The sequence below is a fragment of the Cupressus sempervirens genome, chromosome 6 (assembly GCF_028749045.1).
Source record: "Cupressus sempervirens isolate cs-2001-9-10 chromosome 6, ASM2874904v1, whole genome shotgun sequence".
Lineage (NCBI taxonomy): Eukaryota > Viridiplantae > Streptophyta > Pinopsida > Cupressales > Cupressaceae > Cupressus > Cupressus sempervirens.
In genome coordinates this window covers 194,966,688-195,110,866 of record NC_143123.1, presented here as the reverse complement: position 1 = coordinate 195,110,866, position 144,179 = coordinate 194,966,688, and the positions used below count along the sequence as shown (strand labels likewise).

Here is a 144,179-nt window from a genome sequence, read left to right as displayed (position 1 = left end):
TTGTAGTAGACAAACTAGCTCTTTTCCATTTGACAGTTTTGAGAAGATGAACTAGTTAAACTTTCTTTGTAATGGTCATCTTGGAATCCTATATGTATGATAATGAAAGATTAATAAGGGGGTCAATTTTTTTTTGGTGTGAAGTACTTCATGTTGTAGAGTCAATTGAATGGTATTTTTGTATCAATCATTTTCTATTCTATTTGTAATAGTTGTTATTAGCTTGTTGTTTCTCCTTATTTGGGATTGAAACAAGGAATAAACAGAGTTTTATTTCCCTGTTTTAATACAATGAGTTGAATATGATATGAATTATCACTTAAAACTCAAAGAGATTTTTTAGATTTTTTCATTCAATATAACCTTTCTTCGCAAATTAGTTCCTAGATATAGATCAATTAGTCTTAGTGCATGAATTCATAAGATGTGTGAGTTCATTAGATTTGACTAATCCTCAAAACATTACTTCTTGCCTAAGTTGAATCCCTTATATGTTTGACTTAGTTTTCCTCTCCTGATCTTTGGTTAAGAACATACCCTATTTAGATTTAGGAATAAACAAAATTCATTGCAAATTTCACAATAGGGAGTTGTACCTAACAATTCAGAAGAAAGTATATCTTCAAAAAGCCACTTTCCAAACTCTTGTAATCAAAATTTGTTCATAAATTAGGGCACTTTTGAGTCAGAATTAGAAAGAAAAAATCTATTTACGAATAGATTTTTGATGACTTTGCTAGGGAGATGAATAATCACTTGACTAATAGATCTTATAACATAAGGGTAAATGGTACTACCTCATGAGAATATTGTCCTAGTGCTCCAACCTAATTTTTTTTTCCAAGATGACCAAGAAGACATAATTTCATCTCTCAATACATTCATTTGGAGAAATAGGAGGAACACTAAACACTATAGGAACACTAGCCAAGTATTGGAAGAAGAAGAATCTAGAGCTAAAGCATTAGAAAGAGCTACTTAGAGGAGAGACATTAGAAGGGTAGAAATACAATTGAGACATGAAGCTCAAAGACAAAACTAACCTAGCACCTTGGAACAAACAAGGTTCCTCAGAAGTACCAAAGAACAGGGTGGGCAAGACCCTATTTTTGATAAACTCACAGAACTTGGTTTTCCCATCCTAGATATTCCTAAGCAGAAATGTAAAAAGAAAAGCCAAAATAGACCACCTTCACCTATTAGAAATCAAATCTCTTCCCATACTACTTTCTAGGTATTGTCCTTACATAGAGTTACTATTCCCCCAGTTGTCAATTTTTTTGCCATACCTTGCCAGAACAATTATGGTTGCTCCTTGGGCCATAGCAACAGGTCCATTAGCACTGACAGCCTATCATCCACTCCCAACTGGTTCAAGGAAGAATTTCCATAAATTTTTAGGTGATGGGAAGGTTACCATAGATGAACATATTAAGGCCTTCTTTGTAGCTACTCACATCTTAGGGGTTGCACATGAAGATGTTGCTATAATATTGTTCATAGAAACCTTGATATAAAGTGTAGTAGACTAGTTCTATCATCTGGATGATGGCTCAATCACCAATTCAAATACAATGAGAATAGTCTTTGAGACAAGAATCAAAATTGTGGAGGATGAGCATATCTTGTCAACACAATTGACATCCATTAAAAAAAAACCCACCATGAGTATGAGGGATTTCATTGTGACTTTCAATAAGATCACTAGTAGAATTCCCACTACTGACAGACCTACTACCAATAATCTAAAAATATTTTTCATAAAAGTGATGCCCCCAGATATCAATTATGACTTAAGAAAGGCGCATCCCACATATTTTCTAGATGCACAAAAGAAGGCAGTTGAATTTGAAGATGACTTGGTTTCAAACTAAAGGAATTTCCAATAATACCACATCATCTGATGAAATGATTCAAAAGCTATCAAATGAGCTGGTAGTAATGAAGAGATAATTACCTGGGTTTAATCAATCTTACCAATGAAACTATCAAAATCCATCAAGAAGGAGTAATGACAGGAATTTTCTAGAAGGTTCAAAACCAAGGTTGGCGATTGAGGCTACACCAAAGAAAGGAAACATGTGCCTATTTCATTTGACAACGGATCATGATAATGATAGTTTTCTGAAAACTTCACATATGATGCAGTTGTTATCCACCAATGAATTGAATACTAAAACTCCTTGTTTGGAGTTAGATTCATACTCAAATGGTGACTCTGGAAATTTATTTTTGGAGTATGCATTAGATTCAAAACATAATGGGGAATTTTATGTGACCATTGATAGAACTTCATACACAATGTTGACTCGAGGTCAAAGGCTCAAGAATCAATCCTCCAGTCATGCTCCAAGAAATGACTCCAATCTTGCAGCAAATAATATTCACATTGATCAAGGAGCATCGACATCTCAAATAGGTAATGAAAAAATCCCCTTTGATTTCATCCAATTCTATGAAGAGTCAAAAATCTAGATTTCCCCTATAGAATATTCAAAATCTCATCCCTCTGAGTTGAAAAGATTGGTAGATCATTATAAAGAAAATGCTTTAGAATTAAATCATAATGTGACCATTGAAGAGGGGGATAAAACTTTAACATCTAACCTATTTAGCCAAGAAGATTCTACTATCCTAGAAACCTCTCCTAGGCAAAAAGTTGATCCATTCTACATTTCACTATATATCAATAGATGCAAATTGAGCAATTGCATAATAGATTTAGGTGCACTAGACAATGTGATGCCTTATTCTGTAACCAAATCCCTGGGTCTCAATCTCACTAAAGTTCATGGAAGGTGTTACTCTATGGATGCCAAACAAGTCCCCTTGCTTGAACAAATTAAAGATGCTCAAGTAGCCTTAGCTTCTCATCTAGAAAAGAAACTATTACTAACTATCCTAGTGGTAGATATTCTAGCAAGCTATGGGCTTCTCTTAAGTAGGATTTTTTGCCAAGATTTAGGAGGAGAAAAAAAATTATACTGGTCCCAAGTTATCATTCCCAAAGGGAACAAGAAAGTTAAATTGGAGCCTAAGGAAAAGGCAAAATTTAATGTGCGAAAATTAGATGATCCTAAAGCTAAAATCCTCTACCAGGAGTTGGATTTTGGTAATTATATGTTGTTTTCTGAGGAAGTTCTAGCTGAACAAAGAAGTGGAGACCTAAGAAAAGAAATCCTCATTGAGAATGAAGAGTCAATAGAAATCTGGACATTGGGGTTTGATGGAAGTTTTTCCTCTTTAGGGTCTAGTATAGGTGTAGTATTAATACCTCCCAAAGGAGAACCTAAACCCATGGATTTTAAATTAGATTTTGTAAACACAAATAAAACCATATAATATGAGGCCTTACTCCTTGGGGTAATAGCTACAAAAGAAAAGGGGTTAAAGATCCTAAAAGCCTGAGGTGATGCAGAACTTATTATGAGAAAAATTAAGGGGCAATACTCTATAAAGAATCATAAGTTGAAAAATTATAAAAATAGAGTTTGGAAAAAAATAGAAGGCCTATATGCCTTTGTTATTGAATTATTACCAAGGGAGATGAACACCAAAGTTGACTCCTTAGTTGTTTCCACTTCTTTGCTACTGCCCCATCCTGAATTCAATGATAAGAAATACCTGATTGAGATTGTGTATCGAGCCTCTTTCAAAATAATATAGAATCCTGGCAAGTTTTTGAAGATGATAAGAGCATGCAATTGTTCTTAGAAAATGGAAAGGCCATTTGAAAACATTAGTCTAACGAAGACAATAATGGAGACTCTAATCATGAGCCAAAAGATGATCAAATGGGTGAAGTCCAATTACGAGTTAATATCATTCCCCCATACTTTGTATCTTTGGAGAAATTGTTTAATAGACATGATTCCTACATAAACAAAAAGAGGGTGAAAAAGGGGCCTACTACTGGTGAATATGAAGGAGTGAATATTAGAGATGTTTATAAACCTAAAATGATCAATATTGGTTTGTTTTGTTCACTAGAAGAGAAAGAAGTTGCTAAACAACTTTTTGTAGAATAGCAAGATGTATTTGACTGGAGCTACAAAGACTTGACAAAGTACAAGGATGGGAAGTTGAAACATCAAATTCCCCTAAAGCTTGATGTAGTCCCCTTCTAAGAGAAACAAATGAGTTATAATCCTAAGGTAGCTGATGCCACATTCTGGGAAGTAGACAAGATGTTAAAAGCAAGGATTATCTATCCTATCCATCATTCCACCTAGGTAGCCAATATAGTGCCAATTAGGAAGAAGAATGAAGAAATAAGGATCTATGTTGATTTTTGGAACTTGAACCAGGCATCTTTGAAAGACAAGTTTTCCCTTCCCAATATGGATTATCTATTGCAAATAGAAGCTAGAGCTGAAATGATGTCCATACTCAATAGTTTCTCATGATACAATCAAATAGAAGTAGAAGAGAAGGATCAATGCAAAATGGCCTTCACTACTCCATGGGATATGTTCGCATACCATAGAATGCCTTTTGGACTCATTAATGTTGGTGCTACATTTCAGAGATGCATGAGTAAAACATTTGCAAATCTTAAGGATTAGATTATAGTCATATAATTGGATGACCTCACCGTGTTTTCAAAGGAAAGAAAAAATCACATAGAAGATTTGAAAAAAGTTTTACAAAGATGTCAAGAACATGGAATCTCACTTAATCCCAAAAAGTTTGTTTTTTGTGTTATAGAAGGAAAGCTTCTAGGTCATATAGTTTCTCAGGAAGGTATCAAAATTGATCTAGAGTGAGTGGAGGTCATTCGAAGGTTAAGCCTGCCAGTAAACAAAATAGGAGTTAAGTCATTCTTCAGACAGATAAATTTCCTCAAAAGATTTGTCCCAAATTTTGTAGAAACTACTAAATGTATTATAGATATGATGAAAGGGAATTCAAGTTTTAAGAGGAATGAAGCTAGGAAACGAGCTTTCTAGAACATTAAGACTATCATTGCTAACACTCTAGTATTATGTCACTCAAATTATAATTGAGATTTGATCATTTACTATTATGCCTCTGAACACACTTTATCAGCAATATTTATGCAAGATAACAAGGAAGGAATGCAAGCCCCAATAGCCTTCATGAGCATACCTCTAAAGAATCATGAGTTGAAATACTCACAAATTGAGAAACATGCCTTTGCAATAGTCAAAGCACTTAAATATTTTTGATTCTACATCTTGCACTCACATTCTGTGGTCTATGTCTCAGATGTAGTAGTAAAAAGTGTGTTGACACAACAAGATGTAGGGTGTAATGCCAGAGGGACATGAATAGCAAAGATGCAAGAGTATGATATTGAAATTAAGCCTACTAAGTTAGTGAGAGGCAATGCCTTGTGTAAAGCAATTGCAGAAAATAGAATTGTTGAAAAAGTAGAGAAATCAAGAGAAAAATAGCTAGTATTAGTAATAGGCATGCAAGATTCTTGGTTTGAGAATATTGCTTACTTGTGACTTACGAAGAATGTCCAAAGGGCTTGACGGCAAGACAAAGAAGAGATATCCATTTGAAATAGCTAAATATGTCATTTGGGATGACAAATTATTTAAAAAGGCTATAGATGGTACTTTCCTTAGGTGTGTAGACAAACAACATCAAGAAAAATTGTTGAGAACATTTCATGACAAAGCCTATGGAGGACATTTCTCGTCCTTAGTCACAGCTTTCATGATACTAAGATAGTGTTACTACTAGCCAAGAATGTTTAAGAATGTTTAAGAATGTTCACCAAGTGTCCCCAGTTAGTTCCTCTACCTCTTAGGCCTATCATCATCAAAGGTCCTTTTCAACAATGAGGTCTTGATTTCATTGGACCTATCAACCCAACATCCAATGTTGGTCACCAATATGTGATAATTGCAATTGATTATTTCACTAAGTGGGTAGAAGCAAAGGCAACCAAGAAAACTACTTCTAAAGTAGTATGTGAATTCATTAAAGAAAACATATTAGTTAGATTCGGTATCCCCATCAAACTGGTGATGGACAATGCAACGTATTTCTCCTTAATAGGGATCACCAATTTTTGCTTTGAGCACGGAATCACAGTTATTCATTCATTTGACTATTTCCCACAAGGAAATGGTCAAGCAAAGTCCAATAACAAAAATTTGATGAATATTGTCAAGAAATTGATATCGGATAATCAGAAGACTTGGCTCAAGAAAATTCATGAGGCACTATGGGCAGACAGGGTGACACCTAAAAGGGAAATTGGTATATCTTCTTTTGAATTGGTCTACGGGACTAAATCCAATCTTCCATTACCCTTGGAATTAGCTATGAACAAACTAAGGACAGTAATTGAAGATGATATTTATAGGGATGGTTTAGAAAAAAGGATTCTTTACTTGAGAAAAATTGAAGAGGAAAGAGAAGAAATTTTGGATCATATAACACAACACCAAATGCACATGAAGAACCTATTTGATAAAAGGGTGAGACCACAAAAATTCATGATAGGAGATAGTGTGTTACTATGGGATAAGTGAAGAGCTCCAAAAGGTATGCATAAGAAATTTAATACTTTGTGGAAAGGCCCATTCACTATTCATCAGGTGTTCGAGAACAATTTTTTTAAATTGGCATATCTAGATGGTGAGGTGCTATCTTTGACCTACAATGTTTAGGATATGTAGCTTTATCAAATTTCAAATTGAGAACATATAACCCCTGTGCTTTACAATAGTTAAGTTTAGTTCCTTTTTTTTTGTTTTCCTAGTTAGGTTTCCCTTGCTTTTCTCTTTTCCTTGTTTTTCCTTGCTTTAGTTTTGCCATGTGGCCCATTTAATTTTTTGTGAAACCAAAGATTTTGGATTCCTTTCTTGGGTATAATCTACCCAAATCCCCAGTCAGAGCTATCTATTGCCCCACTTTTCATACCTTAACCATTTGCAAAGTGGAAGATTGTGTGTCCTAGTAAAGTCCTAGGTATGTTCGGATCTAATTTCAAAGCCCCCTTAGGTGGAAGGAGTCTTCATCAAATATTTCATCTTCCCCTTCCCCACATTTCATAGCCTGGTAGTTTTCCTTTGTGGTGAGTTTTGCGGGTAGCTTAGTACTTAATCGGATGGAGATTCCCATAACATGCAATGATCATTCATAAGATTTGTATCCACTTATAGCCTCTAATTTTCTCTATGAAAAGAAGAAGCTTGCTAAAATATGGACTTAGCCTTCTCCTCGGTAGGTTTTCAACCCATGAAGGTAATTTCTTGCAAAGAACACCAAATGATGCATATGAGCCACAATAAGAAGATGACGAGGTACCTCATGATAAATTCCTATTTCCTTTATGATTATCTGCCTTAGGAATTGTTAAAGATTCATCACAGCTCTCAAAATTATCCTAGGCAAAAAATTGAAAATTGACTTCTCCTCAGCAGGTTTTCAACCCATGAAGTTTGTTTTTTGCAAAAGGCAATTCTAAAGGAAAGGAAAGGAAAGGTGGGACCCTAATGAAGCTTCAAACTCCTTATGGAAATCTCTAAACCCAAAGGGAGGAATAATTGAAAAATAAATGTTAAAGGGCAAGCCTAAGCAGAGAATTGAAAATCATCTTCTCCTTGTCAAGTTGTCCACCCACGAAGACAATTTTCTAGATTTTAAAGAAAATCAAGTATGTAAGCGGATGGAACCAAAAAATCATATGCGAAATGCCTTGAGATTATTATGGAAACAATCTAACCATTGTGGGAATGATCCATTAATCATAATCTGATTTGGAAAATATTTCCTTATGGAGTACTCTGTTTATAATTTTTTGAAACTTAGTGGAAAATGAAAAAGAAATGAGAAGAATAGTAAATTATTGTTGGCCCAATAGAAAAATGAAAGGACATAAATTTATCTGCTGAAAATACACATTTACTGCTACAAAAAATCTCTCATTTAATTCATGTGTGTGGCATGAACCCGAAAGATTAATGAATGGATTGAAACTTATATATAGAGATATATGAATAGTTACAAAATCTACTACTCTTACTCATACTATTATTTTGTTAATTTTCACAACTCTTGTTTGAAAAGCTAACATTTGTGTATTTATCATTCCTTGCTTTCCTAGATTTTAAAATTCACCCACAAACATAATGGAAAATAGATTCACGGGTATTGATGGGCTAAATATAATCAAGTCTGTGTTGTAGAATTTCATAGACACTTCTCTTCATTTCTATGATATGCAATACTTTTAGAAGAGAGTAAGATTAGAGCCCATTGATCCCATAATTGAGAAGCTCTAAGGATGTGGGCAAGAGGAAGTAGTTGGTTTCCCAATAGTAGTCCAAGCCTTTAAATTGATTTATGAATGCATAAATTACTACAACCCGGACACCAGATAGATTGTATTGCTAGATGATATGGTATTGATTTCCATTGATAAAAAAATAGTGGTGAATGGTCTATGAACTCCAAAATGAGAGGAGTCTTCAGATTTGACAATTGGTGGAGCTATCTCTGAGTTTTTTGCAAAGAAAATGGTATGGAGAAAGGAGATTATGCAATCATGGTTTCAAAAGCCACAAAGCATGAATAGTAAGTTCCCTAAGACCCTTTTTGGTACTAATCTTAAACCTAAGATTGTAGACATCTTGATTCTCCTGCAAAAGTTGAAAGGTGAGGTAGAAGCTTTAAATTTCATTAAGCAATATTTCTTTTTGGTACAAGTTATCTATTCAAATACCCAATATATTGACTGGGCTCACAAGGTAAGTGAAAATCTATCCAATGCTATCAATACCTCAAAGTTCTACAACACCTATATGTCCTCTTTTCTAATTTACATGCTAGCTTCTCTACAGTTATGGGAAGGCATCCTAAGGGTAGAAAATTTCCCTATTGATGTGAAGTCCTATGAATTCTACCCATGTTTGTAGCTGGAAAATAGTTATGCTAAATATATAAGAATTAATGATGTGTTTACAATTAGAATTTGCAAGGAGGTCCAAGGATCCCATGAGCAAAGATTCAATCCAAAAGTGATCATGTCTATCAATCAATTTGGAAGCTTTTTCATCCAATTCTCATCTTTTTCATATTTGCATCTTGTAACTTTTGATGGGTTCCTCTTGAAGCTACTAAGGTATCCAAGTGATATGATTGTGCTAATTGAGATCATGAGGCAAGAAATCCAAGTGAATGTGCTAAGTGAAAGTTTGAAGAAGAAAGGTTATGAGTTTCTTATGAAGGTGGGAGCTTTCAGTGGTGAGTCTCATTCTAATGCAAAAAACATGCTAAAAGTGTTTAAAATGAAGTATCAATTGGAGAAGTATGAGGTCTTGAGACCTATGTTTGATCCAAACATATATATAATAAATGTTCTTCAAATTGGTAGTGTGATCAAACATGTCACCACTGTTGAGGACTACTGGGCCGTTTGCAGAGATGAGTTTGAAAGTTGTCACCATGCTTTCACTATGATCACAGTGGATCAAGTAAAAATGTATAAAATCAACCTTGATGTTGAAGGAATTAAAGATGATGGGCAGGATATGTATAGTAATACATATTTAACAAAGTTATGAAATACCCCTATCAATTTAGAGCCCTATCAAGATGCGAGGGATGATCTAGATGTTATGATGGCCCAAATTGTTAAAAGGACTGGGAAGTGGGTCAAGTGGACCACAACAAGAAGAAGCCAAAGTAAAAGCATGCCCATTTAAGCTCCTTCAGCATCTACCCCTTCTTCCTCACAAGCTGACACATTAGGTGTAACCCTAGCCATCACTCAAGGACAAACTCAACCAGTGGGTCGAGGTCACCAACCTCCAAATCAAAACATTCCTTTGACAAATACTTTTCAAGATGGCTCTTCTCCAGTGATCGGTACCCAACTAGAAGCTGAGAAGAAAATAGAGGAGCCAAAAGTTAGTACTACTACTCTGGTTCCTTCATCTACTAGTAGTCCAGTCCCATCTACTAGCCCTACACTTCTCCTCCCAAGCAGTCCTCATGTGCAAGTAGTGGACTTAGGTGATGGAGAAAGTAGTGATAGTGAGTCCACCAAGTCGGATGAAGTAGCCAAAGAAGACTACAAAGATGGAGAAAGGCCAAGAGTCCTCAAGGCTTGTCTCTCAAGCTCAAAAGAATCCTTTTTCTTTGACCGCAAAAATTACTTTGGTCAAAAGGAAAATCTTCAACATAGATTCTCTTGGGATGGCCTCAAAGGTGATAGGCATAGACTCATGGTTAGAAGACACTTTGGATAGGTAGAGAAAGAGGAAAGACAAAGGTGCTCCTAGCTAGGAGACCTTATCCCTCACTATTCATTTTTGATCTGCATCGACTAAGGTGAAGAAACATAAGACCTTATCTATCCTTGGGTAGGATCCTGAAATAGGGCATTGAACAATGGAGATAGCCAAATTTAACAAAGAAGAAAGGATTGAGGATATGACTACAAATGATTTCACTGTGCATTTAGTAGATCTCAGAGAAGTCAAGCATAATACCAAAGTCATCTTATGGAAGTCCATGCATAAGGTGATCGAAGGAAAACTAGAAATTCTTAAGTTGTCAAAGGTTCAGATGAAAGCTAAGATACAAGAATTGAATAGGTATATTTGACAACTGGTCACTCCATTGGTAAGCATCTCTAGCATGCCCATGACTAGAAACCTCACTACTACAAACATCCAAGCACTTATATCTCAACTACAAGAAGACAAGCATTTTGGGAAAATTGACAAAGAGTGGAGTGAGAAGATCAAGGCGAAAGGACTCTCTATTATAGACCAGATTGGTAATGCTATTTTAAGATTGGAGATAGAGAAAGATAATATATCATCAAATAAGGCTACCTTGGTTGTAGAAAAGGTCAAGAGTGATGATTGTGTCTCCTTGTTGAAAATGATCATCCACATGAAAGTGAAGGAGGTCATTGAAGCAAAGACTTTACCTAAAGGAGATGAGCCCATAGTTGAGTGATCCCAGAGTACGCAGTTCTAATCTGAAATGATTATGGTGGGGGAAGAAGGACTTAAAGAAATTGAAGCTAAAGCAGAGAAAGAGAAGGACAGAGAATATGAACTACTAAAAGGATTGCATACTAATTCAAACTCTAGTGGACAAGGAAAGGCAATAATTGGGGTAACTGTCATGCAGGAAAACTTCACAAGCTTTATAGATGAGTTGATAGGAATGACTTCTAGTCGTCAAGATAGAATTTCTAAGCTTCAAAAGCTTGGCAGATGTGTGCACATGGCTATGGAAGAACTTCAAGATCAGTTGGGCACCATCAAAGATCTGGTCTAGAAGCATTCTAAGTGGCTCTTAAGGTACACAAATGTGCATGTCCATAAGCATAAAGAGCTTATTCTAATCATCATTGCCACTAAAGCCTATAGGGAAAAGGTAGAGAAAGGGAAGAAGGAAAAGTGATTCATATTCCACCCTTTCCATTTTTGTTTTGTAATCATTGTTATAGAAAAACTAGCTCTTTGCCATTTGACAGTTTTGAGAAGATGAATCAGTTAAACTTCCTTTGTAACGATCATCTTAGAATCCTATATTTATGATAATGAAAGATTAATAAGAGGGTCAGCAAATTTTTGGTGTGAATTACTTCATGTTGTAGATTCAATTGAATGGTATTTTTGTCTCAATCATTTTCTATTCTATTTGTAATAGTTGTTATTAGCTTGTTGTTTCTCCTTATCTGGGATTGAAACGAGGAATAAATAGAGTTTTATCTTCTTGTTTTAATACAGCGAGTTGAATATGATATGAATTGTCACTTAAAACTCAAAGAGATTCTTTAGATGTTTTCATTCAATATAACCTTTCTTTGCAAATTAGTTCCTAGATAGATCAATTAGTCTTAGTGCATATTAACTATGAATTCATAAGATGTGTGAGTTCATTAGGTTTGACTAATCCTCAAAATGTTACTTCTTGCTTAAGTTGAATCCCCTATCGGTTTGACTTAGTTTTCCTCTCTTGTTCTTTGGTTAAGAACATACCCTATTTAGATTTAGGAATAAACAAAATTCAATGCAGATTTCACAATAGGGAGTTGTACCTAACAATTTAGAGGAAAGTAAATCTTCAAGAAGCCACTTTCCAAACTATTGTAATCAGAATTTGTTCATAAACTAGGGCACTTGTGAGTCAGAACTGGAAAGAACAAATATGTTTACCAAGACACAGCAATGAAATGTAGCAATCAAAAGGGAATGACAAAAATATCCTATATCTCCATCAATGTTTAGAGCTCTCCACACTCCTCTGGAGATCTCCACCCTCTTTTCGGTGCACCTATCCACAATCAACCAAAATAAATGGGGAATGATTAATGTCATGTTTTCTTTTCTTCTTTTTTATAATCCACAAGATCTCTCTATATACATACATACATACATACATACATAGACACATATATATACATATATACATGCATGCATGCATGCATACATATCTATACATACATACATACATATATATACATATATACATACATACATGAAAACAACAATGTTGAAGTGAATGTTGAAATGAAAGCTATCGATGATCAAACACCTATGCCAGAGTTACAACACAATGTGAAGTTGATTTTAGATAAGGTAAAGCAAGATATTTAGAAGTTTGACAATCAAATATTTAAGGCATGAGAGTGAAGGAGAAGGAGCAGCTTTAGAAAGAGACTACATGGCAGAAACAATAGCTAGAAATAACTTTTCAATGAACGTATTCTTCAATTCCTTGTATATGCAATTTTATCACCTTGGAAAATTGTATTTGATCCTACTAGCTAGGAACAACTGATTGTTCATTTTTTTGTGCCTAATCTAATGATAGTTCTATAGAAATTTGTAATCAATCCAACTAATCAACAACTAGGCCCATTTAACTGGGTTATGGCTAGTTTCTTTCTTAAAATATCTACTATGATATGTTTTTGTAAAATTTCTTGTGAACTCTGCCCATTTTTCTTGGTCTGCATTATTTTTGTGGAGGATCTTGAGGTAAGTGACTTAGCACGGATTGAGTGAGTTTTATTGTTTTATTATTTGGATTCAGTAATATGTATGTAGCTAGATCAATTTTTCTGTTGTGCTAAGATGTAATAAGCACCTTAAAAAACATCTCTAAATATACATTTTTAGAAGGGAATATAAAGAGATCCCTATTTAGAAGGAAAAGAAATGAAAATTTACATAGACCTTGAAGAAAATCATAGAGCTAGGGCACAACAATGAAATCACAAAGCAAGGGTATATAGATCAAAAGGGCATGGCATGGCAACAAAATTGTAGAGCAAGGGCATGGCAATGTTATCAAAGAGAAATGGCACAACAACAAAATGTAGAAATCATAGCAACAAAATCATAGAGGAAGGGAACAGAAATGAAATGCAAAGATCACGGCAATGAAATGCACCAATCACAAGGGTATGGCAACATTTAGAGATCACCACCCTCATTCAAAGCTCTCCACCCTCTTTCCACACACTTCACATAATTCAAGAGAATAAAATAGTCCTCTTAGATTTGTCAAATCTACTATTTAACATGAATACTAGCACTCGACATCAATATGTTGTTACACGGTTTCCATATTGTTCTTCCACTCAGCTTCAACTAGTTTACTCAATGAACACTAAAGTTACTGATGCTTGGCATCAATTAAACATTACTTGGCTTACAAAAATTTCACTTGGCATACAATAAAGCTTCACTTTTCTTGGCTCAAACTAGTATTATGCTTAGCTTGCACTAACTTTTCTTGGCACCTACTATGCACTTGGTCAAGCTTGGCAGACTCAATTCTTTTTACTTATTCTTCTAGACTTAATCAGTGTACCCAACCTTTGCAGCCTTAAGTAGATAAAAAATACACTATATTATCATTATCTTAACTAATATTTGTACTCCTATTTTGTACCATAATGCAATCTTTCCTCTTGGCACTCTTGTTATAATGTTGGATCAAAACCTCTTCATCAATCAAACAATTGATAGTACTCAAATCAACTAAGCAGTTATCTTACCATAAAATAATAGGTTTGATATTAGTGAGAACAAAATGATTGTTCCATTATAGATTATTCACTTCAAAACAATCTCATATCAACAATCTCCCTCTTTGGCATTGATGGAAAACTAATACCAACAACAATACCAAAAAGAAAATAATTCCTTGTATTGAAATCTCTCCCATTATTAGCATCTCTCATCTTCTATATAGGCTACAAAATTTTTTTATGATCAATAGATAATTAACTCTTCCTTATGACTCCCTTCATTTGTCATCTTGTAAGGCTTCTCCTTCTAACTTTCTCTAATCACTCAGGTATCTATCTTTTTTGTTATATTATGATATCTCCCTTAGTACTTTCTCCCTCTTACTAGGTAGATGTATTTCTTTTAATCATTTCTCCCTCAAAATTATTTCTCCCTCTATTTGGTATTCTTTCCAAAGTATATCTCCCTCTTTGACAAAAATGCCAAAGACTTGTCATCTCAATATGCAGATATAATAAATTTTAGTTTCTCCCACTGTCACCTAATTTGTGACTATAGATCAGCTAATTCAGCTCCATCATTACTTTAGGAAGCTCCTAAAGTAATATCCACTACATCAAGTTGTAAGATACAACATTGTACTTGGTTGATGTAGGGCACCACTCATGCTTCTTAAGTAGATTTGGGTAGGGGTATCACCCCTAGTTTACCTCTTAGATACTCATGAGCATCCTTAGGTAACAATTTTGCGAAGATATCAGCTATTTGTTCTTTTGTGTTCACATATTTGATCTTCACTTCTTTGTCTTCAACTGACTCTTTCAAGTAATGATACTTGATTGCAATGTGCTTAGTCTTTGTGTAAACTTTTATTATCACAATAAAGTACCATAGGTTCAGTAATTTCTTCCTTCATACCTTTTAGTAGTTGTTTGATCCATAAAATATTTTTACAATTTACTATAGCAGCCCCATTTTCAACTTCAACAGTAGATTGAGATATGCAATTTTATTTCTTACTAGTCCAGGTGACCAACCTATTTCCTAAGAAAAATGCTCCTCCATTAGTGCTCTTTCTATCATCGATGTTTCCAACCCAATCAACATCAGTATAGGCTCTCAACTCAAACTTCTCATTTTTTTGTAGTACAGACCATAGTCTTCTGTTCCTTTCATATATCTCATTATTCTCTTAACAGCTATCAAATGACTCTCCTTAGGATTAGTAGATAATCTTGCAACAATCCCAATAGATAATGCAATTCCAAACCTTCTATATACTACATGTTACAATTTTCCTATCATAGACTTGTACAATGCTTGATTCACATCAGCTAAATTATCATTTTTTGACAACTTGTTTCCTATCACCATAGGTGTACTAACGAGTTTTGAATCTTCCAATCCAAAAGTTTTCAATATTTCTTTTGCATACTTAGACTGAGTGATATAGATACCATATTTCATTTGATATACTTGCAAACCAACAAAGAACTTGATCTCTCCAAATATGGAAATCTCAAATTCTTTCTTCATTTCATTTGCAAATGCCTTACATAATCCATCTTGACCTCCAAATATGATATCATCAACAAAAATTTTAGCTAGTAAAATACCTTTACCTCCTTCTATCTTTAAGTATAGATTGTTGTTATCATCAGTCTTCTCAAATCCAATCTTCACAAGATAATTGTGAAGCCTTTCATACCATTCTCTTGGGGCTTGTTTTAAACCATATAAAGCTTTGTGTAATTTACATACCATGTTCTTGTTGTTAGCATCAAAAAATCCTTATATTTTTTCTATATAGACCTCTTCTTCTAATATGTCATTCAGAACTGCAGATTTTACATTCATTTGATAAACTTTGAAACCTTTGTATGCAAAGTAAGCAAGCAAAGTTCTTACTCCTTCCAATCTTGCAATTGGGGAAAAAAATTCTTCATAGTCTATCCCTTCTTCTTGTGCATACCCATTGAAAACTAATCTTTCCTTATTCCTTTTGACTTCACCATTTTTATCTAATTTGTTTCTATACACCCACTTGGTTCCTATCACATTTTTGTCCTCTAGTCTGGGAACTAGAGTCCATGTCTTGTTCTTCTCAATCTGTTCAATCTCTTCCTTCATGGCTTTACTGCATTCCACATTTTCTAAGGCATATTTCACTAACTTAGGTTCATGCATGCTCAAAAAACATGCATCACTTCTCAGCATATTCCTTGTCATTGGTCTAGCATCTTTATCTCTAATAATTTGTTCAAAAGGGTCATGTCTCTTGATATACTTTGATAATCTTGGTTCTACTCTATTTTTCTCATTAGGTTTCTTCAACTTTTGAATCACTATGTACTTCTCTATTAGGTAATTCAACATTTTTTTCATGTACACTTATCTCAAAAATAGAATGTGCCTTAGCTTTAGTCTACAACTTAGAACCTAACTGCAACCTAGTTCATGAATGCAACTCAACATTCATTGTATGTGATTCAAAAGTCACTAAAACTTGTTGTTGATTGGAAACTTGGTTTACAAAATCTTCATCTATAGGCATACCTTCATAAAAGCATACAAAACTTTTGTATTCCTCTAGTTCCTTCCTAGGTCTAGCCTTATGTACCTTTGTATATTCATCAAACTTCACATTTGCACTTTCCACAACTTTGTTAGTGTTAGTATTTAAACACTTATAAACTTTACTTCTTATGAAATAGCCAAGGATATACCTTCTTCACTTTTAGCATCTAACTTACCATTCCTAAAATCTTTAAGAATATAGCACTTACTTCCAAATACCTTAAAATATTTTACATTGGGTTTAAAATATTTTACATTGGGTGAGTATCCATACCATAATTCAAAAGGTGTTGAATGAGTACCTTTCTTGACTCATACATGGTTCAAGGTATAGACAAGTGTATTTATAGGCTCTCTCCAATATTTCAAAGCAACATTCTTCTCCATCATGAGTGTCCTAGCATAGTCTATTGCAGATCAATTCCTCCTTTTAGCAATTCCATTTTGTGGATGGGTCCTAGGTGTAGATGTTTGTCTTTTGATTCCTCTATCATTATAGACCATCTCAAACTCATTTGATGTAAATTCACCACCTCTGTCAAATCTCAAACATTTCAAGCTTTTACCTATTTTCTTTTCAACTCTTGGTAAATACCACTTAAACATTTGAAAAGCATCAGATTTCTAATAACTATCATCATCCTAGAATAATCATCAACAAATAGGATAATGTACTTGTCACCCTTGTAACTTTGCACATTAATTATTCCATGCAAGTCAGTATGAACAATGTCAAGAATTTATTTTGAGGTGCGAGTCTTTCTCTTAAAGCTAGATTTTGTCATCTTGTCTGACTGACATTGTTTACAAATCATATTGTCAGCTTTCTTCAATTTAGGAAGACCTTTGACTCTTCTCATGTTACTAATACTCACTAAGTTATCAAAGTTATCATTAAATAACCTCTTGTGCCATAACCACGCATCATCAAATTCTACAACAAGACAAGTAGCATCATTCATATCAAGATAAAATAGATTACCTCTAGTTTGATCACCTTTCACAATTAGTTTACCATCAGTGTGATATATATTAGTTATCTTATTCTCAAACTCAACCTTGCAACTTGAACTATTCAATTGTGACACTCAACAAATTATAGTTAGGTCCTTGAACATAATAATCATTGTCACACAAAATCTTTCTACGAGTTTGATAGAACCTTTTCCTTTTATCAAATAGGGTGCATCATTACCAAACCTTACACTATTTCCATCATAATAATTTAGGGTAATGAACTTACTTTTATCTCCAGTCATGTGATGTGAACACCCACTATCAATGATCTAGTTGTCACTCTTGTTCACATAAGGCATTAGTGCAACAGCCTCATCCTTCATTGCAAGATACACCACTTCATCATTATGATCATCAAATCCATCTCTAGTTTCCTCTTCTGCAATGTAGCAAGACTTCTTTCATTTGTCTTTGTAATCTTTGATATCCTCATCTCTTCTACTTATGTATTTGTCACTACTTCTATTGTTCTTCTTCTCTTGACATCTAGCAGAAATATGACCAACCTCATTAAATTTAAAACACATGATAGGTAACTTACCTTTGAATTTGTCTTTGCCTCTATGAAATATCCTTGCTAACAGTGCTTCAAGTTGTTCTACATCCTCCTCATCTATGTCTCTATCACTAGAAACATATTTAATCTTTTTCTTCTTCTCTTTAGGTTCCTTTAATGAAATCTTAGATCTTAAAGTAGATTCAACATTTTTAGGTTTGAAGTTATCAAAATTAGATAGCTCAAAGGTAGTGAGCCTACCCATCAAACCTTCCAAATTTAGATTAGAACCTAGTATACATCTTAATTATTGTATGGTAGAAATTTTAATAGCATACATGGGTAGTAGTGTTCTCAATATTTTTCTTAATATAGTATCATCATCTATCTTACCAGTAGCTCCTCTTATAGCATTAACAACATCTTTTATTCCAGAGCAATATTGAGCAACATTTTCACCTTCTTCCATTCTCATATCATCGAACCTACCTCTAAGACTTTTAGATTTGGCTCTAAGAACATTTGTGTCCCCTCCATAGATCATGTGAAGAGCATCCCACATCTTCTTTGTAGAATCACAACCCTTGATTTCATTAAACTTAGAATAACTTAGGGCAGAGGAAATATCCAATATTGCCTGATTATGTTCTTTCTCCTTTTTTAGATCATCAATAGTTAGGGCTCTAGTAGGATTGACATGCTCAGTGATAATGGTGGATAATGCATGGTCTCCAAGACCTCCTAGGTGTAGCTTCATCAAACTTTTTCATGTAGGGAATTTGTCCTTATTAAGCTTGGGTACCTCTCTTTTTGACATCTTGATCTTTTGCTTCTGATACCTTCAAACTAGTCCTCTTAAGAAGATGGCTCTGAAACCAATTGTTGGAATTCTTTAGAATAACTAAGAGGGGGGTCCAAGGTCTAGATATACAAATAAAACTTATCAATTCTTAGTAGACCCATATCCGTAAAACTTTATTATGCATGCATCCATTAAAACATACAATACTTAAAACTTTGTAGGTTATTGTCCTAGGTCAAAACAACTTTGCAGAAATATAAACATGAAATATAATAGATTCAATAACACATTTGACACAAGGATTTTATGTGGAAAGCCAATTTGGGAAATACCACCAGTAACATGTTGCTAATTCTCACTCTTTTGAAGTGATGTCCTATGAAAGGTTAGCCCTGTTAAAGGTTACAATACACACTGTTAAATGTGACTTGGTTAGAGGATTTCAATCACCCTATTAGGAGTGAGCCTTATTAGAGGACTTTAGATCATTCACTTGGAATGTTACCCAGTTAAAGGATTTATAAATGAATATTAGGTAAACCTTAATCCAAAGGATTTACCCTAGACTGATATAATTATTAGAATGTAACAGTAAGGCTTGATCTAATAACAAATCACAACTCACTTGCAAATTATAGATCTTTGTGTCAGTCCTCCATTTTGCTTCTCTTTAACACACTTCAGATCTAATAGCTTATTAACCCTTCAAGCATGCATGCTCTTAAGCCTTCTTGCTTTGCTTGCCAATAGCAATCTCTTCTATTCAGCCACTGAATAAAGAAATACCCTAGACTCATTGTCCTAGATTCTTACACATGACAACCTTTTCTTCTGACCAGCTCTCTCTATAAATAGATATTTAAGATCTTTTTCCATTTAACCACTACTATCCATTTTAGGGTTAGTTAAGATTAGGTAGGATACAATGAATCTACCCACTTTTCCATCTGGTTCCTCTAGAAACTTCTTCTTCAATCTTATTTAAATTTGCCACAAAATAGTTTACCTTGAATTATGTGCCACCAACTCATCAAAGTTATCTTCTACATAGTTCACACAATTCAAGGAAAAAAATACTTAGCTTACATTTTTCAGATCTATGATTTAACATGAATACTGGCACTCGGCATCAATATGTTGTTACTTGGTTTCCATATTGTTCTTCCACTCAACTTCAACTAGTTTACTCAGTGAACACTAAAGTTTAATTATGCTTAGCATTAACTAAACTTTACTCGGCTTACACTAAGTTCACTTGGCATACACTAAATCTTTACTTTGCTTAGCTCCAACCTTTTTTCTACTCAACTTGCACTAACTTTTCTTGGCACCTACTATGCACTTGGTCAAGTTTGGCAAACTCAATTCTTCTTGTTTTTTCTTCTAGATTTAATTAATGTACCCAACCTTTGTAGCCTTAAGTAGATAAATAATACACTATATCAACATTTTCTTAACTAGTCTTTGTACTCCTATTTCATACCATAACTCAACCTTTCCTTTAGGTGCTCTTGTTATCACATTTGATCAAAACCTCTTCATCAATCAAACAAATGATAGTACTCAAATAAACTAAGCAGTTGTCTTACTAGAAAATAGCAAGTTTGACATCAGTGAAAAAATAATGATTATTCGATTATGGATTCCTCACTTCAAAAAAATCTCATATCAAAAAGAATTTTGTAATGAGTTGTGGAATTTTTAAAGTACTAGATTGTATACACCTATTTATGTTCCTAATAAAGCTTAGAGTGACATCAGTATAGATTTTGTTTTTGGATTACCTAAGACACCAAGAAAGTATGATTCTAGATTTATTGTTGTGGATAAATTTTCTAAGATGGCACATCTCATACCATGTAAGAAGACATCAGATGTTGTGCATGTTACTGAGATTTTCTTCAAAGAGATTGTTAGATTGCATGGATTACCAAAGAGTATTATTTTTTATAGAGACAGTAAGTTTGTTGGTTATTTTTGGATGACTTTGTGGAAGAATATGGATACTGAATTATGATTTAGTTGTACATTCCATCCACAGAAAGGTGGACAAAAAGAGGTTGTGACTAGAAAATTGGGTAATTTTTTGAGATGTTAGTTTAAAATAAGCCAAGTAATTGGGAGTTGGTATTGGCACAAGCTGAGTTTCCATATAATAATTATGTGAATAGGAGTACAGAAAAAATATGTTTTGAGATTGTTACTAGAATGCAACCTAGAGGAATATCATATTTGAGGGATCTTGTTGATAAAAAGAAGAGAAGTGTTGAAGGAGAAGTATTTTCTGATTTTATGAAGTCTTTGCATGAGGAAGTGAAGTTGAATTTGGAATAAAGTAATCAGAAGTATAAGGAGAAGATTGATAAATCTAGGAGACATCATATTTTTGAAGTTGGTGATGAGGTGATGGTTCATTTGAAGAAAGGTAGATTTCATAGTAGAACATATTGTAAGTTAAGATGAAGAAGTTTGGACCTTGTAAGATTTGAGGAAGTTTGACAGTGGTAATGCTTATGAAGTTGAGTTACCTAATGACATGGATATATCTCCTATATTCAATGTTCTTGAGTTGTATCAGTATCATGAGTTAGATAATGAACTTTTTGTTTTAAATGATTATCCTAAGAAGCAGATTAAAGAGGTTGAATATAAATTGGATTAGAGAGTTGGTAAAAGCACAAGAGGAAAAGATTAATATGAGTATTTGATAAAGTGGAAGAATAGACCATTTGAAGATGCTACATGGATTTATCAATCTTAGTTGGATTTAACTTAGGTTATGACACTTGTATGATTTAGGAGAATCATTTCTTTCAACCCTGGGTTGCCTTCTAATCCTGCCCTTTTGTTCATTTTGGCAGTTTTAACCAAGTTCCAGGAGTGTTAACCGAGCTATCCAGTGTTAACCAAGTTCCAGCAGTGTTAACCAAGATGTTCAGTATTAACTAAGTTCTAGGAGAGTTAATTAATTTTTCTAGTGTTAACTGAGTTCCAACAATGTTAACTGAGTTGTTTAGTATTGACTAAGTTCCTACAATGTTGACTAAGTTGTTTAGTATTGACCAAGTGTTCCTTCATGCACTGAGTGAACTTGAAATTTGTTGATGCTTAGGTCCTTCTTTGACTAATTTTTTCTATGACTGGTTCTTAGTTTGAGCCAATTTGTGTATTTAATTTGGATCATGAATTTAATGATAAGATCTTGTCTTGGAATGAGTGCAAACCATTTGGAGGTTGACCTTTCTATTATGTAATGATCTTGAATATTTTGTAAGCCATTTTGGAAAGTATAAGTAGAGGTATTTGGTTTAGTTTAGAGGAAGGACCTAGAAAGTGAGAGAAGATGTTTCTAGAATTGCAAATTTCAAGCTAGATTGTAGATCTTGAAGTTGTCTTTTGTATCTGGTTGTAACCCATAAGGCTTTACAACTGGGCATGTATGCTAATACTTTGACAAATCAATAAAAATGTTTTGTTCTCTCTCTCCTTGGTGTTGTTCTCTATGTGTTTTCTTCCATTGTGTTTACTCAGCAAGGTGTTTGGATAGTTAGGTTTGCCTTTGACCCTAGCTAATCATTCCCTACTTGTGTCAAATTTAGAATGAAAGATTCAAAGAGATATATTGTAATAGAAATGCAAAAGCCTCAAAGACTCCATAAATGCATGCATGCAAGAATGCATAGTTTTAAGCTAAAATGAAAGATTAAACTAGAGAGCGAAGTAGGTTTCAATCCATTTTAGATTAAACTAGATTATTTAATCTAACATGTAATACAAAAGAAAACTAGATGTTGAATAAAGATAAAATGCAAGAAATAAAAATGACTGCATAACAATAGCCCAAGATTCAATATTTCTAAACTAAGGTAGAGGCCTCATTTTATATATTGAAGAGTCATATGGATGGATAGGATACCAAGATGAGAAACATTGCATCTATTTCTATTTGTGATTTTTGTTCTCTTGGTTTTGGAAATTTACCAAAAGTGTGAACTTGAGTGGAGTTAATTTCTTTTTATTTTAATTTGGAAATGGTAAATATATATGCACATTTAAGTGAGGTTTTTAATTATTTAATTAAAAGGTGAAAGGGTTCTTTTAATAAAATGACTTGGGATAAAGTGATCAAACTTTAAGATGAGTTAGATTTAATGATTAAGTGATTAATTTAATTATGAAAGGTTTATTATTATGCATAATAAAGTCTAGTGTTAATTTTAAATTATTCAAATTGGGGGTACATAGTTTACAAGACCAAAATCAGGTGATTATAGTAGTTTGAAGGAATTATATGTGATGACTCAAACATTGGGACACTAGGGAAAATAAAATGTCTAGAGTTCTCAAATTGTGAGAAGAACTCATATGAGTGGAATCTAACAAGGACATTGTTGAAAGTGTCATTGACCTAGATTATTAAATGAACATCTTTCTACTGATACTCAATCTCACAATGTTCATACTCACTTCTACCTCACATCATGTTATTAAGAAGATGTATGTTGGACCTCTCAAACTCCAACAAATATTGCTTCAATAAGACAAGGTGGGACAAAAGTTATGATGAAGGATTCAACACTGTGTACCAGTATGGATGATGATTCAATAACCTAGACAAAAGACACCTTCAAAATGTCAGTAACTCATATCTCTTCTCAAGATCTAATAGCATTGTATATTAATCCCATTTATTGGCCCATTTTTTTAGTTATTACGTATAATTTCTTCAGACCACCATTTTTGATGAGCTGCAAATTTGTAAAAGGTCTTGGTAAGACTAGAAAAAATTGTTTTGTTTTGTCCCTAGGACACTAAATTATACATACATCTTTTCATCCCAATTTTGATGAACCCCCAAGGAGACACTGGCAAGGATTTTGTGCTTGAGACAAAGTATTTTGTACAAGAACAAAATCCTCGTCAAAGGTTTTATTGCATCTTTGTTAGAATGTCAATGGGGCCTTTTGTTAAACTTTGTCAAATATGAAATGTTTACAATAAAGTATTTCATTTTTGTTTATATATTTTCATGTTAACTTGCATTACTATTATAATAGTTTGTTCGATGAGGCAAAGACATACTAGAAGAAACATCCAAAGAATAGTTTTTCATGTTCCCTGATTGTGATGGTTAAGCTTTGACAAACACGTAGTCCTACTTCTGATCGAAGATCCATCAATGATACAACAACTATGTATTCATCAAATTGTCCAATAAAATTTGAGAGAAGATACATTTCTAGAAATTTCATCATGTAACCATAGTTGGAAGTTGCAAGTATTAAAAACCTTCATCGAGAAATGGCCCAAAATGTGTTAGTGAGTTGATTCATGAGAAGTTCCTTGACCTTTAGTATTGTCAAACATCTAATGAGATTATAGACATCTTCACCAAAACCTTTAAGATCAAGTTCATTTCCTTACATATTATTTTTGGAGTGAGGCGGGTGTCTTCTACTATTAGCTTATTATTTACTCTCTTTAGAGAGGATTTTCTCCCACTAGGTTTTTCTCTTTTTCTCTAGTTGTAAGAGGTTTCATTTTATTTGTACATGGTTACCTAACATGGATTTGTTGTTAGAACCCATAAGCTATGTGTTTCATTATTGTACTCCCTAAATTTTTCTTAAGGGAGGCTATTAGAGTAAATGGTTCTTTTACATTTCATTTCACTTTTGACTTGAGTTTACTTAGGTGAACTTTTTTATTAGGAGGAATTATTTATTTTGCATATTATTATTCGAAGGATATTGTTAATTCATACTTTGACTTTAATTATTCCTAAGATGTGGTTCAGTCCAATTTGGACTCTTTTCTTTTAGAGAGAATGTGGTTGAGTTCCATCAAGACTCTACTTCCATTAGATTGAGACACTTTTCTCAACCTTGTCCATGCCTCCTACAAACTCTTTCCTATATAAATAGTTCAGCTTGCATGTATTTTATATATATTAGAGATAAAAAATTTCTATATAGTAGAAAAAATTCCTTGATGTTGGTGTTTCCTTGAGCATTTACATTGAGATAGTCTAATATCATTATTATGCTTGTTTTATTTCTAGTTATTGATCCAACCCTTTCAATTGGATTTTGGGTTATTTCTATTTTTCAGAAAATTCTAACATAAATGTAAGTTTTAGTTTAGATCAATAATGTCCAAGTTTACTCATTTTAAAAGAAGATAACTTACAAATCAGTGTATCCCTTGTCAAATCTTGAATTTTTCTAATCTCCTTAGTTGTAACAACCTTGGTGTCATATAAATATGGCAAGCATTTGGGAATCTTTGACACAATTTCATCTTCGATAATGATTTGTAATGATCCCATTTCTGAATTATTTATTTAAGTTTTGTTTTCCCTTTTTAGTTTTCTGAGATCATTATCTTTTTATATATATCACCCCTCTCATTATTTGGTTTCCATTTTATAAGTGTTTTTATTGGTGAAAGATTCCCAATGTTGTCCCTTCACATAAACTTAGTTAAGATATAATACTATTTCATTAATTCATATTTAGTAATTTGTATAAAGAAATATTATCTATTACATATTTCTATTATATAATATTTGAATATAGTTATTATATCCTTGGACCCATTTATTAGTTTACTCTTTACTATTATAAAAATTCTATTTTATTATTTGTTTGATATTATTTTTAATGTTAACACTTTAATTTAATTATTATTTTTATATTTATTATAACAACATTATATTAGTAAATAATAATATATATTAATTGATTATATGATTATTTTTATTTAATATTCGAACAACAATAGATTATGTTATAAATATATTTATTATTATTATTATATTTAATTATACTTGACCAAAATAAATATATTTATTACTATTACATTAGTAATATTTTAGATTAAGGATAGATCATATTAGTTAATATCATATACTCATTATATATCATCTATCATTATTAGGGCTCATGACATGGTTCCTCTAGCAACTCTAGTTCCACAAATAATTTATATTATTTTTTGCACATATGTTTTGATTCTTTCATCTTTCCTCATCCTCATAGATTTCAACTTTCCTTTTAAACTTCTTAGCTTTTCTTGTTTCACACATTTTTTTCCTTCAAAGAGTGATGGCAATTTCCTCTGAATCTCATGATAATATCATGTCCCATCATATCTATATATTTGGTATTAGCTACAAGATTGGGTTAGGCTTCCTTAGCAATCATATCGCAATAAAATGTCTTCATGTGTGCTTTATCCAAATTCTCAAGATTGGGAATTTGATTGGGGTTATTTTTAATGTTTCAATGCTCTATACCCATATAGATCAAGTGGTTAAGCTTCCAAAAGAGAGCCAAATAGCCTTGATATCAATTGCTAGGATTAACAAAGTGCACCATGCAACTAGGGTGTGGGGGACAAGGTGAATTAGTTGTGACTGAATTAAAATATTAAGCCATTCACCATATATCAAGACAATGCAAAGAAAATAACACCATAAGAAATAACATTGTGTTTTTTGCTTGAAAACCCAGTTATAGTAAAAACCATAGTGGGGATCAAACCCACTAGATAATGTACCAGCACATATAATACCATGTTAAAGGTAGATCAAGAATGCAAATGGATTCAAGAACTTTCTTTGAGATCACTTCTCTATTAAAACAAGGGAAAAACCCAACTTGGAGAACAATAAAATTATAATAAGGGAAACAACCCAATAATTGGACAATATCCACTGAGATGAACTGACTAAAACAATATAAACCATACAATTCCTTTGATGTACATTATTAGATTCCATTCATACCTCTTCTCAATCAATTTAATTTCTACCTCTGATCCAAATTCACATCAACTTTGAATTATATCATTCTCTCTACATATTTGCATATACACCATCCATTCCATATATATATATATATATATATATATATATAAATAAGTGAATTCTCTCCTTTTTACAAGTCTCTAAAACTTATTGGGTCAACTCAATATGAGACTTAACAAAATTGATTACACCAACCAATGCTATTTCATAAGTTTTAGCTAGAATGCATATAAAATAAATAACAATATCAAATAAAATGTTGCCAACCAATAATTAATCATAATAATTCAATCAACACATTTTCTGACTGAGTCAACTAGGAAATCATTTCCCTTTCAAAAAATTAGATGCAAACCTAAGTGTTCATGATGTTCCTAGAACTACAGACTAAACTTTTATTCCATTAAAACTCACCAAAGAGTATGCTCTACCTAAAATAGTTCTCTAAAAATATTGTTTGTACACCATCTTCAACAAAACTTTTTTAAATTCTCTAAATCAACTCAGAAACACATGAGATGGAAAATATAGCATGTACATTCACTAATAATCATCCCATAAGATTTTCAATATTACTTTCTGCAAACTGTGTCTTTATCAAAACTCTCACTACATTATTCACTAATAGGAACACTATTTGGTAGATATATATGTCAATGACAAAACATTAATGTCAAACATAACTAGTAATGATTTCTAACAGGAATCGCTTCTAATATCCAACAAGACTAAGGTGTCTAACACCCTAGTCCTCATGAACTATGTCATTAAAGTGTTATATTTCCTCTAGAATATAGCACCAAGTGCTAGTGTCCAACCAAAAGGGCTCATTTTTTAATATATTAATAGTTAAATTATACTGGGTAGTAGAATATTTTCCATGTCACTCTAATATGTGGTCTTAACACACTTCCTTGAGGATCACTATAATAGGAAGTCTTCACATAATTTGATCATAATTGATACCACACATTAACAAGTCATTATCTTGAAGAGAGTGTCCACCCATTTATAAGCCAATGAAGAGGGGTATTGAATAATCAAAGAAGTTGGTTTTGAAGATGGAATCCATGATCAAGGTTATAAATATGAACTCCCTTCCTAACATAATCACCTATCCTAAAAGTTGTAATATGAGGAGAATTTATTGGAGAAGGTATAGCATTGACATTCAATAGTATTTAGTTCAATTTGAAGTTTATTTTAGGAATTAATATTGTAATGAAGGTTAAATCTGTGTGGATATTGACTAAGACAACTACCACATCTCTCTCTCTCTCTCTCTCTCTCTCTCTCTCTCTCTCTCTCTCTCTCTCCCCCGCCCCCCCCAAAATTTATAGTATTAGAAAATAAAGATTAGGATAAGAAAATTTAAATTATGAAAAGTGACTGGAATATTTTAACTTTTGTATGTAGTCAATGGTTAGAAAATTATCTTGACACCATTTTAGATTTTTTTCAGAGGAAGCATCAAAGGAGGATCCAAGCTTTGGACCCTTAGATGATATCAATTTTGGACATACCAAATGATGGTGCTAAGAAAATTAGTCTTACTATGTTAAGCCTAAATTTCATTCATAGATTCCTCTGTGGCTCGTGTTTCTATTCTATACCAAAGAAAATGACCACTTGAACCCTTGAGTTGGCATACACATGACAAGTTATGTTCATTATGTTCTCTATAATACTATTACAAGCTATTGATTGGTTCTTTTTTGAATGTGTAGCGTATCTTCCATTTGATTTATGTAAGTCATCATGATAGATGCAACCTTGTTGAGCTTGCTCGGTGAGTGATCATGATTGAGACCATGAGTGGTCTTCATCCTTGAGGTGATTAAATTTATGTTACTATATTAATTGCTTTGATTATGCTTATGGTTGATTTATTAGATTATGATGTGTTAGATGATTTCATTGAGGTCTATGCCAGTGGTTACTCGGATTGATGTGGTATCATGAGTTTGTTCCGTGATTACCCTAAGATGTGTGCAGAGATTGCACTGTGTATTATTATCTTGCAACACTAGAATAGGTTCTTGTAGCAGTGGCTAGTCATGTATTTGACCATGTTCACTTATGTGTTTTAAGTGCCTTTTTATGTTTTGTAACAAACCATTATTAAATGCTTAAATAATTAGAAATGAATTATCCATGTTGGATTCATTAGTTATGCGCTACAAATAATTACCTTGTTCATTTTGGTAATTTATGCAAAATGGTTACTTAATGTAATTTAATGCATTTATCACTTGGACTATATTATTATATGCAATTGTACTTAATTGTGTTGTTTAGTGTGTAGGATTTATGTCCCTAGCAATGGCACATTGAGTTAGTGATTCAGTTGTCCCTATTTAGCCAATGTCATCCATGTATGGTCAACATATCCTATTTAATTGTTTAAATTAAATCCTCTGGTGATTTAATAAATTTGGACTCATTTGCATTATGTGATTATACCCATGAGTGTGTTTGTGCATTTGGAGGTTTGCAATTGTCACAAAAATTGTTAAAGAATTTCGTGATTTTCGTCTAAAGGAATTTTGGGCTTTATCTTATTTTATTTTATTCCCAACAGCTTTGTCATAGTTCAATTCCAATTACTTGGAATAGTCTATTTTTATTTGGTTGGATTTAGGGTTTAACTAGGTGATCTAGTTAATAAACCTAATCCTTTATTCACTAGAAAAGTGAATATATATTGAAAAAAGGAATTTTATTCCTGACTTCTCACTTTCTGAAATAAGAAATTTGAGAGCAAAATCCAAATCCTCTTCATGAGGAAATATTGTTTTGTTCATTGTGGAAGCTACGAGCATGGGATTATCGTGAGGTTGGTCTCGTTCAATCCAACTCGGGGAGACCTTGGATTGCCGTGATTTTTGGTAACTTACGCAGGTTTTTTATTTTATTGTTCAGATTAATGTTTTGCCCTTTTGGTTGTCAGGTAGAGCTCTCATGTTTTGTTGTTTGGGCTCAGTTTTTGCTTATGATTATGGTAGTTGTATGCTAGGAGGTTGAAAACTAGTGTTCCCCTCCATTTTTTATTATTAGCTCTACCCAGTTGGTCGAGTATGAGCACTTCCCTAATTTTGAGGATAGGGATTTGGGGTTTTGCACCGCTATACTGGTCTTTTTTGCATATAGTGTTCAAACCCAATTTTTATTAGATTTATGAGGTTCATTCATCCTTAGGTTGAATGGGTTTTATTTTTGATGATTTTCGTCAACGTTGGGTTTTTGAGGTTTTTGTCTTGATTTGTGTGCCACCCAATTTTCTTAGATTTCCTTGGCATGTTGTTGGTCATGGATTTGCATTATCCATAGGATTTCAATCCGATGACTAATGCATCTTTTGTTTATATTGTGATTTATGTCAAAATAGTACTATTGACTTTGTGTTTAGTTGAGTGATTTTGCACCTAGTGTTATTGTTTATGATCAAACCCTTGTTATTTCATGGACACTAGGATTGACGTAGAATCCAAACTCTTAGATTGAGGCCAGTTGAGTGAGTTCATGATGTTTGGTTTTGTTGCATCATTGGGATTTATGTAGGATCTATACTGCTGGATTTAGGCCAGTTGAGAGAGTTCATAATGCTTGGTGATTTATAATGCATTGGGATTCATTTAGAATTCATACTCCTAGATATAGTCTGGTTGAGTGATTTGTTTTGCTTGTGTTAGAATCCATCCCATGTTTTATGATCTTTGTGATGTTGGTGCGCCCACACACGAGCACATGTGTGTGCATTTGTCAGGTGCTTGCAAGGCCCAATCTTTTGGTTGTTATTGGTGGAGTTATGCTCATTAGGGTTGGGTTGGGAATATGCATTGCCTACAGGAACTCATCATGTGATGAGCATAGGTATGTAGGGTAGCAACTTAGAGGGGCTTCTCTCACAACCTTGGTGACTATATCCCAGGTTGATGTGAAAAAATTTTCTAAATAAGAGATAACTAAATAATTTTCTAGGTAATAAAACTAAGATAATAATAAAAAGTGAGCACCCGATTTGGTTCAAGGACACTTAAAATGTGAGCAACCAGAGTTTATTTGAGGACAGAATGTGAGAGCCTCCTTGGGGATTTGAGTCCACATGATATTCAACTTAGGCTACTTGATACCAAGCGACTTACCATCCATCGAGTCCCTACATAGTTGACCCATAGAGTGTCTGACTAGGACCTGTTGTACTTGCATTGTCTCATGCTCTTGGTTTCAATCATCTTTACTGTCTGGCATGAGTGTTAGCCATGGACATTTTCTTTATGTGTGTTTGTGGTTGGATCATTATCTCCATTAGCACGATGGGAGTGGGCCTACGAGTTCCACATGGTTGGGAGGCATAGCTACCTATACCACTGCTGGGGACTAGTGTACAAAGATGGTCTATTTCCAGTTGAGACCGATGCTTGATATTTCACTTGGTATATTCAAGTTTTTGAAGTATGTTTCCTTATGATTTATGCTTTAATTTAAATGCGTAGATATCATTTTTAGATGATGTTATTTTCATTGATGCATTCCTTTATTATGATGTTTTAACATATGGTTAATTGATGTAATTCACTATTAGTTTGACTATATATGCTTTGTTGGATTAGCATGTTAAATCTTCTTGTTTTATGATGTTATTACATTGTACTAGTAACACCCTCATAAGACATCTCTAACTATCTAATTGGTAGTTTGGGATGTTAAGCGTGGGGGATGGCTAGGGCCTTTAAGGTCTCATGATGATATTATGGTTGGGAGGAACTGTGCACAAGTTTTAGTTGTGTTGGTGCTATAGTGTTTATGTTTTCCTTCATATGATGTTTGGCTTATGAGCCATGTAGGTACATTGCGATGTTGCTTTTCACATGTTCTTTCATACGTTGTTATGTTTAAATGTACAGGTGTTTTATCCTTCCTGTTGCATGGTGTCTTGTCTCTTATGCTCTCGAGTGATCATTCCTCGATTTACGTGGATCGGGTACTCCCTAGTGTGGAGGTTTTATGTTTTTATGCTTGTTCATCTTGCCTCGTTACTATGTTGTTGGCTTTTCTCGCATGGGAAGGGTAGTTCCTTGTGTGAGAATGTATTGTCTCACACAGACATAAATTCTCCCTTACGCAAGCAAGTACTTCCTCACACAATGTGTATTTCCTCATGTGGTGTGTTGGGAATCCTTGCGCAGAGTAATGCACTTCCTCATGCAGAGTAATGTACTTTCTCATACGCGGTGATGTAAAGTATCATGCAAGACTCGAGACTAGTGCACTTCCTTGCACGAGAAACAGTGGGCATTTAGGCTTGGCGGAGGAAAGTTTGGAAGTTGGTTTTGGACACCTTATGGGATTTCACACCTTCCTAGTTCAAAATAGATTTTATATGGTGTTTAAAATATATCATTTATTTTAATATATGCGATGATTCTATTGAGATAGGTTCCAGACCTCTCCGAGTTAAGATAAAGATTCTAAGAAATTTTAAGGCTTCAAGATTTCAGACTTAGCCAAATTTCAGGAGTCGGCATTTATCTTTCAGGATGGTGTTTAGTAGATGAGTGGTTGTAACTTTGAGCCCTCGTCTTCTGCATGACCATTGTTGGTCTCTACTTGTGATTCTTGATTATGACATGTTTAGTGGATACAGACTTGTATGTCTAAGCATGCTAGGAGCTTTACTATTGGTTTGAAAGAGAACATTCCCTTGGTATATTCTCATGATTTGTGTGATCTTTTCTTTGTGAGTTGTGGTTTAGAGCTTGGAGATCTTTGGAAGTAGTTGTAAGACTTCTGCTGGTGTAGGTGAACATGTGAGTCTTGTCATGTTCCCTATTCTCATCACCTTGCCCTAGTGTTTCATTATTGCACATGGTTACTTTATGTTGTTGTTAAGTAACTTATCTTTAAAAAAAATTATTCAGTGCATGTTTTATCCTTGTGTTCCAAGGACCTCCAGGCGGGGCATTACACAATATTTGTGACCCATGAGATGGACACATGTCCTTGATGTAATGATTTGTGTTTCTCTTATTCACTATCTTAGCAAATTAATATCAAGTGGTGGGACAAAGTTGTAAGTTGCAAAAGTACAAGCTTGTGCTAGGTGTTTTAATCAAAGACTTTTATGTTGACTATTGCATGATAATTTCTTACTAGATTACATTTTGCAAAAGTAGTATTCCTTGGTCTTTCAAAGTAGATCCTTAAGTCAGTGCATTCAACCTGAAGCATACCTTCTCCAAAGCAATCATGGGATCCCAAACCTTGAGAGGTCTTTGATTCCCATTCCCCTATCATTTTTACATTTCTATTATGTCCTAAATAGCTTGTGGTATGTTTTTTCATAATTTTGTAAACTTTTCCAAAAATATTTTCACAATTCCATCCAAACAATATGCAGTTTTCTTTGTGAATTGAGGTCACAACATCATGTATATAGGAATAATTGAGAACAATTTCAGAATCATTAAAAAAAATGGGGAAATATAGACATATTGTTAAAAAGTAGTCGATTATTAAGGCATGGATGTTGTCATTTATGAAAACATTATTAGATGGTAAGGTTGCATGGACTTGTATTTAATTTTGGTTTTGGTTAGATGTGAAAATTACCTTAGTATAGTTCTGGAAAATTGTCAATAGACACATTATTTTGATCAACAAGCTCAACAAGTTAAGTACTACTGGTCATAATTTTGGATAATGATATAATGGATTTTGTATATGATATCCATAGGTTTTCCAATGTTGATATGTTACTCAACATATTTCTTCGTTGATAAATGTGAAGGCAGGCTTATATCATTGAGTACATAATAAGAGATAGAGATCAGGCATTTTAGCCTAAGGAGTTAAATTGTCATATCAATTCAAGTACTTAGCAGTGTAGGGACGACATTCTATATGTTGGCACCCAAGCAATAAGTTTTGGTAATCAGTTTTGTAGAAGTGTTTGAACGTTTCATCGTCAAGGTTGGCTAAAAGAGATTATTGAAAGGGTATACAATGAGGACAGTTTGATCATGTGAAGTATGGTATTGTGATGTACATGTTATGAAAGCTTTATATATGATGTTTTGATGGTTAGATGCAAACTATTTTTGTATGGGCATAATTTGATGTGAGATATATAAGGGACTAATGAGATATTGCAGCACAGTCATTTTGGTGTTGTATCTATAACTTGTTGTATGAATCTAATATGCTTATATAGAAATGAGCTTCATTGTAATAGAACTCCTAACAAGGTTGAGACCTCTAACAAGGTCTATTCCTCTCGCACTAATGTACTAAATGTATGTAATGACTCCTAATAAGGTCAAACCTCCTAACAAATAACTTTTAGATTAGTGCATTATTGTAGGTACCATTTCCACCAAATTGGCCAAAGTTTCCTCCAAAAAAAATCATGGTGTTATGAGTTTCTTATTGTTGCGTGGTTTACTTTTCAATTTATTCATGTGTGGTTGCATATAGTTAAGTTTTGAATTATATAGTAGGTGTAAAAGTGGTACACTACTAATTCAACTACCATGTCCACCCTCTCAATATTGTTTATTTGTAACACACACACATATGTGTGCATGTGTGTCTATGCACGCACGGGTGGGTGCATGCATGTTATGTGTGTGTGCATGCGTGTAATATATATGTATGGCTATCAACACTTTTGATAAATCTATAATTGTATCTATTAGAATTAATTTTTATCAACTAATTTAAGCTTGTTTTCTAATTATACTATACCTTTTAATTATTATGAATTTATTTAGTTTAGATCTATATTTTATCTTTCACAAAATACTCTTAGCATAATTTTAGTTATGAATTGGAAGGTTTATTTCAAATTTAGTTAAGCATTTGTTCACATGACATAGCATTCTATTACAATTGTCAATAAGAAATGGCGCCAATAAAGAAGAAGAATATTAATGTTCTACATGGACAAGGCTTATGTCATTGCATAATTAGTACAAATTTTCTACTTGTCATCAAATATATATGTATTTATACTTTTGATGTGTCCCTCTCTACAAGCATATGTATATACATTTTATCTTCTTTTTATATATACATATAAATGTATATATGTATGTATACATACATTTTTTAATAATGATTATTTCAAAATTAAATTGTGATTATTATGATCAAAATAGAAATGATAAATCAAATATAATAAATTCACAATAATATTATTCCATATATAAATTATAACAAGATAAGACTTAAAATATTTTAAACTTTGATTGTTCCACTAAATGTTATGGTCCTTCCAGTAGACAAACATTAACCCAAAATTACTCAACTAGCTTTAATAAAAGCTTTTCCCAAGACATCATTGTTTTCTCCTTGTCTACATAGCTAGATCATCTCTCCCTATTGTCTCCATGAAAATTTAATCTGTTTCAGCATATACTTATTAATTATAATTCTCTCCTCTCGAAAATTCAAATGAAATATGGGTACAACTCATCATACTATTTTACTTGCAATATTTAAATAAATAATAAGTATAGAAATAAAAATATGTATTTTAGATGTAGAACCATGAGAAATATTATAGATTATCTAAGAGAAGAAAGGAAAGGAAAGTAGGTCACTTATCTTTCTTTATGACTTTTAAGTGTACTACATAGAATAAAGATAACTTTAACGCAAATTGAAATTAAAAGAACATTTTTATGTCTATATCTTATTAATGTATTTCTCCAATATAGAATTTTCTAGAGATTCTAGAGGTATTGATATATCTTTTATCAAGTTGTCTTTAGAAGGTTGTTAATAGATTGACAATGAAAAATATGGAAACTATGGCAAAAAAAATTCAACACAACTAAAAGCCTTTTAGTTCATTAATGTATTACAAATGGACAAGGAAACTAAAGGTCTATGCTACACTAGAATCCAATATGTGTTTTACCTACTAATGTGCAATTATCAAGATATTGGTTATGTAATGTTGTATAGTTGATTAAAGTACAAATCTCACATAATTAGAACATGAAAACTTAACAAGTCAATAGTTTGTAAAAATACATGTATATTTAAGGCAAGAGCCTGCATCATATTTGTAAATTGTGAGTCTCTCATCGGAAAGGTCTTCGGTTTGAATCTACTCGAAATCAACACATAATAATAATAAATCTAAACAATGATAATAAATAATATAGGCTCCAATCAATTACCTATAAAAAATACATGTATGCTTAAAAATGATAAAACAAATAATCATTATTATTTATCATTTACCAACAAGGTGTTTAATAGTGCTTTGTGTGGTTTAGAATTGTTAGTTTGTTCCTTGGGTATTCATCATATTGTATGTTGTAAAATCACCTTATTACATAATGTATAATATTTATAAGCATTGAATTATTTAATTATTTATAGTCTAGTGGCAACCACTAGATAGAGATGGGTGAGAATTTTTACCATTGGTTAAGCTCATCCACAAGTAGTTACTACAATAAAATCCTCAAAATTTTGAGACAAAACAACAATTATTATTATGGCATACAACACGGAAATGGTGTAGTCATTGCTCAACATTGGCTAACTACATATTGTATTTTTAAGGATAGTTTGTCAAATCTATACTATAACTTTATTTACTAATATTCATTTATGATATCATAATTTATATTGTTATTAAATCATGAAACAAAATTGTTAAACACAAATTTATTTGGAAGTAAAATTGGAAGCAATAAAGTAATTTTGCATCCCAATTTTCACTTGAGCACGACTAGTTCATTTTGAGTGGGTATTTCAAAATATATAGTCATAGTGTTGAATGATTATCACTTTTCACCCTAAGTTTTTGTATGAGCATACATGGTTGTAATTTTGGCAGGGTGTCTTGAGACGTTTTTCAATCATTTTTGGGCCAGTTGATATGGTTCATGACTGTGTGGCAACTCGGTTCCAGTTTGAGGGTGCTCAGTTCATGGTTGTGTCGCATTAGGGTTCGAGGATGGTTGGAGATTTTTTGAGATATGTCAGTTTCTCATTTGACTTAACACATGTTGCTGCCACATGTATCGCCATATGGACATGCCTGAAACCAGCAGTGTGTTTATATTTGAAAATGTACATTTGTAATTAATCCATTATGTGAATAAAGATTAAGTGCATATTGATATAATGTATGTCTTTTATCAATTGTGGATTTGTGTGTCTTGGGATATCTTGAGCCATACGTGTTTGAAGCCCAAATTATAAGTGCACTTTCACGGTTCCCATTTCATTTGGTTATTTTAATTTTGTGAGAGATGAGGTCCTCTTCATGTGAGGCCCATTTTATAAGGATATATTTTTGTCTCTCATAACTTGTAATTTTGCTTTTCATATTTGGTAACATTTGGTAGTTTTCTTTCTCGTTCTTTCCCCATGAGCCTTTGAATATATATATATATATATATATATATATATATATATATATATATATATATATATATTCAGTGGCTTGTCAAAAAACAAAATTAAGTAATGAATATGCTAATGTTTACATGCTTTTATTATTAATAATGCAATGAAATGAGTTTAACAATAGGAATGTAAATTAATTGTTTATGCTAATAATAATGCAAAATAATCATCATAGTGTCTAGGTGTATGCTTTAAAATAATTATACATAGTGAATATGTTTAATCTTGTATAGGTTTGAGAACTATTTTATGATATTATTAAAAGAAATTACATTAATAATACTATGGTTTGAATTGAAACCATGATATGCAATGCATGTAACATATACAAGAAGGTGCATTTATCTCAACATGTTGGAACCTATGTTATGAAAAAACAACCATTATGTTATGCAAAGTATTAAACATGCAACTTGGAATCATATATAAAATAAATAAATTTGCAACAATACCTCATGAAATAGAGTATCTATGTCATTTACAAATCACACATAGAACACTATGTTAGCATTGATTTCAATAGGTTGTAAAAATCCCTGTAGTAGAAGTAAATTTTCTCCATGTCTGGTTAGAGTCAATTTCTTTTGTGTTTTGTCACCTAAGAAATTACTCTAGAAGTAAAACCCTAGCCAGAGTGTCAAAACCCTCAAGGCTTTATATTTTAAAGTTACTTTTGGAGTAACTTAGGTTCCTTTCATCGTGAGATTATTGCTTTTGCTTTCTTAGTGTTACCGCTTTATGTTGTGACCCTACAAGATAATACATTAGGATATATCTTTGACACAACTAAAGTTGAGGGTGATCGCATCATATAATGGATTTTTATGTAGCTCCCTTGGTTATAACATTGTTTAATTTTTTACCCCACGGTCTCAATATTTCCCTAAGTTAAAACCTTGGTGTATAATCCAATTTTAAGCTTTGAGTTTGCAAGCAAGGTGGGGCCAAGATCCATTGGCCATCACATTTTCGTATGACTTTCTTCTTCAAACACAAAAACACAAGATGCATATGTGTGTCATATGGCAAGCCTAAGTTTTGAAATAATGCTTTATAACTACAGACAATTGGACAACCATTGGGTTTTTGCGTCCCTAATTGAAAATCTCACGAAAATGCAAGATCTTGACATATGTCCAAGTCTTGTGTGAAGGACTATGATGGAACCTACTGAATTAGCAAGGATCTGAGATATAATTAGTCCATGTGGAATGTGTCAATGGGCTTGAGTTTTGATGTTGACAAGTGAGCTTAAGGGCAATATCATCAAATGATTCTTGTGCTTTTGTGAGGTTCTCTCACCTTAAATGTGAAAACACGAGATGTCTCCACGTGTCCCTGCAGTGCTAAAGGAATTTTAAACTACTTAAAGAGAAGATTCTACATCTATTTTAAATCAACGGTTGTGACTTAACCAAGCAATAAGGAAGATTCAGCATTGAGAAGACATTTTGGATGAAAATCGATAACCCGCGTGTTTTTGTGAGACCTGACATTTGCCTCACAAAAACACGAGATGGAGACACATGGCTTCTCCTCCCAATGAAGTTGAAATTTCAAAGGGATCTATCCAACATTTCTTCTTGCTTCTCATTGGTCATAAGGCAAGTCCTAGGTCCTGATAGGGATCATCAATGAAGGTCAAGCAGAAGGGATAGCTGTTAGATGTAGGAGAAATAAAAATCGATGTAGGTTAAAATTGTGTGTTCATTGCTATGTTTAGCCATTAGTAAATGTGAAGAGGTGAGATTAATGGTTAAACCAACTTTTCAAAAGTGGGTAAATAGAATTGAGAAGATGCAACAAATTGAATCGTGTGTAAGAGTGGATCCAAATGCCCCTCCAGCTACCATGGCTGCTATTAAAAATGTCAAATCACTTAAAACCTTTTTTGTTTTGCCTAATCGTATTGAAACCAAAATGGTTGAGTTAAAGGACAATTTAGAAGGGTTTCAATAGACACTTATGCTAGCTATTTTGGATGAGGACGAGTGTAAAACAATTAATTAATTGGAGAGTTGAATCAATAAACAAGGTAAATTAGTTGGTAAAACCAATATCACAAGATAATCATATGAGACATTTTTAGGAGTGCATTACAAAATTAGTAAATTCTTGGGTATTTTATGACAATTTCAAGAAAGAGGTTACACAAGCCATAGTTAAGTTAATCGTTGTAGACATGTGGCAGATAAAATTCTTACACACACTTGGCCGAGTGATGATGAGTACAAGGAATGGGTGAAGAGGTACATCCCTGTTGATGAATCAAACAGGGGCCCACCCGAACAATGATAAGTTCTAAGATATTCTATTTTGATGATGACATGTGATTAGAGGGAAAGAGCCAATGGTCACGTGATCCCAGAAATGTCACGTCAAACTTTTGAAAAGACCAACTGCACGTTGTTACAAGACAAAGCAAGTGCTTTTTTGTAACTAGAATGTTTTTATAGAAGATGTCTTAATCTTTGTTGTAACTACAATGTTATTAGAGATGTCTTCATCTTTCTTTTTGTAGTAGATCAATCATCCCATGGAAGCATACTCATAGCTTAAATTGACAAATATTTTTCCTATCATTGCATGCATAGTTTTTGAATATTGAATTAGCCAAATCATGCTCCCAATGTCAGTTTTCTATAAATTTCACAACTTTCTTAACTGGGGATCAAATATACAATATTTTATTTCCTTACAGTCTTCCAATTGTTCAACCTTACTTTTGTACATGCACTTGCTTTCCTTGTAACAACAACTATTGTTTGTTTACCTAGAGTTGAATTGAAGGCCCTTTGCAACACTAAGTTTAATATTATCCACTGAACTAGTTGTGTTGCTTCAATCTTCCTAGTAGATCCATTGACAATTGCTACAAAAATCCTAGTGGTCTAATATAGAAAATATTAATACTCAATAGATCAAACTCATGGTCAATTCTCACAAGTAGGGTACTTTGTTGTAGCTAAAGATACACCTAGAGGTAGAGATCAATCTAATGATAGGGCACAACTCTAAGCTCCCCCTCACGCGCGTGTTAGTTATGGGGCTTGTTGCTCAAAAGACTTCTTGAATTTAATTTGGGCTAATCAAGGTCCTCACCTTGCAGAAGAGCTTAATGGATGCCTCCAACTCAGATTTGGTATGGATGAAAATTTCCTAGGTTACGAGCATGTGGAACTTTGGTCTACAAATGGACCTACAACACACACACACACACACACACACACACACACACAGTCTTCCATAATTCAAGACTGCATATCCCATTCGGTTGAAATCAAAGATGAAATAGTATTGCCAAAAATGAAACAAATGATATCTACATTTTTCCACTTGAAGGTGTGTACCCTTCAGAGCTATTAGGGATCTTTCTCCATATCTCACATAATGGATGAAAGAATCCTTCAACAACCAGATCTTCTTTGTTGAAATTTTTTGAGGAAATATAAGGGTGTCTTCGATCTTTTTCTCAAAATGAGTTTGATTGAAAAAAGATCCATAAAATAATAATTGTGAATTAAAAATTTGTTTAAAAAGAGGAATTAATTTGCATTCATACACGTAAGAATTCCTAAGGAACAGGGAGAACCTGGTATTTTTTCAGTGTAATCAGAGCTTTCTGCACTTTTTCTCAGCTAAAACTACATTCACGGAGAATGGATCGTAATAAATGCAAAGGAGCATCTAAGATCCAGCAACAAAAAATTCGAACCAAAATTTCTGGATGAATTGAGTAGGGCTATCATATATCTGAAATATAAATGGAATTTTCTGTTGAATTGAAAGTATTTTCAACCAGTTCTAATTTATTTTCTTACAGCTAGTTCTAACTTATTTCTCTACATTTGTGGGAATTTGATGACCAATTGGATTTGCAAACAAAATCAAGAGAACTGAACTTCAAAGTTTTGAGAGCCAATGCGAGCAACTGAAGACATAAGCATGACATCAACACTGTATGATCTATGGACAAATGCAGCTATACTGGATGTGTATCAATTAAAGCTCCTATTCGAATGGCAAAGGAATTTCCACAAAAAGGACAATATGTAGTGATGGAGATGTCAGTTGGGATTTTCAAGTAAACTGTACTTTTTAACAGGTTATGCAAATTTTTTGTTCAAATGGACATTACAATCTCCATATAATGAATATTTGTGAGACCAAAGATAGCAAGCCGGACATGACAAAATTCCTCAAACTGGATATTTGTAAAAGCCTATCAGCAAACTGGATATGCAAAATTTCTTGCTCAAACCAGATTTTTTCTTGCAACAATTCAATTTCTTTTAACGATCAGACTTGAAGTGATCTACCCGAAGTAGATATCAATAAAAAAATGTTGTGATAAAGGAATATTAAATTTCCAATCACAGTGATGTCCCACTACTCATCAGTCAAAAAAATGTAGAAAAATCTGAAATCACACAAAAGACATCTCAATAAACAAAGGTTGTCCATTGTTATAAAGCAATATTAAATTTCCTGCCTCAGTCATATGTCCCAATATTTATCTGCCAAAAGAATTTCTATCAAGGTAAATTCTAGCAATGTTGTGTTCTCACTAAAATGATCAAGCATGCATTAAGAACTTATTAGTAGCTTTTTATGAAGACAATTTTTTGTCAATATTACCTTTTCAGTAGATAGTTCAAGCATGCACTAACAAGACAGTTCTATCTCACTGTTATATTTCAGTTATTTCACTGCATAAATTTATAGCTTCAAATTACATATTCCGTTACTAAAATTATTCATCAGAATTTTTCGCCAATATTGCCTTCTCAGTAAATACTTCAAGCATGCACTAACAAGACATTGCTATCTCACTATTCTATTTCAGTTATTTCACTGCATAAATTTATAGCTTCAAATTACATGTTCCATTACTAAAAAGATTCATCATTCAAAAAATTCAATTTGCTTGTGCAATAGAATTTTTGTTGTTATTTGAAGATGGTGTAGAAATGCCACTAGTTTATTGAAACACTGAAGGTTTGCAGAATCATCTAGTGCTATGGTGCTTACTAGGGTTATTCCAAGAAATTGACTATCCTAGCTACAAAAGCTTATCACTAGTGGAATTTACTTGGCAGTATTAGGATTAATCTCAAGAATAACATTACAAAATAGAAGACATATATAGCAATTTAGCTAATTCTGAGTAATACCACTTGGCCATGACAAGTTCTTTACCGGGTTAATGATAACTTCCACTTCTTTAAGCAATTCCTCATCAATATTTTGACCTTTATTTGCTTCAATGGCTGCAGCAACATTTTCTTGGACCTATGGGAGAAATTTGAAGGGTCATGTTAGATCAGCATTGAACCAACTGAATCTCGTGCTTCCCATTTTTTTTAAAGAACCTACTGTAAGAATAAACTATAAATTTGATCACCAAGCAAACCTGTTGAATGGAATTCATGCCAACCAATACTGAAGAAATATCTTTGTTCTTCAAGCTATACTGCAAGGCCAGTTTTGAGATGTTCTTCCCTTTAACTTTGCAATGGGTCGCAGCTGCTGCACACGCAACCTAAACTAGGAAATGCTAAAATTAGACGAAAGGATTTTTTATTTAATCTAATTTCAGAAGCCCCAGATAGTTCAGTGCTAAGAACAAAAGTGAGTAAAATTTTGATGAAGGAAGAATCTAATGCATCAGGTCACTATGGCCCCCAAAAAATGTGTACTTCAACACCACATACTAATCTTTAAATACAAAGTTGTAAGGATTTAAGTATTCAAAATCAAACCATTGAAGACAATGGAAAGACACAAAAGAGACCATGTTGAATGTACTCAATTACTATAAATATCACAAATGGTTAATGTTGAACAACCAGCTAAAAAGAGATCTCGCACATGACTAAATTGATAAGAATTAAATTCATGAAGAATATACTGTTTTGGCTACAAAGGAGAATATTCCATATATTATAAAGCTTGAAGAGTCAAGAAAAAATATGGCAAGAATTCATGTCTTCTGAATTAAATCTGATCCCATTAAACCAAGGAGAGAAAAAGGGAGATTTCTATAATAACTACAAAATAAATTTTTGAAACTTTTCAGATGAATACTGTATAAGTCAATATCCATCTAGTGCTCTCCATCTTTAGACACAAAATTGAAAAGAAAGAACCTTTATAATGTTAGAGTAACTATCCAGTATTGGAATGAGCATTGCAAGGTGTTTTCATTGATATGCACTAAGCCCATGTTTAGCAAAAATTATTCTATGAATGCAAAGTCCCCTTCGTATAAGTCATGTTTCTTTTGATTGTAGTTGTTGGTTCCCAAAATCACAGATTGAAATCCTACGAGTCTTGCCAACTCGATGCTAGGATATCCAATTGATAATAGCCAACTTAACAAGATCAATCAGTTTGATCTTCTACACTTTTGGCTTTGCAAGGCCAAGGCGGTGCATCTGATCCTAGACAAAACCCTGAGGTCCATGTTACTTATAGCAGATTGATTTGAATATGAATGCCACAAAAGTTTCCTAGATGGCAAGAAATATAGAAAACTTTCAATTTGCACAAAAAAGCAAAGATTGCTGAAATAATGCCAACTTCGCAACTTCAATGATGACTTCAGAAAGTAAAAGTTTCAAACTTGTGGATTCTGAATTGAAAACAAAATAAATGTTTATATGAATGTGAGAGTATTTAAAATAAAGAATAATTATGATTTTTGAAATCAATGAATATACTAACTTTTCAAAGGAAAGATATGAAATAATTGACAGCACATAGATCATGAATCACAAGTAATATAAAGACCAGTGCCAAAATATAAATGGCAATAGAGTCAATATCACAAGTTTATAATGTACAACTTTATAAAATTCTATGCACTTCAACTATAAACAATTTAGTAATCAAGATGCCACAAATCAAATATATATAAGCAATTTTAAACTATTCTAGATTGTGCTTTAACTCCTAAGGTATGAAGACAATGTTGGCCAAAAATTTTGTAAGCTAATGTAACCACAGCTTACAAAACAACGGTGTAGTGAGATAAATCTCTCCTCTCAGCAGAAGGGGAGGCTCCCTTCTTACCACAGATGGCTACAATAAAGACCTAACCTTAACTAACAAAACAGTGATTTACTGAACCAATTTCTCTTTTCTCAGGAATGATTTATATTACCAACTACTACTTCCAATTAAACAAAAGGAATCTATTGCTACGGTAATACCGGTGGCTTTATTGGCGTAAGAACAACCTTAAGACAGCAGTTATATCTTGACTTGTGTGGTTGATAGTAAGAATCCAATGTCTCCTGCAAGCAACCACCTTGAAACTAAAGGGCGAATAGCAAACAAAGCTCAAAGTCTTTGTTCCACTATCCAAATATGAAAAAATATACTAAGAAATCAAACTCAAAGTCTTCAAATCCATGTACTTGTAGCCACTAACAAACTATGTTAATCTCATTTAAGAAAGCTCAAAGTCTTCCAAAAACAACATTAAACACTCAAATGCTTCTAAGGAGAGTAGTAACAAAGATGAATGAATCAATGTAACATAACAAACAATAATCAATTCCAAGTATCTCAACACAAAGTTTGGGAAAAACTTGTTTCTTTATTCACTTCAGAGATTTGCAACAAGAAATACAAAGCCTTCTAGTCACAAGCCCAGCCTTCTCCTATAAAGCAAAAGATGATTATTTACAATGAGCTCTCTCCTTTATATAGGAAAAATGAAGAGAAAGGTGGAGGAAAAAGTGGAACAACCTCAACCACCCGTACTTATCCTAACTAACTACTTTGACTTTATTCAAAGTTGCATGCCTAATGCAATTACAAATTAGCTACATGAGTTGATTATACAGGTACATGTTATCATGTATTTACAACATGAGTGCCCTTCACATGCAGTCTTCCTACAACTATTCTACTTAAAGCATATGAAAATTTGAAATGTTCATAGGGTCTCAACAATCTTTGCAAATTTCTGTAGTGAATTCCACACAACCTCGGCATCAGGCTCATCGATGTACTCAACAACCATTATGATACTTCGATATGTGTTGGTTGCCTCTGAAATCTCTTTAACAGAAACCTCCTTTGCTTTGTAGTTCATCTAATGAACACTTCTAGCTTGCAAATGTATTCATTACACTAAGATTGAAATCATCCGCTTCAAGTTGTAAGCGAGTTGTTTTGGTGAACTCTTTAATAATATCCTCTTCTTTCCATAGTTTATTATTCTCAGTTGTATCGCCACATGATAGCTTCTTGAAGCACTCATTGATTATGTGTTTTTGCTCATCAATCTTCACCATTGCTGCCTCCTCATCCTGCATGAGTTGTTGCAAAACTTATTCTTTGTTAATCATCAAGTGCTTATAATCATGATACATCTCAACAAATGAGATGACTTCGTAGGCACATAAACCCTCCAAGTCAAGATCCATCATACTCTTCCAAGAACCAATATGTAAAATTCCAAACTGGCTTCCAACTTGAATATTGAGCACAACTTATTTTATTTGCAATTTCGAACAGTTTATAATATATTTACTTTATTTTCTCTGAAAATTAGAATTAACAAATTCAAGAAGTTTTGAAAAGATAATGGATAATAGCCAGATAAAACTTCCTTAACACTTTATTTTGCAAGCTTCTTTAAAAGCATACATCAAATCATAAAATATAGATATGGCACCTGGACTACAATTTATTGAATCAAACCGTGTCTCACAGCTGCTTCCTTATTGTTTACGGTGACTACTCCATGCCAAGCCATTGCAAATGATAGCTGTCGTTTAGTAGCTCAAGGCAATGTTGAACAGCTATGTAAATTACGGCAAGTAGGGGGATCAAATTGAAAGCATGACTCCTTATTTCCTTGACACGGGCTGCTGGATAATATCGCAAGCCTTCAGTAATGACTCAGAGCTCTTTGACAGTCGTCCCAACTCAGTGCACAGGCTGTCAATTATGTTTGGACTTCAATGAAATTGACATCTAACCCCCTTTAGTATAATCTGCCTACGTTACAACCTTGGCTACAGGAATTAATAGGAAAGCAAACTCAGAATATCAATTCCGTACTCCAATTCAGCTTCTCAAATAGAAATCATAAGTCTCCACACTTCCAGAATTAATCGGTAACAAGATTCTCCAAGCCACAGTTAAACACAGTAGGAGAATTAGATAATTGTTTACCTCAGCACAATTATCAAATGAATGAACTTAGAATTTCTTCAAACCCTTAGGCAATCGATATGAGCAAATAATATATTAATCAAGATAATTCTCCTTAGCTATAGGCATACAATAGGAGAATGTTGGCCAATATATTGCAACACAATTGCCAAGAACTTCTCAAATGAGGCCCTTATACTTCAGCAAGGGTTCACAAGTCAAAAATCCAGAAAAGCTACAAAGGCACAAAAAGAAAATATATTTTCAAGCATGCTTTTCCCAATGAAATGAGCTCATATTTATAATGCCTTTGTTGACAAAAGTTTCCAAAAGAACTCAACTTCTAAAATTGTGAAAGTTTCCCAAAAGAGCTCAACTCTTGAAACTTTCCAACTTAACTCTTTTGGCAACATTTAATACTTGGCTTGGCATAATTAAAAATTAAAAATAAACTAAAAGCTCATGCAATTATTAACCTAATTCGCTGCAGGTGACAACCAACTGCCCAACCTATTGTACTGCCCAAAAATAGGAACTGCCAAAAATAGACTTACTAAAAATAGTAAATCTATAGCTGGGACTCCCAAAACAATCTATCAGCTCACGAGGGTCGCTATGATGAGCTAACTCCATCAACTGCGTAGACCTGCCAAAAACGAGGACATTACAGTCCTCCCTTCCTAAGATTGCTTGTCCTCAAGCAATCTGGCATCATACAAAAACCTCCACCAAGATCCCACAAGAAGAAAGTGATGTCCCCATCCTCACTGAACCAACTGAATGCCAATTCCATCATGAAGACCCATAACATAACCTATAACATGGCACTGAATATCTATGTTGACGATGTAAAAGTTGGAACATCACTAACTAACAAATCCATAGATCTCAACGCACTCTCCTTCATTATACCTACCCAATCATCCTACAAACAATCCAGCTTAGGCTCAGACCAACTTTGTACCCAGTGCAAATCCTAATCATGTGTCAAAAACCATACTGTAAATACTCATCGCCATATAAACTCTATCCTCACTATGATCATCCTCATCAACATCCTCATGCTACTGTGATGACTCATCCTCAATCATATCAGTGTAAACCCACATACCACAAGTTGTTGCTCCTTTCGGTCTCAACGCACAAGTATGACCTTTAGAGAAAGGCCCCTTGCACCAAAAGCAAAGATGATGCCTCCTCAAGTCCTCTCTAAAAGTGTCATCAGACCTACCCACTGACTTGCCCTTGTCCTCAACAACTGGTGGGGACTCCTCATCATCAGGCGGAAGAGCAGAAGATTTCAAAGCAACCTTGCTTCGAGAAGAGGACTCCAAGTCGCGTGCCTTCCTCATCGTGACCTGTAGAGAAGATGGGTCCAATGACTTCACCCATCTACGGAGTGGCTCAGTCAGTCCCTCCATAAATAACATAACTCATCTGCACTTTGAAATACCATAAACCAACACTGAAATCCTCTGGACCTCATTGATGTAACTCTCCTATCCACCAGACTGCTTCAGTTGAGCCAACTCATGGAAGTACACCTCTGGATCCTTCCTATCAAACCTCTCGATCAGATGATCCACGAACTCCCGATATGAAGTAATTTGATCATGTCGCAAAGAAACTAACCCATGGTACCACCAGTCATGGGCAGCTTCATCCAGATGCAACACTCCAAATTTGATAGCGTCCACCTCTAACATAGGATGCAAAGCCAAATATGTGTTGAGCTTACGAACCCAAGCTTGACATGTGACTCTTCCAGTGCCATCAAAGCACTCCAATGTCATCTTACTAGCAACTTCTTGTAACTCATTATGTCAAGGTCACTGTCTCTCAAGTCCTGGCCTCACTCTAGAATGCTCCTGTTTCCAGGTCAGGAACCTATCAAAATTCAAATGATCTTTAATCGCCAGTAGTAAAGCATCTCACTCTATAAAATGTGCCAGTACGTCAGTAACAAAAGGAGCGACCTCAGGCTCAATACTGACCGCATCCATCTCAAGTCTCAGAAATGTGGGCCTCTGTAGCCTATTATGAGTACCAATATGAATGTCAACTCCGTCAGCTAATCCACCACGATCCTCAACTCGAACCCAGTTTGCATCTCTGTACCTAACACCATCTCGGGTTCTATCCTCGACTCAGGATTTATGAGAACCAACAGAAATATCTCAAGATCTCTCTCTACTCCATCCTCGAGGAAGTGTTATCTGCTGTAGAGTATTAGACAATTGTTGCAGTACATCTGTCATCTGCTACTGCCCGGCTGCAATATTCTTAAATGCCTACAGAGCATCTCTATCAACCTCAGTATTCATGGGTCGTGGTCCAATACCACTAGAACCACCTCGACTACCATCTGAGTGAAACTGAATCTCAGGTTCACCTTCCCTGGGAGGTGAATTACATCCCCTTCGAGTATAGTGCATACCCGGCACAAATCTCATATCATCAGCCATGATACTGGATTGACAAAAATGGATTAAATGCAAACTGCAATTCTAACCAAGCACTAAGCACTATCATTTAATTCAGAGCCCAATTTCTGCACGGCAGGAAACCACTCTGATACCACTGTAAAATTCCGAACTGGCTTCCAACTTGAATATTGAGCACAACTTATTTTCTTTGCAATTTCGAACATTTTATAATGTATTTGCTTTATTTTCTAGGAAAATTAGAATTAACAAATGCAAGAAGTTTTGAAAAGATAATGGATAGTAGCCAAAAAAGACTTCCTTAACACTTTATTTTGAAAGCTTCTTTGAAAGCATACATCAAAATCATAAAATATAGATATGGCACCTGGACTGCAATTTATTGAATCAAACTGTCTCACTACTACTTCCTTATTGTTTATGGTGACTCCTAAATGCCAAGCCATTGCAAATGATGGTCGTTCTTTAGTAGCTCACGGCAATGTTGAATAGCTATGTAAATTACGGCAAGCAGGGGGACCAAATTGAAGGTGTCACTCCTTATTTCCTTGGCACAGGCTGCTAGATAATATCGTAGGCCTTTAGTAATGACTCACGGCTCTTTGACAGTCGTCCCAACTTAGTACAAGGGCTGTTAATTATGTTTGGGCTTCAATGAAATTAAAGTCTAACCCCCTTCAATATAATCTGCCTATGTTACGACCTTGGCTGCAGGTATTAATAGGAAAGCAAACTCACAATATCAATTTCGTACTCCAATTCAGCTTCTCAGATAGAAATCGTAAGTCTCCACACTTCCAGAATTAATTAGTAACAAGATTCTCCAAGCCACAATTAAACACAGTAAGAGAATTAGATAATTGTTTACCTCAGCACAATTATCAAATGAAAGAACTCAAAAAAATTTCAAACCCTCAAGCAGTCGATATGAGCAAATAAATATATTAATCAAGATAATTCTCCTTAGCTACAAGTATACAGTAGGAGAATGTTGGCCAATTGTATATTGCAACACAATTGCCAAGAACTTCTCAAATGAGACACTTATACTTCGACAAGGGCTCACAAGTCAGAAATTCGGAAAAGCCACAAAGGCACAAAAAGAAAATATATTTTCAAGCATGTTTTCCCCAATGAAATGAGCTTATATTTATAATGCCTTTGTTGACAAAAGTTTCAACTCAACTTGTGAGATTGTGAAAGTTTCCCAAAAGAACTCAACTCTTGAAACTTTCCAACTTAACTCTTTTGGCAACATTTAATACTTGGCTTGGCATAATATTAATAAAATAAATAAGAGCTCATGCAATTATTAACCTGATTAACTACAGGTGACGACCAACTTCCCAGCCTATTGTACTTCCCAAAAATAGCAACTGCCAAAAATAGACTTACTAAAAATAGTAAATCTACAGCTGGGACCCCCAAAACACCCTGTCAGCTCAAGAGGGTCGCTATGATGCGCTAACTCCATCAACTATGTAGACCTGCTAAAAAGGGGACATTACACCATCTAACAACCGTAATTGTTATTTAAGCGATCCTTGATTATCACTTAATTGAGCAACAACTTCCTTACCTTTTCTCCGCATTCTGTCATATCACGAATGAGTTGATAGCCTTATGATTCAATGTTCGTTACCCATTCCTCTATGACATGTGCCTTCCGCTTCTCTCTTTATGTACATACAACTGAAACAGGTTCACTACATGCGGATGACCTCTTCATTTCTTCAATGATACCCAACAGACGTGCATTCTCCTCTTTGAGTTTCATTTTGTTTTCCCACAATTCACCATTCTTCCGAGAAAGAAAGTATACCGCCTCATGTGCATCCTATTGATAACTCAGCCTTGTTTGTTTACCAAGTTCACCCTTGTGATTCTGTAATTAGCAGGTTGCATGTCTTCAGTAGATTTCTCCACAAGTGGTTCAGCGACTGCAGCATACTTGATGTGATTTTCATCAACCAATGCTCGAGAAATTGTCTTAACTTTTTTATTCTTTGAGACCCTTGGTTTGCTCATTTTCCTATCATTCCTCGGGTGGGATTTCTTCTTTCTTTTCTATGTGATAGTGCTTAACCAAGGAGGAAGGTTGAAAGAAGATGCATTGACTGAAGAAGTAGTTACCATAGTTAACTTTGGATTACCTTGCATAACAGCAGTAACTATAGCTAGTGCCTCAGTCTGAATGGTCGTAGGAGGACTGCTATGTGTAACCTCAGTCATGAATTGCTCAAACTGAGCCGAAGTCACATCAAGCAATGTTGTAGACCGAACAGTGGTAGAAGGAATTGACAAGGAGTTGCATCAAAAACATTCTCAAAATCATACTGATCTCCTCGTGTTTCTAGTGCAGGTGCATCTAGGGACACAGGCAACACTGGTGTAATAGTCACTGAATCTTCAAAAGATGGACGCTCAATGGAGAATGCATCCATAACAACACCTAAAGGTGAATCATGGGATTCATCTGATACTGGAGCCAAATCCAGAAGAGAAGTTACATCAAGAACTTCAAGAGGACATGAAGCAAGAGGTGATGACACCTTTGATTTCTTTGCTTCACCATCACTTGAGTCAACTTGAATCGATTGAGATTCAATCCCTTTCACCTCAAGTACTCTTGAATCCTTTCCTCTTTTGATAGATAGCTCGGGAAAACTTTGAGCAAGAGGTTCAAATGTAGATGAGGATGTGTCATCTTTATCTTTACCCTTTATTTATGATCTCAAACCAATCGGACCAGTAGGATCAAAATCTTTGCCAAGCTTTATCTTGATGCATTTAAGACCCTGTCTCTTCATCCATGTATTGGAATCAGCAAGAACAAAATGGAATCTATCCCAAATGGATGTATTTTCTTTGCAAGACCATGCAGGAGGAAGAATGGTTAACTTCTTCACACCATGCTGAAAATATTCAAGCTCTAGAATTTGATCATTGTCTTCAAATCCAGGAGAAATTGATGCCAAGCTGAAATTTACAATTTGCTTCACAATCAACCGAGTATAATCCATATGCCATATATCCACCTCGGTACGTACATCAATCTAGAGATCTTCTAGACGATGTATGTGCAAGAACTACTTCCTCATCTTGTCATGCAATCCCCTCCAATCAAAACAACTCCTAGCACAAACTTTTTTAGTGTGATCCTTCAGAGTTCAAACTCTATGTTCTTTGCTTTAGGCAAATAGTTTATTGAGTATCCTCTAATTTTCAATGGGTTTTGAGATGAGATCCGCACTCTGGGCTAGTGCAAACTAGACTAATAAGCCTAGACTTCCATAAGTTGCCTTGCCAACTCCACGAGCATGACTTTATCAGTACAATACCTTGGCAGTGTATATGGCTCTCTCTTGAAACATCCAACTCGCTGATATGTGAAGTTGGGGAATTGTAAGCACATGCAACCATACTCATTTACCTTGTTCCATGCTTCATCAAATACTCGCTTATTAGGATGTTCTTTATCAAACAAGCACATAAAATGCCCAAAGAAGGCATCTTGAACTCTTCTTAAGCGTATCGGACTTTGCTTCAAAGGAAATTGCTCATAGTACTTGCACGCATTAACTATAGACCTATCATGTCGTTGATAAATCAGAAAAGGTGCTTAGAGCAGTAGCAATGTATAACATGTAGAAGTTCATGTTGAACAAATCAGTAGATAGTACGTTCACCAACTGCTCACATATTGAGTCACCAATTCAGCCCAAGTACATTCTTTTTTTACTGTATTATGAGGGAGATGTACTTATACATCTAGGGTTCGAAGGTGTTTGAATACTTGAGCCCTACTAAGCGACTGAGAAGTGTGATGAGGTCATTGATTTCTTCTTTTAAATCACATTTGTGTACTCCCTTAGTTGGCCATCTAACAAAATTTAGCCTCTTGGTAATCAGCCAATTGTCATTTACAAACTTGGTACATTAAGTAGTATCCTCATTCCACCGCTCCATAGCCTTCTTCCTTGTAATATTTGTAACAACTAGAGTGTGAGCAACATAAAAAATACAATCAATAGTCTCAGGGTCGAGACTAATGATAGTATTACCATCTTGGTCTTTGATGATTCTTGAAGCTACATCAAAGTGTCTTGCACATGCAAGGATGAATTCTGGTTCATGAGCTACCAAGGGAAAAGTGAGCAGAAAATGAATATGATTCCGCTTAATCGATGCCATATCTTCAATAGCTGCAGCATCAACTTTTGCGAGGAAGTCTTCAATATTCATATGAGAAATATCAATATCCCATACTTCGTGATAGTATGAGGTTAATTGTGATGAAGGGATGGAATTATGATACTGATCGTATTGGTACTCCATCTTCTTTCTATCTTTTGCCCTTTGCTGGAGTAGGTTCTCTTGACATTGCAGAATGGTATGCCTACACAGTTGTCACATGAAAATCCCATAATATGAGAACATCTTCATGCGAATGATCTATAACAAGATTTTGGGTGTAAACACACGAGGATGGAATGAACAAGGATAGAAAATGAACAAATGGATCAAACCCAGAATGGATAAATTATGAGTAAAATTGCCTAAAATGGGTTTTTTAGGATAAAAACATATGTGACCAGCAAGCTTGGATTTAAGTGAGCAAGCAGAAAAATGAATAACACAATGGGCTCCTCATGTTTTAAATAGTGCAAAATATGAGATTTTATTGGACAAGCATGTGGAAAAGACTTCGACTATTGGGTAGCCATATGGAGGCACGTGGAATGCATAATGGTGGGGTTTTAATTTGCATTCGTATGTAAGCGAAAAGAAACTTATCTTTCTTTTAAGAACCGGATTTTACACCCGACTGAATATGCAAGTAAGATGAGACCTTGCGTATGCAACTTGGAGAAGAAGACAAAAGATAGAAGGAATAACTTCAAAAACAAAAATATGCAAATCTGAAAATGGAAATGACAATGACTTGCAAGAACATTCAGCAAACATATACAAATGTTTTAGAGAAAGTAACCAAGGAAAATTACCTCGACTCCACCAAAAATGAGAAAGACAAATCCTTGTCCAAATCTTGAGCGAATCTAAAAAAAATCCAAGAGAATTTCAGATTTTGGATTTGTCCAAAGCCAAGACTTAAATAGATTTTGAAATCCTCATAACATGGTTTGAACTTGGACATGTGGATATGGTTAGAGAAATGCAATGTAATGGACGTATTGTCATTGATGTCAAAGTGTTTAATGTGCACAAACGAAACTACAAGTATTATGATCATCAATGTCAAAGGTGAATGGAAGTAGAAATTGAACTCTTATGTTTATTATATGCTTAACTAGATGGAAATCAAAAAGAGGATAAAACTACAAAGGATACAGAACTAGTTAAAGACATCATTATACACAAATGATCATAAGAGTTGAGGATGCAAAGATATCTAAATTCAGATGGCATTATGGTATTAAAAGGCATAGAGTACTCCATATCTTCTTGGATTTCCAATCAGTGTCTAACTTCATACCTTTGGGGAGTTGTTTGAAAAACCAGCGCACAAAGACAAGTCAGTGAAGGAGTTTAAAATTGTATATAAGCAGTGAATGATAAACGTGCCAATGATATACAGACTAAGGAGAATTGGTGTATATATTATAATAGTAAGGAAGAAGCCACAATCCTATGATATTAGTCAAATAATTGTGCACAGAGGCCCGAAGAAACTTACCAAAGACAACTTGTGCATTAAAAAAAGGAGAAGCGATTACAACTATAATCAGATGTAACAACAAAGTATAAAAGAAAACAAATATTATATGACTTATAAGAGCAGTGACAAGTAAAGACAATTGACTCATGTATCATGTATATGTATCAGACCAACGGAGGTACCATCCATGTCATTGAAGGTCAGAAAATAAAAATAGATAATACACAGTATGAGGCAGTGATAAGCCTTCTAGAATCATTGTTCGATTCAGAAGTATCTAAATGAAATACATCACGCAAATTTATCAAAATACATGTGTACAAAAGCTACGGTGATTAAACAGATATTTCATCTGGCAGCATGATATTGAATGGTAAGACATCAGTATGCATGCAACTGCATGTTTGAGACAAGTAAAGAAAGCAGCGATGATAACCTATGAGTATAAAATAAGCCCGTGAATGAATATATTGGCAGTGATAGATATTATATTAAGAATACATGATATGTTCACACATGAATACCACAAAGAGCCATCGAGAGTCTTCAAACAGTTATAAGAGATTTGAGACAAGAAAAACATTTGTCTCCAGCAACACCGATCATTAAAGGCTCAGGGTTCGATGATAGTAAGATACGAGTGAAGTCCAAGAAATAGTTAGCATGAGATACGATTTGGTTTAAGACATGCTTGCCACCTTTTGGAATAAAGGATTATACAAATATAATTTTCTATTAATAAAATAAGTTTATGATCTTTTAAAAGGAAATTAATAGGTGGATTCTCAAAGTTACGATGGCTCCTCATTTTGAAAAGATGCAACATTAAAGAAACTTTTCATGGTTTTTATAATGCATTGAGCTTAGCGGAAAAGTGTATGGAGTATGAAAATTTTTAAAAAGCCCGAAGGTGGGAAGAAGCTTGGTAGAACAAAAAATCAGCAACTAGGCTGAAACGGAAGGCAAACGTGCAATAGGGCAAGCAGGGTTTAGACCAAAACACTCTACTATAGATCATGGCATCACTCTTAGACACTTGATTGAGAAAGTTTGGGACACTCCGAGGAACGAGGCTTTTTGTTGTTTCGTAGACTTTAAAAAAGCATTCGACACGGTGCCACGTAATAAATTATGGGATAGAATGGAAGAGTTGGAAGTTCCTAAAGAACTTAGGTCAGCGGTTTACAGATTATATGAGCAGGTCAAAGCTAAAATCAGAACGACAGAAGGGCTATCAGAAAATTTTGACAGCAACATCGGGGTTAAGCAAGGGTGTCCGCTATCTCCAACATTGTTCGGGCTCTATATTGACAAGTTAGAAGAGTGGATAAACAAGACCAATGGTGAGGGGGTGCAGTTGGCCCACTTTGTGATAAGATTGCTCTTATATGCAGATGATCTCATAATTCTTACTAGAACAACTAAAGGTTTGAAAGAGCACTTGACAGCACTAGAAAATTTTTGTCATGAAGTAGGAATGCAAGTTAACACTAGCAAAACCAAAATTATGATCTTCTCGCTGAAGAAGAATAGGAGCATACAAGACGAGTTTCTATTTGAAAATAGACCACTTGAGATTGTGGAAGAGTACAAATACTTGGGCATCGATTTTCATAACAAACTCAATTGGGATACTTGCAGATCAAAAAGGATCCAAGGGGGCTGGAAGCCGTTATACTTTTTACAAAACAAGTGTAGGAACGCAGAATTATGGGATTGGACGACCATGAAAACTCTTTTTGGTTTGCTGGTCACTCCGATTATTCTATACGGATGTGAAGTGTGGGGAGGTAGTATGTCCGAACAGAAATGGCGGCAAGTAGAAAGAATTCAAAAACACTTCATCACATGCAATCTTAAAGTCAAAACCACAGTTCCGTATGAGATCCTTTTGGCGGAGGTGGGTTCCTTTCCATTAGAAGTCGTTGCTTTGGTCCGGATCATGAGCTACTTAAAGAAAACCCAAGGGCTGGAAACACATCGTTGGCCCAAGTTGATCATAGAGGAAAAACTTGTGAGGCGGAAAAGCACATGGATGACGCAAAATGACAAATGGATGCGAAAATGGGATATCAACATCCAAACTTGCCCGGATAACATTATAGAAATAAAAAAGTTTGTCAATGAAAAATTTCGCAATATTCTGTGGACAAGACGCATAGGGCAGAAAAAATCTTATTACATTAAAGAATTTAATCCCACTTCTAGTCATGATGAAAAGGCCTATTTAAGAGCACCTATTAACTGGAAAGCAAAAATGTTGATGACACAACTTCGAACTAGTTCACATCAGTTGCGATGTGAAACTGGTCGATGGCAAGTTCCAAAGGAAGAGTGGGCAGACAAAACATGTTTATTTTGTAATATGGGAATAGTTTAGACAAAGCAGCACTTTGTCAAAGACTGCCTGGCTTACAATGACATCAAATCTGGTTATACAAAAATACTGCAGAACAAGGACTTCAACTATTTATTCGAGGAAGATCAAGTGAAGAGAGCAGCGGATTTGATTACCAAACTTCAGAGGAGAGACAAGTTAACCAAAAATTTACAACTGACTAGTTCCGCTCCTGACTCGGGAGGGTGATTGCATGGGTCCCATAGACTACTTTAGTCTCGTGGACGTCATTAAAATCTATCATATCATATCATATCAAGCGGTAAGAGCATATTATATAAAATTATAAAATGTAAAGAACGATAAAAGAAAAAAAGTCAGAAGTCAGAGGAAAAAGTTGACAGGTGAGCAGATTGAGTATAAAGTATAATAAAAAGGAAAGGAAAAGTCAATGGTGAAATAAAAGAAGTGAAGTTGAAAACAAAGAAAAATATATAATTAGATTTTTAATCTAATATATATTTAATATAAAAGTGAAGTAAGAGAAAAGGAAGTGGAATTGGAATTTTATATATATATATATATATATCTGATTTGATATATCTATCATAGTGTATTAGAAAGTATAAGAAGAATAACAAGTTATGTATAACTTGATTAAAAACTGACTTCAAGGAGAAGAATGTATATATTCATACAATGAAGAAGTTGTGAAATAGAATCGTTCATCATCGGTTGAAGTAAGCAACATTATCGAGGTGGAGAAGAAGTTTTTGTGCAGTGAGTCGATGCTCACAAACATAGGGGTCAGATCCTCTAGTAGGTCGAAGCCTACAAAACATTATAAAATAACAATATTTATATAAAAGCATTTATTGTCATGGTTTTCTCCTGCATTAGGTTTTGACGTAAATCTTGTGTCATTGTGTTAAAGTGGAAATATTTTATTTTAGCATTTGAAGTAATTAATTGGATAAAAGTTTTAAATTGGAAAAAGTTGTTAATATATTGATTCCCCTCCCCCACCCCCCACCTCTCAGTATATTCGTGTTCTCTTCACAATGCCCAAAATGTGCAACAAATTTTGACTTAGCAACTCCAATTGCAAAGCTATATAAAAACAGCACCTAGGGCATCAAAATAGCTGCAAAATGATGGAAAACAAGCCTGAAAATGAAAACCCTTTGAAGAGATTTGATGCAAAATTGCCTTGAAATGAAAGATCCTTGATGGATCTTTGCTGCAAATCTGCTGTAGATTTATTTTATTTTTGTTTTTTCCTGTTTATTAATGTTTTCTTGTAGAACTAGACAGAAATGCAGAAGAGTTTGTTTGTTTTTGTGTTTTTGATGATTATTCCACATAGAAATGAGAAGTAGCAAATGCCAAGAAAAGAGTCTGAAAATAAATAACAATATGCAGTAAAGTCAGAGTTGATACAAATCGTACCAGGCAGATATCTCAATTATAGAGCCAAATAAAAGATCCAATACATTTCCTCTAACAATGACGCCACAACTGGCTGACGAAAAATGGCTGATAAGATGCAAGAATCTGCTGCTGAGTAACCGATTTTTCTATGTATCCAAGTGCTGCAAATGACAGAGTACGGCTACAAGTACGGCTGCAAGAAATGGCAGTGTACGGCTGCTAGAATTCACCTCCCATATGCCAAAGAACATACCCAACAAAACAAACTGTAGGCCCAAGCTGAAGTGGTGTCTACCTTCCTCCTGAATACTGTTGAAACTACTGACAAACCAATACCCAATGCTGCTTAGGGTTACGTCCCAGCCAGCAATTACCCTAGGGTTTGCGTCCCAGAATGCAAATCGCTCAAGCAGAGCAAATCTGAAAAAAGTGTTTGAAAAATATGCATAATCATGAGAAATGGCGCCCATCTCCTTATAACCCCTTGCAAAGCAATTCAAACCCTAAAGTGACCCCCAAATGGTGTTGGTTATAGAAAATGAATTAAATCTTATTTTAAAGTGACCATGTCACTAGAAAATGACCTTTTCCACCATAGTAATAAATCCGTTCACCGAATTGCCCTGAGACCAAAGAGGAAGATTTAGAGAATTTCAAGACCTTTCCAACGAGCTATCATAACATGGGATACGCATCCAGATGAGGCCAAAATTCCCTTAATACTCCAAAATGGCTATTAACTTAGCCTTATTTAAATATTAAATGCTAACTTAGGAAATATTAAAAATATAACCCAAATAGCCACAAACTGCCCAACTGACATCACAAACCATAAAATCATCCTGTCACCTGTCTGTGACTGAAGTCGGAAATCAAGGATCCACTGACAGTCTCATCCCTAAAATCTAGGGATACTCCTAAAATTTAGGAAACAAGCCCTAACCCTCTGAAACTGAACCCAAAGGGTCATCTCATGGAAACCCAACCCTGGGCATGATCATACCTCCTAAAAAGTAGGAATGAACCCCATAAATGTAGGAACTGCCTCCTAAAAACAAGGAACATCACCCAACTGATCAATACCCACCAGAAAACCAAGTTCCCAACACTGAATAACCATACTGGGTCTCTATCCAACCCTGTCAACCTACAAGACCCTATAATAAGCTGACTCACATGTCTCTGTTAGACTGAGCTAGAGTGGGGACATGATAGTCCTCCCCTCTCGATGATGCTTGCCCACAAGCAACTGTAATGCAGGATGCTGTAAAATGCTCTCACCCTCTCAGGTGGCATCCTCTATGGGAAGATCTCTCCATCGAACCAAATACTCTCGAATCACCCGGCTTCTCAGCCGTCGTTCCCTCACCTCAAGAATCTCATCAGGGACCAAAATCAATTTACCTTCCTCATCCATAGGAGGTAATTCGGGTGAAACTATAATATGCTGTCCAAGGGCCTTTTTCAGGCAAGATACATGAAATACATTATGAACCTTGCTGCCCTGTGGTAACTCAACCTCATATGCAACCTCTCCCACTCGCCTAAGTATCCTGTATGGATTATAAAAACGTGGTTTGAGGTTCTCAGCTCCCACCCTTTTTAGGGTGCTCTGCCGATATGGTTGTAAACGCAGAAAAAGCATATCATCCACCTCAAATGCCCTCTCAATCCTGTGCCTGTCAGCGTACATCTTTTGCTGATTTTGGGCCTGCTGCAAATTCTCCCTAAGAGATCTCATGACATCCTGGTTTTCTTGTAACCAATCCTGAGCCAAGGGAACTCTACTGTCACCAAATGCCAAATCAGTGAAAGATAATGCCTCATATCCATAGAGAGCTTTGAAAGGCGTCATGCCAATGGACATATGATGCGTAGTATTATAACAATACTCGCCCAAATGCAGCCAACGCACCCATGCTTTTTGCTGCCCTCACACATAGTTACGCAAATATCCCTCAACCCATTTGTTAACTATTTATGTCTGCCCATCCGTTTGAGGGTGGTAACTAGTACTAGGTGTTAACAAAGTACCAGCTAGTGTAAAAAGTTCCTACTAGAAGGAACTCATGAATCTGCTGTCCCTATCACTCACAATGGTCTTGGGAAGAACATGAAGTCTAAACATCTCCTTGAAGAACAACTCAGCCACCTGTGACGCTGTAAAATCTAATGCAATGGGAAAGAAGTGGGCATACTTCGTTAGCCTATCCACAACAACATAGATGCAATCTTTCCCCTGAACCCGAGGAAGACCTATAATGAAATCCATGGAAATCCCTGTCCACTTCTATTCCGGTATAGGCAAGGGCTACAATAATCCCGCTGGGTAGGTATGCTTCGACTTGTTCTGCTGACAAGTCATACACTCACGGACATGGCGTAAAACATCATCTTTGAGACCCTTCCAACAGAATCTCTCACATACCGCCCTATAAGTCTTACCATATCCTGGGTGTCCGGCTGTAGGAATATCATGGAGAGCATGCAAAATTTGTTCCTTCAACTGAGAACTCGGAACAAGGTAAACCCTATCTTTATAGTAGATAATATCATCTACCACACGGTATCTGTCATCCACTATCAATCCCTCCATAATCTCACAAGCATGCTGATCTTTGGAGTATTCAACTAAAAGTTGAGCCTTCCAATCTGCTGAAATCTCACTCAATGAACATAGGGCAGCCAATGAAGGTTTCCTAGAGAGTGCATCAGCCATAGTATTATTCTTCCCCTTTATGAATTCGATATCAAACTCATAAGCCTGAATTTTGCTAACCCATTTTTGTTGTCGATCATTGAGCTCTGCTTGATTTAGGAAATACTTCAGACTGCTATGGTCTGTTCTCACCACAAATTTACTGCCAACAAGATACTGTCTAAACTTGGCTAACGCATGCATAATAGCCAACATTTCCTTATCATAGGTAGAGTACAACTTTTCATTGTTTTGCAACTTCCTGCTCTCATAGGCAATGGGGTCTCTATTCTGCATCAACACCGCTCCTATACCCAAGCCCGACGCATCACACTCCAAGACAAATGGCTGCGAGAAATCAGGTAGTGCCAAAAAGGGGCAAGTACTCATAACCTCCTTGAGTCTATCAAAGACCCCCTGTGCTTGTTCTGTCCATCTGAACGATCCTTTCTTTGTGAGATCTGTCAAAGGTGTTGCCAGCTGTGAGAAACCCTTCACAAATCTTCTATAATAAGCACACAATCCAAGGAACCCTCGTAACTCAGTAATGTTCCGAGGAACAGGCCAATTCTAAATCGTCTGAATCTTCTCTTCATGCACCTTCACCCCCTCAGCACTGATCACATGACCCAAATATAACACCTCCCCAAATCCAAACTCACATTTGGAAAGCTTAGCAAATAGAGACTGACTCTCCATTATGCTAAGTACCTCCTCGAGATGTCTGAGATGGTCCTCCCAAGTACTGCTGTAAATCAATATGTCGTCAAAAAACACTAGAACCGATTTCTTCAACTGCTTGTTGAAGATATGATTCATACAGGACTGGAAAGTAGCTGGTGTATTGGTAAGGCCAAAAGGCATTACCAGAAACTCATAGTGCCCATAATGACAACGGAAGGCGGTCTTGTGTACATCCTCTACTCGTACACTTATCTGATGATAACCTGAACGAAGATCAATCTTAGAGAAGTAGACAACCCCATGTAACTCATCTAACAACTCATCAATGCGCGGAATGGGATATCTGTTTTTTATTGTCTTCTTGTTCAAAGCTCTATAGTCTACACACATCCGTAGAGTCCCATCCTTCTTCTTAACAAGCACTATAGAAGAAGCAAAGGGGTTGGAACTAGGTCGAATGAAACCCATGTCCAATAGCTCATGAATAGTCTTCTCAATTTCATCCTTATAGGCTCTAGGATGATGGTATGGGGTAGTAATCACTGGCTTCGCTCCATCCTCCAACTCTATACCATGCTCAAACCCTCTATTTGGTGGCACTCTAGGAGGTATATCACCAAACACTCTACTGTGACGATCCATCACTGACTGAATGTCCACATGAAATACACGGCCATCCTGAGATATGGGTGTTTTGGATTTAACCAAACAGTGTGTAGCCCAAAGCACATCATTATGCCTAAGGATGGTCTCCATCCTACGAGAAGTCACCTCCTTGGGTCCACCATCTGACGCTGCCCTCAAAATCACCTTCTACCTGCCACAAAGAAACTCTAACTGCATACGGTGGTGATCAATAATGTAACGCCCAATACCCTGTAACCACTGCATGCCCAAAACCACATCATAATCTTCTATGGGAAGCACATAGAAGTCATCAGTCAAAGTATAATCTACCATCTGAATACTAAGCTGTGGAATCCGCTTGGTACAACCCAAAATGGCACCATCAGCCACCTTCACTCCAAAACCACCAAACTCCTCGTACTGTAAGCCACGCCTCTCAACTAATTTTTGATCAATAAAGTTATGCGTAGCACCTGTGTTTACCAAACTGGTGATCCGCTTACCCTTAAGTGTACCTTTCAACCGGAAGGCATGAAACTTAGGATAACTAGAGAGGGTAGCCATAGCTACTTTAGCTGATGCCACGAGCTCAGCGGTGTCTAACTCCAACTGTGTCGAAAACTGCTCAACATCCTCTATATTATCCTCAATATCAGTATCAGGAACCTCCTCATCCCCTAACTCAGAAGTCACCTCAATCAAATGAACCTTTCCTTTACCCATGCAACGGTGTCCTGGTTCCCATGGTTCTTTGCAGGAAAAACACAACTTTTTCCTCCTCAATTCTTTCCTCGTCTCTTGATTCATCCAAGGAGTTTTAGATGAGGTCCCTCCTTTGTTTTGTGTCGTATTGGCCTTCTGTGCAGGCCGTGAATCTCTAAATGGTTTCTTATCTGCCTGATAAGAAGTGGGAACAGTATCGAATCTCAATGTCACATCAATAGCCTCCTTAAGAGTAGCTGGTTGGAAAGCACGTACCAATCCTTTTAGTCTATCCTGCAAACCCTCAATGAACAACATCACACTACGTTTCTGGGGCATATCCGGTACCATAACTGCAATATGCTGGAACTCATTAATATAGGCTTCTGCACGACCAGTTTGTTTAAGGTGAGCCAACTCCCTGTAATAAAGTTTTGTATCCTTACGGTCAAATCGTGCAATGAGTCGCTCGGTGAACTCAGCATAGGAGTGAACTAAGGCGTGATCCTGGGTGACCAATCCATGGTGCCACCAATCATAGGCAATCCCCTCTAAATGCAACACAGTAAATTGAATAGCCTCACGCTCAGGCATGGGCCTCAATGAAAGGTATATGTCCAGCTTGTGGACCCAAGCTCGTGCACTAGTGTCTCCTGAGCCATTATATGGGGCCAATGTAATCTTCCCAGTAGCTCTATTGAGGTCATAATTTTGCTGCTGTTGTGATAGTCTATTACCACGATCTCCCCTGAACTTGGTTGTATCTCTACACTGTGCACAATAATGGGGAAGAGGGAAGACGTCCCTAACCTCAAGAGGTAGAGCTCTCCACTCAGCTGTGGCTGCCAAAACTGACTCCTGAAACCCCACTTCTGGTGGTTCCACCTGCGCTGGCTGTTCACCTGGTATGAATTGGGGAAGCAATGGCCTATTTGTAGTACGTGTACGATGGCAATGCCTCCTACTGGAATGAAGGGAGCTCCCAACTGAAGAATGGGACTGATGGCTGCGCTGACTACCAGCCACTGAAACTGATCTACTTTGCCTGCCTCTGTGTCCACCCATCTCCAAACGCTCCAAGGTATCCTGTAACCTGTCTAGAGCCTAAGCGATCCTGGGCTGAGTAGTGAATAGGGTCCGCACCATCTCTCTTTCTTCTGCCTCTGTAGGCATGCCATCGCCAGCAGCACCCTGTGCCTCACCCATAGCTGGTATTTGTGCATCTCTGGCGGCCTCTGCTTGCCACTGGTTTCTCCTGCACTCGTAGAATCTGTGTATTTCTCCACCAGGATGCATAGATTTGTATTCAATCCACCAACTAGTGACTACCCAGATGCTGAAATGATTTATCAAAAACTTTTATCCAATACCCAGATGCCAAAATCTGTTGTGACAATTTCTCACAAACCCTACAGGCTGGCAGGATGTAGGCTCTGATACCACTGAAAGATCCCTGATGGATCTCTGCTGCAAATCTGCTGTAGATTTATTTTATTTTTGTTTTTTCCTGTTTATTAATGTTTTCTTGTAGAACTAGACGGAAATGCAGAAGAGTTTGTTTGTTTTTGTGTTTTTGATGATTATTCCACATAGAAATGAGAAGTAGCAAATGGCAAGAAAAGAGTCTGAAAATAAATAACAATATGCAGTAAAGTCAGAGTTGATACAAATCGTACCAGGCAGATATCTCAATTATAGAGCCAAATAAAAGATCCAGTACATTTCCTCTTAACAATGACGCCACAATTGGCTGATGAAAAACGGCTGATAAGATGCAAGAATCTGCTGCTGAGTAACCGATTTTCCTATGTATCCAAGTGCTGCAAATGACAGAGTACGGCTGCAAGTACGGCTACAATAAATGGCAGTGTACGGCTACTAGAATTCACCTCCCATACGCCAAAGAACATGCCCAACAAAACAAACTGTAGGCCCAAGCTGAAGTGGCGTCTACCTTCCTCCTGAATACTATTGAAACTACTGACAAACCAATACCCAATGCTGTTAAGGGTTACGTCCCAGCCAGCAATTACCCTGGGGTTTGCGTCCCAGAATGCAAATCGCTCAAGCAGAACAAATCTGAAAAGAAGTGTTTGAAAAATATGCATAATCATGAGAAATGGCGCCCATCTCCTTATAACCCCTTGCAAAGCAATTCGAACCCTAAAGTGACCCCCAATTGGCGTTGGCTATAAAAAATGAATTAACTCTTATTTTAAAGTGACCATGTCACTAGAAAATGACCTTTTCCACCATAGTAATAAATCCGTTCACCGAATTGCCCTGAGACCAAAGAGGAAGATTTAGAGAATTTCAAGACCTTTCCAACGAGCTATCATAACATGGGATACGCATCCAGATGAGGCCAAAATTCCCTTATTACTCCAAAATGGCTATTAACTTAGCCTTATTTAAATATTAAATGCTAACTTAGGAAATATTAAAAATATAACCCAAATAGCCACAAACTGCCCAACTGACATCACAAACCATAAAATCATCCTATCACCTGTCTGTGACTGAAGTCGGAAATCAAGGATCCACTGGCAGTCTCATCCCTAAAATCTAGGGATGCTCCTAAAATTTAGGAAACAAGCCCTACACCTCTGAAACTGAACCCAAAGGGTCATCTCATGGAAACCCAGCCCTGGGCATCATCATACCTCCTAAAAAGTAGGAATGAACCCCATAAATTTAGGAACTGCCTCCTAAAAACAAGGAACATCACCCAACTGATCAATACCCACCAGAAAACCAAGTTCCCAACACTGAATAATCATACTGGGTCTCTATCCAACCCTATTAGCCTACAAGACCCCATAATAAGTTGACTCACATGTCTCTATTAGACTGAGCTAGAGTGGGGACATGACATGAAATCACAAGGTATTCTGATAGAAATCAGACCCAAAACAGGTTGTTTTTGCCCAAATGCATATGAAGAGTCATATGCTTTCTCTCTAAAATGGCTGCCTATGCCTTGTAGAAGAAACGCAAGTTGCAAATGGTCTTTAGGAAGGCATTAAAAATATATAAAATGCATGCAATCCTTCTAAAAATGGCCGTCTAGAGGAAATATGATGTTTTTAAGTCAAAACGTGTTTTTTGCGAGGCATAGCATATTGAGAAATATATGCATTTTCTTTCAAAATCGCCACTCAGCCCTATGCACGCGTTTTAGAAGAGCAAATACATGTTCGAGATTCATGTATTCTCAAAGAAAATCACCACTCCATCATCTTATAGAAGAAAACGCATAATGAAAGGTCAATAACATATGTTGTAAAACATGTATTTCTATTAAAGATCGCCACTTCTAAAATTAGGGCTTTAGTTAGTGTCAAACACACTTTTTATGGGCTTTTACACATTTTGAAATACATGTTTTCTCTTGGAGAATCACCAATTGCTTTGAGAAGGAGTCTAAGTCATTGAAAACAAGGAATTTGATGCCTTTTACATGTATTTGAAACACAAGCAATAGCTTTAAATATTGCCACCTTTAATAGACTTGTATTTTGGACTTTTAAAACAAGTTTGTTTAAAACATGCAATAGGGCCCAAAATCGCCACTTTTTGTTAAGCTTAGTAGAAACAAGTTATTTTAATCAACTACCCATGCATTTGGGTACAAAATCACCACTTTAGCTTGATGTGAGTGAAGAACTCTCTTTAAATTTGCATCTACATGTTAAAATGACATGCAAACGAATTTCAACAACCCACTTAAAAGGTGATTTAAAAAATGCATATGTATTAGATTATTAAAAATGAACTTTTACTACAATAACATATGTAATCGCATTTAGAAAGTACAATTTTAATGATGTTGGGACTTTGAATTTAATGAACGTGGATTTTTATGAAGTATTTTGGATGTGGATATATGCAATATGAAATAAAACTCCTACTTATGCACTTAAGTTGTCTCATGTAATTATATTTAATATTTAACTATAGTTTTTAATAAGGCAACATGAAAAATAGTCTTGAAAAAGGCTATTTTCATAGAACATAAAAAACTATGGTCAAATCAACTCAAAATGAGCTAAAAAAAATTAAATAGACCACAAAATCCACTTTCAATATCAAATATAATGTTATATCTTACAATTGTCAATAAAAAGCCGACTTTTATGAGGTTTCTAATAAAAATATTCAATTGACTTGAAAAACCCCACTTTTTCTCGTATACCTTGTGCTAGACAACTCTAATTTGGACCTAGGTTAGCTCGAATCAAGCGTAATTCCAAGGGCTGTTCACCTCAGCAAAAACAAGACCAGAAATTATTCACAACATTAAAAAAAACAAAGAAAAGATGAGAAAGTTAACCAAAAATCAAGCGTTTATAGTGCAAGAAGAAAAACTCTTACGTACAAAAAATTGGGGATAATCTTGACGGAAAACCTTCAAAAGAACACATAAATAAGACTGCATAAAGGACATTCGAGGATAATGAATTGTTTTCATGATGCCTTATGAATGCGTTAATCAAAGAGGATGCACCTAATCCATGAGAAATTGTTTAGGGTTGCCTCAATTTTGTGATGTCAAAATTGAAGACAATAGACAAACTAGACACAGATATAGAAACAATCAAATATTTCATTATATCTATGATAATCGAGTTAAAATGCTATAAATGATCCTATCCACTTATCTGATATTTAAATTGTTTATAGAATTTTAAAAATATTAATAAAGGACAAAACTTTATAATATTTTTGACCCTAAAGCTTTGTGCAAATAAATAAAATATATGCTTACTGGTTATGCCAGAAAAGAAAATGCAATAAAGACACTCATATTTGATGATCGATCCACTGCAATTCGATCCCAAAATCACATATAAAAATCTACTCAATGATTGAATATCCACAAGCTTTGTTCAACATTCAATCTTTGCCAATGAAAGAATCATATATCAAGAGTGTGTATGTGGTCTTAGTATGCAGAAATTCATAGGAATTGTATATGTATTGTCTCAATTGTGTTCTTTGTTTGATTTACACCTCCTATTTATAAAGGACAGAGAGGCAGGTCCTCAACCATCACACCTTTTCGAGAATGCAACTAATCACATTTTATTAGTTATAAAACATTGAGTTTAACATGACTTGTAGAGCATGTAACTATATTCTGGGTGATTACCAACTCTGTCTGCTCAACCAAAAACCAATAAGAACTGAACGGAGGAAGTTGGGATATAGATGTTTTATTTATTTATCCAGCGTTCTCTCCATAACAAGGTTCTTCTCATACAACAATTCCTCCATGAAGATACTTTTGCAAATTATATTCAACTAGTGATTATACCCAAAGAGTGCCCCTGTCGCTACTCATATATTTCTAAACTTGGCCGTGTTGTATAATTTGTAACCTTATGTCAGCATTGAACTTCCTTGTATACTCATATAATTTCAGTGAAGATGTCTTCCTTTTCCCAAGCACCTGCAACGAACACAAAGGAGCATAAAGTATCACTTTATCGAACCAAAACAAATGATTTGACTTCTTTTGTATGTATATTAGCGTCCAACTCTTTGCTTCCATGGTGATTCTCCATCATTTGATGAAACTATTTCCTTCTTTAGATCATTTCAATGGTTATTATTAAACCATTGTCATGATGGGAATCTCTCTTATGCTCGCAAGCAATTGTTGTCTACAGGTGTGTCGATGACAAATGGCTTATGTGTTGCCATATTCCATTCATATCGGTATTGAGTTAACACCATCAATAGAGATTGAGACATGATTCCCAGGAAAGCTTCATGACCCTTTTGACAACATAGGAAAAACTTATGCACAAAGGATGATGCCAATTCTTTATTTAGATGTGCATGTTGCTTTATGACAAGACCCAGAATCTAATAAGCTTATCGTTATACCTTTTCCATTTCTTTTCTAAAGTCTACTATAGATTTAACACATCAGCTATTCCTGAACATCATCAAAATCCCTTCATATTTCAAATGGTTCCATCGAAGAACATCTACTTCTTCATTATTCCTGTCATTTTTTTCTTCCTTCAATTTCCAACATTGATATATTTGGATCTTCTACGGAAGTTATGTAAGCATCCTTACACACTTGTGGCATACAGTCGCAACTTGAAGAGGATATTGACATAGATTCCCACCTCTATATCCATCGTAGAAGAATGTTTGCGATTAGTCTGCACCTAGAACGTCATCATGCTCTATAGCGAATCAAATTCTGCTTTCTGTAAAGTCCAAAATCTTTAAGAGTGGACACATTCCTTAAGCAAGGCTCCATATCTGCCCAACAAAGCGCCTATCGCTAGGAATATTGTCACAAACAACTTCTTTTGGGTCATAACAGAAGTCGCCTTCACTGTATAGTCGGAAGAGCAAGCATGTTTTTCAAAGTGACTAATTCCACCTTTAGCATTAATAATAATCTCCTTGTTTATAGCATGAATCCTTATATTGCAGTTTCATGTTTGTTTGCCACGTGAAACTCAATTATTTGACCAATCTACATCACAACCATTTATCCCTTAAAAATGTTTAAGGCAATATATATGCCAAGAGCATGGATGCTCGACTTGTAAACTACCAACCGTTACTCTTGCTTGAAGCAAAGATGTTCCTTCTTAATTATCCAATAGAAATCTAATGCTCCCTCAAGTGGAATGACTATTCAGAGATATCGTAGTAATGTGTTGGCTAAAAATTTTGTACATCACTAACTACAACTTACAAAATTGTGATTTTAGGCAACATTTCATGAGATTTCTCTCTCCTCTCAGTAATAGGGGAGTCTCCCTTCTTATCGTAGGTGGCTTCAATAAGAACTTAACTAAAAGTATAATAAGGATGGTTCTCTTGATCAATTCCTCTTTTTTCAGGATTCATTTTCCTAAAACTCTACTGAAAGTATAATAAGGATGGTTCTCTTGATCAATTCCTCTTTTTTCAGGATTCATTTGCCTAAAACTCTAACTTTCCAACTTAACAAAAAATGTCTTATTACTATGATAATACCGGTGGCCCTAGAATTGACGTAAGAACAACACCAGTGGTAGCAGTTTACTTTTTATATTTTGTGAAACAAAAAACAGGAACCCAAAGTCTCCTTCACTTGTCTCGAATGAAGATTCAAGCAGAATAAACAATAAGGCACAAAATCTCTTATTGGATACTCTCAAATTTAATAAAAACACTTATAACTGAAGCCCAAAGTCTTCATCTCTAAGTGATCGGCCACTACTATCTTTTACAATTTGTCCTCTTGCAGCACAAAGTCTTCAAAAGTTCAAATTGACTCTGAATGCAATAAGCAGCTCAAAGTCTATTGATTATATTAAAATCTCTCTTGATCAAAGCTCCAAAACTCACAATAAATATCTAGAAATTGTCACATAACATGTTGAATCAACCCAAAGTTTGAAAGCAAGTTGCCTCTTTGATAGATAGCAATTTAGATTTACATCCAAGCACAAAGTCTTAGAGTCAACATATAAACTGGCAAAATTTTCTTGCCTTATCAAAAGATGATTATTTACAATGAGCTCTCTCCTTTATATAGGAAAATAGGAGAGAGAAAGGTGGAGGAAAAAGAGGAAATCTTCAACTACCTTGGCTTATCTCTAACTAACTATTTTGACTTTATTCAAAGTTGCACACCTAATGCAATTGCAACTTGACTATATGAGCTGATTGTACAAAGACATGTTATCCTGTACTTACAACATGATTGCTCCTTACATGTAATCTTCCTACTGCTATTTACTAAAGCATATGAAAATCTAATTTTAAGTATTCACATGGTATCAACTAGCTCTCCAAACTTCTGCAGGGACTCGCATACAACTGCACCATCTAGTTCACCAGTGTGTTGCGAGATCATTGTAACCTTCCTGAGTATGCTTGCTGCTCCACATATATCTTTGTTACAAATCATAGATTCTTCAATGAATACTTCCCGCTTGCAATTGTATCCAGCACACTGATGTTGAAGTCATCCACTTCAAGTTCTAAGCGGACGGCCTCTACAAACTCTGTTGGAACATTTTTTAAATTCTTGTGTTTGTTATCTTCAATGATCATTTCACATGATAGCCCTCTGAATGCCTCTTTAATCATGTCTTCTTGGTTAGTTATCCTGGCTACTGCTGCCTTTACATCTTTTACAAGTCCTTGTAGAACTTTCTCTTTATTGGTCATCCCCTGTGCATAATCATGGTACATTTCAACAGACGTGATGACTTCGTACTCACACAAGGCATCCAAATCAATCTCCATCATGTTGTTTTAGGCACCAAGATTTTGTCTAGCAACTCGAGTTGATGATTGAGTGACTTAAGAATGTCATTCAATCCAAGAGTGGTCTCTTTCCCTTTTGTCAATGTAACTTGTCTTCGCATTGCCAAATGGTGTGCCTATGCAACTTGTTACATGAAAGTTCCATAGTGCATGATCATCATCATGTGAGGGGTCCATGACAAGCTTTTGATGTAAAAACATGGATTTTAGGCAAGGTATGGATGGGGGAAATGGATGGAATGAACAAGGATAAAGAATGAACAAATGGGACAAGCTTAGAATGGCCAAGTTATGAGTAAAATTGCCTTAAATAGGTTTTTTGGAGTGAATTGCATATATGACTAGCATGCTTGGATTTAAGCGAGCAAGGAGAAAAATGAATAACACATTGAGCACCTCATGTTTTAATAAGTGCAAAATGTGTAATTCTATTCAGCAAGCATGTGGAAAAGACTTCAACCATAGGACAGCCATATGGAGGCACGTGGAATGCATAATGGTGGGGTTTTAACTTGTATTCGCATGTAAGGGGAAAGACAATCTTATCTTTCTTTTGAGAATGAGATTTTACACCTGACTGCATATGTAAGTAAGATGAAACCTTGCATATGCAACTTTGGAGAAGAAGACAAAAGAATAGAAGAAGCAACTTGACATTTACAAAACAAATGCAAATCTCAAAATGAAAATGATGAGACTTGCATACGCAACATTACAAATATATACAAAAAAAACATTAAAAAAAATAACAAAGAATAAAAAACATTCTCAAAAAGAAAGAGAAGTCGTTTTAAGAACTTGTGAAATGTTTGAAAATGCAATAAAAGAGATTTCTTGAATTTAAAAAGATTGCAAGATAAAGTGTTAAATAGACTTTGAATTTTGACTCGATCGATCCTTGCAAGAGATGAATCAACATTCGTATTTTGCCAAGTGTACGAAGTTAGAGCAAAAAATTGCATCATTTTAGCAACCATTTTGACCAAGCAATGTGCAATATGCAAAGAATGTGTTCTTTGGGTGATTTTAGGCAAAAATGACCCTTAGATCATAAAAAATGACCAAGAACTGCTCAAGATATGAGCATTTGAAAGCTAGAAAACCCGTTTTTGGACAAAAATACCCAAAAAAGTAAAGTTTTGAGAGCCAAAAACATGTATTTTTGGGCAAAAAATCACCACTTTGAGGTGTTTAATCAAAAAGCCTCGTGTTATGAAGTAAAAACATACTTTTTGGTTGCATTTGCATGTGAAAAATGTGCCCAAAAACCCTCTAAATGCAGGCTGTAAGTTTAAAACGGGATTTCCTTATGCAAATGCATACATTATAATGCATGCAATGTGCTCCAAAATCACCACTTTGCCTTAGATGGCTTTAAAAGTCACTTAATCACTTAAATGCACTTTTGGTGACCAAATACATGTATTTGAAAGACATGCAAAGGAGTGAAAAATTGCCACTTTGCCTTGGTGAGGTTTTAAAACATGACAACACATTTTAAAATGCATGTAGTTGGGCCAAAAAATGTCACTTTGGCATATGCTAAGTGGAATGGGTTTTTAAATATTACGTACACATGCAATTGGGTCCAAAATCGCCACCTACTGCATTTACATATTATTAAAACATATATTTTAACTTAAAAAGTCCGTTAAGTAGCAATTTTAAAAGATTATGTAATGGGTTAGAATTTGCCACTTACATTGATTTAATAAGTTTTAAATATGCAAAAGCATATTAAAACCCAATTAACACATTAAAATGTGTCTACATTGAAAAAGTCCATTTAAATTAATGTTGGGACTTAAGATTTTATTGGAAGTGGGTTTTCACATAGTCATTCGCATGTGGATATATACAATATGTATGAAAAACCCCACTTAAGTGCATTTAAGTGTCTTATGAAATTAAATTTAATATCTAACTATAGTTTTTAATAAAGTAACATGAAAGATAGTCTTGAACTGGGCTATTTTCATGTAACATAAAAAGCTATGGTCAAATCACCACAAAATCCACTTTAGATATTAAATATAATTTTATATCATGCTTTTACCAATAAAAGCCCACTTTTATGAGGGTTTTTAATAAAGATATGCAGTTGTCCTGAAAAACCCCACTTTTTCCCTTATAACTTGAGCTAGACAACTTCGATTTTGACCTAAGTTAGCTCAAATCGAGCGGAATTCCAAGGGCTATTCACCTAAGGCAAAATCAAAAGAAAAAGCTATTTACAACATAAAGAAAAACAAAGAAAAGACGTGTAAATTTACCAAAAATCGAGTGTTTGCAGTGCGAGAAGAAAAACTCTTACCAACAAACAATTGGGGATTCAACTCAATAGAAACCTTCAAAAGAAACACATAGATAAAGAAACACAGAGCACAATTTAGGGATAATAAAGGGTCTTTATGATACTTTATCGATGCATTAAAACAAAGAGGATGCGCCCATTGTTGTAGGACAATATATGTCAATTGATAGATTCCATATGGGCTATGTTCGAACATCATCCCAGATTACATCGTGATCATTGTCCTCAAATCTCATTCCCAAGGGCGTTTTAATTCTCTTGAAACGAAGTGCAAATCCATTCTCATGAATTCTTATCAGAGTTGTAGTGATGATAATATTCCCTTTTTTGTGCAATGGATCTGTCACACAATTGCATCACGTCCTATGACCGTCAACATAGTACCAACTTTGCCTTATACTCTAATCCATTCATTCCTATTTTGTTTGAGATAAACAATCATCATTATAATGGGTCTTCAAAATTATTAACTGTAGAATAAAAGTATGAAATAAATATTCAAACTGTTAACATAGTAATGATTTTTAGGATTAAAACAATTTTCTTAATGATTGAGGTTTATTTATTATGAACAATGGGATTAAAAGAACACGGGAAGCATATCATATTGAAAACACAAATGTAAGAAAATGTATAGGATAAAAAGATAGAAAGATATCAAATGGAGGCCCAAATTTTTTTCAAAAAATTAGGGCTCCATCGATAGTCACACAAAATGATGCCTAAAGGCATATATTATCATCACAGACGTACATATAATAGTTTTGAATCACCTTATAGAAGAAGACAAGATGTGATGATTGTAATAGACCATAAACTAGGAATTGCTTGTATTTGAGTACTCCATTGTGTTGATGTGAGTTATGTTCCACTACAACTTGCAAAATCAAACACTTAACGTTTCAGAGTAAAGCATTAAATATTCAATCCATTCTTGATATAAGGTCATCTCTCATGCTAAGCTTGCAAATTAAGAACATTAAATGACTTCAAGGTTCCCTTCAATCATAGATGCTCAGTGAAAAAATATGATTTCCTAGTAATCACTTAGGGGCATTACATTTGCTCATTCAATGGATATTAATTGTTTGCATTTCTAAAGAGTTGGATTCTCAATGTGCAATAAAATGTAGCTTTTATTTTCCACCTTCCACTTCAACTTAAACATCTACTATTTCTACCTTTAACCATGAATGCAAGGAATTATGGATGAGTTGGACTCTAAAAGATGCAATCTTGTCAGTGAGTCTACCCATATAGTGCAAGCTTTTAAGGAATACTCAAATGGTTTTCACATCAATATCTCCTCTTCAATCCCACCAAATGGATGCAAACTAAAGATTAGATATTAATTGAAGTTAAGTTCTTTCTATCATCAACTAATCACACAAGGAACACTTACAATCAAAAAGAGACTTGTGGCCTAGTTTTGTCGAGTCAATCAAGTAGACATCCACAACTACTTTCATCCAACTAAATACTTCAAAGTGAAAAGAAATCTACTCCAATTGAAAGATTAAGGAAGCCATGCCACACTTCAAAGAAACATTTGTAATTCAGCATGAAAAGCGAACAGTGAATTATCAATCATTTTGATAGTATCATAGCAACAATTTGATCAAGTCTCTCCCTTAGTTAGCCTAATCTCTTCTAATCTAATAATTTACAAATGAGAAGGCCTTGGCCTTTTATAGTTGTTCCATTACAATGAAGGGCCAAGATTGATTAATACAAAGGGATAGAATTCATACCTACAAACTGTAACTAGGGTTGCCGTAATATCAACCAATTACATGAAGGCACTACCTCGTGTGCCAATAAGAAGTTTACAAAACTTTTGATAGCCATTGAGGAAATAGGAGGCATGTTGTGATCGACTGATTTTAATCTAGGATTTTCTGATTGGAGAAGACAACTAAATACCACCTCATGATCCTTATCATGTACACCTATTTAATCTTTAAAAAAAATATCTCTTTGTACTCAACATTTCTAACTTTGATTAATATCAATTTCCTATGGATGATTGTGATGGTTCATATTCCCAAATTGCTTCATCCTTCACTCTTTCTCCATCTTCATTTCAAAATCTTGTCATTGTTTTGACTTGACCTTGCACTTGGTGTACTTGTGAACTTTACCTTTCTTTCAATTCTTCTTCTTGAACTTCGTCTTTCTTCAAATTGGTTTTGGAAACTCAATTTGAATCTACCATCTCATTCAAAACCTTTGAAATCCATCTTGTTTGAAATCTTGAGCATGTCCTCACTTGGAGTCTTGATCATGAGGCATCTTGCTTGCAGACTTGATGCCTTGACTACCACCTTGCCTTCTAGCCTCCTTTTGAATGATTTGATCATTAAGTTCAACCGCGTTACCTTTTAGTAACTTGTCTTCCTTGGACGGTGATGCAATATGTCCCTCATTTGATATCCAACTTGAATGTTGAATGTCATCATTGTTTTCTTCACTTGATGATTCCACATACCACCCCATTTGAAACTTGACTAGATCAATGTTATCTTGGCATGAGGGGCAAGTATATTATGAATGTAATAGGTCATGTGCACTATACCAACAATGATGCCAAATATTTCCTCTATATCTATTTCTTGGTTTCCTCTAAATCTTCTCATTATATTCATGAAGCTCAAAATCTGATCTCACAAGTACCACATTCATATGCACATCTTTAAAAGAGATTTATCATCGTAATGCTAACTCCACCCTCGAAAGAAATAAAAAATAAAGGATGTCCTCATGCTCAGTGTTGTCATGTATTCTACATTATCCTAATGCTGCAAGTTGCGATAATCCATGTGGGTGTAACTGCTTGTCCAAATCAAACCAAATTGGAAGAACATCAACCTTGATGACCATTGAGAAATCTTTTCTTTGGTTTTTCTGATTTTATTTTTTTTCTTGTTTTGTTTGTGGGGGGCTGGGGGGGAGGGGGTGATGTTTTCAAGTTTTTCAAATATAATCTTGAAAGCTCATTCTTCTTGACATGAAAGAAATTTGTTTGTGCCCTCCTAGTGCCAATTTTTGTTGATGTGAGTTTTGTACCTCTACAACTTGTAGAATCAAACACTTAATGTTTTAGAGTGAAGCATTAAATATTCAATCCTCTCTTGATAAAAGGTCATCTCTCATGCTAAGCTTGCAAAGTAAGATCACGAAATGACTTCAAGGTTCCCTTCAATCGTAGATACTTGCTCAGTGAAATAATTTCCCAGTAATCACTTAGGGGACTTACATTTGCTCATTCAATGGATATCAACTTTTTGCACTTCTAAAGAGTCGGATTCTCAATGTGCGATGAAAATATAGTTTGATTTTCCAACTTCCACTTCAACTTTTTCTATTTCTACCTCTAACCATGAATGCGAGGAATTATGGATGACTTGAACTCTACTAGATGCAATCTTGTCAGTGAGTCCACCCACCTAGTGCAAGCTTTTAAGGAATAATCAAATGGTTTTCACATCAATGTCTCCTCTATCCCATCAAATGGATGCAAACTAAATATTGAATATCAATTGACTTAATTGTTTTACATCATCAGCTAACCACACAAGCCACACTTACAATCAGAAAGAGGCAAGTGGCCTAGTTTTGTCAAGTCAATCAAGTAAGCATCTACAACTACTTTCATCCTACTAACTACTTCCAACATGAAAAGAAATTTGAAACCATGCAACACTTCAAAGAAACATGAGATAATTCACCATCAAAAAACAGCAATGAATTATTAATCACTTTGATAGCATCATAGCAACAATTTGATTAAGTCTCTCCCTTAGCTAGCTTACTCTACTTCTAGCTATCTAGTGGTTCTCTTCTAATCTAATAATTTACAAATGAGGTCTTGGCCTTTTATAGTTGTTCCATTACAATGAAGGGCCAAGATCGATTGAAGATCAAGAGCAAGGATTCATCCAAAGAAAACCTAATTAGGGTTTCCATAATATCAACCGATTACATTAAGGTGCCACCTTGTGGGCCAATATGAAAATTACAAAGCTTTTGATAGCCAATGAGAAAATAGGACACTTGGCATGATGTGATTAACAGTGCTTCAATCCAGTATTTTTTTTATTGGAGAAGACAACTAGTTGCCACATCATCATCCTTATCCTATTGATCTATTTAATCTTTTTACGAATAGAAAATATCCCTTCGTAGTCAATATTTTTAAATATAATTAACTTTTTCTGAAATTATCAGCTACTTATGGATGATTGTGATGGTTCATATTCCCAAATTGCTTCATAGAAATCTTACCCTTAGCTTTGCAACGGTGTGCAGCTGCTACACAAGCAGGCTAGACTAGGAAAAGCTAAAATTAGATGAAAGGGTTTCATTTTTTATTTAATTGAATGACTAAAGCCCCTAAAAGTTCAGTACTAAGAACAAAAGTAAAATTTTGATGAAGGAAGAATCTAATGCACTAGCTCACTATGGCCTCCAAAAAAAATTGTACTTAACAGCACAGACCAATCTTGACATACAAAATTGTAAGAATTTAAGTAATGGAAATAAACCATTGAAGACTATGGAAAGGCACAAAAGCTAAGAAGACCTTTTTTTGGATGTATTGAAATAATCTAAATATGGCAAATGGTTAATGTTGAACAATCCAGCTAAAAAGAGATCTCAAATGATTAAATTGATAAGAACTGAATTCAGAAAGAATAAACTGGTTTGCTACAAAGGAGAATATTTCATATATAATAAAGCTTGAAAATTCAAGAAAAAATATGGCAAGACTTCTTCATGTCTTCTGAATTAAATCTGATCACATTAAAACAAGGGGAGAAAGAAGGAGATTTCTATAATAACTACAAGATAAGTTTTTTAACCTTTCCAGGCGAAAAAAAATTATAGGTCAATATCCATCTAGTGCTCTCCATCTTTGGACACAAATTGAAAAGAAAGAACCTTTATAATATTCGATGAATCATCCACTAATGGAATGAGCATTGCAAGGTATTTCCATTGATATGTACTTAGCCCATGTTTAGACTACTTATTCTATGAATGCAATGTCCCCTTTGTATAAGTCATGTTTCTTTGGATTGTAGTCACATAAATCAGTGCCTAAAGGTATATATTTTCATCACAGACCTACATATAATAGGTTTGAATCGCCTTATGAGAGAAGACAAGATGTGATGCTTGTAATTGAACAAAAATCAAGAATGTGCTTGTGTTTGAGTACTAAATGTGTTCATGTGATTTTTTGTTTCACTACAACCTGCAAAATCAAACACTTAACCTTTCAGAGTGAAGCATCAAATATTCAATTCTCTCTTGATATATGGTCATTTCTTAGGCTAAGCTCGCAAAGTAACATCATGAAATGACTTCAAGCTTCCCTTCAATCATGGATACTTGCTCAATGAAATAATGTGATTTATTGGTAATTATTTAGGGGAATTTCGCTTGCTCATCCAATAGATATCAATAGTATGTACTTTTAAATATTCAAACTCACAATGTGCAATGAAAATATAGTTTTGATTTTCCAACCCATTTCAGCATAAGCTTCTATTATTTCTACCTCTATCTATAAATGCGAGGAATTATGGATGACTTGGACTGTACTAGATGTAATCTTGTCACTAGATGTAATCTTGTCAGTGACTCCATCCACCTAGTGCAAGCTTCTAAGGAATTCTCAAATAGTTTTCACATCAATATCTCCTCTTCAATCCCATCAAATGGATGCAAACTAATGATTAAACATCAATTGAAGCTATGCAAACTAACGATTGAACATCAATTGAAGCTAAGTGCTTTCTATCATCGACAAACCAGACAAGCCACACTTACAATCTGCAAGAGGGTAGAGGCAATCAAGTAAGGATCCACAACTACTTTCATCAAACTACCTCAACATGAAAGGAAATCTACTCCAAGTGAAAGATTTAGAAAACCAAACAAATTTACAATACTTGAAAGCAACATTAAGTAATTCATCATGAAATGCCAACAATGAATTATCAATCACTTTTATAGCATCATAGCAACAATTTGATCAAGTCTCTCCCTTACCAAGCCTATACTCCTAGATATCAAGTGGTTCTCTTCTAATCTAACAATTTACAAATAAGAATGCCTTGGCCTTTTATAGTTGTTCCATTACAATGGAAGGCCAAGATCAACTGAAGATCAAGGACCAAGGTTCATCCCTACAAACCCTAATTAGGGTTTCAATATTATCAACCAAATGCATGAAGGCACCACCTCGTGGGCCAATAAGAAAATTACAAATCTTTTGAGAGCCAATGAGAAAATAGGACACTTGACGTAATGTGCCTAGTTGTGCCTAAATCTGTAATTTTTTTATTTGAGAAGACAACTAGGTGCTACCTTATCATCCTTATTCTATAGTCCATTTAATCTCTTGGTACTCAACATTTCTAACTTTGATTAACTCTTCCAAAAATATCAGCTCCTAGTGAATAATTGTGATGGTTCATATTCCCAAATTGCTTCATCCTTCACCCTTTCTCTATCTTCATTTCGATATCTTCTCATTGTTATAACTTGACCTTGCAGTTGGTGTCATTGCAAACATGTTCTTTCTTTTGATTCTTCTTTGCTAACTTGATTTTCTTCAAATTTGTCTTTAGCAACTTGATTCAAATCTATCCTCTCATTTGAAACCTTTGAGCATCCACTTTGTTTGAGATCTTGAGCCTAATCTCACTTGGATTTGTGATCTTGAAGCATCCTACATACAGCCTTGATGCCTTGACTATCACCTTTCCCTCTAGTCTCCTCTTGTTGAATGATTTTCCTTGCAAACCAACTAGAAAGGAAAAATGCATCATTTATTTAAATGATAAGTAAACTTGACATAAAACTTAAGATCCTATGAATTATTCTCTCATTATACTTAACAAGGTTGTATTTCCATCTTTAAGCCTGATATTATGACTTATAACCTAAAACAATTAAGTGATTCCTTCCAAGGAAATCTCAGATTTCGCCTCCCTGATTTCACCTCCCTATCTTCCCGCATCTGATTTTGGGGTAAATTTTTTCTTGAACTTCAACGAAGATGATGATTCACTCTTTCCTCTCCAATTTGAGAACAAGTTGTTATCTTCTTTGTATCATTCCAGCATTCTGAAATAGTTTACAATCCCATTAAGGAGATGAAGTTGCTGCCCACTTCATAAGAAGATTGCCACTTGTATAGGTCAACTCACTACTATCCTTTGATGCAATTTGATGCCAATTAAGGGTATTTCACTACCTATTGCAGAGATACTTGTCATTGAATTGCAAAGGCAAAATTGCTTTGAAGTCTGTGTCAAAATGAATATCTTGCACCTCTTTAAATAGTCAATTAGGATCATGAAAAGATTAGAGGCCAACTTGGAGTATTATGGACCAAAATAATTAAAATTAAATCCTCTTATCACCTACTAGATGACTTGTCTTAACCAATAAATTTTATTTATTTGAATTGTTTTCTAATTGCTTTGGGCTGACCAGGTCAAGGGCATTATTGATTTTCTTTAGTTGTTTGTTTACCGCGTTACAAAATCATCATTTTCATGCTTCAATGGGCCTCATATGTGGAGCAAAAATCAGTTATCAAAGAGGATAGAATCGTTATGAGAGGGTGGAAAACACCTTCCATTGAGTATTAATAATTATTGTTTATCAAACTACCTCAAATTTATGCTTCTCATTACCTTTGATCAATTCGTTCAACCATAAAAACATCTAAAAGCATGCATTCCAATGCCATCATGGCGACAATCCAAGGGATCTGAGAATCTTTAGGTATGGACTGGGTGGAATCTTTAGGGAGAAGAGGATAAAATCCTCCTAACGAGCAGAATTTTGAGGTGTAGGAGGATTATATTGTTAATAGCTAGCGTTGTCGTTGCACCAAAAGATTCAACCTATCAATTCCTGATACAACCACTTGACTTACAGAATACGCAAAAGGTGGTTAAGCCATGTCGTGAACCCCATGAGGGATGTTGGCCGACTACCAACAATCCCCTTCCCAGCATCACTTGCAATGGCCTAAACGGATTCGAACCTGTGACCAAGATCTAATTCTACTTGTTAACTATTAGGGTTGTCATTGCACCAAAAGATCAACCTAACAATGCCTTATACAACCACTAGTCTTATAGAATCCATAGGAAGCGGCTAAGCCATGTCACGAATTCGGTGAGCAACAGTGGCCCATTGCTAACATATACTTGGGGTGGAATTCACTACCACCCAAGGATTTGTCTTTATAACTCATCTGCAAATACTAGCAACTCCATCCCTTTATGATTTCAAGTTGATGTCACGAAGACTTATTTAGGATCTACCATCTCAAAGACTTGAAGGGCGTGAGGATTCTATGAATGAGATGGTGGATTTCTCATTTGGAAGAGGAATGTACCCTCATCCTACTTGACGATATAGTTTTCTCATTCCACCCAATCCTCCTTTGCATTGATTTGGCTCACCTCCAACTTGGCTGCTCCTCTCTTTGTCTTTGTCAATGAGATTGGGTGCCAAAATAAGTTTGGGCGCAGTTGTATAGGGACAAAAATTCTCATGTCCAGAGGAATTTATCTTCAGGGAATCTTCAATTGCCATGTTCATCTCCTCTCTACTTAACTCATTCGATCCTCTCAAAACACTCAGCCTCATCCCTTAACACGTGACTTATTCGATCCACCTCATGCCTTATACTGAAAAGTTGAATCGTGCTCCCTTAAAGAAGGTGGGATTTTGGCAATGAGGAGAATTTCAGTATTACCACTAGACCAAACTTCATCCAACTTATATTCTCCAATCTACTTATGTTCTTCAAGAAACCCTGCTTAAAGGTCTGCAACAAATCAGCTTCAATGCATGCTTATACTCTTCAAAAATGCTGCTTAAAGGGGTCTGAAAAAATACTGTTCAAAAGTCTGCTCAGGTCTGCTCATAAGCCTGAAAATTATCTGTTCATAAAGTCTGAACTTGTGATGCCCCCTTTCCGAAAGAGGATTTAATACATAAACAATAAAAATAAATAGATAAACAGTCATGACTACCTTAAACAGGGGAGACTCTTATGTTAGGATGAACGATCATTATTATTGCATCAACCATATTGTCTACGATAAAGTACAAAGACAATCAGCAGAACCTATCAATGTCATCCTCCCATCTTGCAAAGAATTACTGATAGGGAAGCAAACTATATGGAACTCATGTGCATCAAAGAGATGATGGTAATCACCGGTTACTATTCAATTGATTAATTATTAGTTAACAAACAATACTGATAAAAGATGTAAGGAAGCGACAACCATGAGTACCAATTTCCACCATGTCAGTAATTATAAACAGAATTGTATATTGTATACAGCAGCAAATAACATATTGTTCAAAGCAAGCAATTAGAAATCAACGTGTCGATTCAGTACTTAATGATAATATTATGACTCACAGTGGCATCATATGATACAATATTGTTCAATGACAAAAATAAGTTTATGCCTTGCTCAATGATAGTTTATGACTCAAAGAAACTTCCTCCCAAAATTACTTTATAATCTCTTCTATTAGATTCTGCCATTACAATGACATGATCTATAGATTATCAATAAAGACTAAGTAAATAGTAAGCATCCTTAATATTAGAGGAAGTGATAAAAATAATGACAGCAAGTAGTGATGATTGTCTTATTGCCAAATGGTTGGTGGCTAAACAAATTGCTTGATATTATCGATCAAATAATTATGAAGTGGTGCGGTCTTGGAAAAGCACATTACTTAAGCAATATGGAGCATCAATGATAATAATTGATGGCAGAATTTAACTAATCTATTAAATATGAAGTGGTGTGGTAAGTAAAGGAGATGAATGAACTAACGACGTTTCATTTAGCAATGTTACTAATCATTCCAAATGCAAGGTATAAGAAGGCATTTACAATCACACCACCGGAGGGAAGGACACTGAACAAGAACACAGTCAGATCTTCTTAAGGAGAGAAAGATTGAGGATCAGGCATAATGGAGAGAAAGAAAGGATAGATGGTTATAGCAATAAATATATGATTCATCTGTGATCTCTGGAGTCTCATCAAAAATACATAGGTACTTCTAAATACTGCCAGTCGATTCCCTTCCAACAATACAGTGGTATGCTATACATATATCCATCTTATAAACATTCATATGCTAAATACAACTGCACACTCATAACAAGTTGAAAATATTTACTTTACACCTGTCACTAAAACTGATATAAGTGCATGAAATATAGATATGGAGCTTTGTAACATTTTACATTGGTTACGTTAATTGCATATTATATCTATGTTGGACTGTTTATGCATCAAATATAACTGCATCATATTAATACAAATAATTACTGACAGTCACATTAGATCCAATCTATATTAAGTACATATGAGGATCAGGTTTTTGTATACTTTATTTGCAATATATATTTATATGATGTAAAAGCATATTTTTCAATATGACTATCAACATAATCTGTCTACAATAATTAACCATACAGAATGGAAAGTAATTGCAATAAGGGGGAATGGTGAGGCCTCACTAGGTACACCACCTCATGAAGCATGGGGCCAAGAGGGACGAGAGATTCCACTCTTGGACCTAGAGTTAAGGGAACTCATATGTGTGAGTTAGTGTGATAGCTAAGAAGAGGATCCTTAAACCATATGAGGTGAGTAAGGTATGCTAGAGGGGAATAGTTTAAGGTTCTACTATTTACACCAACCCCATGCAGCATGTGGCCCAGGGGGATAGAGCTCCCATCCTTGGGCCCAAGGAAGAGACAATGAGGGCACCTCATCATGTCTTTCTTATCTCAGCCCTCAAGGCCATGAGGATTTAGTGCTATAAATATATTTCTTCTATAATCCTAAATATGCATTATGATTATATTGTTACATTATCTAGAATTCATCTCTAAGTTAGGACTGTAACTCCTTTTATTGTCAATATGTAAAGCTTAAGGATACTTATATTCCACTAGCAATATAATTAGTTTGTATATATATATATATATATATATATATATGCACTTGTCCCTTATTTGGTGATTGTAGTACTTATATTCAAAAGAACAATAGATGGAATATCATACTTGGTAAGACATCTTTTTAACCCTAATTATTGCAATTATGTTTGTAATGTATAAATTAATCATATACTTAGAAAGGAGAGCACTCAACAAAGGAGATATCATACTTGGTAAGATATCTTTTTAACCCTAGTTATTTGCAATTGTGTTTGTAAGGTATAAACTAATCATACACTTGGAAAGGAGAATACACATCCTGAGATTGCCCTTCAAGGATCACGGACCACAAGAGCTAAGTCGGCAAGCATACACAGCCAACAAAAAAGGAGATAAATAACGAGCTGAATCCCATGGCACAGGCATTCTTTTTAAGCCCAAATCGATGTTCCTACTACGATTAGCCATACAAGTTCATTTACCTGTCTAACCATGATCATAAGCAAATAGTAAACAACCAACTGCACCAATTATAAACAAGATCTGAAAAACATCCAACAACCCTCACAAATCCAACCCAAAAATACAAGTCAAATACCCAATTAGCAAACCTGATTATAAAACAACACTAGGCAGAGATGTTGATGAGCAAGCGAACATGCCGATTCTCACTGCGCATACATCAATTCTTGATTGATGAACTTTTGAGACGAAAAAGCCTCAATCCAATTAGGGTGCAAACATTGATCAATAGGCGGAGACACTGATCTGAGTAGAAATTAATGAGCAGGCACATACGCCAATCTGCGAACTTGCATCGCATGCAAAAAATGACCTGGCAGAATCTCAAGCCAACACCAACATACGACTAGAAAATGTCTAGCTCTCGGATACATGGATATTGTGGTCACTCATTTGCATCAATAATACATAAATGAACGCATAATAGAATCTAGGCTAATCAAGAACATCAAGTAAATATACCTGAGCATAACATTCGTATGCATATAAAGATCAAGTGCAAAACATAAAGGAAACTACCCTAAGTATATAACTGAGAGATCATAATGAACATACAACCATGAACTTGGTGAGGGATAGCATGGAGCACTCAATGCTTAAACACTCTGAATTTGGAGGAAGCCCACCACCTGTTCACTGGTCCCTAGCATTGGTATAGTGTAATGCCACCCTACCTCATGGAACCCTCAAGCCCACTCCATTGTGCTCACGAAGACAATAACCCGAATACAAACATAGTGCATACAAACAAAGAAGGAGTGGCTAACAACACACACCAAAAAGATGCATAATTTCATAAGTGTAGTAATCTAATGCAATACACATAGATGCAGAATACAATGAAACATAGAAAACACTCAACATGTGGACCAACATCCAAAGTACATACCAAGCACACTCATGGTACACCAAGGTTACTACTCTGTACTAACAAGGATTTGGTGTGGAGACTCAAAAGTGGGAGAATCATCACATGGCACATGGTGGCCCATGTGGCTTTGAGCAATCCTTCTCTTAATAAGGACGCTCTATTGATCCATATAAGCATCCACAACAAGGCTAAACTGTACCATATAAACATCCATAGATGGCAAAGTACTATGCCATATATACGTTCTCAAATGATGACAAGGCAAATGTATACCATATCAATGTTCTCGAACGACAACAAGGTAGTCACATTAACTCTTATCATTATATGTCAATCACATTCATTTATTTAGTTATCATGTATTAAGAACTCTAGCAAGGGATACCATAGGACCCCTTTGTGCCCCAACCCACCCTGGAGAACCACTCCACTCCACTACTCAAACACCAAACAAGCTTGTCTCATTACAACGAGGTACAAAGAAAGTAGTGCAATAAGGAAAGAGCCATAAAAGACTCAAGTTCATAAATCATAAATCATGATAAGCTCTATTGGTCTTGATACCAAGAGCTCGAGTATAGCTCAACTACATGCCTGGATGCAGTCTCAAAACTTGACATCCACATATCACATTCGAGCTCAACCTCAAGCATGGAAGGGTACCATAACAAAGGCAACGCAATAGAAAACAAGCCATGACAAGAGGATAACTCAACTCCAAAACACTTGAGGCATGAAACCGAGTAAAGGCAAAACTAAGCAAAAGTCAAGTTGCTCGATTGGGCACTTTGCCAAAAGAACGAGTTCCAATGGAATCTATTAATCATCTCATTAGAATATTGAAAGGCTCAAAATGCACAAAGACAACAAAATACTCAAACTCTAGCAAAATCGGGAAATGTCCAAAAATCAGCATTTTAAAATTGAAAGGGTACTTTTAGATCGAGATATAGAAATATCTGAAATGTCCTATGCCTATTATGAATCTTTGATCCTACTTATTGTAGTAGAGGCTACTAAATTTAATAATTATATCATGTCAAACACGGCAACTGACAAGTTCTGGATGGCATGCAAAATGAGGCGCCAACAAAAAAACCAAAATTAAAACATCAAAGAAATTGCTGAAATTAAAACCCTTTGGTCTAGATCCACCCAAAAACACATTTCTCAAATGAAATTCCACTTCTGGGCAATTCAAGGAAATTCAGCAACATAACATTGCAAACTCTTCAAAACCCCACATGGGAAACCAAGGAATACTCGCTTGGTCGAGTGATGAGATCAAACAAGAATGTGGGGGAATAATAAAATTCTCAGCCCACTCAACTATTACAATTGATTTCATACGAAAAAGTAGAGTAATTTAAAAACGGTGAGATGCCCTACTCCACACAAACAGTAAAAACCAAGAAAGGGGGAAAATAATCCATCAAATCGGATGAAACTTTCAATGAAGTGGAGCAATCCTAACACAAATCCAATGAGCCACTCCACGCAAGAATCCAACACCCAAATCAAACACAGTGAACAAAAAAGTTATTTTCTCCAAGAAGATTTTAGAGCAAAATTCAAATTTTCCCAAGTCAAAAGTGAGAAGTGAGTAAAAACAATATAAAGCACTTTTCCAAAAAGTGACTTTCACATAGATTATTTAAATTATCTATTTTCCTTTTCCCCAAAATAAAATAAATCAATTCCAAATAATTGAAATCCAACCATGGAAAATTAGACGATAATTTAAGTAAATTCAAAATCTCCCAAATGCATTAAAATCAACATTTTAATTCAATCATCTGCGATATTTGTGGAAACTTCTAAAGGCGCGAACACACTCACTAGTCTAACCTAATATGCAACATGAAATCCGGAATTACTAACACGTACCTAAGGGATAATATAATAATCACAATACATTGTCCATGTGGTAGTGCCATTGACTCAGTAATGAAAGGCCAAATTTACTATCTACTATGCCACTGTCGGGGATATAGACAGTCAAATCTTGCAGCTCAAGTAGAATGTGTTTTGTACTTGGTCATTGAAACAAGCAAACATCAAGTGTAGTTGCTCATAAGTATAAATAGCCAAAGCACATAAACATACATGATAACAATAGTGAAGGAGAGCAGTACATCATGTAGATCTCACGGATAAGTAACTACGACTCTATCTCACTTCGTCTAGCACAAAGGACAAAACACATAGCAATTGTGTAATGAAGCAATAAACATCATAACATTAAATTAACATTGCAATTAAATTGAAAGCATTTAAATAAAACATTTTATGATTATTCTGAGCATAAATCACTTAAAGTAAAATATTGATATATCCACAACATAAAAGACACAATAATCCGATATCAATGATAATCATTATAAGATATTATCTCAAAGCATAATCATGCAGATATGATCAAAACACTAATAACAAAATAGTCTAACATATGAATCACTATTACTGCAGTAACCAAAAAAAGGTGTGTCATCAAATGCATCAACACAATGCAACCACTAATCACATCTTGAGAGTACTTACAAAACAACATCATGGTACAATCCAATCCGAGTAACCACTAGCACATATCTCAGTGAAACCATCACTTACATCATAATCCACAATGTCTCACAATCCAAATACCAATATGACCTACTAGCAATCTCAAAATGAGCACAAGAACAAAATGAATTGGGTGCATCTCACAAAACCAGCATAAACCCATAACATAAGAATAGCCACCGAATAACCAAATCACTCAACCAATCACATCGAAGCAATAGGAAACATCCAAAGCCAAAGCAAGACATCATGAATCAGGTCTACAACTAGCCACAATATAACGATTCTCACAACCAAGTGTAAAGCATAAATAGCTTGCCAATGTAACAACATAAATCAAATCACCTTAAAGGTACAAACCTTACGTGGGTCCAACATGATCACATAGTACAAGCATATGAAGCCAAAGGCACATCCATCAGGACATCATGTAGAAAGAAAATAGGAGAGACACAACATGTTTAGTATGCATAACGAAGGTGTTATCTATGCCTAGTATGGAATTTATTCAACATCTCTCTACCATGGCTTCCCTTTCTCAATTACCAAAGGGTAGCAATGATGAAGGATTGTGACTCTTCCAAAATGGATTTCTAATTGTCAAGTGTTATTTGAGTTGAAAGACTCCAATCTTGAAACAATTTAAAAGAAAAAGCGTTAGTTGAAGATCATAGAACAAGATTTTAACTTTTTGTTCACTTTTTCTTTTTGCACTTATTGAGGATTAAGGATGCACAATTTTGAATGATTAATCATGACTCTGTTAGGAGGATCGACCTTCAATACCAACAGTAAGGATAAATTGATAACTGCTACTAAGGATTGCAACATCAAGCCAAAGAAGTATCAAATATTGTACATGAGCAAAATAAGTTTTTTGCAACAATATTTGGATTGCAAAGGTTCAACTTAGACATCTCTAATCATCAAAATTTGAGAGTTTCTTGATAGAGTTCCACTACCAAGAGAAAAGGACGATACTCTATCACCAAAACCTCCATATCATTCAAATGAGTCAAATTCAAATACAAAGATAGAGGTTGACAATGTAGAATAGTTATTTATAGCTACTTCCCATTTTTAACCAATACTCATTTTCTAGCAAAATGCAAGCCTATTTTAAGTAAAATTTATTTATTTATTTATCTCAGAATTTGTTGATCTTAGAATTTTATGTCTAGGAAGTATTTTGTTTCCTTATTTTAGAAGACTAGGATAAAATTTGCTTGAAAAGCATCTCTAAACTATTATTTTATTATATAATTTCCTTAATTCAAGAGATTGCGATAAAAATTGCCTTGAAAGGAAGTTGTTTTAGAGAGCTTATAAATAAGTACATTGTGGACATATTAAAATGTGGAAATTTAAACAAAGCATATGCTACAGAAATTCCCATTCATTTTTAAAATGGTTTATTGTGCTAAGATTAACCTTGATCAAACTTAACCGTGTGAGCAATATAATCAGAAACCACAACAAGATACTGATGCACAATAACACCTAATATGTTAACTAGAGAAACCCTTGATCAAAGGGAAAACCCCGATGGGTATGATAACCACAAGATGATGTACTAATATAAATATTCCTTGTTAGAGGATGGACCCTGTTAGGAGTCTATAACAACATTCAGTACATATTAGTCCCTGTTAGGAGACTTTGAATCCCTGTTAGGAGTTGTAGAAGGTAGATGGACCCACTGTCCAAACAGCTTCAAGGGCAAGACCAATGAACCCACTGTCCAAATGATTTATGTATTATTCCTTGCAAAATAATAGAATTGAATTGTACTCCCTTCCTCTTTCTCTATCTTGTCAACCAGACCTCTGTTCCTTTTGATCCTGTAACTAGATCACAAATCTTGCATCCAATAATCCCTTGGATTGCTTACTCGCATTCACCAAATCACTTACTCGCATTCACCAAACACTCTGCTCCTTTTCGCACTTCGCATAGAACATATATTACAATTACATTTTACAAACAAGGAAAACATCTCTCCTTTATACCCTATCTTCAAAATAATTCCTTCAGTCGGCCTTGAGGCTTTCCTAATTAATTATAATAAGATAATTTATTTTTCACAATTACAATAGCACTGTCGGCTCACAAAACTTCACATATACGATACTAGGGCTTGCACACTCGCTGACATCACCATTAGATTGTCTTCAATCATTGGCTAACTGCGCATCACCAGTTTATATCTCTACTAGAAGATATAATAAGATCATCAAAAACTGCTTTCCATGTATCTGTCATTGTACTGCTCTCTATAATACTTTTGTATATCGTCAACTTAGACTCTGCGCATTTAACCTCGTCATTAGGACACAAGGTACAACAGGTCCTTAAATGCGCTTCACTTGTACATCAAAACTTTGTCCGTACAGGTATGATCTCTGTCTACTACTCTGCCAGATTTCACAAAATTACTACTATGTTGACATCATTGACAAACACAGTCATGAATGCAACATGTCAATACTCTCCAATGCTTGGGATACTCCCCCAAGGGAATGCCATCAGCATTCATGCTAACACTATGCCCATCACATATCTTTGTCTACGTCATGCCAACAAGCATTGCCTAAGGGTCCTTCACTTGTCAAGGTAGCAACAACAAGGCAACTAGAGCAGCCTTCACCTCTCAGATGCCATTTCCTAGAGCAAGATTTCCCAAATTTTCTTAGAAGATGAGAAAACCATTTCGCCAACCTTTGAGAAACTTTTAGTGATGTCCTAGCCTAAAAGTTGTGGTGGTGCGGAACCTTGTTGGGTGTGGGCCCAAGGAGACCCACCCACAATCAGGCAACCATATGCCCACAAGGGGGATGGCTTGCACTGGGACTCTGGTAGGATGGAAACCTTACTCTTAATACCGGTGAGTATCATTCACCAACACTTTGGGCTTTTGGCATACCGGTTTCCTTAATTTGTATCAGAGCCAAGGTCTCAAGGTCGAGCCCTATAGAGCGTATGGGATGTGACGTCCCAACCTAAATGTTGCAATGGTGTGAATTCCTATTGGGTGTGTACCCAAGGCTAGGACCCACCCATGATTAGACAACCACATGCCCAAGAGGGGGTTGTCTCGCACTAACACTCTAGTGGAAAGAAAACCCCACTCTTAACGTTTGTGGGAGTCATTCACCATCAGCCCAGCCTTTTGGCAAAGTAGTTGCCTTGCTTGGTATCACAGTCGAGATCTTGAGGTCAAACCCTCTTGGAGCATGGTGGGTTATAAGTGCCTGGTGGTGCAGAGTCCTGTTGGGCATGTACCCAGGACTTGGACTCAACAACGATCGAGAAGCCTCATGTCCATTGGGGGGGGGGGGGGGGGGTGGCCTACGTTGGTACTCTATTGAGTTCTAGCATAATGGTTGCCTTGCTTGGAATAAGAGTCGAGGTCTCGAGGTCGAGCATTGTGGAGCACGGTTGTAATATCCCAGCCATGGGTACACGCCCAGTAAGAATCCGCACCACTACAACAGTTAGGTTGGGATGTCATAGCAGGCTACACTCCGCAATGCTCAACCTTGAGACCTCAACTCTAATACAAAGGAAGGGAACCACTACACCAAAAGCCTTTGATAGTATATTATTTCATATTTGGATAGTTGAACAAAGAATTTGAGCTTTATTAGTTGTTTGCCCTTTTTGTTTCAAGAAGGTTGCTTGTGGGAGACTTTGGGTTCTTGCTATCAACCACACAAGCTAAGATATAGCCGTTTTCTTAAGGTTGTTCTTAGTCAATACTTAAGCCCCCAGTATTACCCTAGCAATAGATTCCTTTTGTTTAATTGCAAGTAGTAGTTGGTAATATAAAATCATTCCTGAAAAAAGAGGAATTGATTCAGTAAACTACACTTTTGTTAATTCTAGTTAGGTCTTTGTTGTAGCCACCTACAGTAAGAAAAGAGCCTCCCCTATTCCTGAGAGAAGAGATTTATCTCACTACACCATTGCCTAAAGTTCCCATTTTGTAAGTTGTGGTTACAGTGGCTTACAAAAATTTTAGCCAATAGGCTGAAAGCCTTTCGGCCTAAACCCAAGGTGACTTTTTATAACCACTTACATGACCTCATATAAGAGAAATTTCTATTCATTAATTTTCAAATAACAATTTCAGCCGAAATTGTTTCTGTCGTAACCATTGTGCCACGTCGACACCACTTGGCACCACATGGGTTTGGCCATAACACTTTCAGTTGTAACCACATCAGATTATCCTCAAGGGTGACACAACTTTGACCTTTTACCCGACTATCAGTTATCCTAACCTCTAGTGATCATAGAAGCATCATTTGCCACTAAACCTACCTTGGCCAAGGATTTCCAGAGGACACTATCTGCCCAATCACCCACTACTCGACTTGACAAACCTAACTAATACCCAATTCCCACTAAGAGCTAACTAGATTTACTAATTTCAACTGTTCGTAAATTCTTTATGGTTTTGATACATCTTTATATCTTTGCAAGTTTAGCAAACTGTCCACTTCATATGGACAACACTCATCTCAGCCATTCTTGGCGATCCTTGATGATCTCTGGTGTGATTTTCCAGCTTGCATTATAAAATATTCAGCTATGTAAAGTAAATTTCTTTTTACACTCAACAATAAAACCCTAAAAGAAAGTAGGAAGATTACAATTTTTCACGTGGCCAAAATCTTTTAGCCATGGACATTCTCCCTTAAATCTCAAGGGCATATATTTTGTTTGCCACTATATTTTGGAAGTATAAAGACATGCTCCAACAATTCTTCTTGACACACTTAATTAGGTTTTAGAATTAAAATATATTGAAGAGGCAATTTACAACCTAAGAATGTTGGTAAGATAATTCCATTATGGCTCCTACGAACTTTTCATTCACAAACAATGGTCCGACTAGACCGTCTTTCTCCATGCCATGAATTATAATTTAATGGCAACGAAATAAACAACTTGGAGAAAAATACAACCTAAATATGGAACATCTGACTTGTAGTTCACTTGCTCTTCTAGCTTGACTTAGTTGATAATCAATAAGCTTCAATGGATTTTGATAATTGTTGTCACAGTTCCTACGAGACTAAGTATGGCAGGAAGATTTGAATGAAAACATATATATACAAACATGGCTATATTAATGAGTGAGTTGTGTAACCAAGGATCAATTGCCACTGATAAATATATAGGATAATGATCAGCAATCATCAAAAACGAATGAGCAATATTGAGTTACAATTCGCATGAAAGAACAAGGTGGCAAGGACATGCATCTATATGTTACAATCTTGGTCGAAGGAACGACAATATTGGAAGAAATACAAAATGCCAAAATTATAAAAAGAATTATAAGAGGCCGAAGGGATTTTCATGAGTCAAATTATATTTGATATGGGGATTAAATCTATACCCATACTATTATATAAATAATACTTATACTATTTACGTGTACTAATATGTATTATTTTTTCTATATAGATATATATATATATATATATGAATACATTATATTAAAAATATAAGTACACACACATATATTTCATTACGTACAAATATACATAAATACCATGGGTATTACTTATATAATATTATACGTCCAACATCAGATAATGCAGAGCATCCATATTCTCATTTAAAGATAACAATTTTATTTCATTTATTATCTATATATAAGATACCGGTGCGTCTAGGAAACTACCAGATGCTAAGTCTAGTGCTTTTGGATGCATGGATGTGTTTGGATGTTGCACTGATGCTTACAGGAAGCTCGTCCAACACCTACGAATGCGCGCAGGATGCATTTGAGAGCATCCAAATAGCATCCGAGTGCATCTAGAGAGCATCTGAACTTTCAACGCCCAATCACTTGAGTGACTTTTAAAAACATGTGTTTAGTTGGTTTTTTTAATTATATTTTTGCTCCTTTTAGCTCCAAAATCCTAAAACACCCTAAATAGACCATTGATTTCTTATTCTTCTCATTTTGTTTGCAGTTGGGCTCTCTTCTCATTTGGTCTCCATTTTGGTATTTTGAAAGCAAGGTCATTATTTTGAAGGTCATTCGTAGGGTCTCTAATAGCTTCTACAAAGGACGTCTAAGCATCTAAGGTAAGCATTTGATCCATTTCATGAAATTTTTTACTAATTTTTTTGAGATTTTCATGAATTTTTCAAGTTTTGGAATAATTTTTTCAAGTTATTTCCTATTTATTATTTTAAAGAAATGAAAGAACAAGTTTAGCTATCTTCTTTTAGCAGTTTTATATCATATATTTGCACTTGTATGTTTAATGTTCATAGTTTATTAGAATATTTCTAATTTAATTTTTTTATTTTCTTATTAGATTCATAGTTTGTATTGTGCAAGAATTGCCACTACTAGTAGTCAAAGTTCAGCAGCAGGGCAAGGTGAATGAAGTGATAACTTCAATATTGATGTAGCATCGCCATTATGGAGACACCACAAGATTATCACAGGTTTCAGGAGGCCAGTTATACATTTGGAAATGCAATGTATGTCATAGTAAACCATTCAACAACTCATATTCTTGGGTCAAAGCTCATTTTATGGGCCAAACTAGTAAAGGAATAGGCTTGTGCAAGGGAAGAAAAGATGGAAAACGGATAAGTGATGCACAATTAGCCAAATTTATAAAAGAACAAGAGTTGTTGATCGTTTAGTGAGCAAATCAAAAACAAGTTTGTATAAATCAACATCCACAAAGAGCAAAGTGAATGCGCCCACCGATCATGTTACATCCTCCAAACATCCATTCTTGCAAGTGGGAGAGGAAGATGAAGAAGTAGAAGTTATTACCCACAAAAGAGGTCTGTTGGATCAAGCATTCAAAATGGAGGTAAAAGAGCTTGCTAGTGAAGCAATTGCACGTTACCTTTATGCCAGTAGTCTTCCTTTCAATTTGGTAAGATCGCCATATTGGAAGGAAATGGTTGGAGCCATCCTTAAAGCGCAAGCTGATTGCACTAGTCCTAGGTTTGAAAAGGTGCATGCATGAAAAGATGTAAAAACCGACCATTGATTAATGTGATTGCAATGTCCCCCAAAGGGGCAGTGTTTTTTAGGAAAGTTGATTGTGAAGGAGAAGTTAAGGATTCACAATTTATTTCTAGAATTCTTAGAGGCAATAGAGATGGTGGGCAGTGAGAATGTGGTACAGGCGGTCACAGATAATGCCAAAAATTGTAGAAGTGCAGGTGATTTGGTTGAGTCTCGATACAACCATATTTTTTGGACACCATGCACCGTACACTCTCTCAACTTGGTCATGCGACAAATTGGCACCCAAATAGATTGGGTGAAGCAAATATACCAAAAGGGAGAGGAGATACAAATGTTTGTGACAAACCACCACATGTCACAATCCATATTGAGATCATTCTCCAAGTTGGAGTTGTTGAAGGTAAATTTAAAATTATTATTAGTTAGTTTCATTTATCTATTTATTGAATAAGTTTTATATTCATGTTCAATTATCAAATTATTACTTGTTTATAATTTTTCTTTATATTTGTCGTCAAGGCTGTTGAAACTAGATTTGCATCTCATATTGTTATTATGAGATGACTCCTCAAGGTGCAAGTGGCATTGACCCAAATGGTTATTTCTCTAACCAATGGGGTGTATGGGAGCTTTCAAATTCAGAGAGGGCCCTAAAGATCAGGAGTTTGGTCTTGGATGACCATTGGTGGGCTTGTGTATGATTTGTATTGGATTTCACTAAGCCTGTCATGACTATGAGACGCTTTGCTAATACAAATGCACCTTGCTTAGAGGATGTGTACAATGGCATGGACACCATGGTAGAAAAGGTATAGCTTTCCATACAAGCACATGAGAATAACCCCACATAATGTGAAACCTTGTGCAGCAAGGTGGAGGCAATCATTCATCATTGTTGGGACAAGATGACTACCCCATTGCACCTCCTTGCATATGCCTTATCTCCAAGGTACTATAGTTAGGAAATACTTCATACATCGGACAAAGTTGCACCATATGCCAATGAAGAAGTTGCGACAATGCATTTGCAAGACTCTTCCCAAATGATGAAATGCACAAAAAGGTGAGGCTAGAATTTGGCTTATTTGCTTTAGGATCAAAACTTACTACATATGCAATAATGGACCAAAATGACATGGGAGATATCACATGGTGGTACATGTATGGTCAAGCATTCAAGAATCTTCAACCTTTTCCAATCAAAATCCTCTCACAAGTAAGTTTTCATTTATTTTTGTTTAACAATTGTATTCTACAATTTAGTGTTTAACATTCTTTAATTTTCTCTTCATTTATATGTTTTATTTTATGAACACTATCCAAGTTGCAAGTTCTTTTGTTGCTGAGCAGAATTGGAGTACATACTCCTATATCCATTCAGTGAAGGGCAAAAGGTTAGGCTCAAAGAAAGATGAGGACTTGGTTTATACACATACCAACTTGCATCTTTTAGCATGTGAGGAGGATGGCTACAAGGAAGGGTCAACCAAGCTTTGGGATGTAGCCCCTGAATGTGCAAACTTGGATGCAACAATTCAAGATCTTACTGTAATGACAGAGGATGATGTTGATAACATCATGGCTCATGCTTCTAGCACAAGTGGAACCACATTTGGTTCAAATGAACTTGCAAGTATTGCAGAAGGAGATGATGAGAATGTGGACTTTTTTGAGAATCCTTATTATTCTGATTTACTGAATTTTATTTGTGAATATTGAGCTTTGACTCTTGATTGATCAACATTGAATCATGAACTACGTTTTGATTTTGTAATTCAAACTGCATTGGAATCTTGAACTTGAGAGATTTATTAATTAGACTATTAGTTATTAGTATTACTGTTATTTCAATTTGAACTATCAATGGTGAAGTATCATGCTATGGAATGGTTTATTTTTGTATATTTCTTGCATTTCTTTGTATACATAAATTATAGTGTACATATATTTATTTATATTTGGACACGCCCAAACACATTCAAAATCGAAAAAAATCACACATCAGCACCCCACACCTGCATCTGCATCAGATTCAACATCAGTAACTATATATATATATATATATATATATATATATATATATATATATATATGTATAGGATGACCTAGTCAGCTCAAAGTGGAAACTTGGTATTACTTACTCTGCCATAGTCTGTTTTTCCCTGGCCAAGGTGGTTTAGACGAATACCTAACAAACTCGATGGGAGGTTGATGCCCATGCCCTAACCCCTCTCTGTTAATGCTTTCCCCCATTCACCGCGCACCTGCAAAGAAAATAACATACTGAAAGTACATTTCCAATAAATCCTTTAACCCTAACAAATAACCAACTTGACCAACCATTTCCAATTCACATGAAATCTCAACAGCTATAGTTATATTTAGAGTGTTTTTCAATTAACACAAAAAATGAGATGTAACACAAAATTTCTGAAAAAGTTCAAAATTTTCAAAGCTGTAAAAATCGAAAATTTTGGAAAATTACGATTTTGAAAAAAATTGGAAAATCCTTGGAAATTTAAAAAACTACAAGAAAAATTGACATCTTTGAGATTTGAAAATCTCACAAATTTTGGGAATTCCTGTAAAAAGTAAAACTCGTTTTCTAGGAATAGTGCACAATGGTAAAAATTCAAGATCTAAGGAAAAATTTTGATTTTTGGATTTATAGTAAAAAAAATTCAAAATCCTAAAAATTGAAAATTATTTTTTGGAAGTAATCAGAAAAAGTCTGAATTTATATTCAATATTAATTTTATTAATATTTAATTCAATAATTTTCAAACAATCCAAATTTGAAAAAGATGGCAAAAAATTGGGAAGAAAAAATGATTGTGGATTTAAACCAAGAAATTAATTAAATATTGATTTTAATTGATATTTTATTAATTAATTTTCAAAAAATCAGAATTGGATAAAATCGTGACATAACTTCCTCGTGAAGTTAAAGCGATCAAATTGGCAATATCCCAAAAAGCGAGGGGAAAGTTGTGAGAAGTGGCAGAAAAACTCTTCCACAATGGAATCTTGGAGGTCAAGTAAGGCAGTTGCCTAATTTTAGCCTACAGCCATTATAAAAGCTTTTCATGTGAAAAGTCTATATAAGAAGCCCTTTCTTATTTCATTCTCACGACACAATTTGAAAAGCGGATTGAGAAGGAAAAGGGAATTTTCTTGCAAGTTGTGAAAAGGATTCTAAAAATGATTGTGAAATTTCATCAGGAAGAGGAACTTTTTTCAGTTAGTTGGAGAAATTTGTAAAAAGGCATAGGTTTCCCGAGAAAATAATAGAAAGAACATTTAAAAGAAAAGTGGAGAAATTCTTGACAAATCTTCTTCTTTTGAAGAAATTAACTCTGCATTTTGTTGCATGCTCTTATGTATAATTGTTTTTTTGTTTTGCAGGAAGGAGAAATGGCAGAACCTAGGGGAACAAGCAAAACCAAAGAACAGTTGATAAAGAAGGATAAGAGAGGCTTATACCTTGAATCAAAGATCATTTCAAAATGGGCAAAAATTGGAGACACTAACATCAGTGGCCTTGATATGAATGAGTTCAACCGAAGCATGTTTCGATCCAAAGATCATCAACCAACGCATTTGGCCACTCGGATGGTGAATAGTGGGATGATTGCTACAGCAGGTTTTCTTCCAACCTCTCAACATCCTCAATTGATTGTGGAGTATGCAAATCATTACAGCCCCAAAGATCGAATAATCAAGGACTCAGATTGAAACACCCTTGCAAACTTCTCTCCATCAGCCATATCTGAAGCATTCCCTCCTCCCCAAGAATCGTGACAAAAACAAAAGAGCAAGCGCTCAAAGTCTACATTTTCAGGACTCAATTTTGTGAAGAGATCATTGATAGTAAATGGTTAAAGAAGAACATGTCTGATCATTCCAAGTTGCCCAAGGAATTGGTATGGCTCAACTTGCAGCAAGAGTATAGTGACTTCGTCATGCTGCTCAACCGGATTTTTCGGATACCTCAGTCCTATCAATTTGAAGCATGGATGTAGTACTTCATCGAGCAAGTAATTGGAGAAGTGAACAAGATAAATTGGGTTGGACTTATCAGTGACAACCTAAATGAACAATTAACAAATTTGGAGCAAACAAGAAAATTCTATATGAGCTCCTATGTCATCTATATCCTAGCCTAAATGATGAAGTATGATGGGTTAAGATGTAAAGGGCTAATAGGGAACAGAACTCAACAATTGAAAGTTCATGAATGTTACCTGCCGTTGTATCTGCATGCCAAAGATGACTATGCTAGAGTTAATGATGCCTTTTCCATGCATATTGTCAGGACCCTACAGAAGAGATTGCATATGAGGTTGTCAGTTGGAGCAATAAAGTTGATGGAGGAGTATGGAGCTTGGCTTATTCAATTCCCTACTTTTTCATGCATCCGAGTTAAAGGATTTTCCTTGCAGCAATACAAGCTTCCAAGGTACCCTCCAAATAAGATAGTCCTCTTGGAGCTTACTCAACAACTTACTATCTATGACAAGATTAAGAAAGGTAAAAACAAATTGGGATTGGATTTCCCAATTTCCATAGGAGAGGGACAAACTAAGATATGCCCATATCTGAAGGCAATAGAGAGATCATTAGACAAATTGCACTTCTTCCATCTGCCATTGTATCTAGGAAGGACTGACTTTGATTCCTATAACAAAATCAAATCAATAGCAAGATCAAAATAGGAACATAAAATACACCTTGAGGATTTTACGGCAAATGCCACATATGAGAATGAAGTTAGAAAAAGAATATATTCAAGATTGCCTCAAAACATGCAGTGTATTCCATGTACCTAATCAGATGGAGGAAGATCCAAAATGTAGTGTACAAAGGGTTCAATCCAAAAAGGGAAAGGGTTGTTTATCTATATGACTACCAAAGGAAGGTCACAGATATAAATGTGTTGTCTAAACCAATCTTGGACTTCACAAAGTCATCAATTGATCATCAGATTCGCAAGCTAATTATACCAAGGGATGCCTTCACATATCAGTTGATGGGTCATCAATCACTCAAGGATGAATGACTAAAGCAAATATCCAAAGGACGAACGCAAGAAGGAGAGACTCCATCGAGAAGTGCAAAATGTAGGAAAGGAAAAGGGTTAGCTCCAAAAATGCAACCAAGGAGTAGGTCAGACATTCACATTGAGGAACCTCACCAAAAGAGACAAAGGTCTGAGAATGTTTTGTCCTTACCTAGCCACACACCCAATGTACAAAAAAAAGAAACCACCAAGTAGGAAGTGAAGATAAGAAAAAGAAGAATGGAGGAAGACTATGACATGGCTAGGACAATGTAGGTAAGGATGAGTATAAATGCATAAGAGAAATTTGCACAAGGGAGAAGTAAAGACCAAGATATTGCCACTGAGGAAAGTCTTGCTACAATCTTGAAGCGAGAAACAATAGAAGTTGAGGATAATCCAAAAGAGGAAGAAGTTCCTATAGCATTAGCTGAGGTTCCAACTACAGAGGTTACAGTGCCCGAAGTAACAATAGAGAGTCCCAGAGGTGAGGAAAAAATCAACATCAAAGTAGTGCAAGGGAGAAACTAATAGTAGAAGGTGACCCAAATGTCCCTATTCTAGTATGGCTAAGACAACAAATTCAAAGAAGTCAATAGAAAGGAGTTGACCCAGCGATCGAACTACAAGAAATTCTAAACCAAGTCAACCAATCTAAAGAAAGAAAAAAGCTAAGATGTTTACATAGATCATAAAAGAAGAATTCAGACTAGGGTTCTGCAAATTACAACTCCTATAAGACCAAAGATAGAATAACTCCACATGAGTACCATGTTATAGAGGTTGATCTAGGTCATGCCCCTTGTGAACAAAATATGGACTTCGATGATTCAACACGTGTTGTAAAGGATAAGGTGAGGAAAATGGAATAAAAGTATCAAAAGCAAAAGAGTGAAATGAAGACCTTGTGTGAATTCATAAACAAGTTTCCTTGTCCAGTGAGGGAAGGTTAGTCTTTGTTCCTCTTGTAGGTGTTTCATCTGAAGTAATGGATGATATTGATAGAATCAAACAAATAGATCACACTGCAAAGGTTTGGGTGAAAGGAGTCTAGAAGAAGGCATTCAAACATGCAGATGAATTGGTGCAAGTTCATAGCACTGCCTGCACTTTCCAAGATCTAATGAATGGATGAGTCCTAGGAGGATGAGCATATTTTTCAAGATAAGGTGATCTCAGATATACAAAATTTAATGGAGACTCCCAGGCAAGCACCGATCGATGGTGGAGTTGTTGGTGAAGGGGACGTATATGTCTTCCTTTGCTAGTACAATGCAGTAATCACAACCAAGGAAACCTTCGAAAACTTCGCCAAGGAAACCACTCAATGGAGAAAAGTAGCTAACAACATTAGAGAAGGATTATCCAACATAGTTGCATTCTTTTTGTAACAACGATTGCTAGAAAATGAAATAACAATGGGCAACTCAAGAGACAAGTTAGAGGAGTTCTTTAAGCTAAAGGCTTTTGAAAGAGATGATTTCGAGAACTCCATTTTCTCGAAGACCGTGCACACTACTCAAGACTTGTTACCAAATTGGGAAGAGAATTTTGGAAAAGCTAAAAAGGGAGTGGTGGTTTTGGAATTCAAGTAGAAATCAGCACCAAGCATAAGTACAGAGGAATTAGAGACAATGTTGGATCAATTCTACACTTTCAAGAAATGGGGTCAAGGATAAATGCCTTTAAAAGTGGGTGTGTGTAGTGGTCATCCATTGCACCCCACTCCCTTCCTAAGTGACCATGCATAGTGGACAAGTATTACCCACTACAATAGTGGATTCCATCTTGCATTAATGTAGATTCTATTTTCCTTGCCCTAACCCTAATTATGGCTATTGTGGCATGATCTAGGCCATTGATTATTGTATTCATTCAGACCATCCATTGCAATCGGGAAACTATATAAAGGACTCACTTCTAATTTGTAAAGAGCGGATTTTTGAGATTGTTGCTATGTGCTACTGAGACAACAAAGGTTTCATTGAAGTTTGGTGAATGTTGGATGTGTTTTAGTGCTTGCTTGTTCTCTAAATTCCCTCTTTTAGATTATATTTAGTAGATAGAGTGACGTGCTTGCAATGGAAAATATGATAGTATTCGATGATTTCCTTTTGGTTCATAATTTTGATGCTTTAGTGATTCTAAAATGTTGTGTAAAGTTAGCCCGAACCCCATTCGTACATATGCTATATCATTCACAGATATTGTTCTTTATGATGCAATTTGTAGTGGTATGAAAATCTTTTGCATAACCTTTGAAGAATGCATCATTCACGTGTAGGTGTAGAATAACTTGGTGAAGTGAAGCTCAATAACTAAGGAATTTGTCAACAAAAGTATCCATTTGTTGTTGTCACTACCCTTAGGAGTAAAATAGAATTTCTAAACCCTATCCCCTTTCACTTTTGCATATTTTGTGAAAATCCCCAAAAAATTATTTCATTGCAAAACCTTTTGATAGCTCTCACATCCAATATGACTTGAAATGAATCTAAGCAAATATACGTAAGGCCCCTTGTGATCATCAGCAAATCACATCAACCACCAAACTTATCCATAATCAAGACCTAACATAGAAGGAATCTTGGAGTCATCGTATGATCTCGTAATCTTGACATACACAAGACTTTGTTGAAGAGAGGATAAGATACCTCAGTATTTTGTTCTACTGTTTGGTGGGTCATAAAACGCACATCAACAAGTAATAGTTTGTTTCCATCATGGTTAAAAATCTTGCGATAATATCGTGTATAGCGTAATATGTCACACGTCACAAACCTAAAAGATATAATTGCAATTGTTATCATCATCAATATTCTCATTATCGCATTGTGCTATTTTCTTGAAAATCATGATAAAATTAGGATGCATCCAGGTTTAGCATTGAAAAGTCAAGCCAATTTTTTGTTAGGATGTTCATGGTTTAAAAAGGACGAAAAAACGTAATGTTTCTATTCTTTTTTGGCAGTCATTTTTGTGGTCGTTTTAGACGCCATTAGACATCATTCTCACCTTCAACAGCATTCTGACCTTCAATGTCATCCTTACATTCGACAGCATTCACACCTTCAATCACCAACTCCAATATTTAATACAAACGATGCAACATAGAGGTTTTAAGTTTTAATCATTTATCCCTTACGGTTTAACTGAATAGTTTTAACTTGTGGGTTAATTATCATCTCCAAAACATCTAAAAAGTGCAAATGACATTACAAACTTGAAAACAACAAATATTGAAAGAGTAGGAATGAAGTTCAATAGATTCTCACGGCTACAAAGTTCACAATTTTTTCTAGAATAGCATAAAAGAATGTATCTAAATATTGCAGTTTGTACACCGTAGGACATATATGATCAAAAGTAAAAATTATAATATGCATTATAGAAATGGCCTTAAAGTTAAGGGCTTTTCCAATTCCCATATTAATCAATAACCAGATATAGCATTTTTGCTCAATTAACGATAACAACAGAGAGCCTGCCAAAATAATTCATAGTTCATATCAGAAAATGAAAAGCAGAGTGCATTTTTTTCCAGATCAACAAAAAGAGAAAGTCTCCAATTTGCTTTCAAATTACACTTGGCTCTCATGTCAATCACAACATATTATAGTTTCTTACAATTTCACTTGATCCTGAACTCACATTCATGCATACATCTAAGGTCTTGCTTACATTGAATAGGCTCCAAACATTTGCTGACATATTATAGCAAACTTTATGGATTCAACTTTGACAATGAAAAATCTTCCCATGCAATGAATTATAAAAACAAGGTGATATATTTTAAAAGACAAAGTAAACAATAGAACAGTTAATTGGTGCCAATAACAGTAACATTTTGGGTATATGAACAAACTTATTTAAAATAAAATATAAAATAAAAAAATATGTCAACAAGCTCTACCAATTAAACTAATTCCAACCTCTAAATCAATGACAGCAATCTTACAACTTGAAAATTTGTGTTTCTTCAGTCAATTACTTCATAAGTTCATTGTTTGTAGACTTAACTAGTATTTGATCTGAGACTTGGACAGCTAATATTCGTTAATTGTTTTCGAACATTTCTGATTCTTTATCCTTGCATTTGCATACTTATAGGTAACAAAATCAGTTTGTAGAAAATGGTCAATGGTAGAGCTAGGGATTATTTTTGGAAACATGGGACACTAGAACCAAAAAGAGAAGCTAAAATGTAACCATTGTCCTAAGTTGACTAGTGAGGGTGTAACTTAACAAATATATCACATTGGAATGATAGAAGGCCATGATATCACACCATGTGATTGCTGCCCAAAAGAGGCTACCAAGGAGGCTATAGTAAGTCTTGAAGTATATGAGCAAAAGAAGATAGCATAATATAGGACAACAAATGCCATAGCAGCCCTAATTGGAGATTTGCATTCTATAGGGTCGCAAACAGGTGCAGGGGCTTCTTCTATTGGGCCTCATATACGAAGATCGTTATCCAACAATGTGAGTGGGCATATAACATGTTTTTGGGTTTCATGTAACATTTCTAGTGCTTAACCTAGATTTTAACGCACTGCATGGAACATAGAGATGTATGAGAAGACAAGGGTGAAAATTGCAAGATTTTGGTACTACAACGATATTCACTTCAATGCTCTATGTAGTCCGTATTGGGATGAATTGGTCACTGCAATGACGGTATCTGGTAAGGGGTTGAATCCCCCAACTAATTATGAGGTGAGTGGACTATTGTTACAGGATGAGATCTGAAGCATTCGTCAACTTGTGGAAGAGCAAAGAAGAGTTTGGGAGTAGAGAGGTTGGACTATTATATCCAATGGGTGAATAGATGGCAAGAATAAGGCGCTCACCAACTTCCTAGCTTCTTCAGGGGGACAACTAGTATTTTTTAAATTAGTTGATGCCTCTCATTAAGTGAAAAATGCAAAGACTTTGTGCAACATGTTGGATGAGGTGGTGTTAGGGGAAGTGGGAGTGAGTAACATTATCCAGATTGTAACTAATAATGCAGCTACATATGTGGCAGCCGGTAGAGTTCTGATGGCTAGGCATCCTACATTAATTTGGAGCCCTTGTGTTGCCCATTGTCTTGACTTGCTCCTTAAGGACCTAGTGAAACTAAGTTGGGTGGAAGAGGTGGTTGAAGATGGAAGGAATATCACAAAGTACATCTACGACCACAAATGGTCCGGAGTCTTATGAGAGAGCACACTGATGGTAAGGATCTTGTGTAATCGAGGGTTACACACTTTGCTACTAATTTTCTCACCTTGCAGAGCATATTAATCACATTATCCAACCTGAGGTGGATGTTTGTGAGTGAAATGGTTGGAGTGTCCTTGTGCGAAGAAGCTTAAAGTAGAGAACATTATGAAGGTTGTGTTTGATGTTAGATTCGGCAAGCCAGTGGAGGAGATCATCAGCATAAGTTGTCATACCTTGATTGATGATTTTTATAATTTTTATTTAATTTTCAAATATTGCAATTTGTTGTATAATTTTTTATATCCATGTGTCAAAACTGCTGGTGAGGGTTCCACAAATGGTGGATGGGGAGATGAGGGTTCTATAAATGGTGGATGGAGATAAAAACACCATGGGGTATCTATATGAGGCCAAGGATAAGGCCAAAGAAGCCATTCAGAACTTGTATAGGCCAAATGAGACCAAATATAAACCCATACGGAACATAAACATTCATAGGTGGAAACGACAACTCCACCATTATCATGTTGTTGCCTACTACTTGAAACCCGAATTTTACTTCTCCAACACTTTCGAGTAGATGGAAAGGGTCAAATTAGTATGGACACGTATTTAGAGACTGGTTGCTGATTTGGACCTTCGAGACCTCCTAGTTGATGAGTTACAGAGCTACAAGAGGGAAGATAAGCCAGTGTTTCTTTCACCTGATTGTAAATGTAGGAGATACACCCTACAGCCAAGTAAATAACATGTGCTTAGTTTTAATGTACCATTTATTAGGCTCATTAAGTTTATTGGAATCTTCACCACATTAAAATTGGCTTTTTCTAAAACTTACAGATCTATGGTGGGCAGATTATGGTGCCACAACAACTAATTTTCAAAAGCTTGTCATACAAATATCAGCGCAGCCATGTAGTGCTTCTGGTTGTGAGCGAAACTGGAATGCTTTTGAGAACATACACACAAAGAAGCGCAATAGATTGACTTAGAAATGCTCAAATGACTTGGTTTATGTTGTGGTACAACCTTCAATTGCACGAAAAGAAGGTGCAAGGGCCGAATTCATATGAAACACTTGACATAGATAAATTTGATCTACATTCTGCAAATTGGGTTGCTCCTCCTGATGGTGATGATGTAGATGTGCATGTGGATCCTTTCTCGACTGATGAGCAGCTAGCTGACTTTGAGAACGAGGTAGATGACTGGGATGCAGAAGTGCCAGTACGTGAGGAGGAACATGAGCTTGGTCATCCATCAGAGGCTTCTATTCAGGCAGCTGTTGAGGAGGTTGCAACTACTTCAGCACCACCCACCTTGCAGCAGCAATCTCTTCTGAGCTTCAGTCACAAATGCAATTTATGATTTCAACTTCTAATTTTTATTGAACTGAAACTTGAACTTAATATGTATTTAGAAATTGTAGTTTCAGGGAGTTTTACTTCTATATGTATTGAACTTGTTTTTATTCAGATGTGGTACTTGTTTTTTGGTATATGATTCTATGTTAATCTACTATGTTCTAATTGGTATATATTTAACTCAAAAATTTAATTAATATATGTCAGATCAATAAATGTTCTACAAATTTGGTGTATGTGTGTGCTTTTAGAAATATTTTATAAATTCTATATTTTTAAATGTTCAATATAAGTGTTGATTTAATGTGGATTTTTTCGCCGACTTTTTGGCAATTCCAAGTTTATGAAAATTCTTGGGCCGGTCAAGATATTGCTGGGTCCAAAATTTTCAACCTTGGTTTCCAGCACTCCTTGTTTCTCCTTATGCCCAGGTGCTGAATTTCAGTGCAAACAGTCTGATTGTTTCCACTTGTAACCACTTCTGCAGATACTGACGCCCAGATCTGAAACCATGAAGCTGAAACCTTCTGATTTGTGGCTGGGTATGGTGCCAAAATCTGTCTGCTAATTGTTGTAAAGTCGTATAGACTCAGACAGTGTGTTTCTTTCTCAAAACGACAGCTCATTATGCCCAGATCAAAAATATACCATTCACATCCAAGCTGGATTGAATCTGATGTAACTTGGAGAAGTATGGCTGACTCTAGGAGACCAAATCTGATAAAAAGCATTAATTCCTGCTCTGATCTGCAACTGTAATGAGCCTTAACCACTTCTCAAATCAGATCCATTATATTGCTGCTACTCTCCTGATGGCTATGAACACAATGCTAATCCCTATAAATTTATAGCCCTTGAATGATCTCTCACACCTACCAGTTAATATCTTCTAAGAGTTTTAGTTCTCAGATGACCAAAATAGCTGAAAACCCTTCTTCGAAGCTCTCCCTCTCTCTCCAAAACTCAGAATGTAAAAATGGTGGAATGAATCTTCTTATGCATTTCCCTCCTTTTATTCTTTTTTGTTTCCCTCCAAGCCCGTTCGAATGGTTTCTAGGGCTTTCTTTTTATTTTTGCAAACTTGATGAAGTTTAAATTTTATATATTTTGCCTCTAGGAGATTTGAACCCAAAGGGGATTAATCATCATGGCCACAAAGTCCCCTTTTTAAGTTACGATTTAAAATTATAAGCCTAGGGAATTGGGTCACCACCATGTTATTATAAGTTATTGCTATATAATAAAGTAATAAATAATCACTTATAATTATTTTAATAATTCTTAGGAAATAATTAAATTATTTTCATATTAATCATAGCTCACTCATCAAGACCCCAAATGGAGTTATTACAATGCCCCTTGTCCACTGATGTTATTTGACCACTACGAGCTAACTGAGAAACCCTTCTTAAAATTTAGGAACTCTCCTAAAATATAGGAATAGTGCCAAAAGTCTCTTGACTGGTCTTGGAGGTCTCCTAATGTGTCCCTACCAACACCCAATCCATCCCTAAAAGATAAGGATTCCTCCTAAAATCTAGGAGACTTCCCAAAACAGATCGAATTGGCTCTCAAAGCTTTGATATGTATCAAAAAGCCCCTAAAAGGATTCTATACATAAACAATTGGCCTACGGAAACCAACTTATAGACCAACCTCATTTATCGATTGACTTGCCTACCACGCTTCCGCCAAGGCAACCACAATGCCAAAATCTCAAATTAATGGTGAATGGCGCCCATCAGAATTAAGAGTGGGGTTTCCATCCCACCAAAGTGCCAACACAAGCCAACCCCCTCATGAACATGTGGTTTGCCCGACCATGGGTGGATCCTAGCCCTAGATACATGCCTGGTGGGAATCTACACCATCATAACATGTACACTTGGACATCATAGCCCACCACACTCCACAAGGCTCAACCTCGAGACCTCAACTTTGTACCAAGCAAAGAAACCACTACACCAAAAGCTCGAGTTGATGGTGAATGGCGCCTGTTGGCGTTGAGAGTGGGGATTTTGTCCCACTATGAGTGCCAATGCAAGACAGCCCCCTCATGGACATGTGGTTTCCGAACATGGGTGGGTCCCAACCCTAGGTATACACCTAGTAAGAATCCATACCACCACAACATTTAGCTGAGACATCACACATCTCTACAAAAAACATCTATGTACATATAAACTTAATCCTAATAATTTTTTTTTTTAATTCCAAAAGCTATATCAATATCATATTAATAATATGGTCTATTTTTTAACTTATTCACAAAAGTTAATAAATAGCATAGATATGTTAATATTAAAGTTAATAACTACCTTTGATATTAAAAATTCAAATTCTATCAATAGCTACTAAATTATTAATAGGTATCCACTAATAATTTTTATATATATACTGGTAAATAACAGATATGTAAAGTAAATCTTGAGAAGCGGTTGTAGAAACTAAACAAAAGAACAAAATAGAATTGTGAAATATAGAGGAGAAATTGCAAAGGCAGTTGATAGAGGAGATTGGTGTGAATGCAAAGGAGCTAAGCCTTGATCCGTCAAGAAGGAATTGTACAACTTAGTAAAATATCATATTAAGTGAATTTTACTCGAGACAAATAGACCAGCACAACCCTAAAACAATATCTGGGTACTAAATTATCACAAACACAATCGCCTTTTTGTTTCTATTTCTAAGAAAATATTCAAACGAACAAATTTAAAAAATGAAATGTCAGGAATGTTGGTGTTCAGAATTTTCCGTAGTCAATAGGTCCATTAAGAAGCCATCAAAATCAACATCAATGCCTAGATTAATGATGGAATTAGTTTGGAATCTTTGTATCAGCATTCCATTCACATAGGTTCGAGAACTATTTTCGGCAATGAAAATGATGAAACCTAGTCAAATCCATTGAAGATTCAAATCCAAATCCAATTATAAGATGTTTCATACTTGGAATCAGCATGATTTCTGGGTGACTTGGCACCTAGGTAAATATAAGAACAAAGTTTTTCCATTTTTGCTATTCATTTTGTTTCTATAAAAGCATGCATTTATTTACTGTTTTCGTATGCACACAACCCAATTAGGGTACTCAAGCCTTAATATGCTTCAGATGAGAACATTTGTGTGCCAGCATGTGTAGGTAGAATAGAACATGTCCCATTCTAGAGCATTACTTATTTTTCATTAATACATTATTTTAAATTCTAAAATGATAATCGCATTTATTTTTATAAAGCTAAAACCTTAAATTTATAATAATATTCAATAATCTTGGAAATAAGCTAATCTTTTTCTGCTATGTTATTTCTTCCATTTCCATAAATGTTTATCCTTGATAACTAGACAAGTTATGGGTTTTTGTCCAATGATATGATAGGAGACATTAAGGGTTTTTCGTCCTTGAATATCATGATTTCCCTGGAAAAGTTTTACATCCTTATTTATTTGTAAAGCGGCATCATATTTTCTCTGCCAAGTGATGTCTCCTACTCATGGAATGATCTCCCATATGCATCTTCCTTTTGAAGTCCCAAACACCATTCTTATACCAGCACTACTCTAGAAAACATAATTTAGTTTTCTTTTAAATATTTTTGCTAGTGCCACTTTTTAGCATCTTATCTGGTAACTCTTTTTATTTTCCTAGTCATTGGAAATAGGCAGCTATGTATTTTGTGGTCTAGATTTCAGGTTCCAATACTAGATTTCAGGTTCCAATACTAGATTTCAGGTTCCAATAGAAGCATGACAGCACCCTACTCAAATTGATTGTCCTCAGGCAATCACAAGTTAGGATACACCTAAAGTTACCAGGATCCCAAATCAACATTATAGATTTGTAATTCCTAGAAATTGATTCTCCTTTTTGATGTAGTTAGCTTCTGCTCTGACACTTTGGCATAAATAGGAATTGAAAATTTTTCAGTAAGTAATTGTCTTGGTTTTTTTCAACTTTGTACTACAATAATGTTCTTGAAGAATTTTTGATATAATACATGCCTAAAATAGACGACCAATATAGGATATCATAAGGTTGATACCAAAATCTAAATTGTTATGTCAAATTATCATCCAGTATTCTTCGAGCTTATGTACATGTATTTCCTAATAACCCTCAATAATAAAACCAAGAGTTGGTAACTAGCAAGGTTTGTAATTTAAGGCCAAGTTTCCTCTCATTCTCAAACAGAAACAAACAAAAAGACATCTTCCAGTCCTACAATTCTTCCTTCCAACTCCGCCTCATAAACATCAAACAGGACCTCATTTTCAATCATTTTTGTAATTTCTTATTAAGTTATTTATATCATTACACTCTTTCAATGTGTTTTGTAAATTATTATTTTTCTTGTCTTATTGTTAAGCGCATTTTTTCATGTCCCTGGCTCAATATTTTTGTTTCACTAAGCTCAATATGTAGTTCCAAAAAAATTTCATCTAATCCACTTTACAAGAATCCCATATTCTTTTATCCTTAACCATCTTTGTTTTTAATTTCTCAGCCACTTTATTACATTTTTTAGTTCATTTTATCAAAGATTTGAGGCAATAAATAGAAATTCTTAATTGTCGTTGCACTGATATTCAAAACGATAGTAAAATGTTGCATCTCCCATCATGACTAATTATAAGTGTTATGAATATAAGGATCCCACTCCTTCATGCAAAGGCCAATTTTCTATTTGAGTAAAATGAGATAGATATCCTTCACTATAGATTCTATATTCACTTTAAATAGCATCAAGCTCCTTGAGGTGTGACGCAGTGCAAGGTAGGAAAATCCCCAAAGGAGATGTCCAGACCAAATAGTCAACTTATAGAACTCCTTAATGTAATCCTTCATAGTCATATCCTTCTGTTTCAGATTCTGGAACCATTTAAACAATTCAAGTTCATAATCAGCAAGAATGAACTTATCTCCACCTAGTGATCTTCATCTCACCTTCCTTTTCTCTATCTCTTTGCAATTCTTTCCACCATACACGCAACATGTCCTTTCAACTTAGTCTATGCCAACCTCACTCTGAGCGGCTCTCCAATATCCTCTAACTCAAAGTACTCTTCCAATTCCCCAATCCAATCAATCAGGGCTTTGGGATTCAAAGTACCTAAGAAATTAGAAACATCCATCTTATGCTTCAACTTCAACTGAGATCCAGATCTATCCAATCAACCAGCCCTATCTTCCATAGGTCTCTCCATTCAATCAGTTATGTCTTCACCACTAGATTCAGCAACTTCAAAGTCTTCAGCAACTTCCTCATATCCATCTTCAGTACCCACATTCCTACCAGCAATAGCTCTCATGATCTCATTCTTCATCAATTCCATCTCAAATCTTTAAAAAATTTAACCTTCTCTAAGACCCTTACTTCCACAGCATTACAAAGATCTTCAATCACCCTGTTGGTTCCCAAAACCACAAATCGGAATCCTACAAGTCTTGCCAACTCGATGTTGGGATATCTAACTAGTGATGGCCAACTTGACAAGACCAATCAATTCGATCTTCTACACTTTTGACTCTGCAAAGCCAAGGCAGGTGCACCTGATCCTGAATAAATCACTTAAATCCAAGATCCTTATAACAGATTGGTTAGAATACGAATATAATGAAAGCTTCCAAAATGGCAAGAATTATAGAAAGCTTTTAACTTGCAAATTATGAACTGGGAATAATAAATAAATGTATAAAACTGAGAGTGTTTTAAATAAAAAATAATAATTATGGATTATTGCAACAAATGAATATAATAATTCTTCAAAGGAAGGATATGAAATAATTGTCAGCGTATGGATTGTGAATCATGAATAACATAAAGACCAGTGCTGAAATTAAAAGGGTGATAGAGTCAATATTATAAGTTTAAGATGTACAACTTTATAAAATTTTAAGTACATCAACTATAAATAATTTTATAATCAAGATGTGACGGACCAAATATATGGACATAATTTTAAAACAGTCTAGAATGTATTTTAACTCCCATGGTTTGGAGATAACCCAAACATAGATATAGAAACAATTAAATGCTTCACTATATCTATGATGATCAATTTTAAAATGCTATAATTGATCTCATCCACTTATCTATCATAAAAATTATTTATAGAATTTTAAAATAATTATAAAGGACGAAGCTCTATAATATTTCCGACTCTAAATTTTTAAGCAAATAAAATAAAATAAATACTTCTTACTAGTTATGTGAAAAATTGAAGTACAATGAAGACACTCATTGCTGATGCTCAATCCATTGTAGTTCGATTCGATAATCGCATATAAAAATATTTATTCAATGATCCAGAATTCATGGGCTTAGTTCAAAAATCCATTTCTTTACCAATGCAAGAATAATATATCAAAGTGCATAATAGCTTGAGTATGTAAACTTTTTTAGGAAAATTGTATAAATTGTTACCTATTTTTTTTTTTAACATTCATATTTATAGAATTAGAAGGGTGGCAGGTGCCCTTCAGAGCATCGCACCTCTTCATAACAAACAACTAATAAAATTTTAATATAACTTTGATTTACTATGGTGGGAGGTTTCGTGACTTTGTGTTTTATATCCCGAACTAGGATCTAAACATATAGCTTGATGTTGGAATAAATTGGACTTCGTGTTCCTTTACTGCACATCATTCTCCTCCTTACATTTTCAATTGCCTGAACCATTTCGACCTGTTCATGGTATCACCCATATCCACCTTTAATAGCATCTTGTGCTGGACTCCATCATTACGCATGTTCCTATTTTTACAGATTCAATAGACCATGTTTTCGATGGTGCCACTGGCATGGAAACAACAATCATGATTCTAGGTTCCTTCAATTCATATTATTATGGTTGATGAATGATGTTGCTAATTCCTTGACGGCACCTGGTTTTCTCCTTCGTCTAAAATTTTCATGTTCTATATCCGATAGCCTCCTTTTTCCAATGTGCATGCACCTGCGACAAACACAATGGAGCAATTAGTATTGCTCTATCGAACCAAAATGAAAGACTTGACCTACGTTTATATCTTGGCATCGAACTCCTCATGTTGTGCAATAATAGTTTGGTTGTCGTCTCTTTTAACATTCTCCTCATGCTGGTTTGCAGATTTAGCATCCCGCAAAACCCTTTCAATACCAACTCGTAATGACTTGGATATTTGTGAGTTTACACCTTATCTACTTCAATCAAATGCGGATAGCCATTATCTTTGATGCTAATAGAGTCATCGTTGCTTATTGAATCAATGTCTTTGTCTTTCATCTTTCCTCCCAATGACAGCTATACACAATCTGTTCGATAGAGGTTGTGGAATCATCCTTCACACTCATCGTTCTGACCACTCACAAAGATCTGTGATATTACAAATAAGTGCCTCCCTTAATTCAAACTGGTCCATTCCTGTGTATATCTGAAGAGATAAACAAATATAAAGGGTGATGCCGAGTCTAGTAGATGCCTGTAGCTTTTCCATTATACTCGGAGCTTTCAGGCTTTCCATGCCATCCTATGAGTGTCAACAGAGAATTTGTATAGATATTCCTGTACTCCAGTGATGAAATGACCCAGTTCATCTGTCTTTGTATGCATGATGGCTTTTGAATGAAGTCTTGATGCCATATGATTCTTGATCATTGCACATCATGATTGTGATCTATGATGAAATGGAAGTCTCAATAAACTATGATACTTTACACTCTTTGTCCTCCATATTGTGTGAAGCGGGATAGCATTACATTAGCTGACTGGTCTCACCGCACAGATGACTTCTTTGTGATGATATTCAGGCTCCAATTCCACTCATAGAGACCTAAGGTCGAATAGGAAACAGCTGCTTCAATAATTCGCTACGTGATTAGAGCATTTTCTGGATGCGTTTTTTTAATCCTTCCTCGGATTTAATTGTGGCAGCCAGTTGCCTCAGGTATGCAGACTCCAAGAGCAGAGAAACTTTGGAGCTACCCATGCTTAGGTTCTCATTTCTGGTTAACAATATATATCAGCTCTTAGATGCTTTACTTATCTCGCAGTCATTCTATAACATTATCAGGTAGAAGCCATGTCATAGCAGCAAGTAAGATTGTAGCTCTTTTTTATGTACTGGAAATTACTCAAAATAGCTTATATTCCTTTGATGCATTTACTGAAGATTCATGCCAATATCATGACTTTAAAGTCTATAGTAGATGTCATTCTCTCTCTATCATTTTGCATTTGAACCCTCCATCCTAATAGCATCATATTTAAAGACATCTTTTAGGGCCCATTTGGTTGCAGGCATGGGAATCAGAAATTAGCATTTAAAATTAGAATGGGAATGGGAATGGAGAATAGAAATGGAAAATGACAATGAAAATATGGTAATCTTGTGTTTGGTTGTGCAAAACCGATATTAGAATACAGAATAGAAATTTAATTTATTTTAATCTTGTAATAGTATACACCAGACCGCCATACACAATGCCTTCTACTGATTGAAATTATTCTGGCCGAAATACTCTATGCTGCTCAGGATGAATACATTAGCAGGTCAATGAGGCATCTCGTTGAGGCAAATTATGGTTAGCATGGAAGGCAGTGTTCATTCAAACAACAGATACCTGATTACGAAGTTCACAATAGGGATTGTTCATTCCAGAGCAGCACTTGAGAAATGACAGTCAACAACGATTTGGAATAGCGAAGTAAAAAAGTAGGGCACTATATGCATGAATAAATTATTCATTTTCCCATTTGAACTATGCAAGGCATGTACATCTATTGGTTGGAATGGAGATCACTATTTGAGGGGGTCGGTATTTAAAATACAGATGGAAAACCTACGCTGCTTTATATATGAGCTTTGTTCTTCCTTTGAAATGACTGTATTTTGTGAGTTGTGTTTTGTGAGTTGTTTGGGCACATATACTGAAGACGAAGGGGCATGATTTTTGAATCAAGATGTGAATCACTATTTCTGTACAGTGCTTGGCCACCATTTTCAATCATAGCCAGCGATTTTCCTATTGATTTGGGTATCAATAAAAATTAGGGGAATCCACCATCAATGAGCTGAGCACACAATCTTCTCAATGTGCATTTGGTAGTGATGGAGCATCATTTATCGCTGGCTATGCAGGTTCAACAGAAGCTTGAAATTGGGGCCTGTCACAAGTGGATCTGAAATTATTATCAAATAAGAAAAAATCAAATGGGAATAGGATTGGCCTATTCCAATAACAAGTTTTTTTTGGAATGGAAATAACCTCATTTTGGGATCAAAATGGGGATACGTATTCCTATTCCTAATTCCGATTTGATGCATCAAACAAAGAATACAAAACAAATTCTAATTTTCTATTCCTATTCCCATTGTATTCCAGCAACCAAATGGGCCCTTAGTGAGGTATGCTTAAATCTATATAATCTCTGTTCCTAATAGCCATTATTGTGAAGATGTCAGATCTCTGTTTATTTGTAAATTGATATATAAATTCATTCAGTGCTTGTCTGAATTTTACTCATTTCCTCTTGCAGCCAACACATGGGAGGTAATTCAAGCTTTAAAAACACTTATTGCATCTATTAGAAGTGAACATTTAAATTCCTTGCAGCTGTTATCTCCAAACTGCTGTAAATAATGTATCAAATCAGCAATCCACTCCATTACTCTGTTTTGAGCTTTTAATAAATCTGAAACATGTGTCCCTCTTCAATATATAAAAACTACTATGTGCTGGTCCAAAGGAATAACCAAGTACCCCTGGAACTATAACCTGTCCACTCTCTTGATGCATCAACAGCACCAACTCATTATGTTCATTCATTCTTCACAATAAAAGTGGAGACTAAAATAAAGCTCCATCAGTGGCTCTTGTTGGGGACATATGCCCCTTGTGGGCATAATGAGATTTCAGTTATCTCTGGAGGAGCAAACCGAGCATCCGTGCTTCACATGATGCATGGTGAAATTGGGTGGCCCCAAGCACCCCAAAAAAGAACATTGCTTCTTTCCTCTATCGAACACATGGTTCTGATCATGTAACAATTTGAATGTCCTGAATATGATGTCATATCCTTTGTTAGTAAAATCTGATCCATAAGCAAATAAAAAGCAATCATCATATGACATGTGCTTTTCTTTCATCACTTGTTTAGGATTAGAATTTAACTCCACCTTATCAATAGGATTATTTAAAAAGAAACAAATTTCATTATTTAATCCCAAAACCTAACCTATTGCTTCACTCATTTGAACAATGGAAGAATAATCTTTAAGTGAAATATGATGAAAACTCAAAAACACTTTCCTAAGCATACTCTTAGCACACATTATCATAGAGTTTTCAGGGACACTTACCTCGGTATGCCGCTTATACTTCATACCTGTATTAAATGCATCATCGTTATGGGCAATAATTACTATCTCTATTTCACCAATGCAATCCTTCACATCTGAATTTTGTTTAGCTTTTGAGAGATCAGCATGTATGCTATGTTCCTTACTATATAGAGAATCCCTTGATTCACGCTTTTGATCAACCATACAAGCAGCTAGATAGATTTTATCTGCTCGGACATCGTCTTGTGCATAATTCTTTCCACCTTCATTCTCCTAATGCATATCATCTCTGCAATAAGACTTTGAAGATGATCCACATTTAAAAGATGTCAATTCACATATATCAAGGGTATGATCGGATGAGCAATCATCAGAACTATCCTTCAATCTATTTTCCTCATCATGCTTTGTTGATTCAATCTCATCTTCAAATGTTTCATTCAATTGTTGCTAATAGGATGAACTTAAAAACGTTTCATCTTCTAAATGCATATGAGTTTCATGAACTTCATTAGGCCTGCAATCTTCATCATGATGTTGATGGACATGATTGCATAAAAATCCTCTTCAAAAATGGATTTAAAAACATAGAAAACTCGAGCACATCTCCATGAGAATCTTCATCTAGTTCCTCATGTGTTTCATATATAATGTCAATAAATAGCATATCCTTACCGTTAGAGTAATAAAGTATTTTCTTATTAATTTAATCATATTGATTTAATTATTAAGTCACTTATTATCTCTAGTTTACTTAAGCTAAACTTTGGGCATATAATAATTAATTCCTTTATTAATTATTATCATGCAACCTAGGTTAGATTCTTGTTAGGGTTTTGATCTCCTTTATAAGGGTTGATCTCTCTTTGTAATTTATTGATTCAATTTTGATAATAGCAATCTCTTTTTTGTTCATCAAGAATGTCTCATCTGTGGATCTGGGAATTCCAGCCTCCATAGCTTTTGCTTCTCTCTTTCTATGACACATGTTTGCATGCAAGTGATTCTTGGGAGCTATGGGGTTGATCTATCATCAAGTTCAACATGGTATCAAAGCTCTAGAATTTCATGCCCCTCTTCTATTTATGAAAGGTTTGACATGGCTTTCAGATTTGTCCTTTTTCTTTCAAAGGGTTTCAGTTCTTCAAAACGATTTTTTTGGATCTGGGGGGTCACTAATTTTCGGGTCACTTTGAGCCCAAATGGACATCACCGTTGAGCTCAGAAAGCCAAAAAACCCTAATTTCATATATAATTTGTCTAATTTGGACACAGCTAGAATATGAGGCAAAAAAAATTGCTCCTAGATTTGGCACATTTCTAATGCGGCAATTTTATGGTTTTTGGCAAGGAAATCGAGGTTTTTTGGCATGGAAGTCGAGATTTCTTTTGGCACAAAAATCAAGACAACTTGGCACACTTCCCGAGGCAATTTTGGTACGAAACCAATGTGCTTCTCGAGTCATTTTTGGAGCAAAATCTGCACGCTTCTCAAGACTATTTCTAATATGAACTAGTGTGCTTATCCAAGTATTTTTTGGTGCTCGTGGACATGCTTTACAGTGTATTTGGCACGGATCTCAAGACCCAAAAAAAATTCCCTTCCGGCTCTTTTTTGACCTACCTATGGTTCTTCTATCGTAGCTTGGTCATCCGAACTCTTTTTCGAAGACAAGATATCATCGAAAAGATGATTTCGAGCCCATCGTGATGGTGCAATTTATTTGGACTTTTGATGCTAGTTGGTTGCCAATTTATGCAGTCAAAGTAAGAGGTTCTATTTTGCACTCCGGGAGACATATCTTGAGACATTCTATTTTCCAAATTCTGCTCCAGGAACATCCCATTCAGTTTTTTATTTTTTTGCATTATGGTGGATATCTTGGTTGTTTGAGGTCCAGAGATCGATTTTGTTGTTTTTGATGATTTTTCATGGGTTGTATTATCTCTTGTATCAACCTTAGGTCTCTTTTGATCTTTGTTGACATCCTTTTGTAGTATTTTGGCAAACACACAAAGACAAAGTGCCTCTCTATTGCATTTTGGGATCTGACACATCTTTGTGTTTTGTTGTACTTGCACTACATTATAAAGTGCCTAGGGGGATTTCATATTTGCCATATTTGCCATCTTTCTTTGTCAAGTGAGTGTTCCTTCCACGACATTAGCCTCATGATGTGTCGATGACACATGCCATTATAGGTGTTTGTACTTCTTTTGCACTCTCAATGTTCCTGGTTCTTCTTTCTGCAGAAGATATTGCATTCAGTTTTAGTGTTCATGTCTTACCTCTCAACATAATAGGGGGGTTATGTTGGTCTTATTGCTTTCTTGGTTTGAATAGACATTCTTTCATTCCTTTTTTTGGAGGCTATGAAGTACCTTCCATCTTTGATTGATCAGCTCTTCAGACTTAGTCTTCTCTACTTGGTCATGTTCTATACAGTGGAGGCTCTTCAAATCAGCAGTTTAGTAGTGTTTGCAACTTCATGCTTCAATGGTGTTCTTCATGATCATCTTTTGTTCCTATCTTCTGGGACATTCCCTAGTTTGGAAGCTTTTTCAGTCCTTCACTAGTTCTTTTCAACATTATTTCTATCTCTTTTTGGAGTAGGGTTTTTCCCATGTGGTTTTCTCTATTTCTCCTCTTTTTAGAAATTTAGTTGTGTTTGGGTACCTCATCAGGCCTAGTTGTCGAGACCCAAATTTACTTTCAGTAGTAGTTTCTAAGTTTTAAGCTACTTCCTAAGTTTATCTTAAGGGGGGTGTTAGAGTAATAAAGTATTTTCTTATTAATTAAATCATATTGATTTAATTATTAAGTCACTTATTATCTCTAGTTTACTTGAGCTAAACTTTGGGCATATAAAATTAATTCTTTTATTAATTATCATCATGCAACCTAGGCTAGATTCTCGTTAGGGTTTTGATCTCCTTTATAAGGATTGATCTTTTTTTGTAATTTATTGATTCAGTTTTGATAACATCAATCTCTTTTTTACTCATCAAGAATGTTTCATCTATGGATCTGGCAATTTCAGCCTCCATAGCTTTTGCTTCTCTCTTTCTGTGATAGGCGTTTGCATGCAGGTGATACTTGGGAGCTGTGGGGTAGATCTTTCATCAACTTCAACACTTAATAAACTGATCATTCTGAAAATCATCATCCATTTTATCTGGATAACATGATTCATATTTGGAGAAACCTTCTTGATATTTTCCACGGACTTTTCTGTACAATGAATCATCTTCATATGTTTCGTCCTTTTGAAGTTGATCTAGAGCTACATCAAAAACCAAATCATTAGTTAATTTACTTTGATAGAAAAAAAATTGAACATTTTTCTTCATATATTTTTGATATTCTATATAAAGTAAATCAGAAATCTCTTTTACGATAAGAAGATCATCTTCCCTATAATCACTGGTATTAGATACTTCCATGTAAATTTCACCATTGATGGGTTCTTCCTCCATCTGATCTACAACTTCTCCTACATCGAAAACCTTACTTAATGATGCAGGCAAGGGATGAATAACTAGGGCCAAAGGCACACCCAGCTATCCAAACCACCCTGCAAGAGTTAACACAACAGAAGCAAACACGAGGAACAGCACCAAGGAAAGAGAGAACAAGGATATATTTATTGATTCATCAAATATTCAGCATACATGCCCAGCTGTAAGGCCTTCTGGGTTACGGCCAATTACAAATGTATAACTTCCAGATCTCCAAATCAGCTTTTTAAATCCACATATCTCTTTTCTTTTGAACTCTCCCCAAAAATCTGCCCTAACCCTAAACCTAAACACCCTACTTATACTTGCCAAAATGGCTTACGGATAATTCTAGAACATAGAGAAACCACAAGTCAGCCCTCATCAAATATAATTAACTATACCAAAATTAAATGTGACCAAAGTCGGCCCAATTGGAACTAGGCAGAATGAACTAATGTACAGGATTACAAAGAAACCCAGGATGCTCCTTGATCACTTAACTCATGTGTTTCCTCAATTTTGCAGTCGTTCTCTTCTTTTGTCAACTCATCATTTATATGCTTGAGAAGGATAAGCAACTGAGGATCATGTGAGAGGCCTAGTTTATCCATTCTGTTGAAAAGATGAGAAAATGGAGGTTTGCATTCTTAAGGTATTTCTTGATTAACATTAAGCATTCTCAAGAAAAATTGTACTACAGATTCTTCCTCTTGTTTTTCTAAGTTCATAAAAGCATCCAAATGATCTTCTCCAATGTTACCAAGACCGTCATCAAGCATAGGGCCTTGCTGATCATATGCCTCCTCTTTAGTTTCACACTTGCTATCATCTATTGTTGCACAAATCTTATCATACATGGATTCTTCCCTAGAACCTTCAAATATTTCTTCTTCATTCGAATCTAAAACTTCATTCACTTCTTTATATGTTTCTACATCTTTATCACCTTCCTCTAATATTTGAAAAAGAAGCTTCACCTTAGGATCCTTTGGTGAGATTCCCAACTAAAAAACTTTGTTTAAAAATTTCTTGCATGGAGGCTTGAGGTTTGATGGTATCTCTTGATAAATACTTGCCATCCTTATGAATAAATGTGCTGACGTCTCGCCTTCATATCTTTCTATGTTGAAAAAGGCATGAATCAAAGACATGTCAGAATCCTCAATGTTGTGACCTTGGTCTTTATACATATCCTCTTCTTCCTGCTCTTGGAATACAGCAACCACTACTCTAAATCCCTCCATGATGCAATACTTTGTGCGGGCAATAAGTCATATGCCTCCCTTGCAAAATCTTTCAAGGTTCCAACAAAAAGCCTCATTGCTTGACCTTCTGAATCTACCTCGTATGTATTTATGAACCCATAAAAGGCATCCAAATGGTCGAGAGCAGATTCACCACCTTCTCCATAAAATTTAGGAGCAAGGTGTGAAAGTCTCAAATATAAATCATTAGGATTATATTTAAATCTTCTCAGGTCCAGAAGTCTATCTTCACTTGGAAAATATTGTCTCCTTTTCTTTGGTTGGAACATTTTGTAATAACAATGGCTGCTCTTTCAAGAATGAGAGAAATACATTTCTCTGAGTCACTTCCCCAGTAGAGTTACTAATGATCTAGACACTTCTTTTGTTGAAGTACCGATCAAAAAACAATAGAGTCGCCACCTCCAAATGGAGGAAATGAATAGTCATCAAGAATCTGAGTTCTTCCTTCCAGCAGAGTATATCTCATCAAAGATCAAATCTGCCGCCAAAGCTTTTAAAAAATATACAATGCTCTACAAGATAAAATCCCCACAAAGTAATACAAAACAAAATCGTTAGAGATCAAAATCTTCAAGGAAATTAAACATGCTGTAAAAAACCCATTTACTTATAATTTCGAATATATCATAATACTTTAACAAATCAAATAGAATCTAACTCTTACTAGTCTGAAATCATAAACTCTTAGGGAACATTTTGCAACTGTCCCCAATAGAGTCGCCAATCTACTGGTTTCCAAAACCACAGATTGGAATCCTGTGAGCCTTGCCAACTCAATGTTGGGATATCCAATTGGTTAAAGGCCAACTTGACAAAACTAAATGATGGAATCCGAGTTTCCAACACTTTTGGCTCTACAAGCCCAAGGCGGGTGCACCTAATCTTGAACCACTTGAGTCCAAGATTATATAAAGCAGTAGATTAAATGCAACAAGAGTCTCTCAAAATGACAAAAGGATTAGGAAACTCCTAGATTGCTCAGATAAGTATAGTCTTGAGTGATAACTTTGAAAATGTGATTACTCTAAACTCATGAATGTTGAAATAAGATTAAAAGAATAAAAAGATATTATGAATTACTAAAACAAATAGATATATCAAACTTTTAAAGATACAGAATTGTTGTCAGCCTATAGATTAAGAATTATGAACAAGTTAATGATCAGTGCCAAAATCCAAAGGAGGCGATAGAGTCAATACTAAAAAATTTCACATACAACTTTATGATGTCTTATACATTGAATCTAACAATTTAATCACCAAGATGCGACAAATCAATTATACTTATGCATATTTAAACTAGTCTATAATGTTTTAACCCTTACACAAAAAAAATAGATACAAATATGGAAACAATTGTTGTGAGGTTCTCACATCATCGCCCCAAAATAATGGGAACCCCCTTTTTTCTAGATTGCCTTGACAAATTTTTCAGAGCTGTCCAAAAAAAATTGATTTTGAAAATTTTACACTTTGCACACCTTCGGGCCAAGAAAGATGTAGTTAGATTTGTTTTTTTCACCTAGTCTTAACTTGATTTTCTGGAACTTGTAATTTTATCCTTAGGCCAAACGATTTCAAGGATAACATTTTTTTCGATGGTTAAAACAATACCTAGCAAGATAAATTTACAAAAAAATTGGACTTAGACGATTTATTTTGAAAATTGGATGTAATTGTATAATCTTGAGCATTTTTCAAAATAAAAAAAATTTAGATTTAATTGTTTTAGAAAAAAAAATTAATTTTTTTGGTGAAAGAGAAAAATTTTGCAAGAGTGAAATTAAATTGGAAAATCAATTTTGGGATGCTAGAAAAATGGTTTTTTTTGGTAAAAAATTGAAATTGCATTGCAAAATCGAAAATGGATTAAATCGCAAAATTTTGCATTAAATTAGTTAAATCTGCCTTGAAGATTTTAAAATATATTTAAAAAGATTGGTAAATTAAAGTTGAAAAATCGATTTTAGCTTTGCTAAATCCAATTTTAAATGATATTTTAATTACTAAAACATAATTAAATGAAAATTTTGGCATCTCCAAGGCTTTCTTAATTTTATTTTGCAATTTTTAGTCCTAATTGGCAATTAAATGTGCAAATTTTGCTATAGGCAAAATTAATTTTGACTTGGCCTTTAAATTGGGACCATTAATGAGACACTAATTTAATTGTTTTCCCCTATAGGTGCTAGTCGGCCAGCTTGGAGGAGTGAAGGGAAAATGGTATAAGAGGGCTCCTCCCTCTCCCATCTTCTCATTCTATAACAGCCTTCTTCTCTTTGGCGATCTTTTCCTTGGAGCAGCCTTCATGGTTGGCGATTTTCTCTTAAAGGAGCAGATTTTCTATGCTTCGGCGATTTTACAAGGGCAGATTTCGGTGCTTAGCGATTTTTGGGCAGATTTCAAGTGTTTGGCGATTTTTCCAAAAGAGAGCAGATCAGAATATCTTCTTCTTGCTTGGCGATTGGAAAGGACTAATTTTCTTGCAAAGGGTTGTGATTTTTTACACCAGATCTGGGCGATTTTACTTGGAGGAGGAAACACATGATTGAAGGTCTAATTTTTGGCAAAGTGTGGGCAGTTTCCAAGAGATTAAAATTCTGATTTTGCACGCAGGCTTGAATTTTTTAAGGTCTGATCCAAATTCAAAGAGGGCCTAGCTATTGGTAAAGGTAAAATTAAGGTAAAATTCAATTCATTTTAGAGGTGAAGATTGGTTTAACAGCGGATTCCACTCCTTGTTCTTGCTTGGTTTCATTTCCCATATGTTCTTCTTGCATTCATCATCCACCACTTCATCATCCCATCTATAGGTTGAAGTTTGGAGAGATAAGTGTAGATTCCATGATAAGACATTTGGCGAGGCAGAAATAAGCTAGACCACCCTAGGAATGAAGTTGGGAGATATAAGTGTAGTCCATCTTAAGGTAACGAAGAGGCAGAAACAAGTGGTAGTCCCACCCTTAGGTTGAAGATTGGAGATTGATAAGTGTAGTGATAGGAATTGGCGAGGCAAAAATAAGTTAGAATCCATCGATAGAAAGAAGGTTGGAGATTGATAAGGGTAGTCCATATCACTTAGAACGAAGGCGCAAATATAAGTGTTTAGGATGATAGATGTTAGTGCAAGAAAGAACCCCAAGGGAACAAATACCAGGAAAGACGAGGAAGACATGATGCCTAAGACCACCTTCTAGAAAGTGACGCGAACAAGTGATACCAATATCGACACAATAAACATGATACAACTAAAGGATAGACTGAAGGAAGGACAATCCCCCATGGCAAAGAAAATTTATAGAAGCGGAATTGTACACACAGCAGCCTTCCCTCCTACCTTGCCTTGTCCAGAATTGGTAATGGAATGTGCATCCTGATTTGATTTGGTTAGTAAATCCATCATTTTTTATGAAGGGAAGAGGGTGTTAGCCAACATTGGTGGACAATTGATCGAAGAAGCATTCAATATCCCCCAATACAAAAGCATGATAGTGGTAATGATGGACCAGGTGGCTAAGTTATTCCTGGACAACCAGGAGACTTATTGCATTCATCTAAAACAAGATTGGCTACATGAAGGCAAGAAGGGAGTTACCAGATCATCAAGGCTCATCGTATCAAATTTCAAATCAGAGTATGGCAATCTCATTGTGCTTCTCAATTGGATCATGGGCCTAGCTCGATGTATGCAATTCGAAAACTGGATGTATTTCTTTATTGATGAAATTGAAAAAGGTAAAGAAGATTTGATTGGGCTAGGATCATAAGCGAGAATCTAGAATTGCAACTTAGGACCGTACAAAATCATAAGCAATTCTATATGACGTCCTATTTGTTCTATCTGATTGCAAGATTGTATAAAAATCCTGAAATTAAGGCTTAGGGAGTAATTGGCAATGGCCCGAGGTAATGTTTGGTGCATGAATGCTATCCATAGCTTCATTTGCACAACAACAAAGACTATAAGATGTTTTGTGATGCCTTTGCCATGAAGACGATAAGGATATTGCAAGGGACACCTGCTAAAAGACTCTCATCAAAAGTAGAAGCAAAAATCAAGAAGTATGGGAGTTAGTTCATCCAATTTCCACAATTCACTTATATTAGAGTAGCAGGAAGCATAGTATGTCCCAAGAGACTTCCAAGGTACCCACCCGACAAGGTAGTTTTGATGGAATTGGCTAGGCAACTGGAGCATTATGACAAAATGATGAAACTCAAAGGTGAGACAGGGATTACCTTCTCATTTGGAATTGGCAACGATAGTTGCCCCAATCCTATCGCCTTTGCAGCTGCAGAGAAAGAATTAGAATAGTATCATCTAGCATGGTATTGAGCAAGGCAAGGATTTGATCCTAATGGTCTTATCAAAGCATCTCATGGAAATACATTCAAACATGTTCCTACTATAGAAGATTTCTAGGCCAATGCACAGGATGACTTTCACGTGAGAAAGCTAGCTTTCTCAAGATTGTCAGTGAACATGATGAGGTCAATCAAATGGAGAGGCCTTGATATTCTCGATCAACTGGAAGATGATGAAAATGTGCTGAGAGAAGATTATGGTACAGTGGATGGAACGGAGTTGAATCTAGTGGACTGGAATGATCACCAAGATCCTTCCTTGGAGGCAATTACAAGAGCTATTGATTTGCACATCTAGTCATGGTACAATGGGAAGTTAAGGAAACTACGAAGTTAGAGGGTACACCTTACTTATGAGAAGATGAAGCCAAAGGAAGGTCCAGCAAAATCAGTTGGACAGAAGGGTGAAGGAAGTAGCCAATAGCAAGGAACAGTTAGAAGCAAGAAGAGAGGTTTGGAGGTTGAGAAAGGAAAAGAACATCAGGAACCCCCAGCCAAGAAACAAAAGGCAGCACCATCAAGGGAGAGCATAATTGAGGCTAGAGGCCGAGAAGATAATACAAGTGGACAAGGGGCCATGGTAGAGGTGAGCTCTGATTCAGAATCAAGTAGTTATAGTGACAACACCGAGTACTCTCCTCTCTCAGAGAATCAATGTGGAGATGACATGGCAGTGACTAGTGAAGAAGAAGATGGGCCAATTGATATTGAGGAAGTAAGCCAAGCGCCCGAGGCTATTGGTGATGATCGGCTAATTGAACCAAATCCAGATTTGGGGAGATGCACCGCACCACTATGGTTAAGGAAAATGCTTATTTCAAGGGGCGAGGTAGTGATTGTCTGAACAGTTGAAGACATCCAAGGATTAGTAGAAAAGGGTGATAGCGAGAACCAGAAACAAATTGCAAAAACGATGGCAAAGGTAATTAGGAGCGATAGTGATGGTCACCGAAAGGTTCAGATTGCTATACCAATGGTTAGCAAGGCATTGGATGAAATTGTAGCTCAAGAATATGAGATAGTAGAGCATAACTTGGGAAGAATCATGAATGACATGTAATGTGAGGAGATCCAGGAAGGCATGGTTTCAATTAGAGAAAGGTTGAGGAAGGCAAATGAAAGGATTATAAAGTTGGAGGCTAAGAACAAGTATTGGAGAGATTGCCAGCCTATCCAACAGTTGCACCAAGAAGCCCTTCCTCAAGACAATGGGAGCAACATAGAAGAGTTATCGGCTCAGCTACGTAAAGTCAGGATTAGATCCATGATACAATCCAAGACGGGCGAAATTTCTTGCCTTCCTTTGTCTCGACATTCAAGTCATTAGTGGTTATTAGAGACAAATTCAGAGCATTTGAAGGTGAATGGAAGGATTTCCTTCTAGTCAAGGACTTAGCCATTCCCAGGCTACAGGCATTCATTGAGCTACAAGAGAAATATTTGGAAAGAGCCAAGTTGGTTGATGGAGGATTGAGCACTGTGCAGTCTTCGTTTGTTGCCTTGACTATCAGATTGAGAATACTTGAAGAGGTATAGAATGAGATTGCACAGCACAACCCAAGCATTGACATTTCCATTTCAACCATGATGACCGATGTTGGGGCTGCGCTTGATTTTGAAGATATCAAAGAGGAGAACATCAATGAGACAATATTTGGATCAAGATTGGATGAGCTGGGGAAGGTTGTCATCAAGAAGAAACATTTGGGCACCCTTGCCTCCCTCAATGCCTTTATCGGATATGCAAAGGAGTATGAGAAAGACCATGAGAAGACACTACAAGCAGAAAGCAGCATGATGAATTCGGTTGAGCCCAAGATGAGGCATATACCTTGTCCTCCCATGAAGGAAGTCAACGACAAGCTAGCCAAGTTCATCGCTTTGGCTAAAAAGATGAAAGAAAAGGGTAGAACTATATTAGAAGATCATTTTCATGTAAGCCCAAGTGGCAAATTCTCCTTCTTCTTGGGTAGGATAGGTGTCTGATTCTGATTCGCTACCATTTGGTGCCTTCTCATTGGTTGTCACTTTTCCTTTTTTTTCATTAGTCCATTGATGAGGTGGCGTCTTCTCATTGGCCAATGGGTTGGCAACCCTAATTAGGGTTTCTAGGATCCGATCTAGATCGTTGGTTTTGCCTCTTTATCTCTACCGTCGGTTGTAATTTTGAGCCTCTATATAAGGCCATTTGCTCTCATTTGTAAAGGGTTGAAGAAAATTGTTACTCAAGATAATGCCAAAATCGCTTTTCTTTCTTGTAGTTGTGACTTGCATGGTGATTAAGAACTTTTGGTGTTGTTGCAATATTTCTACTTCCAATAGTTACAATAAGATTTTCTTTTAAGTTGCTAAAGTAGATTTCATTTCAAGAAGGTCGTTAAGTAGAGAGAAAAGTAGATGGATAGTTGCATGGTAGTATTAGTGGATGTTTGATAGGGATCTATAACTAGGCCACTAGCATCCTAGCGGCTTGTTGGGAAGCCTTGTATGGTAAACTAGTTCATTTCCCTTGAATCATTGCATCTATGGAGATAGAGCCGCTAGTAAACTTTCATTAGATTCAATCCCCGTCCATTCGCTTATCTTTCCATTCATAGGAGTAGGAGTAGACTAGTGAGTAGTTGAGTAGTCGAATTTCATTCTAGAAAGTTAGGAAGGTAAAAGTCATTAAAAGCATTATTGCCTCCTCGCGCAATCAACATTATCTGGCACTCACCCTTCGTCACCATCACCATCTCCATTAACATCATCCGGAACTCATACAAAACCATCGTCACCATCATCCCACCAAAAGTCCAAGCTATCCTCAAACAAATAGTGTAAGGCCGCCTACGTGATTACCAGCAAATCACATCGATATACTGAGTTAGTATCCATAGGTGTAAGGAACATTGGAGTTTTTCTTATGTCCTCATGAGTATTAACTTTTCAAGAGACGAATTGAGGATTTGATATTCCATATCAGGTGTTCAATTGCTATATGTTATGTAGTACAAAAAAGACATCAATAACAATCTCAGTATTTCACAATATCTGTGTTTATCAAGTTTAAATAGCTATAATTGATTTGATCCACTTATCCCAAAAATAAATTATTATAGAAAAAAAGAAATAATACCAAAGGACGAACTATATAGTATTATGATTCTAAAGCTTCGAATAAGATAGAGACTCTTACTGATTATGCCATAGATGAGATTGCATTGAAGACATTCATTTGTTGATGCTCAGTTCGATGCAACTCAATCCCAAATAACATATTAAATTTTTGCCCAATAGTTGAACATCGACCAGCTTGGTTCAAAATCCAGTCTTTGCCAATGAAAATTTTATATCATAAGTGCTTGAGAAAATGCCCAGAATTTGTGAATATTGTGTGCGAAAAGTTGTAAATTGTCTGATTTCACATCTCATATTTATATAGCAGTAAGGGGCATCGGTTACCTTTTCAAGCACTGCACCTCTCTATAACAAATAACTGCCCAAAATTATCATAAACTTTTAATATAATTTTATCTTGTTACAATTGACAGTTTATGATTGTTCACCTTAAATTCTTAGTCAATAGCCCAAAACATGGCTCACATATTTTGCGCATTCAATCACTGGAATTCCTACAACTTGCCCCTTTGTTAATATTCTTCACTTGAGCGCTATCCATTTGCCTTTGCATCCATCTGCTTGGGAGTGTATTGAGTGGTCTATGAGGCATGAGTCTGAATTTCCATGGTGTCTGCAGGGAATCGAATGCATTCTTTCTACTCCCGCGTGCATGTCCGGAATGGTAAATAATCATTTTCTCTCTTTCATGACAGGATAGTCAGCTTCTTTCCCATCGTATATTCATACATGCTAAGTAATCGAGTTTCAATCAGAAACGCCTCTCTTCTTTCGTATCCATGCATCTCTAGGCCTGCATCAAATACAAAGCACTGTTAAATGTAAATCAAAAAAAACTTGCACTAATGAATTATATTAGACAATATGACTCATGGCCTTCTCTGAAAAAGGATGATTTTGGGCGGCATCCAAAAAATATTTTATTCATTGAGCCAGCATGTAAAGGCAGACATAAGCTTCATATCACAGGTGAAGAGAACATTTGAACGCCTTTAACTAAGACACAATTCAAAATGTCTTTAACTTTAATACAAAAATCGCCATTTACTGGTGATTCAGATGCAAAAACTGAGTAGTCTATTATCGTTGCTTTCCACTGCTACGAATATTTGACTTGACCATGAGCTATCTGCTTGCTACACACACAGTTGGGCATCATCTATACATATGGAACGCTCTGCTTTTGTCCAGATAAGAATTCCTCTACAATCTTCTTATAGAAAATTATATTCTTTCAATACCCATCATACTGATAAAAAGGATGTACTCTTAAAATTTTGTTCTGATCAACTCCTGCCATTTCTTGTGGGTGCGATTAATGAGGTAAACCTCCAGTTCTACGGCTCTATATCATGGAATACCCCTGTAACTGTCCTTTGATGAATTCAAATGAAGAAAATATGACACCTTTCAGTTCTGAGACCACATTCCTCATGCTCAGATTGCTTAAATGCCTTTTAATTCATGTAAAAAGGATCTAATATTCTATTCCATATATTCCAAGTGCTTTATCTTGCTCATGGCTTTATACAGAAAATGCAAATTTTGCATGATTTGATGCCCAATCAATGTCAAGCAGAGCCTAATGCTTTTCTCATAAATATACCAGAAAATATATTGGTCACTTCCAGACTTCACATGTTTTACTAAGGCTTATCCAATTTTTAAAAAAGAAATGCCCTGTCTTCAAGGTTCAACACCTATTATGAGTAATAACAGAATCTGTGTAACTGCATGTGTAGTTGGACCATCCTTGATAAGCAGAAAAAACTGCTCAGTCATTCCTCATTGAATCTGGCATAATGATGAAATTGTGGGAAAAAATATCCCTCTACTGTAGTTGCTTGCACATTTCTACTTGAATTCCCCTGTATTATAAAATATTATTTCTCAAATGGAGACACGAATTTTAGACTCCATCACACCCTAGGGTCCAATCTTCTTGGAAGCATCTTCCATGATCTTCGTAAACCCAAATCAACAAATCACTACCCAGATCAACCTTAAGCTCCACAAGGTCAAACTTCTGCTCTAATACCACCTGACGCAGTGCAAGGTAAGAGAATCCTTAAAGGAGATATCCTAGCCCCCAGCAAATAACCCCACAGCGGAATATAAACAATAACACAAAGATTTAGATCCAGAACAACACCAATTCTCAGGATAGAATCATAAGATTTACATCCAACATGCCCGGTTGTAAGGCCTTCCGGGTTATGTCCAAATACAATGCAATTACAATAGTAATTCTACAAGTCCTCACAAGATCCAACCACTAGCTAGTCCATATCCACAATCTAATAGAAAGCCCCAAGAAGAATCTAAACTTGTGCTCACAGGCCACCAAGCGACCTCCTTGTTTCCCAGGCCCACACTTAGCTACTAGCTCTGCTCAAACTTCGCTCCTCTCAGCTACTCCATCTTCTCCATGCTGAATGAATAATGATTCAAGATGCTACAAGACCCTCTACTTATACCCAACTAAGCCAAAAGTCGGCCTAGCAAGTTACAAATTAAATAAACCCTTACATTAAATACATATTTGAGCCACAAGTCAGCCTGCAACAGATATTAAATACAAAGTGCCTTAGTCGGCTTACAACACCCATTAAATGCACCTATGATAAAGATCCAAAGCCCAAAGAAGTCCACACACATCTTCAGATCGATCCACGTCACAATCACACTCCATGCACATTAAATGCACCAAGTCGGTTGAGCAAATCTACAAGAATACCATCAGCATGCCATATTGTCGAGCGTCAGCAAAACTCTAAGCATTGTCAAGAAACAATAAATGCCAAGCTGTGAGATATCACAACTAAACAACTTCAAAATTTCGCTTGGCAGGAGAGGATGCCAAGTGATAGGCAGTGGGTGCCAAGTGAACTCGGCACACTAAGGAGCTGAGTGAGCTCGGCACAAGAGGATGTCAAGTGAGCTCAATTACCAAAGGAAGGTGGAGCTCGACAGGCTCAACACTCAACCAACACAAAGACAAGGTAAACTAGGTCGATGAAGACACCCAGTGAACTCAGCAAGAACGATAGATAGGTGTGTGGTGAACTTGGTAGAAACAACAAGTCTTACACAAACCGAGTTGTTAGAGAAGGAGCTCGGTTAGGTAGTGAACCGAGCGAGTTATCAACAGACTTTTTGTCTGAACTTTTCCACCATTAAAACACAGAGAAGGTAACAAGACAACTTGCAAATATGAACTTCTCAAATGCTAAGCATCATGCAATGACGAATAGAAAGGAGACGACAAGGAGCCAACACAATTGGATCGATTAGTATGCCTGCTTGCTTGCTTCCTATTCAACTAGGTTAAAACTATTACAAAATCTGGGAGCATTCGGCTTCAACCAGAAAACACTAAATACTCCAATTGATAAGACTAATCTTAAACTTATAGCACAAAAAGGCTACATACAATAACGCCTGGAGCGATCACTGCTTCTCAGGACAAACAAAATAAGAACTTACAAAATGACAAAAAGATTCAACACATGTTGCTGCAAACACTAAAGTTGAACCTTCCCTCTATCCTTTGAACTCTATTCTGAATATTCCTCCTCTCCGCTGATATGTTGGTCTTCTTCCTATCTCTTCTCTCTGCTCTTCGTCTTCTCCTTTGTCTTAATCGAAAGAATTAACTTCATCCCTTTGACTTATCACAAAAACATTTTCCCTTTCTTTTGGATTTCAAACTCACCTACCAAGTTAATGACTGTCAAGCAGGTAGGTGGCCATTTGGCTCCAGGGGCAATCGACCGTTGTCTTTTCAAATTTCTGACAGCAATGTAGTATAAGCCAAGCAACACAGTATAAGTCAAGCAATGCAGAATAAGCCAAGCAACATAGTGTATGCCGAGCTCCTTCAAAGACCGAGCCCCTCGACCAACACTACAACCAAGAACTGCTCAATAGCAACCGAGCATCAACCCTCTTACGACTGAGTCCTACAACTCCAAGGACAAAACAACTCCAATATGCAAGATTGCCAACTTCACCAGGATGCTCCTCCATCAAGGTGACTATATCCATTTCACTTTCAAGTGTTATAGAATGAAAACATGGTGAATGCAACCATTGTTCTTCAATCTCCACGTTGGTCTCTCCAAGAAGTAAACCAAAAGTCTTATTCTCATGACTCCAAAGAAACCCATCAACAAGCTCATTGGTTTTGGATAAAAGGGAATTCAAATGTCTCGTGATCAACTTCCATGTGATCAGTACATATCATCATGGATTTTTCTTGGAAAACTTGATTCCCTTCTTGTGGAGGTTAATCTTAGACAAATCATTCTCTCAAAACAGCATAACTAATATCTTGGACATCATCATCCTGTGGTCCAATTGTTTCCATACCTTGCAAACCATTTTTACATGGACCAATTACTTCAATATCTAAAAATTGGAAGGATGTTTGTTGAGCATCATTTGCAATTATTGACATGTCTATGACACATAATATTGGCTCTTCTTCTTTGGTTTTAGCAACTTCTTGTTACTCTGATTCTAACTTCCCTTCTTCTGTAATTAATGATTCTCTTGGATCTTGCTCCATGATTTCCTCCTTGGCCATTTTTTTATGCATTCATGGAGATCTTTTTTGTTGAGATAATGGTTCTTGAGGGCCTCCAAGTACCCATCAAGGGAAACACTAGCTTTGAAATCTTCTGACAACCTTTGGTACTTGTCAATAATTTTGGGGTCCTCAAGTTTGTACCATTATTATAGAATAGGATCCATGTCCTCTTCTTTCCATAGACTTTCATATCTCTTTAGTTACAATGCATCTATCATTTTAGCTTTATCATGCAGGCTGTCAGGATTGCTGCTTTAATACCATTTGTAGAGTCCAGTTCTAAAACATTTGTTACTTCTGCCTTAAAACATTTTTTAAATCTCAAAAAGATATTTAATTGCATCTTATATTTATAAATATAACTTAAATCAAAATCATGAATTTTATTATAGTATTCAATAGTTATGACTATAATGATATCTTGATTTTCTGTTATATTTCTTCTTCCAATTTGCAGCCATTTCCTTACAAGTATGTCCTTGATAGCTAGATGTGTTATGGGTTTTCATCCAATAACTTTATAGGTATAAAATAAGGATCTTGTCCTTAAATCTCTTCATTTTTCATTGGAGGATTTATGCCCTCTTTGGCTGTAATTATTTACTTGCAAAGTCCCTTCATGTTCTCATCCAATTGATGCTGCCTTCTCATGGAATGATCTCCCAAATTTCTTCTTTTTGAAAGAGACACATCACACAACCTTTCTTACACCAACAGTGCTTGTGAAAACACTCAACTTTAATTATAATTATTTTTGCTAACGTTATATAAATATTGCTAGTGCAACTTCCTAATATTTTGTTTGGCACCTCTTTTTAAATTTTAATTATCTGGTTGCTGGAAATGGGCAGTTATGTATGCTGTGATCGAGATTTGAATTTTGGTAAGGGCAAGACAGAATATTAACATAACCATGGTCTAAGCACACAAATGTCATACAATTAACACCAAATTTCCAGCACTGCCGAGCTTAGAACAACTACTCAATCACAAGTATCCTGATAAGGCAAATGTTTTTTCCCTTCTTTCATTCTATTTGCTACAGAAACAATCAGCATGCACTATGGTTTTTCTATGATTGATTAAATCGCTTCTGTTGAGGATTTTCTTCCAGATGAATCACCGTCTTCCTTTTACTACTGTCTCATTTACTACAGAACAATATTTAACCATTACACCTGCAAATGACATATTAAGGTCCCTTCAGTAAATCAAGTAGGGGAACATCTTCAGCATTTGACTTCTTTAAATGGATTTTGTCTACAGCTGTTCTCTGTGAATTCACATTCAGGATAGTTAATTTCAATCTGTCAACACTTAAGAGATGTTTTCTAGTCTGCGACCCACATGCTAGGTCACATTAACCATGTTGCCCTTCCAGTGAATTTCAGCTAAAGGAAATAAAATCTTTTTTTCTGCAAGGAAATAGCATAGACAATGTATGGAACCCAATAGGATTAACAACTAAGCAAGATAACATTAAATCTTCTGATTCTGACTAATTTAGTTCTAGGCAGATTATTGCTCATTCTGAAACTTCTCATGCAGCTAGCTTCACAAAATAATGTATATGGACGAAATAATAATTAGATATTCAATATTTTAGTATATTTAAATTGAGAGCATTTTGGATTGCATGCTAGTTGAAACAGCAGTATACATTCTTGATTATAAGAATTTAACTTGTCAATGTGGTTAGAAGTAAGACAACAATAAAATAATTCAATTGAAAAAAAGATGAGCAAAATCAGGAGAAAGTTCTTTTGTTGCACATATTTTAAGCAAGTTGGCATGTAAACAGTGCAGACGGAGAAACTTTATTATTCATAGAAAAGAAAGGGTTATTATTATTAATCTAATGTGCCTGTTTATCTAGTAAGTCATAGAAGAGAATTCAACCTTTAGCTCAGATGGTGCAGGGTGCCATTCTGGGGGTCCACTCTCAGTAAGGAGGCCCATTGAAAGAGGAGAAGCACTGATAACCCCAACACCCTTGCTCTTCAAGTAAGGTAATAAATCCTCTAGAGAAGAGTCATTAATGCTATAGTGACAGTATGATAGAATCACATCCACTGAACCAGGTGGCACTCTGTCTAGCACATATGGAAAAATATTCAAAGGGAGTCCTGTGATGCCAATGTATCGAATCTTTCCAGTATCTTTTATCTTTTGAAGAGCAGGAATGGTCTCATTCACAATCTGCTTGGAAAAATTTTCATATGTTAAAGATTATTGTGTTCAGTTTGAGTTTCAGATTACAGATTGGATATTAACAGAAGCTTTCTACTTGAATGTTTGATACACTTCAAAAAGAGAAAATTGATATTTTTTATACCATCTGAGAGATGAAGTATAAACAGAATGAAGTTGAAAGAAAACTAGACATAAATACCTGATCCAGTGATCCAAACTCAATGTCATGGCACTGCAAGATGTCCACATAGTCAAGGTTCAACCTTGCCAAGCTCTCATCAATGCTTTGTGTTACTCGTTGAGCACTGAAATCAAAGCCTTCTTTATAACGTCCGCACTTTGTTGAAACTACATACTGGTCTCTGGGCACTGTAAGAGTATTCAGGGCTTTTCCCAGAATCTGTTCAGATAAGGTGCCTCCGTAGTATCTGCAATATTTTCAGAATCAATTCATAAACTAAAGCAACTCTTTTATACCAGAAAACCCTATTTTCAGAAACTACAAGAAGCTCAGGTATTAAATGGCAAATTCATCCGATATTTACAATAAAGTAAAATGATGATCTTCTAATAATAGAAGAAGACCAAAATCAATAGCTGCATGGGTCCATTTTCCACTTTAATCCAACTGAAATGAAGAAATAATTTAGGTTTGTCAATCAGGCTGTGCTTCAAGTCGAGTTTGACTTGAATGCTAGGTGCCATCTGCGGCTGCTAGCTTCCAATGTGCAAAAGGATAAGGCCAGTACAAGTACTGCTAGATTTCAGTGGAGTACTCACTCCTCACCTTGAAAGGCGTGTAAACCTAGAGAATATACAGTTTGTTGGGAAGTTGTCAGGGGCGTGTTTCCACAACCTTCCGAAGAAAAGGTAATTCAACAAAAATCTGTTCTCCAATTGGATAACATATAATCCCAACTAGCATTAGTTTTATTCTTAACACTGTTCCTGTTGAAAAAAGGAAACCAAATAACCCCAACTACCATTAGAGCCCAATTTAGTGATCTCTACTGTCCAAACAACTAATCTGAGACTGATATATTCGGTTCACTGCTAAACGGTACAACCAAATGCAACTGTAGAATAAGGCGAAGACCGCAAAACAATTGCGAATAATCCAAATTCAATTCGGATTAAACGCGGGTAAAGGAAGGAAAAATTTCAGATTCTTTACTTGCTAGAACTCAATTTTAAGATTTTCCATTGGCTGATCAAATTTCACATTGAGCACCCACGAAATCAATAAAGCAGAATTTAAGAATTCGCCCATCTAAACAACCAAAAGCTTCCAAGAAGAAACTATATAAAGAAGATATTGCTTCATTGCCACCTAGAATCAAATGCATGTGTCCATGGGCGACATACAATGTTTCAATCGGTTAAAGTAAAACCACATTAGTACTGAAAACAGAATGACTGTGCGGCCAACTAGGTAAGACCACTAATCTTTTGTGTTGATCAATTTACTATTCAATTCAGCTCAAATTTGAGTGGGCGTCCGTAATAATCTTTTGGGCAATATCCAAATACGATAGAAAACGAAAAGAGAATGAAATGCGAAATTATGGAATTCGGAGAAGGGTGTCAGTTACTAACGGTGAAGTATCGAAGTAGTTGATTCCCAGGCGTACAGCTTCATGAACTGAAGCAATGGCATCTTCTTCTTTCACAGTACCAAATACATTTCCCAGAGGAGATGCTCCAAATCCCAAAGAACTCACCTTTAGTCCTGTGCAGCCCAACTCTCTCATCCCAATGCCTGCCATTAATTAATCAATTTTCAATTTGCAGACGGGAACATGTCAGTTATCTAGTCGTACCGCTGAACTGTTAGTTTCCTGTTCTCAGCTGCTCCGCCCGTCCCTCCCCATTATTGTTGTTTATAAGAAGCATGAACCACATCTTAGTTGAAAAGAATGCATCATGCTGTTTTAAGAAGAAAACGACTAGGTAAAAGTAATGTTCCAGAAATCCCAGATGGGTCCCAACCATCTAATTTAAATTGTCCTATGGGTTTTATTGTAAAATATAACATGAGCTTGGTCTAAAGGAAGTCTATGGGTAAGTAACTCAGATGCAAATGCAGATGCATTTGCATTTTTAAGTGTTGAGGTGAAATGTTGATCTTCTTCGTTCAGTTTGCTTCCTTAAACCAACGCATTCTTTCAATAACTCCATGAAGACTAGATCTCATTCTATAGCTCCTTGCCCTGTAATCCTTTATTTATTTATAGACATAAAAGGGAAAAAATCAGGGGTGATAAAGGGATGAATCTATTAGTCTAACATGTTCATATGTACAATGTTCCTTGTCCTTTATTTATAGACATAAAAGAAAAAAATTGGGGTGATAAAGGGATGAATCATATGTACAATGTTTTAAAGTGATTATATGAAAATCTCTTAAATGATGATTAATGGTAACAAATTCAAGAAGTTTCTTGAAGAGCAAAACCCATATTTCTAATAGGATTGAGTCTAATTATAGTAAATATGTGAATAGACTCTTATCATTAGAAGAATTGGAAAATGTTATTTTGTTCATTATCCCTTGTAGTGGTAATTGTATAAGTTTCATATTTAAATATAAGAAACGTAAAGCATATGGAAGATAAACAAATCAATATATTGCAACACAATTTTTACAATGGAAAACCTTGTAGGATGAAAACCCACTCTTTAATCATTTCTTTGCAAATAGTTTTAGAGACACAAATTAGGGAAGTGCCAATATTGTTTTACATTTAGGTGCTACAACTCCAAGGAACACCCATTCCTATCTCCTCAAGCACCCACTTCATAAAACAAGAAGTAACCACTTTGCTTATATAAACTAAAAATAAACTACTCAGAGGGTTACTCGGTTGCTATGCAATACGTTTTAAATGTCACTTTCAATTTACAAAGCAAACTTTATGATGAACATAGATAATGCCTTCAAAACGCAAATGACCTATCAAAATCTTAGTGTCAATACAAGGTCCCTATCAGGATATGTGCGAGATCATGGTACACTAATAAGTAGCAATGTCGAAAAATCCCTTTTATCACCCGTCCAAAAATGCACCAAAAAGAATGTTGACTTTTTAGAAGGCCTAAGTTTAAAAACATCTGGCCAAAGATAACAACAAAGCATAAGCTTAATCAAGTAGTCGATAGTTATCATAAACTCGATAAATATCAAGTATCTGATAGATGTTGAGTACACAATATGTTTTCCATACCTCCACTTTCAAAATATTATAATAATATAATATTATTATATTTTTATTATAATATTAATATAATAATTATATTATGTTATCATAATACATAATATTGTATTATTATTATATAGTATTATAATAATAATATATAATAGTATAATATTATATTATTATAGTATTAATAAAATAATAGTATTGTATGGGAATAATAAATGGTTGAGTGAGAAAACATGTGAAAGAAAAAATAAATGGCAGAGCGGTGGAGAACAGGTTTGTAGAGGGTTACAGAAAACATGGAAGAAATGGATAGAATGTGGAAAGTTTTGAGTCGATTAGGAGACATGAAGACCTGAACTATTGGGGAAATAGAAATGGGAGATGGCAGAATGGGAGTTGAAACTTTCAAGAAAGTTTTCAATGGAAAAGAGTGGGACAATAACATGGGGGAAAGTGGCAAAAAGAGAGAGAAAGACATAGTTTTAATGTTTAGAGGAGTCATCCAATGCAAAGGTTTACATCAATCAATCTAGGGGGGAAAGTGGTTTTTGAAAATATTGCAAAGAGACTAAAGAAACCACAGATTGTGGTAAACTAGGAGAAGCATATGATAGAGGAACAACAAATGACAAGATGCACAATAGAAAGGGTAATGTTAGATATGGGCCCTATGAAGGAGAAGAAAGATATGTTAGAAAAGAATGCTTTCTTTTTGAAATGGGAAGGGCCATGGCTCGCAATAGGGAAGATTAAAATATGGTGTGATGAGAAGTGGGGAAGGTGAAAGATTTCAAAACTCTAGACAATGGTTTTTGCATGGTTATGGTGGAGATGGCTCAAGACAGAGATTGGATTCTAAATAGTGGACCATATTTTCTCGAAGGTTTTGGATTCTACATGAAAAAATGGGTCCCGAAATTTGATCTTACAAAGGAAATAATAAAGGAATTTTCTCTCTAGGTGGGGCTGCAAAACTTGCCTCAAGAATATTGGTTGGAACATTGCTATAGAGTGATTAGAAATAAACTGGGAACATTTATTAAGGTTGTAGAAATGGTGGATAAGGAAACCCTTCAAATTAGTGAGGGGGAGGTCTAGAGATAGCTTGTGTCGATGGAAGAGGGTCTAATGGTGTGTGAGCATTGTCTGTGTGAAGAACATGATTCAGAAAGCTATAAGCAAGAGGGACGACACAAAGGTAAAGAGGAGGAAAAGCTATCCAATAAGGTGATTGAGATAGCTTGAATAAAGAAAGGGGTGAAGGGAGACTTTGAGAAAATTTTAGAAGGGGCTAATGCAAAAGTGGAAAACACTAATGCAGAAAACCAAAGAAAATAACAGTCAACAGAGTGAGAAAGTGGGGTTTGAAATAATGGAGGTGGAACAAGGGATGGGTCAAGGGGAGGTTGTGTGTAATTTCTTACAACAGGAACTCGAACAAGAAAAGGTAGGGGGTGAGGCTCAACAAAGTAATGGTCTCAAAGAATTTGATGGAAATGAGGAGGGGCAAAGGCAAGGGCTAAAGGGGTGTGTAGAGGTAGAGGGAAGGTTTTTAATAAGGGAAGAATAGAGAAGCTTCATGGACTGAGAAGAACCTCAAATGCCACAAGGAAGTGTGGAAAGGGTAGCAAAAGAGGCTGAGAGGATTGGGGAAACACAAAAAGGTTGGGAGGAGGATGAAGAGTATAGGATTGTTTCAAAAAGGGAAGAAGAAAGAGGTATGGGGGAGGTTTTTAAAGACATTGAAATATCTCCAATTTGAAACCTAAAAGGAGGATCTAGGGATTCAAGTTCAGAGGAAAGCTAGAATGAGGAAGATCTAGGTATGGGGGCTGAAGTGGAAGAAGATTACTTTGGGATGGAGGACAAAATGACCGTCAAACAAAAAAGAACCATTGAAAAGGCAAAAAGTAAAAAGCATAAAGCTCAAATAGGGGAGAGCCAAAAGAGGGGGGGGGGGGGGGGAACACTAAATGCATTGGTCCAAATTGCAGGAAGTGCAAGAGGCCAGAGTAAACTGAAAATGGGAAGGGGAAAAAACCCCTCCCAGAAGCGATGAAGATCCTTTCATGGAATGTCAGGGGCTGTAATGCCCCTGACAAGATGTGCCTAATCAAGAGAGGGCTTGATCAAGCGAAACTGGATGTGGTCCTAGTGCAAGAAACAAAGATAAAATTAGATGGTGTTGAAGGTGTAAAGAGGAAGTTTGGGAGATGGCATAGTGATTGGGTTGCAGCAGATGGAGCGTTTGGAGGGATAAGTGTCTTATGGAATTTGGATATAGTGGTTGGGATTGTGATGTAAAAGGAAAAGAATTGGCAATGGATGAAGATGACTTCAAAACAATTAGGATCTAAATTTAATATTCTTAATGTGTATGGACCAGTTCAAAGTTGAGAGAAAAGAGAATTATGGAAAACTTTGATAGAAGTTTTAGAAATTCTACAAGATGAAATCACAATATTGGGAGGGATTTCAATGCCATCCTTTACCCAGAGGAAAAAAAAAGGGGGAAGGGGGTGGAAAATGACCAAACAGGAGGATTTTTCAACCTTTGTGATTGATAATGGTTTAGTAAATATTCCTTTTAAGTAAGGGGAATTCACCTAGAATAATAGATGACCAGGGTTTGTTAATATAGTAGAAAAATTGGACAGGTTCCTTTTAGGAGGAGATTGGACTATGGTAGATTGGATGGTTGAAGCTAAAATTTTACCAATCTATGGTTCTGACGACTTTCCAATAAGCTTGAGGATTCAGGAGGAGTGTGCCCCTGATAGATGTCCTTTCAAAATTTGAAGCAATGTGGTCAAGAGTCGATGGTTTTAAAGAGATGGTGGAATAGTGGCGGAAAGAGACCCATGTCTAGGAAGGAAATAAAGCCTTTAAAATATTTTAAAAGCTACAACATATTAAAGGAAAGCTAAAGGTTTGGAATAGGGAGTCTTTCCAAAATATTTTCAAGAGAAAAGAAGAGTTGGAAGAGTCTTTGAAAAATCTAAATGAAGGAATTATTCAACAGGGGATGAATAAGGTGGTTTTCTAAGAAGAAAAGAAGTTGAAAAAAGAATATGAAGCAATCTTTAGGAGAGAAGAAGTGTTTTGGAGGTAGATATCAAGAGAAACATGACTAAAAGAGGGTGATACGAACATAAAGTTTTTGAGCTCATAATAAGATTTTCTCCATAAAAAATTTGGAAGGGGCAATGATCAATGACCCATAGGTGATTAAGAAAGAGGCGATAGACTTTTTTAAAGGTAGGGGGAGGTTGGAGGCTGAAGGGGTGGCTTTAGAAGAGGATGTGTTGGAGTGCATTCTAGAATGTGTAACAGTTAGGCAAAATTTAATGTTGAGTGTTGTAGTAACAAAAGAGGAGGTTAAAAAGGCTCCATGGGGATTAGGAAAGGATAAGAGCCTAGGGTCAGATGGCTTTGTAGGGAGCTTTTTTAGATTTATGTGGGATTACATAGGGGTTGAAGTTTGGGAGATGGTTGAGGAATCTAGAAGGGGTGGCTTTTTTTTAAAAGATATTAACAATACTTTCATTGCTTTAGTTCCTAAAAAAGAAGAATGTGGGACTTTTGAAGATTTCAGACCTATCTCTCTGTGCAATATTATGTATAAAATCATCTCAAAGGTCATTGCTAATAGGTTAAAGTTGCTTCTAAATAATGTTATTTCAGAGGAACGATGTGGATTTACACCAGGAAGATCTATTTTTGAAGGTGTGATAATAGCCCATGAAATGATCCATTCTATGAGAGTCAAGAGAATCAACAAAATGATGGTGAAATTGGATATAAGAAGAGCCTATGATGAGGTAAATAGAGATTTTTTGTTCAAAGTATTAAAAAAAATTGGTTCCAATGAGGAGTGGATAGAGTGGGTTAAAGTATATCTAAGTTCTGTTCAATTTTCTATTCTGGTAAATGGTAGTCCCTAAGGCTTTTTTAAGTTAAAAAAAGGCATAGGACAAGGAGACCCATTATCCCCTTTTCTTTTTATTATTCTAGCAAAAGTTTTGGGGAGATTGATCTGAGAAAAAAGAGTGAGAGGTTTGTGGAAAGGTGTTAAAGTGGCAAGAAGAGTGGACCCTATTTCGCATTTGCAATTTGTGGATGACACCTTTTAAATGGAGGAAGCTTTAGAGTAGGAAGCAAGACTGATGAAGAAGACTTTAGAAATCTATGGGAAAGTTTTAGGATAGAGGATCAATTGGGAAAAATCTGAAAAAAAAATCTTCAATACCCCTATTGATAAAAAAAATTGTAATAAGCAAAATTTTGAATATTAATCAAGGTTCACTGCTTACTTGTATGCAGGGAATGTGGGCCTCAGTATTCACACACACACTTCAACATGATCCTTACATGCAAAACCATCACAGAATGAACATTGAGTTGTTCACCCAAAATGATTCGGCAAATCGATTTGTTGCCTTCTAACTAGATGGATTTTGCTATTGCTCTTAGAACAAGAAGCTAGCAGCC

The 144,179-nt window shown here is 35.4% G+C and overlaps 1 protein-coding gene across 1 annotated transcript; it reads right to left on the bottom strand.

Annotated features, from left to right (window-relative positions):
• Positions 1-41,984: 41,984 nt before the first annotated feature.
• On the bottom strand, positions 41,985-138,390 carry LOC149551906 (NAD(P)-linked oxidoreductase superfamily protein). The gene is made up of 5 exons (XM_089787405.1): positions 138,082-138,390; positions 136,685-136,913; positions 136,192-136,491; positions 42,535-42,663; positions 41,985-42,413 (listed from the first exon to the last, which is right to left on the bottom strand). Exons 1-5 carry the CDS (start codon positions 138,249-138,251, stop codon positions 42,279-42,281), a joined length of 963 nt encoding a protein of 320 aa, XP_089643531.1. The 5' UTR covers positions 138,252-138,390; the 3' UTR covers positions 41,985-42,278.
• Between the last annotated feature and the right edge of the window lie 5,789 nt (positions 138,391-144,179).

Coding starts and splice junctions, on each gene's coding strand:
- LOC149551906 (XM_089787405.1), bottom strand. CDS start 138,251: ATGGCAGGCATTGGGATGAGAGAGTTGGGCTGCACAGGACTAAAGGTG. Junction 136,914..138,081: donor AACTACTTCGATACTTCACC/GTTAGTAACTGA, acceptor AAAATATTGCAG/ATACTACGGAGGCACCTTAT. Junction 42,414..42,534: donor GCATGAATTCCATTCAACAG/GTTTGCTTGGTG, acceptor TTTCTCCCATAG/GTCCAAGAAAATGTTGCTGC.